Source organism: Drosophila hydei, unplaced genomic scaffold (assembly GCF_003285905.1).
Source record: "Drosophila hydei strain 15085-1641.00,03,60 unplaced genomic scaffold, DhydRS2 tig00008128-arrow-arrow-pilon, whole genome shotgun sequence".
Taxonomy (NCBI): domain Eukaryota; kingdom Metazoa; phylum Arthropoda; class Insecta; order Diptera; family Drosophilidae; genus Drosophila; species Drosophila hydei.
In genome coordinates, this window is record NW_022045838.1 from 1,109,157 (window position 1) to 1,231,052 (window position 121,896).

At 37.4% G+C, this 121,896-nt stretch overlaps 5 protein-coding genes across 15 annotated transcripts; 2 read left to right on the forward strand and 3 right to left on the reverse strand.

The window, feature by feature from the left end:
• Positions 1 to 1,442: 1,442 nt before the first annotated feature.
• LOC111601593 (kelch-like protein 41) lies at positions 1,443 to 2,927 on the reverse strand. The gene is made up of 2 exons (XM_023318253.2): positions 2,771 to 2,927; positions 1,443 to 2,697 (listed from the first exon to the last, which is right to left on the reverse strand). Exon 2 carries the CDS (start codon positions 2,693 to 2,695, stop codon positions 1,496 to 1,498), a length of 1,200 nt encoding a protein of 399 aa, XP_023174021.2. The 5' UTR covers positions 2,696 to 2,697; positions 2,771 to 2,927; the 3' UTR covers positions 1,443 to 1,495.
• An 11,948-nt stretch (positions 2,928 to 14,875) lies between these two features.
• Positions 14,876 to 15,787, reverse strand: LOC111601594. Its single transcript, XM_023318255.1, has 2 exons — positions 15,733 to 15,787; positions 14,876 to 15,188 (listed from the first exon to the last, which is right to left on the reverse strand). The coding sequence occupies exons 1-2, from the start codon at positions 15,742 to 15,744 to the stop codon at positions 14,970 to 14,972; spliced, it is 231 nt and encodes a 76-aa protein (XP_023174023.1). The 5' UTR covers positions 15,745 to 15,787; the 3' UTR covers positions 14,876 to 14,969.
• Positions 15,788 to 19,619: 3,832 nt separating this feature from the next.
• LOC111601591 (phosphatase and actin regulator 4) lies at positions 19,620 to 113,518 on the forward strand. 11 transcript variants are annotated; one of them, XM_030225296.1, is made up of 12 exons: positions 19,620 to 19,849; positions 27,052 to 28,021; positions 46,403 to 46,567; positions 47,030 to 47,128; positions 48,864 to 49,346; positions 106,243 to 106,524; positions 107,370 to 107,618; positions 107,796 to 108,174; positions 108,690 to 108,719; positions 111,695 to 112,047; positions 112,114 to 112,390; positions 113,381 to 113,518. In XM_030225296.1, exons 2-12 carry the CDS (start codon positions 27,250 to 27,252, stop codon positions 113,394 to 113,396), a joined length of 3,105 nt encoding a protein of 1,034 aa, XP_030081156.1. In that variant the 5' UTR covers positions 19,620 to 19,849; positions 27,052 to 27,249; the 3' UTR covers positions 113,397 to 113,518. The 11 variants fall into 11 exon arrangements, with proteins under 11 accessions (XP_030081156.1, XP_030081157.1, XP_030081159.1 ...); XM_030225297.1 differs by having other exon boundaries at positions 19,620 to 19,809; XM_030225299.1 differs by having other exon boundaries at positions 19,620 to 19,803.
• Positions 61,919 to 64,137, forward strand: LOC111601556 (pickpocket protein 11). The gene is made up of 3 exons (XM_023318198.2): positions 61,919 to 62,921; positions 63,772 to 63,954; positions 64,022 to 64,137. The coding sequence occupies exons 1-3, from the start codon at positions 61,919 to 61,921 to the stop codon at positions 64,135 to 64,137; spliced, it is 1,302 nt and encodes a 433-aa protein (XP_023173966.2).
• A 3,422-nt stretch (positions 113,519 to 116,940) lies between the features above and the next one.
• On the reverse strand, positions 116,941 to 117,414 carry LOC111601585 (S-phase kinase-associated protein 1). Its single transcript, XM_023318239.2, has one exon. It carries the CDS (start codon positions 117,412 to 117,414, stop codon positions 116,941 to 116,943), a length of 474 nt encoding a protein of 157 aa, XP_023174007.1.
• Positions 117,415 to 121,896: the final 4,482 nt, after the last annotated feature.

Consider the following 121,896-nt stretch of genomic DNA (forward strand, 5'->3'; position numbering starts at 1 on the left):
GCTACATTTTGTCGTTTCAAATATGTTAACTAAAGCTTGATTGAAGCATCTACAACTTGCATTGATTTTGTTATATTTACTATGAACAATTTTAATATAAAAAAAATGAATTTTGAATTTAAATGCAAATGCTTGTAGCGCCCCTTACTTGTACAGCAATCAATCAAGCCATGATTGATGGTTAAATTCTTGCTCAATATAAATCTGTAATCGAATTTATCTCATTTTAAATTAATTGATGTAATTTAATTTGTAATAAATTTAACAACGATTGAAGTCCTGCCCGGCCCTACACAATATCGTTATCATTTGCACAAAACTGATTGATAATAAAAGTGCATATAAAACGCTCAATTAAATCACATTTCGATTGTGCTTGGCAAAGACAAACACACAGACAAAATGCTTGCTGCATTTGATTGATGGCGGGGGTGGCAAAGCGGTGTATGGGAAGGGCATGGGGCAATGCATCAGCATTTGCAGCAACTCATTAAAGCTGCGATTGGGTTGAGGGAGACAAATCGAAGCGTGTATCGCAGAGATATGCGTTCCCTTGACTGCATGAAGCTGGTGTGGAGCAGGGAGTGGTTGTGCTGGTGGTTGGTTCGTGGTGCTAGAAACTGTAATTTAATTAAGCGCCCCACCAAATGGCGACACTAAATATGCGGCACATAAAAGAAATGGTTGAAACAAAAATCAGTTTCACTAGACGGCGCCGAGGCAGTGACAGAGAGAGTGGGAGAGAAGTGTAAAGGACACAGGACATTGCCCACATTGCACACTGCCAGCGCGCCACTTAATGAGTTGAGCGTACAAAGGGGGCGTGGCACAGACTGTGTGCGAAGTATAAAAAAAATCACAGACTCAAATGCATTTTTATTTTACTTTTTTTTGTGTTTAACTTGATGTCTTCAGTGTGAACTGCTCAAAGCGTAATTGGCCAACTAAAGTAGTTGGTAAATTTACATAGCAGCCATTTGGCACAGTTGTGTTTAAGTGGCATAAATAGCAAGTGGCTAATCCGCATGTTAAGCTAGCAGCAGAACTAAAAGGAAATTTATATCAATTTAAATGTTAATTGCAAACGTGAATTACAGTTAAACCTCATGTTAAACTTGATTAGTGTAGAGAAATTTGAAGAGAAATTTAAAAATGGTTAATCCTCATGTCAAATTGGCTTGTAAATGAAGCAATGGAAAAGGGATACCAATTTGAATCAAATGAAAAGTGATTTAGTCTTGTTAAACTAGGCTCTATATAGGTGCCCATGTTAAATTCCTCATGTTAAATTCAGCTGATAAAGAAATATTTTTAATTATGAGAAACCTAAGCTCAGAAAAACATCGAAGTGATTAAAAATTGCAAAAGAGTTATAGCAACCGGTTAATCTCGAGTTAAACTGGCCTCTATATGCCAGGAACTTTGAAACGTTTAGTCCGAATTTATTAAAAGACCAACAAAACAAAATTGTAACAAGTTTAACTAGTTTCCCCATCTACAACATTGTCTCTTGCTCTGCTTCCTCGGTGAGCAGCTCTACGTCGACGTCTTCCTCGTCCCCCTCCTCTACATCGACAACGTCGTCTTCCTCCTCATCGAACTCATAGTCGCCTAGCTCTTCGTCCTCTTCACTCTCATAATCTTCGTCCTCGTCGTCCTCGTCCACCAACTCTGTTATGCGTGCTTGGAACTCCTCGAAGCTATCCTCCAGCGATACAATGTAATCCTTGAACATCGTGGCGCTCAGCTCTTCGGTGCGGCTGTCCAAGAGCTGCAAATAGGGACACAGCGGATCCCTAATGTAGATGCGATGACGCTCACCAAGTTTGTTCAGTGTCTTATTCGAACGCTCCTGACTATTGATGACGGCGAGGTGTAGCAGAAAGAACATCAGATCCACAGCGTCCGGCATGAGCTCGTTGAGTCGCTCGCCAAAATTGAGCAGCACCAGCGAGGGCATCAGCTCGAAGCGCACCGTCTTAAGGACACGGCGCATGTGCACCTTGCGCTCCGCATAATCGGTGAGGACCCACATCAGGGCCGCATAGAATACCTCCACCTCGGTGTGAACGCCCAGCAGATCGGAGCTAAGCAGATTACACAGCAAATTCACCTCCAGCTCGCGATACTCCTCCGACGAGACGAGCACTAGAAACGACTTGCCAAAACGATCGATCATCAGATCGGCCACATTCATGATGCCCTTGGTGCAGGCCTCGATATAGCAGTTCAAGGCATCCACATTCGAGAAGTAACGCACATCATTCAGCGCCCCGAAGACGCTCTGCAGCAGCTTCGGGGCACACAGATATTCGGCAGCCAACAGCAGATCCATCAGCTTGCCACGCTGACAGTTGCTATCCGAGCTGATCATCCAGTTGTAGGCAATGTCAAAGGACTCAGCGGTGATCTTATCCTCGGGCAGGCTCACACTACTCCCCGGCTGCAGCGTGTCCGCGAATAGTTCGCAGAATGTGCGCAGCACGCAGCTGTGGCACTCGAAGCTCTGCTGGCCAATCGTGATCTTGACATCCTTCTCCAGATTGCTGATCAGCAAATTCTCGATTGCCTCCTGCCAGGGCGTCTTCTTTGGCAGCACCGGCAGCAACTGATTCGAATTGATCTTCTTCAAATTCTTTGCATTTTCCACTTGTATCTCCTCCTCGGAGGGCACCTGATTTTTGGCATAGGACATGTCTGCAAAGGAAAAGTACAATATATATACATATATATTCCGATCAATTTCAAAGTAGTTTCATAACAAACTCACCTCTATGGAATTAAATTAGAATGTTTCCAATGAATGGCACTCGATAAAATTTATTAAAAATTTCCCTTTCGATTTTTCGCACTTCAGCGTTTTTGTCAAAATTTTAAAAATTTGCAATGCGCACAGTTCGAGCTCAGTCACTCAACTAAAACAATTTTGTATAGATTCGAGACATATTTTAGAAATTGGATAGCGAAAGCGTCGCCTTCTATGTTTACGGTGGGGTCTTAAAACATAATTTGAAGTAGGAAAAACATGTCTGAAGAAGAGAATTTCTGAGTAAGTTTCTAGAGAATTGGAGACATTTTTGAGCAAGTTTGTAGAGTATTAAAGACATTTCTGTGGAAGTTTGTAGAGTATTAAAGACATTTTTGTGGAAGTTTGTAGAGTATTGAAAACATTTTTAAGAAAAGTTGTAAAATATTGGAGAAATATTTCGAAAAGTCTTAATAATATTGGAGACATTTCTGTGGAAGTTTGTAGTATATTGGAGACATTTCTGAAAAAGTTTGTGGAGTATTTAAGACATTACTGAAAAAGTTTGTAAAATATTGGAGAGATTTCTGAAAAAGTCATAAGAATATTGTAGACATTTCTGAAAAAGTTTTTAGAATCTTGGAGACATTTCTGAGAGCTTGTAAAATATTGCAGAAAATTCTGAGAAAGTTTTTAGAACCTTAGAGTAATTTCTAAGAGAATTGAAGAATATGGGAGACTATATTGGAGAATATTTCTGAGTAACTTTTTAAAATATTGGAGACTTTTCTAAGAAAGTTTTTAGAAGCTTGAAGACATTTCTAAGAGAATTTAAGAATATTTGAGACTATATTGGAGAATATTTCTGAGTAACTTTTTAAAATATTGGAGACTTTTCTAAGAGTTAATTTTTAAAATATTTAAGAATTTACTGATAAAATTTTTAGAATATTGGAGAGATGTTTGGGAAATTTCGTAAAATATTGGAGATATTTCTGAATAAATTTGAAGAATATTGGAGAAATTTCAGAGAAACTTTATTCAACTAAATCGAAGACATTTTTGAGCTTGTAGAATGTAATAAATTGTTGCCATGACAAATACTTTTATTTAATTTTGGAATGTCAATTTAATATATCACAATGTCTCTTACAATCGATTAATCGATAACACGTTTTTTTTACATAAATAGCTTGCCATATTTACAGAGTCTATATAGTCTACATGCCATATTTACAGAGTCTATACAGGCTGTTTATTATTTCAAACTAAATTTTCAATGCTTTGGCTTCAGTTGCAATTTAATTTCAATGAAAGCATTATGTGGCTACAGAAGGCTTTTATCGGCCGGGGTATGCCAGCTGCAGTAGTGCAACAGACCCCAGTGAGTTTCTTGCTTTTTGCAGCATTGCATTGCCAGTCAGCACGCGCAGCTTAGCTGTCAGTGAAGCCTTTGGGGATGCCGAACAAAGCGTAATCGTAAAATCAAATGCTCAACAGAGAGCGAAACAAAAGGCGAAGAGAAAGAGAGAGAGAGGGGAGGGGGGAGGGAGAGGGAGAGCGAGTAATGTTTGGTAATAACATGAAAGTGATAATCACACAGGGTATACCAAAGGCATGTGCACTGCCAGGGTCTATACCTACAGGGTATCTGCACTTAAAGACAACTTGCACAGCATTGAAACTTAGATAATTTGACCGTCTTAGTTAAGCATGTGCTTTTATCTACTTATTCGGCATTGCGCAGAGAAAACTTTAGTCATTTGATCTCATTTATTTGCGTTTAGCAGCCACCCGCACGGTCGCTAATGACGTCAACGTTTAGCGCAGAGCCTGGCCCAAATCAATAGGCCGAAACAAAAGTAAAACTTATGTGGCTAGAAAATGTTTTGGCACAAGTTGCAAATTAAATTTACATTTCATGCACGTAGCCGTGAGCCGAGGCTCTCATCCTTAATTGTGGCAGCGACGAGCTGGCACAAAGGCTGCTGCAGTCCGCCTGGCGAGCTGCCAACTTGAGCCAATTATGTGGCATGTGCAGGGAGGCAGCGGAGCTGCAAAAGCGAAATCAATACGCGCAACATTAACTCGAACGCCAAAGACACGCCATGGACTCATTAGCTTGTGGCACACACACACGCACACTAACTGCCCTTGAAGATGGGCCAACGAGCTGTCAAACTGTGTTTGCCTCTGTGTGTGCTTGCGATTACGATGCTGTTTGCCATCATTGTAGCCAAGTTTGTCATAAAGGACGCCATTTGACAGCATTAATACCCCGAGCAGACAAAATAGATCGACTATGAAATTGAGTTGAGATATTGTCTATAACTCATATATATATATATATATATATATATATATATATATATATATATATATAAATATCTTGATTATGTCACAGCTGCTTTCTATATGTTAAAGAGACTGAAGAAACCCCAAGCTTCACTTTGCTTGCTTAAGAAGTGGATGCTGTGCATGAAAGGTTCCATGAGTACGAGCTGCTAGGGCGGGAATTCGAAAGATTAAAAGTCTTTTACATATGAAGTGTAGAGTAAGTTATATATGATATTCCACTGTATGTTAGATAGTGTGTATAAAGCAGCAGAAATGGTTTCATGATCAAATAAACTCGAACTCGTTGATTCGTGATGTCCAAGCGCAGCAGAGCTTACTTAAGACAGGCAGCAGTCAGTACTAAAAGTCTTATAAATATGAAGGTATAAGTAGATTTTATAAGACAAATTGTTTCCATAGATGTTAATATATTTAGCAGAAAGCAATTTACCTTGGTTCTTGGCTGACTGCAGATCGATCAAAAAATAAATTGAAAACATAATCTAGAAAGAGTTAAATTAAAGCTTTAAGAATATGAATCTATGCAGAGTTTATAGATAAGATCATCATTTACAGCTGATTTTACCAATAAATATATATTATTAATATAATATAAAATTATAATATAATGATATAATGATATAATAATATAATAATATAATAATATAATAATATAATAATATAATAATATAATAATATAATAATATAATAATATAATATAATATTGTATCAATTTTTATACATAACTATAGATGTTCTAGAGAAAGAAAAATTCTGCTAAACTTTTAAAAATTTTAAATATTTCTCTTACTTTTCTCTCTCTTTGGTTAACAATTTGAAGCATTTCTTAGAGCCTAGAAATGTTTCAATCAGTTAACCAAAGAGAGCGAGAAAAGTAAGAGAAATATTTAAAATTTTTAAAAGTTTAGCAGAATTTTTCTTTTTATGTTCTATAGTTATATATAAAAATTGATATAATATTATTAAAATTGTATGCTATATATGTAAATATATATGTATATACTTAAGCAATATATTATAGCATATATAATGGTTCAATCGCTTATCAACACTCTCTGGTTATAGACTTCTCTAGCAGTAACTGATGGAGTTTATTTCATGCTTTCCAAGCAGAGCTTAAGAGACGAAACAAAATCTGAAAGTCTAGTATATAGACCATAGACTATATAGACCATAGACAATATAGACCATAGACTATATAGACCATAGACTATATAGACCATAGACTATATAGACCATAGACTATAAAGACCATAGACTATATAAGACATATGCTATACTAAACCGATTTGACAGGCAATTAAAGGCGATAGCTTTTCGCATTTCCCATTCAGACAAGTCTTAATTTGCCTGCCACTCTGAACTGGCCAATAATAGCAAATACTTGTGGCTATGATGCTTTAGATGGCTGCTTAAGATGCTTCAAATACTTCAAAAACAAACTAGAAGCACGAGTGGGTCTTGCGGCCTTAAAGCTATAAACCAAATGCAGCAATGGAAAAATTAAACAAATTCTTAAGATATCTAATATATATATAACAAATATATAAATATACATGTGTGTGTATGTATGTACATGCATACATGTTCATCTACATATGTGCGTGCTTTGGCATTCGGATTAGGCGCTGCCACGCCCTCTCGAGTGGCAATTCATGTTCGGCCTTTATGCGCTGGCTCTTGGCTCTTGGCTTATGGCCATTGTTGTTGTTGTAGAATTAACATAAAAATGCGCAGCACATGACAGGCGCAGATAATCTTTATTTACACACACACCCTCACACACACGGACACACACACACAAGAAGTCCTTGAGAACGTCTTGCTTTAAGCAAATTTGAAAAACTCAATCAGAAATTGCTTTACGTTTTATGCAAATGACAATATCTACAATATATATTTGTGCTGCGCTTCTTTATTTATTTATTTTGTCCTACTTACCTGCTGACCACGCCCACGCCCACTCGGCAACATCAGCTGCATGCACTGCACATAATTGCATTCAAAGCCACAGTCAGAGCCAGAGCCTCGCCCCCGCTCCCTTTGAGCTGCTCAACTCAAGTTGAGGTCGTTTGCTGTGCATGTGGCCGACATTGTTGACCAGGCCAAGCCAAGCCAAGCCACGTCACCCTCACCTCCCTCTCTCGGCGCCTCTCTTGGCTTATTGAGTGCCGCAGCAAATGACAATAAAAGCGGTTACTTATACGCCATGTTGTACGCTTGTTGCCCTCCGCCCCTGCTGCCATATTATTGACAGCTTTGTTGCCTCGCATTTATTTAACAATTTTCCATAATTAAGTGCATTCAGCTGCCTTCGTTTTTAATGGAAATACATACACACTTATATAGAGAGGACGTGCGCAATGTCGGCGCCCTTCGTTAGTTTAATAAAGCACAGATTAAACGAGCGAAGTCTTTGACTGCCCAATTATGAAGTTTCAACTATCCTTTATAATGGCGCTGAATGGCAGAGTGATTGAAAAGAGGGCGTAATTAAAGGTAGAAAAAAAAAATATATATGTATATGCTGTGCTTAAAGAGAAACTATTTGCTGATTGCTATTGAGACATTATTTATGCAGTTTAACTACTCGTTCTTAAAATGGAAGAGAGTATATTGGTTTCAATTTAGTGTTGGCTGGTTGTTGATATTTGGAAGACATGGGTAAAGAGAGAAAGTGACAGAGAGAAAGCAGAAAGATAATGAGAGAAAGAGAAAGAGAGTGAAAGAGAGAGAATGAATGAAGAATAGACAGATGAATTGAAGGGTGGCAGAAAGGAATAAAGAGAGAAAGAAAAGATAAAGAAACTCAGACAGCACGAGAGAGAGATAGAGAGACAGAGAGAGTGAGAGAGAGAGAGAGAAAAGAGAAAGAAAGTGAGAAACTGAGAAAGAGATAGTAGCGAATAGATGGAATGGAAATAGAAGTTTGAAGTTAAACAATCAAGCAGCTGATGGAGAAAGACAAATGAGGGAAGAAATTAGTTGAGAAAGAAGGAAAAAAAAAAAGAAAATGAGATATATGAATATATATAAAATATGTGTAGAGAGAAACAAAAGAGACAGATTTAAGTGTGAGGAAGAGGGAAATATAAAAAACGTGACAGAGTTTCAACTCTGCCCACTAAACAATGAACCCCAAATATTCAGATACTCGTATCACAGCTGCTTTTCTTAAACGAACTATTTTCTATCCTCATTATAGATTATTCTGTCTCATTTCATATATTTTATTATATATTATAACATATTTTATGTGAATACAGCTTAAAAACTTTGGCTCATTTTTCATTTCATTTGCCTGTAAGCTGTGAACGAGTATTATTTAGTCGGCTAGACCCTATTAATATTTATCTTTGTTTTCATTAGCTAGTTAGTTAGCTCTCTCTCTCTATCTTAGCTCGCTTTCTTAGGCATTATATTTGCATTTTTTTAATTTTATTTGTTTATTAAACTAAAGCGCTTTTAATACCCTGTAATTTTGTAACATGAAAAAACTAAATTTAGATAACTCTCGCCCCAATCAGAACATTCTCTGTTCTATTCGTCGTACTTATCCTTAGCTCTAAAGTTTATTTAATTTTCATTAATTTACTTTAAGCGCTGTGCTTGCTTTTGCTTTTGGATACCCTGCAAATTCCCCAAGAATCAATAGAGTCTTCTGCTTATGCTGTGCCTGCTCGACCTTCGTTTCGGCTTTGACGTACATTGACCAGCCGCTGGCCCACGGCATGTGCTTAAAAAGCGAAAAGAAATTTGTGGCAGGGAACAGAGAACAGCGAGAACTCAGGTGTTTTTTTGCTGCAATTGATTTTGGTTAGTTAGTTAAGCGTGTTGAGCTCGAGGCGTGGACTACGTGTCGGCTGAGCGTTTTTCACATATATAAAAATCGATTATACGCCACGTTAAACGCAGTCAACAATAAAAAGCGTTCGACTTATCTCTAGAGATTTCAATTTAACGCCAGACTTGAATGCGGGAGTGTTTATTCATGTATGTGTGTCTGTGTGTGTGTGTGTAAATTGGCAATTGAGCTGAAGCCAGTTGAGTTGAGTTGAGTTGAGCTGTTGGCAAAAGTCAAGTCCGGACGCCGTTTGATTTGTCTCGTTAATAGGCCAAACATTTATCAGCTCGTCTGGCAGAGCTACGCAAATGTTGCACAAACGTCGACAGCCGAGAAAGAAGCAGCAGCAGCAGCAACAATTGAGGCTGAAGCGTTCCGCGAGCGAACGCAAACGGAAATTGTTGCTGTGCATTTTTAACCGAGGTTCGAGTTCCCTTTTTGTTATTATTGCTTCGCCTTTGCCTTTTTTGTTTTTATTTTTTTTAATATACATTATTAAGCAATGAATTTTTAATCTGCCACGCCCCCTCCACCCTCTCAACGGGCGAAACGTGTTTTTATCGTGACCAGCGCGGAGCTTTATGAAAATTGAAACCGCCTTTTGAACTGGTCCTGGATCTAGGCCATCCTCCCATCTACTTGTTGAGCTCGGGCTCCCCAGTTGACAGCCAAGGCAAACGAGAGATGCTTAGAGAGCCCCAATTAATTAGATTTTACGCGCACATTAATCAAGCGCAATTTGATAATTGCAATTATTTAAACTCAAGTGATTCAAACCTTTGCGCTAAGCGTTCTCCGTCCTTTAATTAAATAGCAAATTTGTGGGGCAGCGTCAAATTAGTCAAGTTTCAATTGGCTAGGAATTGTGGCATGTTTGGCAAAGAGACATTTGTCAGTTGATGACTTACAGGGTATTTAAGTCGTTAAGCAACATGTTTATGTTCACGGAGCTGATAACTACTATTATAGGGTATTTAAGAGGTTGAACAATTAATAATTACAGGGTATCTTGGCAGATAACTGTAAAAACAACTAAAATTATAGGGTATATTAGCAGTTAGCTATAACAAAAACTAATATTGCAGGGTATTTTAGCAGTTAATCATAAAAATAGCTAGTATATAAATATGCGCACATGATATTACAGGGTATACATTCAGGCAAGCAACTAGTGCGGCTACTAGATATATATGCAAAATGCTGGCACAAATATTACAGGGTATTTAAAAGTGTATTGACAATATATATGCTGAAAATTTTACTACAGGGTATTTTATAGTCTATATAACTGAAATAAATATATAAATATATATATATTTTTGAACAGTACAACTTACTTATAATGCCCAACTGATATTAGAACTAGATATATAGCTTAAGAACTCAATATTCTAGGGTATCACAGCAGCTAAAATTTCTTTTAGCTTAAACTCTAAATGCTAAGAGAGCTATAGATTGTGTGGATTTTATGCCTTAATGACAATAATAATTATTTAAAAGTCAAATTTTTTTCTATTTGTCCTTTATAATTCCCAACTGGTTTAGCACGTGAAACCCTTTTAAAATGTGTTTCAATCTCTGGCCAGGACTACGGCAAAGTAATCGTTCGATTCCCTTAGCTATTTGACTCCAGCGTAGAAGTTGCTGTGGCTCAGCTCTGGAGAATAGTCTAACAACAAATTCTCGTGTTGACTCTGATGGAACTGGGACTTGTCGCTCGAGTATTTGCCACGCACTTCATAGCTGCTTCATGGCACCTGCCTCACACAAACACACACACCCACCCATCCACACACACAGATACTGAATCGTAGCATTTTAATTTGATACACACAGAAGTAAATTCGATATGCGACATTTACTTAGCTTGATTGCCAAACAATGCCAAAACCAATGAAAAGCGACGAAAAACAACAGTGTGAGAAAATGTCAAACGAGATAAGAGTGAAAACTGAGCTGACAAAGAGACGTGGCCAAAAATATGAGCTGAAATCAACATTTATTATGCCTGTGCCAATAGCCTTTGCATAAATATAGCTGATTACATATTCGAGTGGGTTTCATCCTCTGATTGAAAAGCTTCTCAAGTGTAACGAAAAGTCAGCATCTGCTCAGTCAAGACTTGCTTTATCTTATTGAATGTTTGTGAAAGTTAAGATTTGCATAGGCATCAGCAGTCAAGAACTTTTTAAGCTGCTTGAATAACTTTTAATATAATCTAAGAGAATTCGTCTTATTGTTGTTTTAAATAATTTTAATTAGTTGCTGAGTTCTTAAGTTAAGACATATGTACATATTCATGTACTAAAACAAATGATCTAAGATAAGTAATAGATGTATATATTAGTCCATTAGTCATATCATAATTATGTTTATAGCCCCTAGATATTCATATATTAATGCTCATTCCTTGCTATGCAAAATAGTCGAACTCCATGAGAAGACAGTTGAGATATAGCTACATTCATACGGTAGTCAGATATCGCACTTGCTTCAACTTCATCTTTAGTTTATATCTCAGTCAGATATTTATTATAATATTTATTCATATCCGAGTCCTTTGCCTTTGGTATTTATTACTCTTTAATATTAATATATTGTGAAATAAATACCAAAAGCTATTTTAGAAACACAAAAATATATTGTATCATATACATATATGGGCATATTTACATATATATGAACACAAATGCTGTATAAAAAGTCAGCATTGGCATATATATGGTCATATGTCATATAGATGGTCATATATGTCATATATGTTGTGATATATTTCCCATATATTCACATATAAGTCTCATATAATCACATATATGTCCTAGATATGATCACACATGTCATATATATGCTCACATATGACATATATATGGAACGAACTTAAATGCTAGAGACACTTGAAAGAAGAAACTCTTAAGGTTTCTTAACTCATAGAGCTTGGTATAAAAATGTTGCTCAACTTTAGTTCACAGTTATCTGTTAGCAAGTTTACCTTTTCTACAGGGTATGCCCGCTGCCAGCTGCGCCTCGCCTAATACTTTTAGGCATATTTAATATTTATATATTAACACACATCGTTCACACACTTAACTTTATTTAACATTTCTATCTCTGTCAATCTGTAACGCATCAGCCACTCACTCACTCTCTCCCTCTCTCTCTCTCTTTCAGGTAAGTCTGACATTGATGGACTACATAAGCCGTTGCCCCGACGATGGATGCTGATAATGAACCGTTAGCTTGGGTAAATGAAGGATGATTATTATGTGGGTGTGCGTGGGAATGTGTGTTAACGGCATTTTTGTGACATTGTGTCAGAATTTGTCTTTTGTGACTTGTGCTGAGACTCAATTTCCTGAGGTCTGCCCTACGATTGATGCTCGTCGCCCACGCAAGTGCTTGCTTTTCGCACACTGTGCGTGGGCGGCCGCCTTGCCGCTTGACCTTTGGCCCGACAGACGGGCCAATGTCCTAGCCGCACGCCTCCGGCTTTGCCTCGCTTGGGTCACAAATTAGATTTACAAAAGGAAGGAAAATTTTCGCCACCTGTAAAAATTTGCAGCAAAGTTTTTTTAAGCTGCCGCAAAATGTCGCATTTGCTGACGGGTAATTACCATAAGATGGCGGCTAAAAGCCAAGCGTAGCATTGTGTGTATGCTTTTTTTTTATTTTATTTTCATGTTTCTTTTATCTTGGGCAACTGCCAGGAAAAGTGGGCCAAAAGTTGAGCAAAAGTTTTCATTAGTTTTGTCCTCCCCTAGCTGGCCCGCACAGGTACAACTTTCTGAAGCAGCTCTCGGAAAAATAAAACCAACTTTGACATATCTGCGGCAAAAGCAGCTGAAAGTGAGTTATCAACAAACATTTTGTAGCTGGCAAAATAATAAAAGAGGGAAAATAGTGAGAGCGTAAAATGGCATAAGCTAATGGATAAAACCGTAAAGAAATTTGCTGTCGACGCAAAATTGTTAACTAAATATTACGGAAATGTTATGGATACCCTCTTAAAAGGGAAGTGGGGTATATAGATTGCATACATATACGTGCATAATAGTTATTATAGAGTCTGACTTAGTTGTCAAGTAAATGTCAATCAAACACTCTATATATATACCCTATAAAAACTGATATAGGGCATATATGATTTCGTATTTATATAAGTGCTTGGCGTTATTATAGAGTATACGATTTTATATAGAGTATATATTTCATATAAACTTGTGCATCATCAAATGTTATATATACCCTATAAAAAGTAATAAAGGTTGTATAGATTGCATATGCTTATATGTGACTTATGATTATTATAGGGTATAATTGAATTGCAACTAAAACAATCTTCAAATAAAATATATACCCTATAAAAAGTGATATAGGGTATATATATTTAAAGCAATTTGAAGTGATTTATGGTAATTATAGGGTATAGTGTAGTAGTCAGCTAAACAATATTCAAATGTCATTTATACGCTTTTAAAATTGATATGGGGTATATATATTGAATATTTATAAATTATTTAGAGTTGTTACAGGGTATATTTTAGTGGAACTTTACTTTTACTAGTCATGCTTATGCTAAAGTCGTAAGTTCTTAGTTTTTCATAGTTTTCCTCGAGAACTTTGCCCAAAACTGAAAGATCTATGATTCATTTTCCTTCTGTCTTGTTCTTGAGACTGAATTTGCTCTTAAGATTTTTCAAGATTTACAAAAAAGGGAATTTTTTCCATAAGCGCATTTTTCATGTGAGTCTATTAACAAATTTTGGTGTCTTCAGCTCTTAGACTTTTCGAGTTATGCGTAAATAAAATTAAATTCAAAATGTTTTTTTTTACTCAAAACAAATCAAAGAGCCCTCTGTGAAGCCATTTCTAAATAAAAGCAAATAACAAAAAATCTGAAATGCAAATCAACAAAAAAATATAAGCAAAATAGAAGAAAAATTATAAATATGCATGAAAGCTTTAAGACCAATAAAAATAAAAATTTTCTTGACGGGCTTCAGCTTTAGCTGGTTTTTTGTCTAACAAAATATTTAAAAAGCAAAATTTCATTGCTGTGAAATCAAATGGAAAATCGTGTAGGCAAGAAAAAAAGAAAAGAAAATGAATGGAAATGCCCTTAAATTGCACAGTGCAACAATGATGTGTGTGAGATAAGAAGGGATTATATATATATATATATATATATATATATTTCTATTTTTAAGCTTTTAAATCTATTCGGTTTATTTGTTATTAATTTTATATTTTTTTAATTTTATGTATATATATATATATAGATATATATATATATTGATATATATTTTTATATATTTTTTATATATATATTTTTTTAAGCATTTAGATCTACTCAGTTTATTTGTTGTTAATTTTATTTTTTAATTTTTTTTAATTTGTTGTCCACTCTGTAACCACTGTGCACAATGCGCCTAAAAGCAGGCTACACCAAATATGCAAATGGCACCGATGCGCGTGTAGAAATGGGAGGAGAGGGAGAGGAAGAAGGAGAGAGAGAGAGACAAGCTTGTGTGTGTGTGTGCGTTGGTGTGGCTGGGGCTGTTGCTGTGTGCGTTTTGGCGTGTTTGGGACGGCGGCAGGCAGCAACTTAGTTGCCATAATTTTGCACATTTTAGCAGGCGGCGCATGCAGGCGACAGCTGATCCCCAGCTGCGTCACCCCCCCCCCCCCTGCCCTCGTGCATGTGATATACGAGTCGCATGCGTTTGATGGCAGCACAAATTGCACTAAATATTCGCACACAGCAACGTCGTAAATATTTTACAAAAAAAAAAAGGAAAAAAGCAAAGGAAAAGTTCCACCCGCTGCGTTTTTTTCTCGCTTTTGATTTTCCACTCGAATTTCCCGCTGCAAAAGAATGTTTGTCACATCAATTTAATAGCTCAAAGCCAAATGACAGTCAAATAGTCGTGGAGTTCTCTCGTTTTATTGCAGTTCAATTTCAATGTAGGTCAGCAACAGGCATTGTACAGTGTTCACTCGATTTGTTGCACCAGACGATCATCCTCAACGTCTCAGGTAGAGTGAGCTGTAGGGATAGGCGCTGTAGGCATAGGGCGAGGCGTAAACGCCGCTGGTGTAGGCTGCGGTGTAGGGCGAGGCGTAGACGCCGCTGGTGTAGGCGGCCGCATAGGGCGTGGCAGCCACATAGGGTGAGCTATAGGTGGCCAGGAATTGGGGCTTGGCGGCGGCCAGAGCGACAACGGCGAACAGGCAGAGAGCGAACTGTAAACGGAGCGGGAGAGAGAGAGAGCGTGAAATGAGTTAGTAAATGATTCGTGAACTAGTGGTTCAATTGAACAGCAGACAGTAAAACGCAGCTATAGAAGCTTGAAGCACAGCGAAAGGCATATGAGAGAGTTTTAGTGAACTAGTTTAAGTGAACTAGTTTTAGTGAACTAGTTCTTTTTTAGCTTGAACTGTTTTATTTCATAAAAACAGTACAAGTTTGATGTACATATGTATAAGACATTATTTATTGTAATGAGGTGTCCTTTACGGAGAACTAGTTCTTTTGAACAAAAGTATTTTTAGCTCGTTGGGAGCCAAGAAAAGCAAGTCTCACTAGACTACTTGTTGAAAAGGGAATTTGTTCCAAGGAACTAGTTCCACTTTATAGTTGCTGCGAACTAGTTCCGATTGTATTCACTTTACGTGCTCCAACAAATCTCTAATAGTCACAAATTTTTTCCACACTTTGAACTGCTTGACTTGCTGTTGAGTAGTTCCTTTTATCCTGTTCAACTGGTTCACTTTGGGAACTACTTACAAACTTGAACATCTTGATTGGAGTTGTTGCTGCTTGTGTATGACAAACTGATATGATTTATGAGCCCAACTAGTTGACGCTTTTATAGTCGCAGCCCGACGCAGACGTCACAAATCGAACAGAATCTGATAAATCGGACCAAGTCATGATTGACCATGGCACGTTCCGCTGGATTCGGTAGTTCATTTGATTTTTTGTTTTTTGTTTTTTTTTTTTTGTATTATTTAATTTAGCTGTGGGCCAAAAGTATGTGGGCTTTATGTGCCCGTCGGGTCGTGCGCTGCATTTGTAATAGGCCATAAGTTTTTGTATATATTTTTTTCCATTTCTGTTTACACTTGGGCTCCCAAAATCGGAAGTAATCAAAAAAAAAAAAAAAAAAAAAAAAACAGAAAAAAATTGAAGAAAACCCAAAATGCTTGTCGGGGCCAAGCACAATTATTGAGCCTTGTGGGCTAATTTGAAGGTTCCTTTATAATGATTTGAGGAAAGTCTACATGCATTTATTTGTTGTCAACTACAGTAGACGCGCGCTAGCTAGAACTTGAGCTGGTTTACTGCCTGCAAACTAGACATTTTGATGGGCTTTACGTGCCTTAGAAAACTATGCAAAGCTCGATGCTTTTAATAGGCTCTGAGTTTTATATATAGTCAACAATTTTTCTTTCCTTTTTGCTATGTCTATATAGTTGTAGATTATATATATACTAAGTTACATTGTCTATATATAGATATAGATTATATATATATAGATTGCTTATATATAGATATAGATTATATATATAGCAAGTTACATTGAGCAGCTTAAATGGGCTCCGACTGTCCGTCCGTGCGTCCGTTCGTCTGCTCGTCAGTTCATCCCACTGCTTGGCGGTGTCTGTCCATCTGTCGTTCTGTCTGCTTCCATATATATAAGATCAACTAACATACTTAGAAACTTCAAATATTACTCGCAAGTTTTCCAACTCAGCTATAAATGCTCAGCAAAGGTTGCAGGGTATTTGCTAGTCGAGCACTTCCGACTTGTGTAAAACTGTCAAACTCTACACGAAAAACATTTAACTAAGAAGTAGCAACAACTAGTTAGGCTTTACTGTACCAGGCTAATTTGTAGGCACTTTTCAGCTACTTGAAGTGGCTCTAGCCAGGAGCAGCAGCTGCTTTACAGCTATTGAAAGTCCAGCTGCCGCCCATTGTCTATCAACTTTGCTGCACTCCAGCTCTCTATACACTAGATTATATATATATATATATATCTACTAGATATATATATATTCAATTTGTCAAGTTGCTAAATTAAAGCAGCTTGACAGCAAGTCCTTGGTGCATCCTTTTGTCTTAGCCATGGCAACGTCTGCTGCTGGTTCGCATTTTGCATTTTAAATCCGACATAAATTAAGTTGGCAGCTCTGCATTTTGATATCTCGACAGATATTTCAATGTCTGGAATGTCGCTTTGTCTAGATTTCATAGTTAATTTGAAGCAATGTCAAATTGTTAATGGAATTTTGTTGCAAACGTTGCAAATTATTTAAGTTGTGCCAGAAATGAACGCCGAACTAGTGAACTAGAATCGCTGAACTACAACTAGTTCTTTTAAAGCTGGAACTAACTGGGTGCAAGTGAACTAGCGACACTTCTTTAAGCTTAAAAGTTAAATGTGTTCTTTTAAATATGGAACTAGTTCAAATTTTTTCAATGTGAAAGCAATTCCAAACTGAACTAGTGCTTAGTTCCTTAGCATATCATGAGAAATATGCTAGAAAACATCTTAAAAAATAACTAAAAATTTGCTTATCTATATATAATTGACTGAAATGTTCAATTTCATAAAGATATACATATTCATTCCATTAACATTTATTTACCACAAATTTCTATCCCTCTTTGACAAATTTCTATACCCGTTGCATTTACTCGAAATCCCTTCCAATTATTTATGTATTCAAAGCTCTCCGCCCGCTCTTAATCATAGTTCAAAGCATTTTAAATAAACCTGCAAACACAAATGCCCTCACACGAAGCAGAACTCCTCAATTATTTACGCATAATTCACTTCAAATTTAAACAGCCTGAAACAGTTTGGGAGTCATTGGTCGGCTACAAATCTCTCGCATGCTATAAAAAAATTATCACAACATAACGTTTCGTTTGCTGTTAACGCTGCAGTGGCTCTGCAACTGTTGTTGTTGTGTACGCGCTTTGCTCTCTGTTTGTCTCTCTCTTTCTCTTGCGCCTGCGCTTTGGCCTGTGCCGGCATTTTACCAAAACAATTCCTAGACACACACGCCTCCCGCCCACCGTGGCCGCCCCTTGGCGCACGCTTCCGTTTCCTGTGCTACATATGTGTATACTATATATGGGTCTCTCTCCAACTGTCTTTGCAAATGAAAACAAAAATAAATGACTTTGTGTGGGATCTAAAAATAGATTATGAATTTCAAATTTTCCAAGTAGTTTTCGTATTTTTCGTATTTTGTTTTTGGGAACCGCCGGAGAGATTGCGTGTAGCAAATGGAATAGAAGAAACAAGGTAAATTGCTTTTGAAGTGGAGTAAAAACAAAACAATATCAACATTTCATTTTTGATTGCTCCATTTGCTTGGGAAATATGCTTATTGGGTTGGGGGAGGACTGGGATGTTTATAGTTAGTGATGAGAATTAAGTCAGATACTTAAGTATGTATGTGTGTGTGGATTATTGTCTGTGCTGGTCATTGGCTCATCGCTGTTTGGAATGAATCTACATGCGTGTGTGTGTCGAGGGAAGAGAAGGCGAGAGGGGAAATAGTTTTTATGGGAATTTATGCAGTTTAAGTGGAATGTTGAGAAATGTTCACATTTCGGTTGCGTTGAGCTGCTCGAAATTGGCAATTATTAGTAATTAGTTAATGAACACCTATTTTAAATGTCTCATTAATGTGTAAGCAACGAAAAGCCGCTATAAATCATTGCCTAATATTAATAATCGCCACAATCAAAATTAATCTTTCCTGATAACGTTGCACAATTAATAAATATTTCAGTAACGTATGAAATCCCGTTCATTTTATTCAATTTTTATTTATAATTAGCTCTGTCTGCTAATTAAGACCCTCTCCGTACATTTTCAATTGTCTTTGGTTTTGTTTTTTGTTGTTTTTGTTTTGTGTATGTTTTGCTTTGTGGGAATTATGTTATTCACATGCTGCTCGCATGCTATACATTTTTAAAGTACTCTCTCTCTCTTTCTCTCTCATTCTATTTGGCTGCCACGCTCAGCTGCCGATGTTGCCAGACTGTTAAATTGTGATTTGCTTGAAATTTATAATAGGATATAAAATTAAATAAATTTTAATATATGACTGCAGCGGCTAAATAAATTTGACTCATACAATATATTCTTAATTAAGTTTATAAATATTTAATTAAATAACTTTTGCTTATCAAATATCTGCCGCTAAGACTTAACATAAGCTGAGCGTGCGCTGTTAAATTAACAGACTTACACAGAAACAATCGCGCGAGCGGGAGAGTAACTTATCGTTGAAAACAACAACTGCTTTGGTAAACACCAACACACACATACCTTTGACTAGAGATGAGCGCAATGCGGCAGTGACGACCACTTGTGAACGACAGTGACTGTTTGAATATTTCATTAATATGAAATAAAAACTTAAGTATTAATTAATAAAATAAAGGCAACATATTATTTTAACTCGGTTTAGATTTATTCTTAAGTAAGAGGTGTTTTTAAACGTATGCATACTCAATTTATATAGTAAACTGTTACCCGAGAATGCGTGAGAGCGACTCCATACGTGTATAAAATAACATGTATGCGATTATTATTCATCACTGTTGATGTTCGCCTCTCTTGGCAGAGTGTGTATGAAGCGAGTCGAAAAAAAACCGTTGAACGAGTTGGACGCGCGGTCTGCGGTTCATGCAAAAACAAACGCAAATGGACGCCAAATTTGTTGTTAAAATTAATTCAACTAACTAAAAAATGTTAGTTTGACGAAATTGTATTGCCGTTGTGTGTTTCAACATATACCTCTTGTTTCTATTGCGCGTCGCGTTTCAAGTGTATGTGTGAGTGTTTTGGTGTGCTAGTGTGCGTGTGAGTACATTGGTATGTTGTGCATTAATAAATTATTAGTAAATCATTAATGAGCAAAGCAGAAAAGTCAACACGCAAATACTTGCGAAAATTATTATCGCCAGCTGCAGGGCAAGTGTAAGTGAAAGAGTGAGAGGAAGAGACAGAACAGCAACGCCGCCGCAACGGCGGGTAAACAAATGGCAGCGTTCTATGGAATGTGAAGGCAAACGAAGAACAAGAAGAGAGTGAGACACACAGTAGTAGCATTCAAAGAGTGCCCAAGCGAATATATGAAAAAAGGGAATATATCAATAAAAAGACTTGTGTTTAATCAAAAATTGGTTTTTCATTTCAATATCGAATCGAAAACAAAGTGCAAAAGGCAACAACTGCTACAGCAATAAAAAACTACTAAGCGCCCAAAAAGAAAATCCGGTTTTACAACTTCTAAAGCCGACGTCGTCGCCGCCGCTGTCGGCGTCGCCGCATTCTGCGCTGCTGCCGTTTTATCTCTCGTTTTTTGTTTTTTATTTTTTGTTGTCTCGCGTTTTGTTGCATGCATTGTGTTGAAAATTTCATTAAAATTTGTTGAAAACTGCAGGTGTGAATTAAACTTTCAATGAACCAAACGAAACTGACAAATAAATAAATAAAAATAACAAAAGCAGATGGCAAACGTCAGCGCTGGCGTCGACAGCGCTGTACAGGTGCCAGCAACAACAACAACAACCGTTTTTCTATTTCTGTTATACACAAACAGCAGCAGCAGCAGCGGCAGCAGCACTGACGTCGACTGCGGCGTCGACAGCGGCCATTTGTGTATTAATAAAAAAGGCAGCATAAAATATTTATGAAAAAAGTGAAATCAATAACAAAACAAAGTGAACAAATCAACAACATATTTAAACAATCTATTATTAAAATACATATTAAATATGCTCTCTCTTTTGCACTTCTGAATAGTTTTTTTCCTATGCTCTTTTAGCAGCTGCTTTAAAATTTGTTCCGTGTGCATCGCTGTAAATTGAATTTGAACATGCCAACATTTTTTTTGTTTTTTTTTTTTTGGGAGAGTTACTCAATTCCGTTATCTTATCCGCAACACGGCCGTTTAATGTTGTAGCTATAAAATTCCCCTCGCTCTGTCTCGCTCTCTCCCTCTCATATGTTTGCCCTGGCTACACTGCAGTTATTTCCTTATCGGGAATTCCTATGCAATTGCAACATAATTTACCGCAATTTCACTTAATATTTTTGCTGCTGTAATTTCTTTTGGAAAAAATATTTTTATCTACTTTCCAGTCTAGACGGAAATATTTTTTTATACATTTTTCTCTTGGCTATCTATAATTGAAATACGTAAGCGTAGCGAGTGCGAGTGGAATGGAAGCTTCATAAGAGGGCTTCTTTTAATGTGCTCTCTTTCCCTCTTGCTCACTCGTTCGCTTACACTCTTGACTGTTGTTGTCTGCTGCGATTTTTACTACTTTCTGTTTGTGCCTTTTGTCCCCCTCCCCCAGGGGAAAGCAGCATCCAAATAACAGAGCAACCCCCATAAAACGCATTTGCAGCCCCAAACCTCCACGCTTTAACTGGTGGTTGTTCTTGTTCTTACTTTGTGGGCGAACATTTAAATTTATGCGAATATTTCAACGCACTAACTGCGACGGGTTGTCGCCCGCGCAGCTCCTCGCGCCAAAAAAAACTTTTGCAGCTTTGGACTTTGACACCGACGTCGACGCCGACGCCAGTTGCTCTCAGTTGTGTTTTGTCTGGTTGTGTTCAATGGTATTTGCTGTATGCTTTCCTTTTGTTGTTGCTGTTGCCGTTGTTGTTTTAGTTGTATTCTTGCATGCAGACAAAGAAGGAGACAGCAGACGACTAAGCACAAATGCCTCTCTCTGCCTTTGCCTCTGCCTTCGTCTCTGCCTACAGGCTGCAGCAGCAGCAGCCGCCCTGTGAATTGTGTTCCATTAGCAACAACCCCACACACACACACACTTGCAATTACATACGTATAGTGGTGTGTGTGCAATGTAGAAACTCAGTGGCACAGTGGGTACTGGTTGACCTAAAATTTCATTAATTTAAGAAGTAGTTTTGTCTTTAGTACAACTTATTGATGTGTTAGTCGAATTTTAAGTAAATACTACGTATTTAACTTAATTAACTTAACCAAATAGAAAATGGAGAGCAAGTGTTTGTGCAATTGCAATTTGCACTTAACATATGGAGCTCCACTGTGCAAAGCCTGTGCGACAGCTGCTGCTGGTCAGAGAGCACATTCGGTCGGTGGCCGTTGCTGTTGCTGTTACTGTTACTCTTGTTATTGTTGTTGTTAGTGTAGAGTTTTTATTTTGCTGCTGCTGCTGCTGCGGTGGCGGCTACTTTGGTTTTGTTGTTTGCTTTTGCTTCTGTTTCTGTTTCTGTTTCGAGTCGCGTGTGCTGCAAATTGTTTGTTGTTGCTGCTGCTAAGTTTACATATGGCACAAAACGTGCTCGAGTAATGGAACAAAGTTCTGCTTCTTCATCTTCTTTTTTTTGTACCCCTCACTCTCTACGAGTTTTGCGCTTTTTTGCTCTTAATTGGATTTGATTGGATTTTGGCGCTAGAGGCGCCAGCGCTCATAAACTCAAATACATTATGTGTATGTACGTATGTTTGCATGTGCATGTCTGTGTCTGTGTGTGTGAGTGAGTGTGCTTGACTACATATGAATCTCGACTGTTTGCCAGCAAATCGCATTAGTTGATCCTCTTCCCCTCCCTCGCTTGTCTACACACTTTGTAGAGTTTCTCAGCGCTTTCCATTTTTGTTTAGTTTTGCATTCGCAGAGCTGATCTTTTGTACATCATTGTTATTGTTGTTGGTGTTGTGTTTTTATTTTTGACTTTTCCAAAGGCGCTGCCACACATTCGGCGTTGCCACAGTGCCATAAAAATCGCTAAACTACTGAACTGTAAAGGTTCAGTGAACCTGCCACAGCGCCACAAAAGTGCCACAGTCAGTCCATTGTATGCTACTACTCTTGTTGTTGTTGTTGTTGCTGCTGCTGTTACAGGCCCACTGCCCGCGCCGTTGTTGTATTTGCTTTTCACACACATATGCACACAGGCTGCAAGCTTTTTTCTTTCATTTTATTCATATTTAATATGCAACGCTGATGTTGCAAGTTACAAGTTGCCAGCGTCATCGCTTTTCCGTTTCGCATATGTGCAATATGCCGCTGCCTCACTCAACACGCCCCGTTGCCACCCCTCATCCCTTTCAGCGCCTACCGCTGACGACGCACTTGCTAATTTAATCGTTGCTTGTGCATACCCTGTAATTAAATGTTGACGGGTTCTTATGTTAAGGAATTATGTTAAAAGTTGGCCTTGCCGTTAATAGAATTTGCACCTAATCTAATGAGCCTAACAGCGTAGGCCGACAATAGTTTAACTGTTATATACAGTTATACAACGGGCAGCACTCCACAATACGTCAACTGTTATATGCAGTTAGTATAACAGTTACACAACTGTTATATACAGTTAGTATAACAGTTAATAATTGCTTTGCCAACCCATCTTTAATATTTTACTTAACAGCCTAAGCATCAGTCTACAATAGCTCAACCGTTATACAACTCTCCACTCGCGCTCACTTAAGCCTAAGCATCAGTCTACAATAGATCAACTGGTATACAACCCTCCACTCGCACTCGCTTAAGCCTAAGCATCAGTCTACAATAACTCAACTGTTATACAACTCTCCACTCGCGTTCGCTTAAGCCTAAGCGCCTGCAGCTTGTAGCATTCTACTGACTTTGTCAACTCTCTACTCTCCAATTAATCTTTAATATTGTGCTTAACAGCGTATATCGCTATCTACTACAGCTCAACTGTTATACTGGGTTAGCATGCTATCTCGCAAGCACTTTATATCCACCTGAATGGACAGTTAATAAAATTCTCCAACATTTTCTCTGCCATAAAACGTTTTATATATTGTAATTGCTGCTGATGCAGCAACAGTTGCTGCTGCGGCTGTTGTTGATTTCTATGCCTATTGTATTAGCTGCTCCACATTTTAGCCAATTCTTGAATACTTATTATGTTTTTCTTTTTTATGGCGCTGACGCGCGCCAAATCCCAAAGCCAAATGGCCCCAAACTAACGAACGTCAAAGTCAGCGCACTGGAACATTTAACAGTAACAGAAATCACAACAACAACAACAGCAGCAGATTTAATAACAGCAACAATTCGTGTTTACAGTTAGCCAAGTTTCGCCTAACGTTTATTCTTGTTCGCTTTTTTTTGGCTTTTGCTTGTTTGTATTTTTTTCGGCTAGTTACGCAGTTATAAATATGTGTATATATATATATTATATATATGTTTCTATAGTTAAAGATCTGTGCGTGTTTAATTTTAAAGTTCATTAAATAAACTGCGTTGTTGTTGTTATTGTTGTCTAGCAGCGAACACGCAGTTTGAATTTTAAATATAGTCTGAGCCCTTAGCTCGGCGTTTGTAGTTGTCGGCTTTGTTAACTACACAAATACCCTACAAATGGGGTATATAGGATTGTATTGAAGTTTATAAGCAAATATCTGTAAATTGTTTAGATTCCCATTATTTTGTTATATTGTTATACTCTGGACAGTTTAAACTAGAAAATTGAATATTTGTTTGAGCAAATTATTTATTCCTCAGAACGTTTGAAAAAGCTTTCGGAAATATTTTTTGAAATTTCGCTCTAGACAATTTTTTAAACTTTTAGAGAATTAATTTTTTGTTTGAGGTTTCTTCTTCAAAAAATTTGAAAAACTTTTCAAATATATTTTTTCTAAATTTCATTCTACAAATTTTTAAAATTTTTTTTATTAAATTTGCCTTTTTTTTTTAATTTTCGCTCTAAAATTTCAGTTTTAAGCAAATCGAATCATTTTAAACATTCATTCCATATAAAAACTAGAAAGCTTTATGTATCTAACTATAGTTTCTGCAGGGTATTTCGTCTGCTACTATCTGAATTTAAGTTATATATGTTATATCACTTTCTACATAATTATTATCTATCTATATTTTATTCAAGGGTATTTCATATTCTACTACCTGAACATATATACATATTTTTTTGTTATTTGGGTTTTCTTGTGTCTGTATCCTGTCATCAGTTTCAGCCTTATTCCCTTTTTTGTTGGCCTACCTGTGCACTTTGCGTGGCTGGCTTTGCGCTCGCTTTTGTGTAGTTATAGCTGTAGCTGTATCTGTGTTTGTATCTGTATCTGCACTTTAACAAAGTTGAAATCTACCTGACCTGTTAGCTACCTTGTTTTATCTCTCTCTCGCTTTCTCAGTTGCGCTTCCTTTTCGTGTATTCTAATAAGATTTGTCTGGGCCAGGAGTCAGGCAACTGGTTTGCCAAAGGATTGCTCTTTGGGCCAGACTGAAGGGGAGGGCAGGCGGATTTATCTTCGTCTGTTGGCAAAGAAAGATTCAAGTTGATTTTGTACGGAATGTGTAAAAAAGGTAAACGTACTGAATGGGTTTCGTTTGCCACACTTGTTTGAACTGCAGATGTTGATTTTGAATTGAAATGCATTTTACACTTCGTTTCACAGGGTCTTAAAGAGATTTCTTGATTGAATATCTTTACTGATATTGACATATTTGGGTTTGCCTTTGATGTGAAGTCAATCATAATTTTAATTTTCAGTTAGGGCTGTATGCCAGCCTTGTGGCTTTGCCTGTTAAGACTATCTATTTTGGTGTCAATAATTATTAATCGAACTGTTAAGACTGACTGTTAATGCTTATTGTTAACAGCCGGAATGTTAACTCAACTATTACAGGTCGCTCTTTACATTGCACTTAACATTTATGATACATTTTCTTCTTAACTTTAAAAAAGTTCTTTTTCGCTGCAATTCATAGACCTCTCTCCCTCTCTCCTGTCAGCTGTTTTAATTATGTATTCTTATACAATTTCCTTGCATTCACACTGCACCCTTTTCCCAACATTCACTTCTATATTTCCGCCCTAGCAAAGATTTCATTGCCATTTGTCGGCGTTGCCACAATTTATTACATTTCGTTTGTTTTTCTTCCTTTGCTCGCTTTTGTTTCAAGTCAAGTGGCCCTCTGGCAGAGACTCCATATGACTGCCAATTGCCCATCTCCTGCACAGATGCAGACTCCCAATTCCCTTGCTGTGCAACTCTTTTTGCTCCGCCTGCAGCTCCATTTCCATTTGCAACTCTGCTGGCAACGTTGTTGTTGCTGCTGCACTTCTCGCATGATGACAAGTGGTAACTGTTGTTGTTCTTCCTCTTCTTCTTCTTTGTCGCTTCCTCCATTTCATCTCTTTTTCTGCATGTGCCTTTTAGGTTAATTTTCATCAAATTGAAAACATTTAGCTGAATGACACTTTACATTGAGTTTGTTTTCTTGTTCTTCTTCCTTCCATCTCTTACTGGCTTTTACTGTTATTGCTTTTTATGCTTATTCATTATATGAAAATCACTTTGAAGCTATCACGCATAAGCGGCAATTTAAGTATATATTTAACTGTATAAAGTTGGCTTTAAATTAACGAATTGGAAGCCTTTGTAATGTCTGGCAACGCCCTGATATGGTCGTTTTTACAAATGGAACTTGAGTTTGTGCCAAGGCCCATTTATAGTCTAAAATGTCTAAACTACTCTTTTTACAGGGTATTAACAATTCCTAAACTTTGAAAATGTCGTTCGTTGTGCCCTTTTCAAAATATGCGTAAATTTGGTAATTATGTAAATGTTGCTTAAGGAAATTTTTAAATTTCCCAAGGGAATTGCTCGCATAAATTCTTTAACTTTGTCAAAAATATTGAAAATGAGAGAGAAAAAGGAAAAAAGTTAGTTTATGGATGAACTCTACAATTAAATGTATTCCCAGAGCATCGAAAGCTATACAAATATATGTAAATGTTCCATAGGGAAATTTACAAAATTTCCCTAGGCAATTTCATGCCTAAATACTCCAAATGCCTTGGCAGAATTTGTCAAAAATACATTGAAAAATTCAATTAAAAAAAAGATTTAACGAAAATGTAGAAATTAATATTAAAATCTTAATAAAAAGCGTCGCGCTCAAAGTTCAAAGTAAAAGCTTATAGAAAAACTCGTAAAACAAAGCACGTCAAGGGTGTCAACTGTTAATGTTGTTGTTGCCCTTTGAAGCATGTTTAAAAATTGTGTCTTTTAATAGCTTAATTGCAGTAATTAACTAAGCAAAAAAAACGTAGAGGAAGAAAGTGAAGAAAAGAAAGTGAAACGAAACGAAAAGTGTGACAAACTAAACGAGCAACCCACGCAAAGGGTCGCGTGTCTTTGACTAATTAAAAGAAAAGTAATAACACATGATGTTGGCAACCCTGGCAGTTAGCTGAAAACCTCAACACAAAATATGTCGCTGCGCAGCAACAACAGCAGCAACATGTCATACCAGCAGCAGCAGCAACAGTTGCTCGCACAGCTGCAGCAGCAGCACAAGTTTCAGCAGCAGCAGCAGCAACAACAGCAACAACAACAGCAACAGCTCGCCAATGGAGCTGGCTCCAAGTACATCAACAGCAATACGAGTCGCAACAATCTGGCAACGCTTGTAGCTGCCATCAATGGACATGATCAAGCGGATGGGTCGACGGCAACACACAGCAGCAATAGCAACAACAGCAACGGCAACAATTGCTATCAGCTCTCGCCAGCAGCTGCCTCGCGTGTTGCACATGCTGCACCATTGGGTCCGCCCTCTTACAGCGCTGCCACAGCGCAGCAGCCGGCGTTCGCCTACTTCAGCCAGCAGCAACATGCAGCGTTAGCCTACCAGCAACAGCAGCAGCAACAGCAGCAGCAACAGCAGCAGCAGCAGCAACAGCAACAATTGTCGCTGCCTCCGCCGGATCTCACGGATGGCATTGATCATCATCCGGTCTCCAATTCGCCGCCGGACTCGCCGCTTGCCGCCTCAGCCGCTGAACTGGAGCAGCAGCTGTGCGTCGTGGCCAAGATGCAAAAGTCGGTGACAATTACAGTTACACCGCAGCGCAGCAATTCCATGGATTTTCTCAACTTTGAGGAAAAGCGTCAGCTAATTGCCTCCTCGTTGTCGCTGTCCGACATTTTGCATAGCAACAATGCCAATGCCAAGGAACCCAGTGCAATCAACGCGAATGGTGGTAAGTCTTTTTGGCAGCTCCCAAAGCTGTGCAATTGCCATAAATGTTAACTACGTTAACATGACATTAGAAACTGTCAGTGAGAGGTCTGTAAAGCAGCAGGATTTGATAGCCTTGACAAATCTGCTCTTCAGGCGAAATGATTGAAGTAATGTTATAGCTATGTTAGTATAACGTAACAAACTGTTATACGTGAGGGCTTTAGAGGAGAATGTCTTGTATAATTGGTTATAAAAGTAGCATTAAATCTACATGCTGTATATGATGTTATTAATCTATTTACGGTTAAGCATGTGTAAGTCGATATAACATAACATTTTTATATGCGTGAGTCTTGTAGAAGAGATAGAAATGATAACTCTGTTAACATAGTATCCATTTTACCTAACATAACTCAAAATGTTGTTGATACTTTAAAGTTTTGCTCTATTTTATGTTAACAGAAAAGTCTCAAAAGTTTACAGAAACTCTACAAAACAATTTGTTTACTTAATAAAAACTCTACAACTGAGACAGTTAAGTAAGATTTGTAGACTCAAAGTATAATTGATATTTTCCATGCTCTCAACTTTTAACAACTTTGCTGGCTATACAGGAATACCTCAACTGTTCTGTTGTTTTTCCCATGTAGAAAAAAACTTTAACAATTTCATTTCGTTGCGCAATTCAATTGAATTTTCCCCCGTTAATCGCTTCGATTGGTTGAGCTGCGAATGCCAAGTTAAATGAAATGAAATGAAATTGAGAATAACTTTAAAAAGAGTTTTTTTATATATCTGCTTTGTTTTATATTGTTTATATTGTTTCTGAACTCTTTTTTTTTATCGATTCTGAGCTTAACAAAAAAAAAACTTTTCTTGTTTTATTTGTTTTTACACATCTGCCGCAGAACGGAAATGTTTTTGTTCACTCCAAATGGTTCACTGCACTTGAATAGGGTATTTTGGAGGGAAGGGTAGACGTGTGCTCAAAAGCTGGGGCGTGGCTAGGCTGGGGCAGAAGTGTTGTCAACGCTTTATCTCTTTGCTAAAGCAAACAATGTGAAGTGGAAGGCGGCGTAAAATTGGCCTACATATGGCAATTGTTGCTGTCGAATAACACTGGCTTGCTAGAGAGCACTTGTACAACATTGGCAATGCTTTTAACCTTGTCCAATAACTGTTATTGCCAGATATGCGTCTGTTTACCTCATTCAGCAAATCATTTGCATATATGAGTTTTTTTTTATGCCTTAATTTGTAGTTTTTCACACCTAACACACTTAACCACTTCAACTGCCCCACTGTAAAGCGATTTGTTGACTTTTATAAGGCTGTCAGTCAAGTCCAGACTCTTCCCTCACTCTCTCTTTGTCTGTCACTTTTGATCATACTCCTAAGCTGACAAGTTGACTCATAATCGTCATCATCAATCAAATACACCAAGAAATTGAAGCCGCGTGTGAAAGAAAGAGAGAGGCAGAGTTGGGATGAGCGCACTCTCCAAAATAAAATGAACTCATACGCTCTCATTTTTTAGGCGATCAACAGTTTTGTTTTTGCATTTACCACCCTCAGCTGTGTTCGGTGTGGAGAGCAGAACTGTTTGAGTGCTTTAGTGTCGAGCCTGATTGGTTCATTGCAATTTCCAGGCACATTCTCAACAACAATAAAAGCTTTATGCACATCTATTTATAGAACGGGCTGCTGCCCGAGCATTGTCTTCGCGTTTGCCGTCGTTGTCGCTTTTATTGATATTTAAATTTGTTTGCAATTAAAATGCTCGTATTTCAAGTTCAAATGAGAGCACGTGTCGAAGAGAGTGGCAGCAGACAGAGAGAGAGAGAGAGCGAGAGAGAAATAGCGAAGGAAAGAAAATGACAGAGCATTCATTTCAGCTCGCCATGGATAATTAATTCAGTGTGTCAAAGTGAGCCGATGAATCATATAATTTGCTGTTGCTGTCGCTCTCGATGTCGCCGTCGCTGTCTTCATCAACGAATCAGTTAGCTTTTGTTGTTATTTTCATTTGCTTTTGGTTTTGCTTTTGCATTGATTTTGCTAACCGCATTCCGCGCATTTTTTGCAATAATTTACGAAATTGCAGCGCATTTGTAGCACAAACAAGATTTGTTCACAAATTGAATGTGAAGTAATTGTTTTTTTCTTTCGTTGTCAATATAAAAACCAAAACCTGTAGCATACTGAGATACTGGCAAAAGGCGTCACAACTAATGATGAGACGTGGGTTTAATAGGTGTGTCAACGGAAATTCCATAAAAGGCAGGGTATCACCCACAGTTGTTCAAAAAGAACATTAATAAAAGTTCCAATGAACTTTATCAAATTTATAGGCATTTGTTTGACAGTAGCTTACGAATTTTAGAAATGGAAGAAATGATAAAAACATTTGCAAAAGCTTAATCTGATGAGAATACCATAAAAGTTATGGAGGATGCATCTGAAGAGGAGTTATTTGAAGAGTTTTTAAGAAAGACCTATAAAGCTTTTAAGCGGAGATTTTTTAGAGGAAAGGCTGTAAAGTCTGTAAAGTAAATGCAACTGGTAGACATGGAGAAAAAAAAACAATTATAAAAATCCTTGCAAAACAAGAAAAATTCATTTAATTACAATTTTATTTTTTATATTTTCAAAACATGGTTCAGCTAACGTTTACGAATGTTGTACAATGGACTGTGCTGCATCTTTTCAATCTCTCTCCGATACTTATTCTATACCTGGCTTTTGCTGTTTGTCTATCATTCTCTACGGATCTATGGCCATAATTCTCTATTTATCGCTTCCGCTTCAAACGTCGCATTTTATTGCTTTGGGAAATTTAAGCGCTTACTCTCTGTCTCTCTCCATCTCTCTCAACTCAAAATCAATTGTTCTAATTTCCGCTTATAAATAAAACAGAATAGAATAGCATTTACAGCTACGCAACGCCTTCTGCTTGTGTTCCCACGACTTTTTTGTTTTATGTTTTGAGAAATTTATCTCAATCGAAAACAATTTCACATCTGGCAATTATTTTGCGACGAAAAGTTAACAAGAAAATTGGCTTCAATGTAATATAAATCGAACTGGCAGCTGTCTCTCTCCCTTTCCCTCTCTGAGACCCCTCTCTTTCATTCTATTTATCGCTTTCAATCTCCATTTGGCTAACGCTTTTTTTCCAATTCCGTTTCAATTGCAATCATCAAACGGTTTTCTTTTCTGCTTCGCTCATAACTTGGCCGACACCTGGCATTTCAACATCAAACGCTTGTAAAATCGATAAATATTTCGTCGGCGTTGTTGTTGTTGCCTATCGATAACTTGGTACAATTTCAGCGCCGCCCATTTGGCGTTCACTTAAAATTTCATTTGATGGCCGCGTCGAGAATTTCCTCTTCGTTTCTTTCAATTTGCACGCCAATTTTCGCTGTCGGCAATTCAGTTCTTCAACTGCTGCTGCTGCTTCTGCTTCTTCCTCTACTTCATCTGCGATTAGAGCTGTAAAAATACAGAAGCTATCAAATGAAGAGTGAGAGAGACAGACAGCGAGAAGATAGAGCAGAGCGACGCAGCATGGAGGTTGGGTCCGCGCCATAAAGCCAGATAGACAGCACGAAACAGTAGCGCGAGCCCCAAACAAAACTGGCTACAAATATGGAATGCAACAACAAGCGTAATAATTATAGCAACAACAGCGCAACTGACATATGAAGTCGCCCCAAAAGCGGAAGGTGAAGTGGTTATTGAGAGGCTTAGCGTGCCGCGCGGGGCGCACCGGGGCCCAGGCAGGTGCACAGACGCGACACAAAAGGCTTGCCAGAGGATAATTTTTATTGTGGGTGGGGCAGCGTTATTTATATCTTTAAATAAACAACAACAACAGCAACACGAGCAGCAACAAGGCAGCGTAGCCAGCAGGCTTTAGAAGTCGTTCTGACGTCCTCTGTCTGCCGCTTTTTTTTGGTTTGGTTTTACCAAACAATTTTTGGGCTTTGCAGCTAGTTGGCAGCTCTCTTCAGTCAAATGTAATTTGATTGGGATGCGCTGTAAATGTGAGTCGTGAGAACGGGTATAATAGAGATCAAGGGCAAAGGGGTGTGTACATACGAAAGACTTGAAACAATTAAAGTTATATTGCAAAAAGTGAAAGGCGTCATTTTGTAAAGCAAAATGCTGGGAGGGATTAAAAGCAACTGACAAATCTGGCCTCGCATATTGAAAGAATCAAGTCAAAATATGAAAACCAAACTTTGCTTAAGAATTTTGTGTCTTATGCAGCTTTGTTCATAAAAATAGTAGTGCGACTAGGCAAATGTTGAACATTTTGATAGTAATCTGTAGTGAATATTAAGATTAACATATTTTGATTATTAATTTATGAACGGAGAAAGTTTCGTTTTTTTTTTGGCTACAGTTTGTGGGGTGCAGCACTACTATTTTTTTGAACAAAGCTGTTAATATAATAGAAAATAATGAAAGAGCTTCAAGCATTTGTTGAGTAATAGCGCAAGAGAGACAGAGAGTATATATAGCTTTAATTGGTTTTCTTGATAACACTCAGTTTCAGATAAGCAAAAACCTCTTTCAATATTCATTAAGAATGTTACAAATCATTTGCTTTCTGACAACTTCTTGGCTTAAGAGCAATTTTAGCTTTAATTTGACTTCTTTTAATATGTTAGATAACTTTCCTTATAGCTTATGATATTTTTGTTTGCTTCGCATGTGTTTTTGAAGAGTTAAGAACATAGAAGTTCCTTTACTTACTTTATTTATTTATTATTCTTTGCCTCTACTCCCTTTCGATCTTCACATTTATAGCTTATATCCAGGTCTATAATTTTAAATTTATATATATATCTATCATTTAATCATCTTAACATAGTTAGCCAAAAAATAATTGTACTATTTTCGCTACTCTTAATCTCACTATATTTATAGGGTATTTCGTAGTCTATACCTCTAAACGTTATAGCACTTAATTTATTTATTTATATTTCCTTTTATTGACAATTCATTGATATTTTCATTCCCATTTGCTCACTCGCTACTCACCCTACATTCCCAGGGTATATCTCAGTCTATACCCACTTCATGCCCCAACAGCCGGGGCACTCGACTGATGTCCTTGTGGTCCGACTTGCTGGCGCCTATTGACAGTCAACTTTGAAAACAAATTTCGGTCACATAGAAACACACTGCCCTGCCACGCCCCTTCTGCGCCTTCTCTGCATGCATGGCTATATTGATTTATTTCTATGGCTCGCTAATCGAAGAGTATTAATCAATAAATTGACGTCGAGTGTTTGCTGATTAACTTCGGCGCTATTTATGGTTTGGCTCGCTCTCTCTCCCCCTCTCACTTTGATATGCCACGCCCTCCGATTGGCGAACATCTTACGCAAGCCAACTCTCACACTTCTTAACAATTTCCATTTGTTTACAATCTTCAAGCACAATTGTGGGAATATTGTTGTGGGCGAGCGTCGAGGTGCTAATGAGGCTCAGCTCCAGCTGTAGCTCATTATTATGAACATCATTATGAAGCTGATGATGTTAATCAGCCACGTTTATTGTGCTCATCATTTAGCTAAATGACAAGTTGTATAATTTTTTTTTCATATTGTTGCAGTCACGCTTTAAAAATAGCTGCAGCCAGAGCTTTGCGTTGAGGTGGCTGGTTTTGTCTGCTTTTTTAAGTTTTCTAAATAAATAAAATATTTGTTCTGAGCTGAGTTTTTCGGGCTGTTGTCGACAAAGCATGAATAACTCAATTGAATTCACCGTTGCTTTTTAATCGTGTAGAACGCGTGAGCTGTGCAATGGAACTCTTTGTCATCGATTGTTGTGGCACATATATATATATATATATATATATATATATATATATATATATGTAATATATACTACATATAGATAAGTGTATGTATATATTATGCAAAGATAAGAAATGTTTTCATAAAACGTGAGCTTCCCTTGTGTTGATCAAGTCTGGCGTCTAGCATTGTGTGTTCAAATGGCAAACGGCGCTGCCAACTTGCTAAGAAGTTGAAGATGTTGCAAAAATTCAATATAAATATTAATGAATTCATATATAAATTATATAATATGAAATTATATAATATGATATATATAATATGTATAATATATATTTTTACAACATTTTAACAAAGTTTCTAGAGGCAAATACTTCTAACATTTATATTGAATATCAGCTACAAATATGTTTAGAAAGGTATTTAGCATAACAGCTAGGTAAAGTGAGAGCTGCTTCTTTAAAAATAGTTACAATCAGTAAAACGTGCTAAACAGCTAAAACTTCAACTATTCCACAGACTTCGAACCACCTAGCTCAAGACATTAATTTTTAATTACCAACAGAGCTTTAAGAAACCAGAATAAAGCTGCTATTACAAAGGTTTATAATTAGTTAAACCTGCTAATCTATTATTCTTTATTTTCAATCTGTGAAATTGAGGGTCTAGGTTTTGTCTGCTAAAAGTCAATGAATTAAAAGAAATATCATAGAATTTATGGACAGAAAATACCTTGAAAATAATTTTTTTATGTGTGAATTTGCAGCCTTAAATGCAAAACTTGTATTATATTATATCGTAAATATATGGCCAGATCATTCAAAATATTTAGCCAGCATATTTTTATGTACACTGCACTACATAGACACTTTCAGTTTCCTAACTCATCAATAACTCGACTTTTTACTGTTTTCATGAGCTCTACACTTGACGTAACATGATCTAAACTTAATTTGCAGGTATTAATAACTCAAGCGCTACTCGACAGCTGCTCAAGCGTGAGTCGCTGATGTTCATTCAGAAATTAGCTTCCAATATCTCAAGTTCAACTTCCTCAAATCGAAGTTCAAGTCGAGAAATCGTGTACAGTCCTCAGACCTCATCGCGGCCTCTGGCCAAACAAATTGCCACTTAAAGCGGAGTTAAACTTCAATTAACAAGCAGCAAAAGCGTTTAAGCATTTTAGCCAGCGGCGTTGCGAGACCTTTTCGAGAGCATTCATAAAACCAAAAACAAAAAAACCTGGAAAGAGCGACGCCATCAAATGTACAAGTCATAAGTCAGAGCCACGTTGACCCCACGAAGATCAAAGCCTTTCTAACTGCGTGATTAATGCGACACGCTGTTCCTAATGACCCTCGCCGCAGACATAGCGCTCGGCGACTAACTCAGCTTTAACTATGCCAATAAACTTGTCACATTTGGCCGACACCAAGTCAGAAATAACAAATCACAAATCAAAAATCGAACAATGATCGATCAAATGTCGGCCGCACCCAGCTGAGCTACACTCAAAGAAAAAACAAAGCAACAACGCTTAACATTTGAACTAGAAAATGTTTTGTGTTGCATAAAGCAGAACAACTAAAATGAGAAAGTGTAAACGGGTCTGCATACTCTTTTTAAAATAACCGATAAATATCGATTAGTAACTGTCAAGATGAATGTAAAGCTTATGAAAGGTAAAGTTTTGTCTAGTTTTGTAGCAGGCAAACACGGATTAATTTAATAGCATATTTGAAGTTTCCCATTAAAAATCGATATGTATCGATCAGTAGCTGTCAATGTGAAAGTAAAGGTTATGAAAGGTAAAGTTTTGCGGCTGACGAATACAGATTAACTTGTCAGTATATTTCAAGTTTTTTTAAGTAATCGATAAATATCGATATGTCTATGTTTCTTATTGATGTATGAACAGATTTCTATTGAGAAAGTTAAATATATTGTTGATATCGATAAATGTCAATGTGCAGCTGCTGTTTCTCTGCAGTTGTTAATCCTTCGAATCGATAAATATCGATTATCATATATCATATATCTTTCAAGCTTCTATGACGTGCGCAGCTTGAAGAAAATCTCGATTTTGTATACTATAACAAATGCACAAAAGTTATTAAAGAATCAATTATTTATTGAGTTTATCTCATAATAAAAAATAATAAATTATTCTAAATTATTCACTCTCGGTACTTTTTTTTTAGATTATGCAAATTGTGAATTCATTCAAGTCGAGACGATTCAATCTTTCAACGATTCGACTTGGCGTTGATTTCGAATGCTGTTTGATGATCTCATGTGATGCTCATGTGGCACGTGGCCAGCGCCAACTTCATTAAAATGTTATTTCAGCACTCACTTTTCTTCTGCCACTTCCATCCATTTCTTCTTCTACTTATTTTTCGCATTACTAATGAAGATATAAATAAGAGTTCCTCTTATTTTTATTTGTTCTTGTAGCTTGCCAGCTGCATTTGCCGTCAGTTTTCATTTGCTTTAATTGAAACGCAAATTACAAACGGAATTGCAACTGAGGCTGGATTGCGGGTCAAGCGTCTGTCTGTCTCTCTATCTGTCTATCTGTCTGGCCTTGATATCAATTTGTGGTACAGTCTCGTCAAAGTGTGGCGGCTTGGATAAGAAACAAAGTTTTAGCAATCATAATTGCTGCTTATCTATCTGTTGTTCAGGCCAATGTTTATCTTGGCCAACTGGCCCAACACAAAGCTTTTTGCTTCAAAAGTTTTTCACAAAAAAAAAAAATATAAAAACAAAATTCCATTAACTGTACTTTAAAGTTTGCCTGTCAGTTAACTATTTTGAACAACAAAGGATACAACTTTGGCCGGTATGTGTGATATTTGGTAGCCTCAGCTACGATATTCAAGTTTTTAATTGCCTTTAGATAAGCCAAAAGGAAAAGTTCTTAAGCCACAAAATTGATTGAGTATGTGTTGTGTGTCGAACAATTGGCTTTAATCTTTGCATTTTAGAGGGGATTGTGATAAAGCGAGTAAAACTAAATGGATATTTAAAGAATGCTTGCCATAGAGAAATTTATTATTATTTATATTTTATGCTTTTAGTTTATGATTAATATATTTTTGATGACCGAAAGCATAGTAAAGTGAAACTAAGCTTGCACAGCTTTACTTGTTTTTCTAGGAGAGTTGAGGTATATATTTTACTAAATTAATCTTTTTATTGCATTATACAGATTTTTTAAGTAAAATCAAGTCTTTCTTTTCCTATACAAGATGCTATCAATAATGTCGTTCTTAACTCTAAGTAAACTCTTGAGCTATACGCTGGCTGCGGCATCATGTCTCGTCATCATGTTCTGAACAGTTACATGAGCTCTTTTAGCTTACTTTAGTCGATTAATAGGCATTTTATATACTTGCCTGCAATTCCCAGCTAGTTCAAGTTTATTGCTTCTGCCCCACTTTTTAGCTAAATACAAAATTTTTGCGCTCATTAAAGTTTAGACATAATCAAATGTAAACAAAAACAAACGAACTGCAATTAAAATGTAAATATTTTTCAAAAAACATTTTCGCAACTATTTTGTAGCTGTCAGGCTAAACAAAGCGAAGGCCCACGCACAAATTCCAGATATATAAACGATATATACGATATATATATATATATATATATAAACTATATATATACTCAGCTGCTTTGTTTAAAAGCCAAACAATTTAGCAATCAACTGCAGTGAAATTGAAATGTTTTTAATTAGTTTGCGGTAGGCTTTAAACTGTTTCTGTATCTGATGCTGTGTATTTGTATCTGTCAGATACTTATGGCCAAAGACCTACATACGCTTGTTTCCCAATTTTGATTTACCCAAGCTTTATGCTAATTGAAAATGAATTTTTATTTGTTTTCCTCTTCAATGTTCAGTGTGTTTTTTTTTCTTCATTCCTTGGCCCGGCGTAAGTTTTGTGCAAATATTTGGCCATATGCTGCTCATCGTTTGCTTTTTTCCACGCTAGGCTCATGTTTTATGTCAAAAAAATTCTGTTTTTATTGTTGTTGTTGGGCTGTTGGTGTTCTGTTTTTGTTTTGGGCTTGTCCAATAAACTTGTTTGCCCACAGCCACACTTTGGCGACAGAACAATGTTGTAAATTTTCCAAACATGCCACCAGACAGGCAGACGGGCTAACCGCATCCCGCGCCATTCCGCACCGCCACTGGAGCCCACCTCATCAGAACTGAAATCAAATTAATAAAAGTTGTTGCTGTTGGTAATTTGAGCTGCCTGCGGGTGACAGACAACGCGCTTCAGTGCATTCTTTGCTCGTGCTCTATGGCAATGGGTAGTTTGAAATTAAGAGTGAATATGTAACAATTCAGAAATATCATAATATATGGGGATATATATATTAATCTTTCTATAACTAGAAGCGTTTTCGTTTTATATCCTAATTTATAGTTAATTTAATAGCATCTCTCTATGACCCTCTGTTATATTTTACTGCTTTGAGTTTCAGCTTCCAGTCTAGACTATTTGTTATGCATACTCCAAATAATCTAGGGTACTTCCTGCATACAAATTCCAAAGGCTTAACCCATCTATATTTAGCATTTATTGCATTATCAGGCTCTCCCTTTTACCTACTCATTGACAGCTGTTCTGACACTCAAACGTCGCTTCATGTCCCTTTCTATGCGCTTCTCATTAACGTTACTCATTTGCTCTGCTATTTATAGTTTATGCAGTTGATTGAATGTCAACGTATCGCATATACAGCTAACATATATGTCAAATGTCAAATGTCAAATGCAATTTAAATGCAATTAGCTGCTAGTTGAGCTGCGTTCAAAATGCCTTTTAATTGGCTTTTTGTTGTTGTTGTTGTTGTTTCGATTTACGGCTTTGCATTTAATATGTCATTTGTTAGTTTTCGATCGTTGCGGCCCGTCAATCGCTCACTCTCTGCATTTTCCCATGAATCATAGCTATTTGTTATTCATGGACTTTTTCACATAAACTTAATTCTACTAACTGCACTTCTCTTTCTCCCTCACTCTCTGTGTTACTCAATTCATTGTTCGTTTCAACGCAATAGTTTTTTTTGGTCAATTGCTAGAGTTATGCGTGTTTTTTTTCTATTTTCTCATACACGTAATCGTCTGAATTGTCAATCGTAATTGACTTTGACTTTGATGTACGCGTGCAAACTGTCAAATGGTTGAGTTGAGGGCGGGAGTCATAGAAGAGGCTAGTGTTTGGCAGAGGTTTAGCTTAAACCAGGCGCTGCGGTAATTTGGTTATTGCTTGCATAATATATAAATAATAGAAGGTCAAATTGAGCTGGTACATTAAAAATAACTATAAATGAAACTATGAATGCGGTTTGAGGGCATTCTATATAATCATTGATATATTTTAACGACTACACATTTAGTTATCGTAGTAATATAGGCCATATAGCTGCGCATTTCTATACCAGCGTACAACGCGCAGCCAGTAAAACATTTATGAAAAATGTTTTTGAAAAACGTTGAAAAGATTTATTTTAATCTTAAAGAGAGTGTTTAAACTTAATTTTAATTATATTATTACTATACATTATCTCTTTACTAAAAGGTTTAGCCAGTAAAACGTTTACGAAAAGTGAAAAACTTATTTTCTATAAGAAAATAGAGCATTTTATAATAGATCTGTAATAAAAATATATTTTAAATATTAGTAACATTTTTAAAGAGCAGCTAAGCCAGTAAAACGTTTACGAAATTTGAAAAACTTATATTGTTTAAAAAAGGATTATTATATAAAAAGAGATTATTATATAAAAAGGATTATTATATAAAAAAAATATTATATTAAAAAGATTATTATTTAAAAAAGATTATTATATAAAAAAAGACAATTTTATATAAACACGTTTTATGTATTCATAAACACGCAGGACAGTCTGTAAAACGTTTACGAAACAAATGCAAAGCAGGAAGTTGAAGAAGATGCAGACGAACAATTTTATTTAATATTATTTTAATGCAGTTTTTATTCAAAATTGAGCGCGTCAATTTTTCGAAACTTTCACAAAAGTTTTGCGCCTGTAAAAACTTCTGATAAATCATTGCTCAATGAGAATTTTAATGGTTTTGATTGAGCTGCTCAAGTTGAACGAGTTAATCTAAAGTATAAGTTTCTTGAGAAGATTTTATGACTGCACATCATAAATCCAAAGTCAACAACTATCGATAGTAAAGTTAAAGTTGCCCCGCACTTTTCACATTTAGTTGTCACTTTTTTTTTTTTTTTTGGCATTGGCTGCGCTTCAGTGCCACAGCTGTCAGTCAGACACACACAGAGTGAGAGAGAAACCCACTCGCCAACATGGAGCAGCAGCACTGTGTGTGTGTGTGTCTGTTGCCCATTGCCAATGTGATACGCTCACGTTTTCTATTGCTTGCGCAGCGTTGCGTATACGTAATGTGATTTGAATTTTGTGCATGTGCAGTGAACGCTTTGCTGCGCTTTGCCAAACGGCGGCGACACTGCTAGAACGAGATAGCATTATTAGCGATAGATGAATACTCTACCAGATAGAGAGCATATAGAAGCGATGTTATAGATAAGGTTTAGATGTGTGTAGATGATGTATATGTATGGCATGGAAGCCGTACTATATGACTAGTTGGAGTTTCAATAATGGTTTTTTTTAAAGGAAATTTAAATTTCTATAAAATAACTTCTAGATCTATGTTAGCTGTGGAGCTTTTTTAGTTGAGTCTGGATAAGTGAATCAAACTTTCAATATAATAATTTGTCCATCCTTATCATAGAGCTATAGCATCTATGCTGACTAGCTTAAGCTTAAGCTTAATATATTAATGCTATATAATATCTGTGGTATATAATAAAGAAAAACTAAACTATGAATGTATAAATAAATAATAACTTTAAGGTTTTTGCTCAAGTAGTTTAGTAATTTACTATGAGCAATCGCTCAGATCATATGATATGGGTGCTTTGTTGTGGTTCTTTATTAATTTGATTTTGAGGCATGATATAGGTTATGGAGATAAGCTAACAGACATGCTATATGTTCGTGCTGATCAATCATATAGATATACTTTCTATAAGGCATATATATCTCTAGCTCTCTCTCTCTATCTCTCTTTTCCTCTCACTCACACTGTCTTTTGCTTAGTATCTCATTATCTTTCTCTATCTCTCTCTCTCTCTCACTCTCTCTCTCACTCTCTCTCTCTCACCCTCTCTCTCTCACTCTCTCTCTCTCACTCTCTCTCTCTCTCTCTCTCACTCTCTATCTATATATATATATATATATATATAAATATCTATAAAGTGTATCTAAGCTCTAATTTCTTCTCACTCACTCTGTCTTTTCCTATCTCTCGCTCTCGTTCTCTTTATCCTTGTATCTCATTCTCTCTATCTTTGTATCTCATTCTCTCTCTCTCTCTCTCTCTCTCTCTCTCTCTCTCTCTCACTCTCTCACTCTCTCACTCTCTCACTCTCTCTATCTCTATAAAGTGTATCTAAGCTCCGTTGCTAATGGTATCAATTTCCACTTCCATTTAGCATTCAGCATTTACCATTCAGCTTTGGCCATTTCCGAAGCACCGTTGTCAAAATACGTGCCAGGCCAGGCGTAAATTTGGCAGTCCCCCCACTGCCCTCTCCACTGTCACGCCCCCTCAATTGCCTACACACGCTCACACACACACGCACTCGCCTCGCTTCTATCTGTTGTAGTTTCTTTGTAATTACAATTAATTTCAGGTTTCATATTGCAATCAAAATCGACAGACGGCCGCAAATTAGTTCAGTAATCGCAATGTTGTTGTGGCAATTCAAGTTGCTGTTGTTGTTGTTACACATTTTACTGTATTTTGTTGGCGTTGCCTCAATTAGCGTCGCCTGCGACCTTCGAGCATACATTTTTCGTGTAGTTTCTGTTGGTGTTTTTTTTTGCGAAAGCGCCGAGAAAAAGTCTCACAAATTTTAGCACAAATTGTGTTTTAGCTATTTTTAGCTATTTTAATTTTTGGCTTGGCTTTTTTATGCAATTTTACATTTTGGCTTAACAATTTGAATGTTTGTTTGCTATTTATGCTGGCTCACTAAGAAAAAGAGTATATTGGCTCTTAGATCTGTCAGGCGTGCGCTTTACATATATAAAATATAAAAAGTGTATATTTTTTATAGACCAAATCCTCCTCAGAAAAACCTCTAAATTGGATCATGGCAAATGCTAAAATTACAATATTTCAATAACTCAAATTATTGTTAATAACGGAATAAGTATTAAGCAGTCGGTTAAACTCGACTTGTTTCATTTTTTGTCTCGTTGTTATTTAGGTTTGACTTTGGCTTTTGACAGGTTAATTTTATTTTTTCGCTGGGCCTATTCTATGCAGCTTGAAAATTTGACAATTTAATCGAAATTTATATTTATTTCTTATTTTTTATTTATAAATTATATTTTGCTTTAATTTATTTTAGTTAAATATTTTCTGCGCTTTGTCACGTTGCGCAAATATCAATTTGTTGCTCTGATTTTTGCTGTCAATTTGTTTGGCTTAGTTATCAGCAGTGAGGCATGCACACACACGCACACACACGCACCACACACATGCACTTGACTGAGCTTTAAGTGGAACACGACAATTGACAATTTACATAAGCTTTATATGCCTCTGCTCATACGAAACGAATTTTATATATAAATAGAAAACTGCGGCTGGCTTATGATAGATATGATAAAGGTATATAACATATATGTACATATATATATATATATATATATAAATATCTATATGATAAATGAAGCCTGTTTCATGTAGAACCACCCAGAAGCGCAAATGGCTCAGTTGCAAATTCACATAACTTTGCCAAATTGCAGTTTACTTTTCAGTTTCGTTGGCATTTGCTTCATGACTTGAGCAACGCATTAAAATGTTTACAACTTTTAGATACACAATAGATATATATACATATATTATATAGACACATGCTCGCTGCTGTGTCGTGCTTTCAAACTTTCCTAACTTTGTCAGAATGCAGTTGATTTCAGTTTTTGGCTTGGCAGTCGACTCATGTTTTGTCTCCAGTGTAAAATTGTGTTTTTGGCAATTTTTAGATATTAAATATAATATATTCAGTAGGTCTTGTTAAGAACTTGCGCTGTTTCTCTGCTGAAGAGTTGCTTTTTAATATGATTTTTTTTAGTTAGTTTTTTATATATTACTTACATTCTGTTTTATAGGAATAGAAAATAAATAAAAAATATAAATAAAAACTATAAAAAAAAAAAACGAAAAAAGAAGTAATGGCAGAAGGAAAAAAATTACAGAAAAAAAATTTAAAAAAAAAAATAAAGAAAAAAATAAAATAAATCAAAAAATTAAGAAAAAATAAAAAAATATTAATGACAAAAAAAATATTTATAAATGAAAATAAACCAAAAATAAAATACTAAATTATAAATTAATAATAATAAATATATATAATAATATTGTTGACATTGTTGACTCTTGTTTTTGTTCGATGAAGTTCAAATGGTTTCAACTTCAGCCAAAACAATTTTAAAGACGTAGTTGGAGCGTGTTCCTAAACTTTTTATAAACCAGCTGCTTTATATGTATATACATAGATATTTGTTATGACTTATATTATTTTATGCACACGCCCCTTCGCCCAGCCCGCCCATATTTATGTTGTGCCTCACATAATATTTTTCTATAGAATTTATTTAAGAATATTTTTTTGTCAGCTGTATTTGTGTTGTGGATGCCGAGGGGTATTCAAGCGAGAATAACAACATACAGTGTGGAGCCACAAAAACAACAACAGCAACAACAACTGCTGAAACCAACAACCAACAACAACAGTGCAAACAATGGAACCCACAAACAACTTTCGCGAAAACTCGTTTTCCACGCGTTCGCATAAAATATTAAAAACAACAACAACAACCACATTGTTGACTCTTGTTGTTGCCGCCCTTGTCACTTATAGCCGTATAGCCTGTACTGCAACGTGGAGCAGCTGCCGTTGCCTGAGCTTGGCTCCCTCCAAAAAGTCGAAAGCCAAAAACTGGTTTCAGTTTTTTTTTGTTTTCTTTTCGCGCACACCTTACACAGCTTGATGAAAAAAGGTTTTAAGCTGTAAGAAATTTAAAAAGATTTTTCGCAGCTTCAATTTTTGCGCAGTTTTTCTTGGGCGACAAAATTCTCGCTATTTTCTCTGGCGCCATTTAAATGTGGCTGCATTTCCGTTGCGTTTTTGTCGCTTGCCTCGGGGCGCTCACGTTGCATGTCATTCACGTGCAACAGCTTCAATCCAAGTGGTTTCTCTCAGCTTGACACACATTCTCTACCGCGCTCACTCGCTCTGTCCACGTCTCCCGCTCGTTATGCAACTGAAATCAAGCATGAAAAGCTGCTTCAACAATTGACCACAATTGGGACGAACCGACAGCGGCTTGGCCCCGTCCATGTGCCGGGCTTAAAGGAAGCCAAATAGTTCTTAGCCCATTTGCCACAATTTTGTGGTATTTATAAATACGCTTCAGCCCAAGACCGGCTACAATAACTTGGCCATTGAAGTTGCAAGGCGAGTGGAACGAAGCAAATTCAATGAAAGTTCTGAAATATGTAAAGGGATTTCTAGATGAAATATATGGAAATGTATTCTCTTAATATGGGTAAATATATCACGAAAGAATCTTCTATTAATAGATGAATAGATGGAAATAAAGCTAGTTATATTTCTTTGAATCTAGATACCTAATGAGATATTCGTGTTCAAGAGTATGTGTATGAGTATTAGTGTAAAACGAATATGAATATGAATATGAATATGAATATGAATATGAATATGAATATGAATATGAATATGAATATGAATATGAATATGAATATAAATATGAATATGAATATGAATATGAATATGAATATGAATATGAATATGAATATGAATATGAATATGAATATGAATATGAATATGAATATGAATATGAATATGAATATGAATATGAATATGAATATGAATATGAATATGAGTATGAGTATGAGTATGAGTATGCGTCTGCGTCTGCGTCTGCGTCTGCGTCTGCGTCTGCGTCTGCCTCTGCGTCTGCCTCTCCTTGTGGCTCTGCCTCTGCCTCTGCCTCTGCCTCTGCCTCTGCCTCTGCCTCTGCCTCTGCCTCTGCCTCTGCCTCTGCGTCTGCGTCTGCGTCTGCGTCTGCGTCTGCGCCTGCGTATGAGTATGAGTATGAGTATGAGTATGAGTATGAGTATGAGTATGATTATGAGTATGAATATAATTGTGAATATGAATATGAATATGAAGTGGATCTGCAGAGACACCTATACCCATACCTAGAAATAGGCTGAAATATTTCGAAACTATACAAATTTCTGCTCAATTGCTGCTCACATTGAAGCTAGCAAAGTTACTCGAGTTTAACTCTTTAAATAGATAAGCATATAAATAGATAAGCATATCTCTCAAAGACTTTTTAAATCTAATTGACTTTCTTATATAATGAAACTTGTTTACAGGGTATTTTAGCGCTGTGCTCAGCGACTTTTATTATTATATAAAATTTTTATTGAAATAGTTAAACTTTTTATGAGCAGATGAAGTTTATGATATATGTATATTTTATGTATATATATATTCCATATAGTGCACACATAGAGCATAGAAACTTCGTTGTTTTCTGTCAACTATTTTTTTTTTACTATTTATTTTACTATTTTTTGTGAGTTGTTTTTATTCTCCGCTATGTTTTTTCTTCTGCTTTTGCGCTCTTCTGCTTGGCTCCTCCAGCTATTTGTAGGTAGCCTAATTTCAACGCTTCAATGCTGTCCGTGTATGTGTGTGTGTGAGTGTGGGTGACTGTGCCCAGCTTATCTGAAGGCAGCATCAGAGTCAACAACAACAAATGAGAAACAGCTGCCGCCGCAGCAGCAGCAGTAGCAGCGGCAGCAGAAGGGGGAATTTATTTTTTTTTCATTTCTTTCTTTCTGTTTTGTTTTTGCCTCTGCCACGCCCCCTGCCCTCGCTACTACTATGAAACGAGTCTAAATAGTTGAGGCAATCGTTGGCGACTTAAGCTCGGTTCTGCCTCTACTTTAGCCAATTAGATTTGGCTCGTAGTCAAGTTGGCATTGGCCATTTGTAAGCAGGCCAGGCGATGGCTTTAATGGCTAACAATTTGCTTAGAATTTTGATGCAGAACCTTGCCCCTGCCCCTTCTTCTTGCAGAAAACTTGTTTTGAATTTGTAATTGATTTGTCAAATGATGTTCAAACGTCATCATCTCCATCGTCATCATCATCGAGTCGATTGCATAAAGCAAAATATTTTACGGCATTTTTTGCTGTTGTTTTCGCTTTGCAGTTTTCGCTTTCTGCCAACGTCATAACGTTGCAACTGCCGCATGCCACACACATACAATGAGCGGCAAGGGGCGTGGCAAGCCGGCCCATTTTTAGACAGTTGTTTAACCGCTTCCGCGCAGCATTCGTTGTGTTATTAACTCATCTCTATAGCTATCTCCTTCTAATTCCTGCTCTCTTCCTCTCTCTTTTATTGCAGCCAAGAAACAAAATGGCGCCGCCATACGCACAAATAGCTTGGGCTCTGGCACCCGCACCCCGCCCCTGGAGCGCAAGAGCAAACTGAGCGCCCTCGGCCGTTTCTTCAAGCCCTGGAAATGGCGCCGAAAAAAGAAGAGCGAAAAATTCGAGGCGGCCTCCAAATGTAAGTTTGACCATCATTATTATCATTGTCATTATCATTGTCATTGTCATTGTCATTGTCATTGTCATTGTCATTGTCATTGTCATTGTCATTGTCATTGTCATTGTCATTGTCATTGTCATTGTCATTGTCATTGTCATTGTCATTGTCATTGTCATTGTCATTGTCATTGTCATTGTCATTGTCATTGTCATTGTCATTGTCATTGTCATTGTCATTGTCATTGTCATTGTCATTGTCATTGTCATTGTCATTGTCATTGTCATTGTCATTGTCATTGTCATTGTCATTGTCATTGTCATTGTCATTGTCATTGTCATTGTCATTGTCATTGTCATTGTCATTGTCATTGTCATTGTCATTGTCATTGTCATTGTCATTGCCATTGTCATTGTCATTGTTTGTCATTGTCATAGTTTTTTGTATTATTTATTTATTTATTTTTATCTCTTTGCCTCACAGCACTGGAGCGCAAGATTTCTGTACGTGCCAATCGCGATGAGCTAGTGCAAAAGGGCATTCTGCTGCCAGAGAGTCCGCTGGGCAATATACCAGAACCGGGTAAGTGCCACAGCTAAGAACAGATCAGAAAACGTAGCTCTCTGAGCTTTACAAAAAAGTCAAAATGGGAAATGGAAATAGTTTAAAGAAATAAGAATGGTAGAAGAAAAACAGAGATAAAGGGTTTACCCTAGTCATGCTTTCTGTACTTAAATCGTGCTTCTTATCTTGTATGTTTTAATTTTTAGTTTTTTTTTTCCTTAGACTGCCTTTCACTTACTATTTAATCTTATCGTTATCATTAGTCCTATCTCTCCTCTTTCCATCCTTCCATATCTCACTGTCATTTCCCTGGAGCTTTCTTATTCGTTCTCTAACTTGGCCTTGCACAGCTACATTCCATTCCTACCCTCTTCCAAGCCTTTTTCCTGAATTGAACTCTCTCCTTTTCCCTTCTGTCCACGCAAAGTCCTGTCATCTACTTTCCCCCGTTCAATGCTCTTCTCTTTACTTTATGCTTTTTCTCACTTTCTGTTTGTTTTATACTTTCATTTTTAATTTTAATTTTTTCTTAATGTTTTCTTAAGAATTCGACTTTTACATTTTATAAATTTCCTGTCGCCTTTCTCTGCGATTCTCATTAATTCAAGTCATGCTAACATTTTTAATAAATAAACGAGTGAGAGGCAAAGCTAAGTGAAGAGGGAGATAGAGGAGGAATAATGCGTCAGATCAAAGAGGCATTTGTGCTTAAGCAATTTGGCCAATTGTAGAGCTCCTTCTATTAGCGACTTTCCCAATAGTTCGCTCAATGCATTTTCAATTAAATCATTTCAAATCTTTCAAGCAGATTAAGATATTTTGCTAACTGTGGAATTTATTTTCTATTAAATTCCTAAATGGCTTCGCGTCCCGCAGAGCTCAATTTCATAAACTTCTAGCTAACTGTGCGCTGCAAAACTGTATATATTTATATATATTAGGAAAGTCTTACAAAGCCATATAGCTCACATCTAATCCCCCATTGAGCTTTGTTGTTATGCACAAAAGTTTTTTAAGCAAAGCCTGGCAACTGTTTTTTTTTTGTTTTGGATAAGCAACTTAAACAAAAACCCGACCACAGGCGCACAAATGTATCGTTGGCTTTCAGTCTTGGCCTTTGTGCGCTATGACAGACAAACAAAACGGAAATTGGCCATAATCCACGCACGATTTAACCGATGACGAGGCCCGTCGACTTGGCTCTCAGTCACGACGACGACGACGACGCTTAGCTGCCAGGTTTCCACTTTGCTAAATTGTTTGTTCGGCATGAGGGCAGGGCAGGGTTGTGTCGGAGCTCTTGTTTCCTTCCGCCACACTTCAGTCATGACGCGCCGTCAGTGGCCCAACAATTGCAGATGTACAAAGTGAAGTATACGCAGACAGTCCAATCGCTGTTCGTGTCTTTGGGGACGTCGCCAACATTCTCTTGTTCGGTAATTAATCAACGGCAGCTAATTGTCAATGCGAGACGTCAACGAAGAAGCAGCCAACTTGAACGCCAAATGCATTCCAAATCGATGAAAGAAAAACTCTCGAACCTACCTCAATTTTTAGTTGCTTAGCCCAGTCAAGCTTTGCGCCGCTGCTCGCTCATAGATGGCGCTGTGGGCGAAAGTTTTGCTTGGAAAAGGTGAAAGCTAAGTTGAATGAAAGAGCTTTTAAGCAGCAGCAGGCAAAAGCTTGTCGCATTTATGAATGACCGAAAGCTTTTACTAACTCTCCCTCTCTCTTTCTCCCGTTCTCCTTGCAGGCGAGGAGTCGTACTATAATAGCGGAGCCACTGCGAATGGCTCGCTGCTCTCAGCCGTCCATAATAATTCCATAAATCAAGCCAACAATTCCATTAATGCCACCACCTATGGCAGCGCCAACAATGCGTTGCTCACACAGCAGCAGCAGCAGCAGTTGCAGCAGCAGCAGCAACAGCAATTGGTAGGCGGGGGCGTGGCCAGCTCAATATCCGTGCAACAGTTCAATGCAAATTCCATGCTCAACGGCGCCAGCCTCAATCAACAGAATTCCATGGCCAATGGCGGAGGTGGCGGTGGTGGTGGGGATGGCTCCTCGGACACATCCTCTTTGAGTGGTGGTGTGCCACACTCACAGTCGGCACCACAGCAGCTAAGCGTGGGTCAGCAGGCGCAGCAGCCGCCGCCACTGACGCCGCTTGCTCAGCATCATCAGGCGCTGGCACAGCAGCTGCAGCAGCGATTCGCCATCAGCAACAATAACGGTAAGTCAGCAAACTTCGTATATACTCATATATATATAGGTTGGGAGTGGGGAGAACTTCAACATTTTATTGTTGCAATTGCAATTGGCAACTATTGTTGGGGAAAATGTTCGCTGTAATTGGAAAAGCGGGAAAAACAATTCTTGAAAAGTTTTTCTATAGAACTGAAAAGATTCTTCGTCCTTTGTTCAGCACAATGCGCTTTCTGATGAAGTTCTGAATGGAATTATTACAATTACAAATTGTATTGTTATTATTCTTATTTTCATAATTATTATTAAGTATTTAAACTATTGTTTTGCGAGATTAATGTGATGTAATGAAGGAGAACAAATTACATGATCCTCCAGCAGAGATATAATCTGTATAACAGATATCTGAAAACTGTCAGATATCTTAATTGTATAACAGATATCCGTAAAGTGTATAACAGACACATGTAGTCAGTATTACAGATATCTGTAATTTTTATAACAGCTATATTTTGTATAACAGATGTAAACTGTATAACAGATATAATCTGTTTAACAGATATGTGTCTATAAACTACATTTCTAATATAAATAATGATATTCCTGATTCAAACAATTTATTCCCACTATTTATTCCTATCTATTGCCCACTATAAAGCTTAGTTTAAGTTCAAAAACCCAATTACATCAACGTCTTCACAGACAGATTTAGTGCCACCCACAAGCATTGCATACTTTGGGGCTTTGGCGAATAGCCATAAATATTGCTGCCTACTTTCGAGCGCTGTGCTAAAACTCAATTACACAGAGACAACAACAGCCCGAGTCGTAAATATGACGCGCTTAAAGCCAATTTAAGTCGAGTTAACGCCCAGTTAAGCTGTTCCCCTGTCTCTCACTCACTTTCCTACATGCAAAGTCACATGTATTTGCTTTGCCGTTATTCCTGACTACAGCAACTGTCGTTGTTCTACTTGTTGTCAGCACTTGCGGCAGTTTGCCAAAAAGTCAGATAAAATGTTAAACAAAACACAAGCAAATGGCTTGCAGGGAGAGGGCTTTGTGGATAGTCGTGGCTATTTCGAATGGTAAACAAAACGGCATATCTGGCGTGCTTTTGCACTTGACATTTATGTATATTGACTCGCCGTAAGTTTTTGCTGCCTCCCCCTCTTGCTTGGGCACTCATAATGAGCATGCAAACATATATTTGATGACTGTCTAAAAAATTATTCAGTGCGCTTGAAGCTTTACGGCATTGCGTTTCGTCGTGTTTGTTTTGTATTTGATGCTGTTGCGGCGACGACTGCAGCCGGCATGTGCTTGCCTGTGTCGCGCTCTCTTCGCCGCCGCTGTTGCCGCCGACGCTCTCTTGACGCGCACGTTTTGTGCTTTTGTTTATTTTGCACTTGATTCGCTGAGCAGCAGACAGTCGAAGAGAGAGCACGCTCTCTCACTGTTACTTTTTATCATACGCTACTGCGTCGTTTTTGTTGTTGGCTTTTGGGCTAGCTGGACGGCGTCGCATTTTTATGGCAAATCGTTTCGCTGCTTGCTGCTCTGTCGATTCCTATGTTCAGTTAACATTAAAACGCAGGCCGCTAGAGCAGTGTGTTTTTGTCGTCGCGTTAGAACCAAATAAAAGAAAAGAAAAATAAATTAAAAAAAAATATATTTAAAAAGAGATACACTGAAAATATGCGCAAATATTTATAAAGTGTTTATTGTGCCAGTAATTTTTTGTAAAGTGTCTACCGCTCTCTATCTGGCGCTATCGCTCGCCTCTCGTGTACGTGTGTGTCTGTGTCTTGTGTTCGCGTGTGTGTGTGTATGTGTGTGTGTGTGCTAAGACAACAACACTTTTACACGATAAAATATGTAATATTTGATAGCTGCAATATTTATGTCATTTAGCTAGACGCTTTTGCTTATGCATAATGCCAAGTTTAAGTGTTGACAATACAATGGTTGTTTGGACGAATTTTTATGTTACCGGCTGCAAGTTATATGAATTCATTTTGAAAAGTTTCCCGATCCTTTAATAGCTTTTACTTAAAAAGTTTTATAAGCTCTTAATTGCTTTTAATCGTCAAATTTGTTTTGTTTCTATACTTCTTATATTTCAACTGTAAAAACAAAAAAAATAAATAAAACTGCATTGTCAGCGCTATGCAAGGAAACGCAATTACAATTGAGCTTTTGTCAGCAACAGCGCTGACCACAAAAATAAACCACCCTGAAAAACAAAACAGAAAGGAAAAAACAATAACAATAACAATAAATATATATATAAAACGTAACAAAAACAAACAATGCGACAAGCTGAACTAACGGCACAAGCGAAACGTGTACAAAATATTTCCTCTTATGTTTTGGGTTGACGAACGTCGGCACAAAGCGCAACAAAAATATTTCTGTAAAAAGGAATTTCTGTGTAAAATGCAACAGCGAGCGGTGTGAGAGTGAGACAGATTTGGTGAGAGGGAGGTAGGCAGGCAGTCAAAGCAAGGCGACGGCGAATTAAAAGCAGGCACGCAATAGCATTTTTAATTTGCATATGTGTGCTTGTGTATGTGTGTGTTTGAAGTAGTGGTAGCCTGGTTTTCGTCATGAAGAGAGGGAGACGTAGAAAGCTAGGGAGAGAAGTGGGCGCAAGGCTTTGCTATTTCTTTTTCGAGTTTTGTTTTGTGTGTTTGCTGCAGCGCACAGCAAACGAACTTTAATTTGCCGTCATTCTACTTTTGGTCTGGTTTTCGCCGCCTGCTCTGCTCACATTACGCATACGCAGCGGCAGCAAGAGGAAGCAGCAAGTTGTTGCCTACCATGGGGCGCGCTATCTCTCGCTTGCACTCACACATCCTTGCTGCGCGTTGCCTTTTGCTTTTGATATTCGCTGCGTTTGAATGTGCTCTCCGGCAATTTCGCTCTCTGGCTTACGCTCTCGCTGTCTTTGTTTTGTATTGAGTGTCGACAAAATAAAAAACTAGAAAATAAAGCTCAGCAGACTGTGGCTAATTTTCGCTTGAATATTTCTTGGCAAAATGTTTATAAATTTTGTTAATTGAAGCTGTTATTAAATTGTTTGTAACAAATTATGTAGGAAATTCTTGAAAAGCGGCAGATGTCTGTATGTGTAAGTAAGAGTTGTGTTTGTGTTTGTGTTTGTATGTGTATGTGTAGGCCGCACTGCATCCCTGAGGTCGTCTACCTTTTTTTCTGCTGCTTCTCTTTCGCTGCGATTTCGTCATTGTTAGAGATGCCAATGCAACTGTCTACATGCATATGTATGTGTGTATACATGTGTTTTATTTTTCTGTGAATTTCCTCTGCATCTTAATCATCATAATAATAAACATTGCAATTTCATTCCTTTCTTCTTCTGCAATCTCTTCATATTGTGCTAGGTTAGCAATTCATCCAGTGTTGTAAAGTGACCGCTTACCCACTCTCTGTGCATTTGCAACTTGATTCTTTTCTGCTTTTATTTGTGTTAAGTGTTTGTTTATTTTTTTTTTGTTCAATTGTTTGAGAAGTCTGGCATCACTCACTCTATTTCTCTTACCTATTGGCCACTTTATTTATATTTTAAGTTTTCTAACTTTTCTTATGCTTTGCTTTCCGCTTGTGTCGCATTCTAATCTATCGAGATATGCTATTTTCATTGCCGTTGCTTTTCCATACAAAATCTTATTAAATTGCTACCAGATAAGACCTCCTTAGATACATATGCATGTATCTTTCTATATATATATATATAATGACTAATTGAGTCACTGTACGCCCACATTTGAGATAATGCAATTAGACGAGGCAGCCACCTGAGGTCTGTTGTGTTATTATTCCAATTGGCAAGTGAGTGGAGTGCAGATAGAGGAGAATTCTAAACTCACGTAATCTTTGTCTGTGTATGCGTGCCTTGGTTAACAAACAATTCAATAATGATACCCTGTAATATATATAAAAGGGCATATATGTGCAATCAGACAATTTTAAGTATCTAAACGATTTTGAATGCATATAACAGTGTGTATAACAGTCTTTTAATAACTAGTTTTCTTAATTTAAATAGAATTTTTAAGGAATAAACTGTGTATAACAGTTTATCACTTGTTTTAAAACAGCTTAATGTAGAATTCCGAAGAAAGTTCTGTAAATAGATAAGCCACAAATAGGAGATAAATAGTTAAAGTCAAATTGCTGAATCATGAGTGCTGTAAAAAATAAACTAATAAATTATTGAAGCTGAACAGACGCTATAAAAATTAAAGCGAGATAAGTTAAGGAATTTGTGTAAAGCTGCTGGCTCGCTGGGCACTTGTTTCTTCTTCTTTTCGGCCAGGGTATATGATAAAATGAACTGTTTCTTTTGCTTGGCTTGGCCTATCTCCTACGGCTTAGTCATTAGCAGCCAATCTGGCAATTAGGGCAGCACACAACAACAATTGTTTCGGTCTCTGATAAGCTTCGATTAGAAATCATAGAGAACAGAACCAAAAGCAAAAAAAAAAGAAACAAAACTTAACAAAAGACATCATTAGGCAGCAGTGGAGTTGGCCTTTAAAGTGGTTTTCCAATTTGTTAGCCAAGAATTTGGGCTTTAAATGATGAATGACCAAGTTGGTGGCAAAAGCTACAGTTATTTATGGTTTTTGTTGTTGATTGTGAATCAATTTTGGTGCTGCGACTGCCACTTGCGCCTTTTGCATTTAATTTGCTAATTAAAACGTCTAGCAGGGCGTGAATGTTGTGCTGCTTTGTAGAAGTCGATAGGTAGAGACAGAGAGAGGGTGGTTGCAGGGGCAGGAAGAGAGACTCGAGTCCTGTAGTGGCCACTCCTCGAGCTTTGCATGTCATTGGCTCGTAATCAGCGCTGGAGCGACATCCGTTCGCAGTTTGCTTTATGCTTCCTCCTTTCTATGTCGCCTCCTTTGGGAGTTTTGTGCCACGTTACGCTTCACTTGACCAGTTCCGGACTGTGTTTCCCTCATTCACTTCAGTCTAATTTGTTTAACAAATAGTTTTGCAGTGTTCACACTGTGTTTATTCATTTAACCAAATCCCTCTCTAGCTTGCTCTTTCTGCCTGTCTCCCTCTCTCTGCTCATTAATTAGCATTTTTACTCACTGTTCGAATTTCGATTTATTGTTTTTCGCTTGTTGCTGTTGCTTTGTGTAAACACAGCCCAAATTTCCGGACTGACACAAAGTGTTTTTCATTTTTCACAGTGATACTCTAGCTCAAATCCATCCAGAAGAGGTATATTAGCGAGCGTTAACTCGATAAGATATGAACGGTGGCAATAAAGTTCAGATTACTTAAGCTCTGAATTCATTGATTTACAATTTCGCTTTGGGCTACATTCGTAAACATTTTTTGACTCATTTTGCTTGAAAATAAATTTTTAAAATATTTTTTATGTTAAAATTTCATTCTTATTCATTTTACAAGATTTTTGTTCAGTGAATTTTCAATTCTTTTTTGAGCATTGTTCGCAAACTTTTTTCTAAGCATATTAAATAGCTTTTGCTTGGTATTTAAGAGTTTATGTAAGTTTTAATAATTTTATTGCTTGTTCAAATTAATATATTTAGTCTTCTTTTTTATGCTGCATTCGTAAACGTTTTGACATTTGAATTTTCTATAGTTTTATTCAGATTGTGAGCATTCTCTGGCAATATAGTTTAGTAATATTATAGTATTATATTAACTTCAACTCTTCAATTCTGCTCTGCGCTGTATTCGTAAATGTTTTACTAGCTAAATTTTTAAGGCTGCTTCTGCTACTCTTTAGAATACTTCCGCTTCAGCTGCTTTGCAGCGTATTTCATAGTCGACTCTTTTCTTAACTTGCCTTCATTTAATGTGTTTCGCTCGCCTGTGCCCGCTGCTCGGCTCTCGTTTCGTTTGCCTCAATTAAAAACTGTGCTGCCCACATGTTATACATATATATATATATATATATATATATACATATATATTGTTTTTTGCTACTCTTGCTTCCATATTTTCGAGATACATTTTTAAGACGCCATAAAAGTCGAAAAAATGACAATGTCAATGTCTCAACAGTTGAGCTGTCCCTCACTCTCTCTCCCACTCTCTTCCCTGCTTGTGTGCTAGTGACCTCCAGTGCCCCAGAGACAGTTGTCGCTGCAGATCCGGTGCTGGAATTCTTGATGGTGGGCGCCTGGTCATCAATTATAATTCTCTGCTCGCTTTTATGGTGGCGTATACTTGATGCGAATGCCTCGCTTGTTGTTTCTTTCTTTTTTCTTTTAATTATGCACAATTGCCGCTAAATTTGTCGCGTTGCAGCTTCCGGTATTCAATGCTCGTTTGCTGATTTTGCCTTTGTCAGCCTCAGCCTCAGCCTCGACCCCTGCCCAACCCCGAACTGAACTGAATTCCAATTCAATTTTCGATTCTTCGCCTCTCGCCGTTTCGCAATGAATTAAAATGTTCAATTGAATTTGGCGCTGCTTTTGTGGCAGCTATCAATGCAGCTGCCGCATCGCTCACACGCCAGCTACTCGGTTCCATGTCGTGCCTGGCGCGTTGACTTTCGGATTATAATCTTTATCAATTTGGGTTTGGGGGCTGTGCGCCAGTTAAGCCCAAGTGCCACACGCTGCTGCTGGTGTCAGTTTTCTCGGAATGTGTCGCGTCATCTGCCAGCAGCCAAAAGATTTTTGCCCTGGGAAAGTGTTTCGCTTGAATGACTCGAGCTTTAAGAATATTGATGAAGTGTGCCCCAGGCGCATTAAGGTTGACAGCGCATTGCTAAATGTTTGATGCTTGAGATAAGCATTGTCTGCTTCAAGTCAGCTAATCGAGCTGTCAGCACGAAGCTTTAATGTGCTTCGGGGTATAGGCAATGGAGCTTTTATGAGTTGTCTTCATGTGTTAAGCATTCATTTTGTTACTGTTAAGCATCAAAATTTTGATCGGATTATTGATTTCAAGTATTTTCAAGCTGTCAAGCAGCTTTGTAGCACATTTAATTAACTGATTAGTATCTACAGCTATATCTATTATTGCTAATATAAAGATATCATGTGCTTGGTTTACCCAACATCAAGAAATATTACGCATACGACAAGTGGTTCTCCGTTATGTTAGCTTTAATGGGCTTTTAAGCTAGTTTTTCTAGATATTTTAAGCATTTAATAGGGCATTTTGCCCAACTATGCGTTATCATATCAACTTTTATTGAAACTATATTACGTATACGACAAGCTCTTCGAATAGATACAACGCTTAGATGGTTTTTAATGGACTTAGAATGACTAAATGTGCTTTTAATATGCGTAAAAAGCTTCTTGAACTTACAGCAGTTATATTCACTACACTTGAAGTTCATTTATGGTATTTGCAGTTGTTTACGCCCAGTCATCGACCATTCCGCTCTCAAAGATGCCAGCTTTGATAAGCTTCGAAAGTTTGTTTCTTGTTTTCTTTTGAATTTTTGCTCAAATGAAAAGTTTTTAAGCCGAAGTTAAACTAAAGCACAGAATTCTCAGAACTTTTAGTACTTGGTATGCCCCATGCCAACTGCTCTCAGGTGCAGCTTCTATTTATAGACGGCCTTCAGTTGCCTGTTTAATAATACAAAAATTTCTGATGAATGAACAAATTTTAATTGAACTCTTGCATCCATATGTTCAGATATTCGTTTTGTGATATTGTAAATAAATATTTATATATATAAAAAAACACCAACAAAACTCAAGCACAATCAGTAATACCAAATAAAATTAACGCACAAATAAAAAAAAATATTAACAACGAGTGAAATAACGAAGGGCGTAAATTACGAATGCGAAAATAAAAGAAATACATAGAATCTGCAGCAATCAGTGATAATCAATTAATAAAAAAAAAAAACACCAAACTAAACAAAAAGTGAAATCAAATCAAATCAAATCAGTTATAGGCTTTATTAGCTGTAGACAAGCAGTACGAGAAGAAGCAGAAGCAGCTACTATATGTGATAAAGTCAAGTGTAAATCAAAGTTTGTCGTCACAATCAACAATAAATATAAATAAATAGTAAAAATAATTCAAGGGGCCACCACACAAGTGCACACTCTCATACATACATACATACGTACGTGCGTAGAACTTGCATCTTGAATGTGTTATAGAGCCGCAAGCGATAATAACCGGTTATAACCGGTAAGGGATAGATGAGAGGCGGTGCAAGGACTCGCAGTCAACTCGAATTCCCATAACTGCCGTTAATTGATGCACCACGCTTCAAGATTTCTAACAGTAAAGCAAAGACAAAACCAAAAACTAAAGCAACAACCAGAAAAGGAACGTTAAAAGCGACCTCAAAGCCACGCTGATGATGGGCTACATCATGGGTTGTGCTTGTTTCAAAGGTATGTACAAGTATGTGTGTATGTGTGCCACACATAAACTCACTCTCACGCGCGCCCTCTCTCTACTCTCTCTCTTTCTGTCTCAGTTTGTCATTTGTCAACTCTCATTTTTGTGTTGGCATCGCGTTTCCTTCCGCTCATTAGCTTTGTTGCTTCTTCGTCTTCAAATTTATTGTTTTGCCTCTTACGCATTTTCGCATTCTTCGCACGCAAAACGTCATTAAGTAACGTCACAAAGTCAGCGTGCATGCGCACGTGTCAACACTTACTCTCTCTTACACGCTCTCTCTCTCTCTCTCACGCTCTTTTTATGGCAAACAATTCGCACTGTTAGTTAACAGTTTTTATGGCAGCGCAGCTTCGTGACAACGTCAAGGCAGGCAGGCAGCGCAGCCTTTTTTATTGCCCTGTAAAATCTCTGTGTGCAAAATGCATGAGATTTGCTTTGCCTTTGCCTTGCCTTGCCTTGCCTTGCCTTTGCCTTTGCCTTGCCTTGCCCGTTACATTTAATGTGTGTGCGTGTGCGTGTGTGTTCTTCGTCATTTCTTGTTGTCGTCGCTTAAAGGATTTTTGAGTGCATATGTGTGTATATATGTGTGTGGGCAGCTTGTGTATTGCTCGACAGCCTTTTCAGCGCAAAGTGATTTTTTGTTGTCTTTTGCACTTTTCTAGCGATTTGTTATGTGAGCTTAATAAGCTGCCAAGTTATGTGCGGCCCTTAACAGTTTTTTTTTATAAATACTTTTATCTATATAACATTTATTTTCCATTTTAAAATAAATATTTAAAGCTTAAGTCAAATCTTTTTTGTGTCAATTTACTCTCGAATCTTATCCCATATACTTTTTTTGTCCTTAGTCAATTGGCCAATTGACAATCAAAATTAATAAATAAATCTGCCAAAACCTGAAATTTTGTGACAAAATAAGAAACATGTTAAGCTTAACATTAATTTCATTTCTTTTTTTTTTTTTAAATTTTGAGCTTATCACTAAAATTTAGCTAAACTATTCCAGCTCAGTCTCACTACTATTTTTATAAACACAGTTGTATATTTTCATCTTAATTATTCATTATTTCCTATACTCTTAGCCAACTCTTACAAACTTCTTAGCATTTTCTCAAAGTGCATACATTTTATAGTTTTATTTTGGGAAAATTTACAATTAACCGTTAAAAAAGAAAGTATTTGGGGCATAAAAATTCCAACAGCGTCTTAACATTAACTTTTTGTTTTATAGTCACAAATGCGCTGTGCCACAAATTGTGGCACACACACACGTACACTCAGCCCGAGAATGTTGCAGCTGTGGCACGCATTGCAGCCCTTAACCTTTCACATTTGCGTGTTTGCAAAACTCAAGCCCGCAGCGCGCGCCCGCTTTTAGTAGTTAGTTTGATTCAATTGCAATTTGCAGCATCCGCATGCTGCCTATCGCAGGAAGCTTGTGACACAGAGAGCGGATGGAGGAGGCGGCGGTGTTAGGGGTTGCGATTTGCACTGGGGCTAGTGGGGCATAGTGCAGCAGTAGCTGACAAGCTCCGCTAAGTGCTATGCCCATTAAAGTATGCAATCATTTTGTGGTTAACAGGATCGCACAACACTCTCTCTCTCTCTGTCTCTTTCTTGCTCTCTACTTCTGTCTCTCTCTAATTGCTTTAGTCCTTATGTAAGGCTGGCGGCGCCGAGCTGCCAGCGCGCCTTAAGGCATTTCCTTTGACAAGATTAACGATGCACAATTGCCTCTAGCTCTGTCTGTCTATCTCCCTCATTCTCTGTCACCCTGTCTCTTTCTCTTGCCCTCTTTTATCTCTCTACGCTTTTATCTTTCACATTTCTTTCATTCATAAACAAATTAGTGCCAATTTTTAGCTGCCCATAATTAAATAACAAATGCAAATGAAAATTAAATCCACAGCCAAAAGCGTCAGACAGCCACACACAACCACCCCCCCGCCCTCTCACCATCCTCTCTCGCTGTCTCGCTCAGCCGCCTGTGGGAGCTGTGCATAAATAAATAAATAAACAAGCGTTTAATTGAACCGGAAATTATTTTTCTGTGGGCGTCGATTGGTTTTCTATTCATATGTGTATGCATGTGTGTGTGTGTGTATATATATATATATATATATTTCTTATTGGAATTTATAGTACACTTGTCGCTTTGTTGTTGCTGCTGCTGTTTGCCTTCGCGTCTTGGCGCCTCGACCCTGCTCTGGCTCTCAGCTGTTGAAGGTAACGCGTTGCGAGTTTGTTGTATCTAAAAGGTTGTGCTTCGTGGCGACTAGGTGATATAATGCTGCAGTTGGCTAGCTATATTTTGGGCATACTCTTTCTCTGGTTATTTTCATAGACTTGACATTTAAATGTTATTATTAAGTGCTAGTAGCAAAGAGCAGTTATCGATAACTACAAAGTGCATCGATTGCTTCTGCAAGTTTATTTTGATATATCCCTATATTTCTACAATAAATCATAAGATCAGCTTATCTAAACTTTCTATTTAATTAGTGTTCACTTTTAAGCTATCGATAACTTCCTCACTTAACAGCATCAACTCTTAGTCATTAGCTGCAGTTGTTATCGATAGTCACCTCAGTTATCAGCAGCTGCTGAAATCGATAAATATCTCAAACATCAGCAGTTTTTGTATCGATAACTCTCAGTTTAAGCAGTTATTGTTATCGATAATCACTGCTGGCAGCAGCAGTTGATATCGGTAACTATCTTAGTTATCAATAGCTATTTTTATCGATGACCATCTCAGTTATCGATAACACAGCTGTTATTGTTATCGATAACTATTTCAGTTACCAGTAGTTATTCTTATCGATAAGTTTCAATCTTGGCAACTCGTCTCTCTTTTCATTGATTCAATTGCATCTCTAAATTTTTTTGATGTATTTTTAATTAAATCAATTTCAATTCAATTATATACTATAATATATTACATATACACAGAGCCAACTGAACTCTATTATATGCGTCTAGAATTAACTTATTTTTGGGTTTATTGTTCAGATAGCTTATCGAATTTGAGTTTAATGACGCCATAAAGAGAATCAATTTGATTATCTACGTTTTGATTATGGTCTCTCACTGGTTTCATTCTTATAGAGCATTCAATGTGCGCTTTGGCAATTATGAAATTCAGCCTCAGTCAGCTTCTCTGGGCTTTCTATTAATATGCAATGCCGCATTAGCAAGTTGCTCGCTGGCTGCGCGCTAAATTGACGCTGAAGCTCGTTAGATTGTGCCATATATATAAGGTGTAGCTGTAACTATATATGTAAATGTAAATGTAACTGTATCTGCAGCTGTATCTATATATGAAGCTGTATCTATATTTGTATCTGTATCTGTATCTGTCTCTGTATGCATATGTGCTGCTCGCTATGCCGCCTCTTCGTTTTTGTCTTCTGTTTGAGTTAGTTTAGTTTGCATGTGTCGCTTGCCACAGAGCAAAACATAGCCAACTTCATGTGGACTTTGACTTAAATGAACCGCCCACTTGTTGAATTAAATATAATTTAACTAAACACGCACGTCTTATAAAGCAATTGAACTACACTTATGGCTGGAAACAGAGCTGTAAGAAATAACAAAACAAATAAATAAATAAATAAATAAAATGTTGATGTAGAATCAATTTAAAAATAGTTTTATAAAGAAAATATTTTTAGTTATGTCTTAGAAAGTATCTGAAGGGCATGAAATCATAAAGTTTATTATTTCTGATATAAAAGTTCATGAAAATCCCTTAAAATTTAAATTGTAATTTTGATTAATTTAAATTAAATTATTATATAATTTATTTATTATTAATACAAATTAATTAATTATAATAAACATTTTAAGAATCTTTAATCTTTGGGCATTCCTATTATGAATTGTCATATGATAATGACATTTCAAATAAAATAAAATAGTTTCAGCTCAGTAAACTCACTTCAGTTTAAGCTGATTTATTCACGCTTAGCATAAAGGTCTTCTTCAGCCGTCAGATAATTAAAGTTTCATGTGCTGCGACACGTGAAAATGTTTGCATTATTCTCAGTTGTCGTGGCACGCGATAATTACAGCAATTTATATGCCTAACCTGGGTATAATTATTGCTGTGCTCGTGTCTTAGCCATGTTTTGGGCATCTGATAAAACCAACATAGTTTTATGTGTATCGTGTGACAGCTCGCGATTCGGCTTTAGTTTCACTGAAATGTCTCGCCTGAACAGAGCCTTGCGCAAAACGCTCGTTGAGTTCTTCAAGAAGACGAGCCTGAATGGCTTCGGTTTGCTCTACTTTATTCGGAGACGGCCGTATCAGCGCATCTTTTGGTTTCTTTTCATAGCCACGGGCATATCAGCGGCCACTTTTGTGGTCTTCTCAACGCTCTTGCAGTTCTTGGCGAGTCCCACTGTAACATCTTTGTCTGAATTGAGTTTAGAATCGGTGGAGTCGTTGCCATTTCCTGCTTTGGCTATTTGTAGTGCGAACAAGTTGAGTCGCCAGCGGCTGCAGGAATTTGCCGAGCAGTTGGCGTTGTCCAATGGAGAGTCTAGAGAGCATTGGCTGAAGCAGCTGCAGCTGCTCGCTGGCTACTTTTATCCTTTGGCTGTTTCAGCTGTGAGTGCTGCCGAACTTCAGGTTGCTTTAGCATCTCATTGGCCTCGGGATGTGCGCTCGCAACTGCTGCAACTGTCGCCCAGCTGTGAGCGTTTCCTACTCAGCTGCCACGTGGATGCAGTTGCTAGCAATTGCTCTGAGCTCTTTCGACTAACGCCCAGCTTTGATGGCTGCTGCTGTGTTTTGCAGCATTCAAGCAGCATCTCAGGTTCGCTAACGCTACGCCTAAATGCCTCCCACGCAGATGACTTCCATATGCCACGCTCACAGGCCACTGCTGCCTTCAGCCTGCATCTGCCTGGCTGGCAGGGCAGAGCGAGTCTCGCACCTGGCGAATCGTCCTCTATACATTTACGTGCGCTCCATTTGAAAGCCGATCCACAGCTGCGTAATTATCCTTTGACCGAACGTGGCTGTCACTTTCCAGAGGAGGCTGAACATCTGGTGCAGTGCTTGCCACTTTGTCGCCTACGCAGCACCCTTGCTGCATGCAACTGTGCACCCTTTGTCTACGACTTGGCCACGGCCGACGGTCAGCTTAACAACGTGAGCTACTGTACTCTGGCCCAAACAGCATGTCTGCAGTCTGTGGAGGGTAAGAAATAATAAAATTCTTGACAGAAAACACGAATTGCTGTGGGAGGATTTACGGTCAATAAGAGAGGTTTTATTACGGTGATGAAAGGCAGCCTTAAAATGTGGAATTGTAGTTGTCTTATATGTGGCTGACCACGTGCTCAGTTCCTATTGAAGTGAAAGCTTAGAGCTGGGCTCAGGCGTAGGTGATGTATGTACCTTAGTTTTCACCAGGTACCCAATCATTCTACGTGTACCAGGCACATACAAAAAAGTATAGAATGAAGTTGGATATGATTATAGCTTATATATAGATTATATATCAATTAGATGTTACTCCAACAACTTCAGTTTTACCATGTACCTAAGAGTCTATCATGTACCAAAACCCATCATATTGTTAAGGAGAAATATTTCAAGATTATCTATCACTTGAATAGTTAACCAGAAGAAAAATGCAACTAACATTACAATTTTAACATGTACCATAGCAATTGTCATGTACCAAGAGCATATAACATGTACCTAGACTCAAATATCTCAATGCAAAATGTTTTACAACAGCGACAGACTCTGGCTTTCAATTCTGAATGCCAAATTTAACTGTACCTTTGCACATGTGACATGTACCTTCTGTAGACGATTGCAGCAATAGCAATGTAAATTGCATGTTGGTTCGGATAATTGTAAGCAATTCGATTAACAAACAGAAATTTGTATGCCGCAATTATTTCAGACTCAATTTGATACGTTTGTCTTAGCAGCACAGTTATCCCTGCTTAATTAGGTACAAATGTCAAATATCTTGAGGCGCTCAAGAGCCTTAAGCCTTCGTCATTCTCCACTCTCTCTCTTTGTCTCTCCAACAGCCAGCTGGTCCCCTTGGAGCTGTGTGGAGTGCTTGCCCGCTTGCAATGATTGGCGCTATGAGCTGCGCAAGAGTTTGTCCGGCTACGTTGGCCAGTTGGAGAGTAGAGTGAGCATTCGCTATGATGGACAGCGTGTGCCAGTTTATCTGCAGGCCGGGCTCTACAACTGGTACCAACTGCTGTGTGAGTTGTTGTGCTCGAGCGGCTGCATTTGCAAATCTTCAATTCAATTCGATTCAATTTTGTTTAGCTAACATTGGGGGCGTGCTAAGCGTGTGCATTGGCTGCTCGTTCATTAGCGGCTTTGAGTTTGTCTACTTTATGGTGTTTCGACTGTGGCACAACTGGCAGCAATTAGGCATGTGATTCGTGCATACAGAAGCAATCTCTCGCTCTCAAGTAGCAACAGATATGTATAATAAATATCACGCATACGCCATGTGTGACAGCAAATGAAATTAGTTTTGATTTATTTGGGCCTTGGGCAAGCCGTCGCCTCTCAGTTGTCAACAGCTCACACGCACTCGAGAAGGACATCCATCTACATGCATCCATCTGACTGCCACGCCCACACAGCCCACGGCCTCACAACTGGGCAGAGGCTACTCGAAGCGGAAAGCAAATATAGAAGAGCAGCGACTGCTCTATTGATGGCCTCTTGCGAAAGTAAAGATAAATGTATAGATGTGGCTTATATGTATATACACATATATATATGTATATATATATATATATTCCGGATCAGCATCAAGGTTAAGTCGTCTAAGGCAAACACTTTAAAGCCCGCTCGAAAGGTCACTTAATGGCCAATAGATATGGCTTTGGCTGGAATGTGTGTCGGCTTAAGCACATAAATCGATAGCTTCTCTTTTGTTCTCTCAGGTGGCTCATGACCTGCGAATAGTTGATTTTTATTGCCCTGCCCATTGGGGATTACGAATGCAGTTTTATCGCAGTTATTGCGACAGATGAACAAAGAGTGCAAATGAAGAAGAAAAAATGCAAAATTTACATAAAGAAATATAAAATAAATATTAATAAAAGAGTAACTTTAAAACCGATGGGAAAATGTGAATAATAATATTAATATTAATATAAAAATGAAAATATAATTAAAAATAAATATATGAATAAGAAGCATATAATGTAAAGTTTCCAAATAAAATAACGAAAATATTGAAATAAAAAAATATAAATTTAAAATTAATAAAAAATATGAAAATAAGAACATTGAAAAATAATAATATAAAAAATCTGAACTAATGTAAGAAGTTGTAAATATACATTTTTATGTATTTTTTGTATATAAATTCTAAATAATTATTAATAAATTCGAGAGCTCATAGCCTTTAATGCTGGCGGCTTTATGGTTTTAATTATATGAAAAACCATTCATTAAAATTAATTTATATGTTGCTGTCTATTTGTATTATGACAAATAATACAGTTCATTAAAATGTTTATCTTTTATCTTTTATAGATAAAAATATGTATTTTATTAAAAATATATATTATAGATATTATATTTAATATATATTATATATATTATATTTAATATATATTATATATATTATATTTAATATATATTATATATATTATATTATATATATTATATTTAATCTATATTATACCAAATATTTAGTATACACTTCACGACATCATATTTTCAATATATTGCTTCAGTAAATATCATAAAATCAGCTGGTTTAACAGCTGCTTTTATTCATTTCCATCAATTTTTTATAAGCTAAAATTGCAATAATTAAATTTTCATTTGTATTTTTCTATTTCTTTCTCGTTGCAGGTGAGTTTTCCCAGCGCTTTTCCCAATGCAATTTTAGTTTAAGTTTCCCTGCTCTGGGTAAGTCTAACGAATTTCATATTCAAATATTTAACAGCAGCTGTTAAGGTGCTGTTAACCAAAAGCTGACAAAGCTTGCAAGACGAAGCTTTAGTAACAGGGTGGACTAGACATTATACAAGCGCTAAAAGCTGTTCGAAAAGCTTTCATATGAGGTTTAACTAAGTCTCAGCGCGATACCAAATAAATGATGTTAAATCAATTTAATATAAAATGCGTGCAAGCACTTGAGCCATGTCATGTCTAGCGAGCATACATATCTATATATCATTTATAATGGCGTCCACACATCATGGCAAATCATTGTTGCATAGAATTGCAAGTTAAGCATTTGTGCTTTAATGGCCAACCACGCCCACATGGCGGAGCTCTGGAACGCTGCGAACAATGCCAACATCTCCATTAATTTTAAATACCGTCAACTTATCAGGCCGCGTCATGGTCCTAAGTGATTTCTTGCTTCTTGATTTAGCGTCCAATTCTTATGTGCGAGGGAGGCTCAAGGAGTTGATAATCAGCGAGTAGATAAGGGTGGAGTAGAGTAGAGTAGAGTAGAGTAGAGTAGAGTACAGTACAGTACAGTAGAGTAGAGTACAGTAGAGTAGAGTAGAGTAGAGTAGAGTAGAGTAGAGTAGAGTAGAGTAGAGTAGAGTAGAGTAGAGTAGAGTAGAGTAGAGTAGAGTAGAGTAGAGTAGAGTAGAGTAGAGTAGAGTAGAGTAGAGTAGAGTAGAGTAGAGTAGAGTAGAGTAGAGTAGAGTAGAGTAGAGTAGAGTAGAGTAGAGTAGAGTAGAGTAGAGTAGAGTAGAGTAGAGTAGAGTAGAGTAGAGTAGAGTAGAGTAGAGTAGAGTAGAGTAGAGTAGAGTAGAGTAGAGTAGAGTAGAGTAGAGTAGAGTAGAGTAGAGTAGAGTAGAGTAGAGTAGAGTAGAGTAGAGTAGAGTAGAGTAGAGTAGAGTAGAGTAAAGTTTCATTTTTCTAGTCTACTTCTAGTCCATTTTAATAAACGTCATCTCCGATATTTTACTTGAGTCCAGGTTAATCTAGCTTATTTTAATGATATTCCATTTCCAGTTCCGTTTCGCCTGGCAAATTAGAATTAATTCGAAAAACTTCTGCGAAAATCCTGTGTCTATTATGTTAAGCCAATTAATAGTATGGCTACGCGCAGCCGACCTTCGTTTAATTGACAAGCGACCCTCGGATTTCGGGCTTCTTATATTTGTATATATCTATAGCCATACATAAAGCGACGCATTCCCATTTGTGGCCAAAGCAAGCAAGGACATGTGGCTGGCGTGCTCTTTTGTTATATGCACACAGATGCCCTTCACCTTGCCACATACACACACACACACACACACTGGCACACGCACACATAAATAGCATAGTTGTGCTTGGGGCTTTGGCATGCCTGGCTACAGCATTTTTTGGCTAACTGTTCTTTAATCAAAGCCATTCCACTAAATTATAGCCCCGTTTGAAAAGCTGGCTGGCTGACTGGCTGAGCTCTGGCTGGCTGCCTGCTAATTCGTTACGGAAGGTTCCTGAAGGCTGACTTCAAGGCTAACGCCAACACGTACTCAGGATGCGTTGCACGACTGTGTGTGTCTCTCTCTGTCTCTCGCTCTCTCTCTCCCTCTTTCTCTGATTTGCATAATTCTAATATGACATTTTTTGGGCTCCTTTTGCTGGCAGTTTCAGTGGCCGGAATATCCCCGCACATGCCACATGCCACACATGCGATTTGCATAAATAAATTTGTACTGTCCTTATCATGCATGCTTCACAAGTTAAAGGAGTATATTGGCTTGCTTCTTTATCTGAGTATGTTAAAGCTGGAGACATTTTGTTAAATATATGGAATATCCACTCAGCTTATAAAGCTTGGCTTATTGGATAAAAAATATTTCTTCTATTTCAAATCATGGACGAGTATGCTATAGTCGTTCATACTTTTTGCTGCTCTGCTCTGCTCTCTTCTCTCTGCTCTTTTGCCGCTTATCTCTCCCTCTCCCTGCTCGCTCTCTCCTCTCTATTGCTGCTGTTGTCTGCCTTTGTCGTCGGCTGTCAACCTAAATTAGGGTCCATTTGATTTTTGGCAATTACAACGCATTTTTGTGCAACAATTTGGCATGTCCTTTGTCCACTGGCATGTCCTTGCGCCGCTTGATTTATGCTCTGTCTCGCTTCTATTTTTATTGCTCGCCGATTTCAATTTCAATTTCAAGTTAATTATCTGCTTGGCCCTGACAAACTGACAATTGCCTGCAGTTGCCGATGATTTATACGAATCGCCAAAAGTATCTACACTTTATATCTATTGTTTGGCACTTTATGGTATTTACAGTTTGTCGCATTTGTTTATTGTTTTTGCGAGCGCAGCGCGAGTGAGCAAGACAGCAGAGCAGCCGTTGTGGCAGGTAGCGCAACCTTCGTCTGTCTGTGGCGCGTTCTACACACTGGTTATGGCTTGGCTTTGGCTTTGGTTTTTGTGGCTTTTAGCCATTTGCATTGCACAACTATAAATGATAAACATTTGTTTTCGTTAGCTAACTGCCAAAAGCGAAAGCCAAAGCCAAATGTCCGAAAGTCCACGTGCCATTGCCGTCTGTGGCATGCAGAGCAGCAGCAGCTCATAAAAATGAATTACTTACAGCGTCTCGCATTAGAGAGAGAGAAGCATAGCGCATAGTGAGAAGCACATAGAGAGGTGGAGTGGAGCGAACTTGGTTTTGGTTCGCTGCTTATGCTAAAGGAAGTCCTCTCAGACTCTGATTTCAAGGTTGGCTAATTTGTTTATGGCATGTTCCGCGCTCTCTCTCTCTCTCTCTCTCTCTCTTTATATTTTGGCTAAGTGCTCATGCAACTGAATACTTAATTTATAGACCGTGTTTTACATTTAAGCACAACTTCCCGTTCATTTTGGCCATAATAATAAAAGGCAGCTGTATTAAACGATTTAGCACATTATAAACTTGTTTTAATGTTCATTAGCTTCTGTTCGCGGCAAACTTGGCTCAATTGTATTTCAACTTTAATTCAAATTTCATCAGTTTTCCACAACTTGGCCTGGCTGCGCTTCTATATGATCTTAGCACAGTTAAAGAGGCTGGAAATATTGTGAATATTTGTTTTACATTTTCCTTTATAATAATAAGATTATTATTAAAATAAGATTATTTAAAGTCAAAGCTGTTTTGTGGCAGGCTTCATTAAATAATTAATGATTATAAATCATCATCGTATCATAAGTTCATGTCATATCCTTGCTTGTCTTTAAAAGTCCTCCATAGTCTACTTTTTTTAGTCGCCTGCGTGTTCTCTTATATATGTAAGAAAGCAGCATAGAATTGATATAATATATATATCAGAATATATGATCAGTAGCTGTTTATATAGTTGCATATATTATCTGACTTTTATATCAGGTAAAATGAGTCAAAAGTAATAAATGTGCTCAGCAGCAGCAAGAAAAAACACATTTGATACACATATATATGAAGTATATATGTAGATCATATATATTCCCGATCAGAGTGACTAGTTGTGTGCATATAGCTCTCTCTGCCTGCTCGCCTTTTCTTCTGCTTCCAACTTAGCTCATAATGAGTGTAAACTCTCACTCAGAAAGCGCTCAGCAGCTCTGCTGCAGCTGCGCTTTGAGTGACTTTTGGGTATAAAAGGGCGCAGCAGCGGCTGTGGCGATCAGTCAAGTTTGTGACCTGGACTGGGTCAGTCGTGCAGTGCAAGTGGTGAATAAATTTAAGTTTTTTTTTTGTTAAATTGTTTAGGTTTAAATAATTTGTATATAATTAATAAATATTGTATTTGTTTAAATAAATATTTAAATGTATATTTAAGTTTTTTTGTTTGTGAACATTGTATATTTGTTTAATAATAATTTAATTGTTTAAATGTTAATTATTGTTAATAAGCACTAATTGTTATTATGATAATGATGTTCGTCTTAATGTTCATTAGCCATAATGATCATTAGTCATAATGATCTTTAAGAATAATGATCGTTTATGTACATAATAATATATGTACATGATCATTGCTGGTAATTATCATTAACAATAATGATCATTAGCAATATTATTTTTTCATAAGTTCAGAGCAAAATGCTCTTGTACCCTTTAAAATTGTCAATTGCTAAACTTACTCTTATATATATATATTTGATAACATAAATAATATTTAATAGCATTTTAGTTTATTTATCTCTTATTAATATAGTTAAGTTATTTGCTAAGTGTGCTTAGTGTTTGTCATAGGCAGCGAAGGAATCTCTTCCTCGCTCTTAAAAATAGTAAAAAGTCAGAAAAAAATTGAAAATTGTGAAACAATAAATATATTAATATTATTATATTAATATTAATATATTTTATTAATATTAATATTAAACTATATAGATATACCTATATTTAATGCTCTTCAGGAATTATTTAATTAATTATCTAACATAAATCTTCATCTTCAATTTGTTGCCATTGCTTCTGCTGTCCATCAAAATTTTCTTTGGATATTTATGTATATATTCGCCTGCAGCTTGCCAACATGTCCCCTGAAATATAAATCTTAAGCCTATAAATTCTTCCATTTACTCACTTAAGAGTTATTTAGGCGCGCTCTTCTTTGTAATTCTCATGCATGTATTATTGTATTTCGTACATAATTAATGTGTTGCATAATCCAGTTGCTGGCGCCTCAGCGTGGCATTAGCTTTAGCTAGAACTTTTAAGTCCTTCGGTTTTGCTATTTTCACTTTCCGTTTTCCGCTTTGCCATTGTCCATTGTGCCGAAGACTCGAGACTTATGCAAATGCTCTTCAAGTTTTTGGTAGTCAATCAAAGTCGACGACGCCCTGCTGTTCGCTATTTCCTTCAACATCATCGTCAACGTCATCATCGTCATCGTCATTATACTCATTGCCAGCATTGTGTTTTAAAATGATTTTATTTATGCAGCGACATGTTTCAAGTGAGCTCCTCAAGCTGTTTTCCTAACCGAATTTCGTATGCAAATTTACACGTGGGCGGGCTTTTCGCATGGCAACGTGGGCGGGGCAAATGCTACTGCTGCTGCTGCTGCTACTTTGTGCGCCTGCATTTAATTATTAAAATTTAATTTAGTCAATTTACTGAGACGCCGCCTTTCATTTCATCTTGCATACAATACCTCTTATTGGCCACCTTTTCCTTCTTTTAGGCCGAACTCATGAATATTGCGAATGTCCGCAACGGAACTACTTAAAATTGGGAACGTATTGTTTTTTTTCCTACTCTATTGAAAGAACGAAAACTAGGCTAAGGCTATGTATATATATATATATATATATATATATATAGCCTTATATATATATATATATATGTTGTGTGTGAAAGTGCAATTGAGAAGAGGCAGTAAATTACGTTTTATTGGAGGAAGTGAAAGGTTAAGGCTTTTAGAGAAACATCTATATACTTTTATACGACACAAATATATATATTGCTATAAAATGTATCTACCGTTTAACTGTGTCCATATAGTGGAAAGTATACTGAGCTAACTATACCTATACCTATACCTATACCTATACCTACCTACATACATATATTTTCTTTGCTCATGATATATTCTGTTTCCTCTGTCGTCTCTATATGATTTTAAAATATTGAAGTTATGAGCAATCTTATAAAGTTATTTATCTATATTATATATAACATCAACGTCAACATTCATTCAAAACTGTCACCTTACAGGGTATTCTCTTAGTTAATCAATCCACGCCTAGATACCCATTTCACATTTCTCCGTTTGCCACGCCATTCTAGACAAACTTTTATTTGTTATCTTCTTTCGTGTTGTCGCCTTTTAGGGGCGGACAATTCAACCTGTTAGCTTCATACAAAAACCATTCAACTTATGGCCCAAAAATATTATCATCAAGATGCTAAATAGTTTTTTGCTCTGCCTTCCGTCGTGTTGTTGTTGTTGTTGCTTTCGTGTTGCATTAATTTTTTATCACTTGCGTCACTCGCATTTTTAATGACGCCCATCAAAATAAAAAAAGAAGAAATGAAGCAAAAATTAAGAGAGCCGACAGAAGAAGAGAGCGAGCAAAGCATAAAAGCTTTTAGCACGTGCGCTGCGTCGTATGTGCAAAACACAAAGAGAGCGAGCACTGTGTGCAATGTTTGTGTATGTGCTTGAGCGAGATAGAGCACGTGGGCAGCGTGTGAGTGAGCGAGTGAGCGCGCTAGCACGCGCTTATATTCAAGTTCAAGTAAAAACATTGAATAGCACAAGTTCAGCTTCAAGGCGCAGGCTGCTCACACTCACACAACTACACATACAGTTAGGTTGCCTGTGAGACAAACACGTGCTGGCGCTCTCTCGCACCGCCGCTTCCCGCTCTAACGCCCGCTGCTGCAGCCAATCGTCTTGCCGCCTGCTTTTTCTGTGATTATGTAAGCAACTTATTTTTTTGGTTTTTTCTTTTATTATTTGCGGTTCTTTCTCTCTCTGTTTTTTTTTTTCATGCTACTTGCATTCTTGTTGTTTTATTTTTTTACCACAAAATTTTCAATTGCATTGCTGCCATTTGCTGTCCTTTTGTCGTTGTTTTGTATCTTTCTGTATCTTTCTGGTATTTATTTTTCATTTGCCTTGGAATTTTTGAGCCCGCGGTCATCCCTTTTGCTGTTGTCCTCGTTGCTGTTTTTGCTCTTGTTGCTGTCTGTGGTCTGTTGCTGTCTATCTGTTGTTATTCGGCGTTGCCTTTGTTTGCCATCGCTTTTGGCTTGTCAATGGCAGCAACAACAACTGGAACGGAAGGACGCCATTCTTTCTCCGGCATTTTGGATGGCTGCTCGCTCGCATATTTTCGGACCAGTCGGTATCCTGTGCACAATGTCGGCAAACTCATAAACTATCCTCTGCTATCCTCAAAAAAAAAAAAAAAAAAAAAAAACAAAGAAAATATAAATTTGTATCTGTATTTATATTTGTTTTTATTTGTCGCATTGTTGCTGTTGCTGTTCTTCTTGTGGCAAAAACAAATTCTTTTGACCCTGAAGGTCCTGCGTTTGCGTATCTTGGCAGTTGTTGCGTCCCCGATGAACTTGCAGCCTCGCAAAATATTTGGCATTATCTTAATTTTGATTAGCCTACGGCTATTTGTTATGCTTCACACACACGCACACACACACTCACGCCCTCTTGTGACTCCATTTTGACATTCATTTAAGGTCGTTAATAAATAAGTGCTTAAAGATATTTTCGACCATAAGTTATGCTCTTAGCTGCCTCTTCGGTTACAGTTTGAAGAATTTGTTGTGGCTTATGGTATATAAATGCTGGGCTTACTGTGAAACCTGTGGTATTTCTATGCAAAGTCTATAAAATATGCCTTTTTATATCTCTTAAGTAACTTATTTTCAGTACGAAAAGTTCACAACTAACAAGAAATATATATCTATATATAATATAAAAAATAATTTTTAATTTTATTTTATTTTTAGTTTCTATATATCAATTTAAAATAAATACGTAAAAGCATATTTTTATTTATATATAAATCAGATATGTATATAATATAAAATCCGTACTATATTAACAATTTCTTATGATGATAAAAGGGACATTTAATACATTTATATATTATATATAGATATGAGAGTTCTTTGTTTGTCCTCCCTGAGGGATTGTATTTCCCAAAGAGTTTTGGCAATGATTTAAAACAAACTTTGCACGTCTAGTTTTATTTTCCTTAGTTAGTCCTTTACATATACAAAGCTCAAATGAACTTAGCTTAAGGCCCTAGTGTTAACCGGTAAAAACCATGAAATATGTAAATCTAGTCAAATGAAAGGCTCAGAGCACATTAAACTTAACTAATCTGCAATAATAGGCAATGCTTACGGCGCCTTGAAATGTTGTTGCGCTCAGTTGTTGTCGGTTGTCCTTTGCGCGTGCGACAGGACACATTCAGGGCCAGGGGCAAAGACAGGGACAGGGTTATTTTTAGCCACAACTAAATGAACGACCTTCGTACATGGGCCACATCCTTTTGCTTTTGGCAGACGTCCCGTCAGAGGATGTGAATACATAATACACAGCGCGTCTGATTGCAAATGAAAAACGTTTACCCACAAATAAATAATAAAAGAAAAACCGAGAGAGAAGAGCTGAAATGAAGTGTTGACAATGCGACTGTTTGGCATTGAGCGAACAGTGAGGCGTGGCACACACAGGGACACAGGAAGTCGCCTGATATGGCATTGGCACTGACTGACAAAAAAAAAAGAAACAACGTGCACGCGGCTGGCAGTTGAAGGTAAACGACTTCATAATACTCGTTAAAGTTGCCAGAAGATGGGGTAGAAAAAGCTTCAATGGATGGAGTCATCTGTAGTGGGATTCAGCTCTAAGTTTATGAACGCTTGCAGCTCTACAATAGTGGAACAGCTTTGTTAAAGCTCAATTGAAATTACTGAAGAACAAAACTTAATGAGCAAACCCTAAACAACTATATAATTCAAGCTTAAAATCTCCAAAACCTATATACTTCCTTATCAACTGCTGAACGAGCAATAAAAGAAGAAGAGAAGTAGCAGTAAAAGCAGAAGGAGAGGTAGAGGAATGGCAAAAGACATTCCAATGGAAATGCTCAAGTTATGACTTTGAAGCGCTGCCGTCACATAGTCAACTTGCTCTATGTGCATTGAAATGAGACAGAGAGAGAGAATACGAAGAGAGGCAAAGCGGGTATGCGAGTTGAGTGGGCAATGTGAGAGGCAGCTAATTGTGTATAAATAAAAAAGCATTGCATGCTTACAGGCGTTACTAATGACAACTGACTGGCTGCTGGCTAATTTGTAGCGTCTCTCTCTCTCTCTCTTCCTCATTTTCTTTAGTAGCTACTTCGTAGCTAATTACACATAATGAAATAAGCTTAATTTCTTTTTTCCTTTGATCTCTTATTTCAATTAAGATTCAGCACAAAATATATTTACCAAAATATGCAACAGGCAACAGATTCTCACACACAGACATCAGGGACACACACTCACACAGACATGCATAGTTGGCCATGGCAATGACGCTGACTGCAGTGACGCACATAATCCCAGTCAAGCTACAGGTTCTAACCCCTCCAACATCCGTACTAAGTTTAGTTTTTGGTTGATTTCAATCGCACTTTATGCATAAACAGGACAACCCACAGTTGTCTGTGAGTGTGTGCGTGTAGCCGGGCCAACAAACAGGCCTAGCATAAACAAAACCCACACATTGACAAGCAACAGAGAGAAAGAGAGAGAGACAGTGAGAGTGATGGAGCGCGCAATAGAAAGAGCACAAGTGCTTAATGGCGCGTTGCACAAAAGCTCGCTCGCGCGTGCATTAAGAGAACGTTCGTGAGGAGAAGGCAGAATGAAAGAAAGAGTGTAATGATGTGAAGCTTTTGTTAGCTACACTTGAACGTTCAGGCATTTAAATGCTGTGAAGGCCTTGAAGTGAAAGTAAAGAAAATAAATGATGAAGAATGGGAATTTATGTTGAAGGTTATTTTACTTTTTTAAAATTTATTTTCTTTATTTTATACATTTATTTTTTTGTATTTTATTTATCTATATATATAAATATATCTAATATATCTGAATTAACCTACATTTTTGACTTATTTAAAAGCTATTTGAATCACATTTTATGGCAGTTATAAATTTACTCGGACTCTTTGTAGATTTCGTTTTCAAAATATTAAAATGATGGCATTTCTAGAATAAGCTATAGCTACTATTAAAAGTAAGCTGTGGCTGCCAAATAGCTCTATCAAAAAAGACATTAATAACGCAATAAAACATGAAAATATTTTGCAAAATATTTAAGTAAAAATAGTCTAAAATTTCTTAGATAAATTTACATTTAGAAAATTAATAAATATTCTAATAGAAATTTATATATATATATATATATATATATATATATATATATATATATATATATATATATATATTTATGCTATATATAATAAATAAAATGTATATAAAAATAAATATAATTTTATATTTCTTTATCATTTTAATATTATTTTCATTTATTAATATAGAAAAAAATATATATAATATATAATATAATATACAATACATAAAGAATATTAATTATAATTTGCAATATATTATTTAGCATAAATTACATTTAAAAGTCTTACGATGATTGCAATTAGAGCAACTTTAGATATTTGCTTTACGGCTTAAGTTAGCTTCTTCAGATTATGCCAAGCAGCTTGAAATGAAAAAAGTTTATTAATTATTATTGAAGAGCTAAGTTTTATGTGTGCTTCGTTGAATACCACTTCACTTTGAATGGCATAAATAATTAGTTAATGGATTCATTGTCTAGGCCATTAAATTGTTTATAATAGTTGGGCAAACTTCAAGTTCTTTTCCCTTTTTCTTCTTTATTAAGAGAGCGAAAGTTCTCATGAAAAAGCTCTCTTTTGCTTATCAGTTGCTGCTGCTGCTGCGGCGGCTGCTGCTGCCGCCACAGTCGCCGTCGCAGTCGCTGTTCGGTTGGGCTGCTGTGCGCCGCGTCGACACGGTCGAGAGTGTTTGTCATGAAAAGCATTTGGACGGCTTCCGTTTGGCATCAGTTTGTTGGCAATACTCAGACGCGTCGGCCGCACTCGCCGTAGCAACCAGACAGAGACAAGTCAAGGCGCACCGTGCTCGAAAATCGTGCAAAACTAGCAGCAAATAACAAACATTGTTCAAAGCCAAAACATTTGTGATGTGATACAAAAGACAAGTCAAACGCGTTGTTCTTTTCGTTTTGATTGAGTTCTCCCACAACCCGCTGCACCGCAGCCACGCCCTCCCGTAATTATTTCCTTGTTGAATTTCATTTATTTTGATTTCTAAAAAGTAAATTTGATTTGATTTTATATTGTCTCAATACGTTTTTATGAGCTGTTAAATTGCAAAAACATTTGCCTCGACTCTCTGTGTGTGTAAAGTTAATTTATATTTATGCTTTGGAATTTATGTGGCCAATGTTTATGATTTGGCCGAACAAATAAAAAGTATATCAACGACGCCCACGCTAAACAAAATATCTAAAAAAATACAACAAAAAATATATAAAAATAAGAAAATTCCATTTTGCCATTGGCCGTGAATGAAAGCGAAAAAATTTGTTTTCTTGTCAAAGAGCGCGCGCGTTCTCCGGCGGCAAACACACGCACACACTACAAGTATGCCAAAGGCAACAACAACAACATCATTAGCATCATCATCATCATCAGCATCATCATTGCGATCGTCATTATGATTAGCATTGTCATTATTGTCAAGTGGAAAGTGCATTGACTGTGGCCAAGGCACAAAGTCAAGGCGTGCCATGGCATAAATTTTACACACACACACATACACACATGTGTGTAAATCCACCAAAGATCTGGTCTGCCTTAACTCAATCAATTAATTGTGAGGTTATTTAAAACGTGCGTTGCCGTTTTAATTGCCACATTAAATCGCTTTAAATGTCACATGTAGTGTGTGCATTATTCGTGTTAATTAACTTAAAGAGCAGTGCATATAGATGGCTATATATATACTATATAAATTATGTGTGTGTTGTGTGGCCTATGAAGTGGCTTTATTTTCACTTTAAATTTTATTTCGCATTTTTATTTATTTATTATTATTTTTTGTTTATATATGCCGCAAGAGTTGTACGAGTTGCATTCAGTTGCAGATTGCTTTGACTTTTAGAGAATTTATTTTAGATATTAGACAAAAATTTATAAAAATTGTAAATTGTAATTTAAAAGAAAATAATATTTTATCATATAGTCAGACCAAGCTATAATTTCTATATACTATTCAAAAGTATACGAATATATTACATGCATAAGATCAAGTTAAATTTCACTCAACTTGCCTTGAGACTGTTGGAATAAAAGTTAAAAGTTTCGTAAACTATTTAAAACCATTGAGTTTAGAAACAAAGACAGTTATGTCAATAGCTATTTAACTACCGTAACTTCATTCAAATTGTTCAGAATTATCAACAACTTTCACAGCTAAAGCACAAATGGTTCAATTACATCAGCAGCAGTCACTAAAAATTCAAATTTTATGGTTTCTAAGCAATTACAATTCGATTATGAACATCTCCAAATCAAATCATAATTAAAAGCGCATAAAAATTTATATACAAAAATATAAATAATTTGAATTTGATTCAGTGATATTAAATAAATATGAAAAAAATTCAAATTATTTGATTTATTTTTTATTTATTTTAAATTGTAATTTAATTGAACTACTCGATTGAGTTTCAACAAAGTTTTAAAGATTTAAAGTTGACAAACAAAAGAAATTTCCTTTCTATTTTAAAGCATTTTTTTTTGCTTATTTCTGATTTTTCTCTATTTTGATCTCTCAAGTTAGCATTTTAGTTAACTGCATTTGAAGGCATGATTGATGATGGTTTTTGGCCTTAAGATTAATTTCAAATATCAAATTCAGTTGGCAGTTTGGAAGCAAACAACATTTCAATATATACAATTTTATCTCTAATTTTTTAATAAGCTTGAACCGAAGAAATCTAGTTCAACAGTCTGCAGCTAAAACACTTTGAGAATTACAAGCCAAAAAAAATGCTTTGCTTGCATTTCCAGCTAAAAAAGTCAAATATTATGTAGTTTATATAAGCTTCTGCTCTCGTCTTGCAAGTCAATGAAAACTCTTCACTATTTTCTTCATCCTTCTTCTTCACATCAAATCCATTCAAGCTGCCAAAAGACAAATAGCAAAGTATTAGCTAATTTAAGTACTTTTCGAATAGCTGTAAGGCAACTTGTTTCAATTTCCACACACACACACGCAGCGGTGTGTTCGAGAATTCTATTCAATTACAAGTTTTAGTTGACTTGAGCCAAAGTAAATAGCCAAATAAAGCAAAAAAATAACTTGCGAAGCTTGCGCAAATTGACATGAGGCCTAAAACTTTTACAATTAGTGTATAGGCAGAGCAGCTTACACACACACACACACACACGTAGTAGGAGTCTATGTATATATGTTCTTCTTTCTGGATTTTTGGGACATGCCTGGCTATTATCCTTGGTCAATTTGTGCCACTCCCTAATGCCAACTAACGAGCGGCCATTACGCGCCAAGAGACTCTGTCTCTCTCGCTTTCTTTCTCTCTCTCTCCCCGTCTCTATTTTGCCTTGCTTATTTACAGCCGCTGCGTTTGAAATATTATTTGGCGCGCTTTTCCCTTTTTAGTTGTTGTCTTTAAAATACGCACCTGTGAGCAAAGTTGTTGCTGCCCTGCATACCCCACACTTCGTCCTCGTTGTGTTTAGCTACATAAATAATGCGCACAGCTATGGCTTGGTTCAAGTCAGCGGCCATCTGCCAGAGCGGCCTATAACGTTGTTGCAGGCTAAGCTGGCTTATATATCTCAACAGCCTCCCCCTTGCCACTCTGCCACCCACGCTTCGAGTCTTACGTGACTTTTGTGGCATGCGTCGTTTATTGGATACTTCAGTTTGTCTGTCTAGCTCTTCTTCATATTCTCTTGGTGCTTTTTTTTACTCGTTGCTCGTGGCAAAATTAATGAAGCAGTTCATCTGACACTGAATTGATTGGCTTATTACGAACGCAACTCGATTGCTGCCACAAATGGAATTCTGTTGGCTCTCGTCTCGGCTGCATTAGCTGCGTGGATTGCTGTGCTGTCATGTGGCGCGTTGACAAGCGTCAGCTTTAGCTAAATACCCTGTAATCGCAGCAGCTGCAGCGGGCAGCGCTCGTGTCAGAATTATGTATTATCCTGTCAGATTTGGGTAGATCTTGTGCTTTGAAATATGATGAGATGAGAATTGTATTTATATACTTTACATACCCTTCAATTTAATTGCTTGTAATAGGGTATATTGGTTCGAGCAAAGTTTTGATGAAAATAAAATCAATTATGTGAGAGTTACCTTCCTTACTTGGGCTCTTTACATTTAGCGGAGAGTGTGGTATGGAATTTCTTAAGGATACCCTGTAATAATTTAAATTTCTATAGTAAACAATTCAAATATACTTTGCACCCAAAATAAAGCTGAAAATGTTTTATTCAAAGACTTTTGTAATTCATAAATTCTTGGTAATCTTATAAAAAATCAAACCTTACTCAAATTACAGTTACAAATTTTTTATTTATGAATGTTAATGAGTTTTTGGAATATTGGCTGATAAATTATTCATAATTTCTTGGAAAGTAAGAAGCTTCCATTTATTTAGCCAAGTTTGAAAGCATTTTAAGATTTTTGTAACTCAAGCTGAAATCAGTTTTTATGTATTTTATATATGCACTTTACATACCCTTTAATTCTAGGGAAATTTAAGTAAAAAATAAGGGAATTTCGTTTTGCTTTCAGGGAAGTATATGAAATGTCTTTTGTTTACAGCGTATTCTAGTTTTAGTAGGTTATTGACTCATTTGCAACCATAAACAATGCCCCAAAATTTTACTTTTACAGGGTATATATCGATAAATATGCTTAAAGGCTGTTCATTTTATAGAATACATATCTAGTTGTGGTTGAAAATAGCCAACAATTTGCTTATTGTGCAGGGTATATATCTAGTCGAATATAGCCTGTAAACTCCTCATTTCACTGGGTATATAGCTAGTCGTAGCTACAAATAATTCTTGCTTCACCAATGTGGTTTGTTGCTATATAGATTCTGCAAGTCTATCGTATTACAGGGTATACGCTTAGTCGCGCCCCACTTTCGTCTACACTATACTCCACCACGTCCAAGTACTTCCATTGACAAGTTTTAGAAAATAATCAGACGCAATTTCTGATTGGATGGACGCAAGCATATGCGACTTTTCTCGTGACAGCTGTATACATTAATGCAGAAGTGGATACATACATATATATTGATACAGAATATATATATATATTTTTGTGTATACTTTGTATGTGCTCATTCCATTCAATTTGTTGTCGCAGCTAGCAAAAACATCAGAATTACATTACGCCCGCTCTCCGATCCTTTGCGACCCATTTGGCTGGCATTGGCTTAATTATACTACTTGGCACGCCCATTTCGGCCATTTCTACCAATTCTCTCATTTTCTCTTTCGGACTTCTTTTTTTTATGGCTCATCGTAAAATCAAATCGAATATTTCAGGCACGTTTCAATGCTATCAATAGGGCGCCGTATGCCAATACATCAATGTGTGAACTTTGAGAGCGTCTCAGAGACGAGTCGACACGAGTCAAGTTGAGTCGTGTCTTGGGGCCCGACTCAATGTGCTGTCGAGTCATTAATTTCATGAAAAATCAACATTTACATAATGATGAGCATTGCGGCTTGTGCGCTCGCAACAAAAAAAAGGGGGCGTGGTACACACACAGAGAGTTTGGTAAAAATTCTAAACAATTTTTGCAGGCGAACATTTCTGAAAAGACAAAAAAGTTACTAAAAGATACGAAAAGAAAATTTGTTTCCTGCTTCAAGTGAAATCTACAATACAAAAAGCAACAACAACAACAAAACTACGATTTTAATAAATTTTAAAGTTAATAAAATATATATATAAACATAATCAACAATAATTAATCAATAAAATATATTTAAAAGCTAACAAAGAGGCTTTCAAAACATTGATGTGAGTTGACTAAAATATACAACAAAAATAAATTAATTAAATTAAAAACAAAAAATTATATATAAAATATTTAAATTATTTAAAAATATAAACGCTTCAAGTTGTCAATAAACTATTTTTAATATATAAATATATATATTTGAATAGTTAAAAGCAAATAATTGTTATTAAATGTGCAAGCAACAAAAATACATCAACACACACACATATATATAAATATATTTATATATATACAAATATTTAGTTAAAATATTATGCCAAGAAATGTGCAAATAATTCATTAAGCAGCAAAAATCAAACTATGCAAATATTTGTTAATAACCAAAAGCCAAACAATCGATACAAAGCCAAGCAGAAAGCGAAAGACAAGAACAGCTAGAGAGAGAGAGACATATATATATATATTAAATAATAATAATACAAATTAAAGCAAACAAAGTTACAAACGCAGCAATTGAAAGCTTCCATTTTTGAAAACGCAAAGAAACTATTAACAATTAAACACATATACACACACATATAAATATATATATATATATATTATATTATATATACAATATAAAGTTACTATTTTCTATAAATATAAATCAATATAAAAATTATACAAGAAACTTAAGAGACACAAAAGCAACTTCAATATATCAGCTCTCAATGCTGCAGTACGAAACCGCGTGCAGTCATCAAACACCGCGCAAGCAAACCTACAAGGAATACCTACAGCAACATCAGCAACAAAAACAACAGCAGCAACAACAACAGCAGCAGCAGCAGCAGCAAACGAAGCAACCTGTTCGCATCTTTCGTGTGCATTATATTCGCGTCAATTCAAAAGACGGCAGCCCGTCGTCCTCGGGATCCAATTCGAATCGTTTGGCGGCTGCGGCCGCCTCAGCGGCGCATGGCCCCAAAATGAAGACCATTGCGCCGAATATACGACGGCGGCGACGCTGTGACAAGCACCACTTGGAGCTCTATTGCAACGAGAGCGCGGCGAGCGGTGCTGCCAGCAGCAGCGGTAGCTGCACCAGCCATGCCAGCCAAACCATGACGCTGAAGCCCGGCGGGCTGCGTCTGCGCGAATCAATTACGGCGCCCAGCACAGCGGCCAGCTCGCCGGTCGACGAGAAGATGTGCATACCAGCGCCGCCCATAACGCCGCCGCCCGCTTTTCTCACCGAGGGCTACAAGCGTTCCAGCACCTCGGTCTCGACATCGGCGCTGCCCAGCGCCACGCACGAATTGCCAACGCTGCAGCCGCCGCCATTGGCGCGCCAGAAGCCAGTGACGCTGGCGCCCAAACTGAAGCCAAAGACAACGGCAACAATTGCCGTGACCATCAGCAGCAGCAAGCCCCGTGGCACAGTCAAGCGCAGTTTAGTAGGTAAGCAAGAAGTGGGCAAAGGTGTGGGCACAGGTGAAGAGTAAGACAAAGCTGCTCTTATCTGAAAGCTCGAATGAAGCTCTATTTTATTTGTGAATGCTCAAGTACTTAAAAATATTTATATATTTTAATTGCATTATATGCGAGGGCTGTTCAGAATGTTGCAATAGTTTTTGAACAGAGCTCGCACACTAGCAAACACTGAATACTCTAACGAATATTTCAAACTTTTTTGAAAACACAGATTTTTAAGTATCTAACTTTCTATAAATATATTTAATTTTTTTTTATTTTTTTTTATTTTTTTTTTTTAATATTCAAAATTTATTTAAGTCTCTGAAGTCTCTGAAACCGCTGTTCACTCTCATGTTAAGTAAATTATTTTGACACATATTAATAACTGTTTGTCTTATGCGCCTTTGAGAAATGATCCGCTCGTCACATTGCATAGAGCCGAGTGTCTTAATGGAGTATTTTTTGGGCTATACTCCATGGACCTACGTGTCGGGTTTTTTGCTGCTCGTCTATTTGAAAATTCAATATTGTTAAATTGCTCCCAAGTCGTTGTTATATATATATTTATATTGTTGGCTAGCATAAGACGCGTGCACATTTAATGCGCACATAAACTGGATGGTGGGCGGGGCGGTTTAAGGCGTGGCTGGCAGCAAGTCATCAAATTGTATGCTGAAGGCAGATGGCTGGTCAGGGGATTAGACTTAAGTCGCAACTGCAACTTAATTGAAAATGTGTTTGGTTGTTTATACTTGTTGTTGTAGTGGTTATAGCTGCAGCAGAGCTGCTGCCTGCTGGCTTTGCTTGTCATGCTTATTTGTCAGCCTCGAACAGCGCATTGCTGTTTGTCATTCAAGGAGCACTTGGTGGGCGACAAGTGTACGTCTTACATTGTGTGCGTGTTAGTGTGTGTATGTGTGTGTGTGGGAGTGGGTGTGCGTGACATATCATCTTCAGTCTCAACTGTACATATTTGCATTGCTGCTCAGCTTGGAAGAGAGACGGAGAGAAAGAGCGAGAGGAAGAGAGCGCGCAAATGTTGAACCTAACACTGCCGTCGGCTTAGAGCATCCCCATGCTAAATGTCAATAAAAAAACTATTGAGAACGAGCATAAGCGACTGCATAGTACTTGTTCACTATCTTAAATATAGCTAGATTGGTTGAAGGCAAAGGATGTGCATTGCCTCAAACCAATATGCCCCTTTTACAGCGCTGAACAAATCTTGCATTTGCAAATAGATTCAATAGATGATTGCATCTGTAGTATAAGGATTTAACGCCTTTGGCTAGGTGCAAAATGGGAAATTGTCGTCGACTTGCGGCACATTTTTTGGCCACAAAGGCGGGCTGTTAGCAGTAAGTCACATATGTTCGGTATTATGCAATGCATTTTGCTGCAGCTACAAATTTACATAATGTCAAATATGCATTTGGTTTTTGCCTCTGTGATGTTTGCCAAGTTTTTGCTTTTATAGTAATCAAAAAGAGTATAGAATTCTTGACCTAAGGCACAACAAAAACGAATTTGCAGTGATAAATTGCATCGGGAATTAGTCAACATGTCGAACGGTTACACAATCAGAGTGCTCTTGTCTCAGTTATTCAGTTAGTCAGTTGCACCATTAGCCAATAATTTCATTATTCAAATATTTTGCTAGCTGCATAACTGGCAATAATATTTACGGTCAACATTTTCGAGAAATTGCTGAAGCTTAATGGAGCAGCAGCAGTGCGAGCGAGAGGGAAGTTCGTCTATTTGCCATGGCCAACTATTTGAAGTCCGCATTCATAGAGTGAAGCTGTGAGAGCAGTTGGTTCGTTCGTTCGTCTATGAATCGAATTAAATTGAATTGAATTGAATTGAATTGTGTTTGGGCAAAAGGGAAAGCGGATTAAATGCGATAACTTATCTGCTTTTTCATGCAGTTCGAACTGCATTTAGTGCGTGTCTCGAACTCAATAACAAATATCGATTGAAATTCATGGAAATTTGTGATCAACTTTAACAGCCAAATTATAAGGAAATGTCAGCTTTGAAGTGGCTGCAATGGATGCTGTGAACAGGTGAAACTGGTGAAGCTTTTGTGTTTGCGAAGCAGCTAATATATTAAGAGGTTTTGAATATGCTTGTTTGTTGAGGCAGATGGGGAGAACGAAAGATTTACAATTTGTAAAAGAAAATATTCTCAAATTCTATGAATACACAAAGGGAAAGTCTTATTGAACATTTCAATAGCTGCTTGTTACAGATAACCCAAACAGCTGCTGAAATTTAGTAATTGTAAAGAGTATTGCTATTGTTTGGTCTATCCAACTAGTATGACACATAAGATATTTGTTTTATGCTGAAACTATGAGTAAGAGCTGAATATTTCTAGTTTTGGGAATGTTAGTTTCTTATACAACTTCTACTTACACAACTTATACTAATGTAACTACTACTTCTACTTATGCGTATTGAACTTTTACTTATACTTATATGAGTTATACTTATTTTTCTTAAATTTATACAATTTATAAACTTATACAATTTATATAAACTTATACAATTTATACTTATACAGCTTACACTTATATATATATATATATATATATTATATATATACTTATATATATTTATATATATTATATATTCAAATATCAAATTGAGAAAAATCTTATGTTTAAAAATATATAATAATAATAATAATAATGTAAATTTCATATAATAAAAAATAAAATTATCTCATATATTTGCAAATAAAAACAGCAATAATAAATTTATGTTCAGAAATTTTTTATGATCGTATCTGCAAGATTTTTAAGTCTCTAATAGAGAATATTTTGGTTGTTAATAGCTGAATGAAAGTTTATAAATTACTTTAAAATTCTTGGAAATATAATTAGAAATCAAGTTTAAATATATATCAAAATTTTATAAAGAAACTTCATGCTTTATCTAATGAGCGCAAAGCCTCGACTTAAATTATAATAAATTCCAGCTGAAGTAAAAAAATATAAACTATATACAAAGTAAAAGAGCATCTAATAGTCAAGCAAGTTGCCTGCATAATCCTTAAAAATTTTGTCTCTTGCTGTCAATTTAGGATATTTTGCTGAATACAAAAAGATTTATTGAGCTTTACAGTCACTGAAACTAAATAAGATATAACAGTATCTCATCGCTCACTCTGCCCTCCCTCTCTATAGACAGTTATCTATATACAATGTGTAAATACTTTGAGCAAGCCTTCAAAGTTATTGGCATGACCTCAGCCTAAGCACGGGCTCAATTCAATTGGATCTCTGTCTATTCAGAAATTCCTTTGAATCATGCAAATTGCAATTGAGGTGCACACAAAAGCCAACGTATTTTAATAATGTTGATGGCCTGGCCAGTGGCACTGGCTCTCAACTCTCAACTTGGCTCTAACTTGTCTAAATTAATTGGCAGTTAATTGAAAAGTTTGGGCTTGGGTTTGCAGCTTGAGTAAAGTTTTAAGTGCACTTTCGGTGGCTCGCCACACGGAAAGGAAACCCACCAATGTTGCAACATGTTTAAGCAACTTAACGCAGAATTGCATTAAGTGTATCACAGGGGGCGAGTGGGATGTGGGGGCGTGGCCGCTGGGTTTTGACTCTGAAAAGTAAAAGTATCGCATAAGAAATGCACAGCACATCTCGAGGCAATTGGTAATGTGGCATTGAAGCTGCCACCGAGAGAGAGAAAGGGAAAAAACTTTTAAGGACTCGAGGGGGCAAGCCATGAACTGCCGCTGGCGCTGCATGTTGCATAACATAACGGTAAATGTTAAAGTGCTGCAACTTGCACACATGCGAGACCTGCCTACGCCTCGAGAGCGAGAAAGTGCCGACATTTAATGATTAAAGGCAAATCTTCGTCACTTGGCGCTGTAATCCATTAGGTGGGGGCAGTCAAGAAGTGAGGCTGTGCGAATTTTAATTGAATGCGTGACTGTTAGCAACTTTTTATGATTTACCAAGCTCAATTACAAAGAGAGCCATGCCACGCCATAAAAGTCAGTGTCAGCCAGGTTGCGGACCCCCTAAGCTGGGGCGATAAATATTGCGGCTGTCAGCGTGTCGTATAAGTCGATTAAATAAAGCGCCAAGCGAAGAGGCTGGCTGGGGTTGTCGTGTCTCGGGGTTTGTGTGTTAACTGTGAGCGGCTTACGTTAAGTAAGCTCTGATGCTCACATTAATTACATAAATTGTATTGATTAACATTTTTAATTAGTTAATTAGAAAATTTAATTGGCAATTAAACGTTATGCTTGAAATGCGTAACCAATTTATTAAAAAAGGGGTGAACTGGAAGTAAAACTTGTGAAACAGAAGAGATGAGAATATATACCTAATTGAGCCTTATATAATTCTGATTGGAAAACAGATTTCTACAAGATTTAGCAATTTTTACAGATTTCTTAAATTTTCTGTGGATTTTTGTAATAATTTAAAAAAACTTGAATTTGTTATTTTTTAGCTAAAAGTTGAAAATTTACAAATTTCTTTGTTTATCTAAAATATATATATATTTGATATGAAAAATATTTAAATATTTTAAATAAAAATCTTTAAGTAAAATATTTTAATATTTAAAATAAATTGAAATATTTGCAATAAAAAATATAAAAATCTTTAAATTATTGGAATACTTACAATATTGAAACATTTAAAATATTTTTAATATATATATTTATATAAAATTATATTGTAATATAATAGAAGTTTTGAAAAATTGGTTTTTAATATGAAAATTGTTGAATATACTATTATATATAATACTATGCAGACAGATAAATATATAAAAAATATGTATAAATAAATCAAATCAATGCTAACTTTTACACCAATTTTCTTATATATTTCCAGGTAAGTTACAAAGCTCATGAAGAAGTCAAAGAAGAAGTAGAAGCTAAATCTTCAGCTAAGTATGAGTTTTACTAAAACAACTCTTATATTTGTCAGCGGCTTTTCTCCAGGAATTGCATCTATGTAGCAAACAATTTGTTTACACTCTCTTCATCTGCCACTGTCAGTCTCTTCCTCCCATACTCTGAGCATTAATCAAAATGTGTCCAAAGTTAGTTGCTTGAGGGCGAGCAAAACTATCAATAGGAAACCGCTGTGGCCAACTGTAATCAATTACGGCATAGACAGCTTTTCTCTTTTTCCCATTTACCCATTTTTTTTTTTGCTATTTTCCTATTTTTCTATTATTTTCTTCCTCTTTTCTTTCACTCAAGTTTTCTGCACTTCATAAAATGCGAGCACAAAATGAAAATGAAAAGTATTTGCAATTTGATGCTGCCGCTGCTGCTGCTAGTGGTGCTGGTGCTGCTGTTGCTGAGATTGCGTGCAATGTCGTTTGTAATCTAATCCCAAGTCAAGCAATACGCTTATTTATGTTGCAAGTTTATAACCTGCTCAATGGAGAGCTGGCTAAGAGACAATTCCAGTGTCATTTTTTCTGCTAGAAAATTTCATTTTGACAGCGCAGCTTGTTGTTGCTGCTGTTGCAACGATAAGCGGCGTTCGTGGCATGCCAACATTGTGGAAAACAATTTAAATTGAATTACTTCGTTGCACAAACACACACACACACACACACCCACACATCTTGCACACACACAGCCGCGCGCGCCGCAATCAAAAATGTAGTTATTTTTTGTAGCCTACTTTTTTGGGCAGCATTTAAATTGCCATTTTTGATAGTTTTACATAACAATTGCAAGTGTGTGTGTGTGTGTATGCTGGCGTTGTGCCAAAAAGCGTAGCTTAAAAAAAAAGCCAAACAGAAAAGCAACAAAAAATTTGCACAAAAATTTGCATTGCACAAAATGTGTAATTAAACAGGCTGTGCACATACAACTGTGTGCGTGTGTGTGTGTGTGAGTGTGTGCATTCATGTGTGTGTGTGATCCTTGAGCCTCGCGGCTCAAACTTTACACACTTTTCAATGCATTTTTTATGCGGCACGTGGACGCAGTCATGTGTGTCTGCTGCCGTTGCTGCTGCTTGTCTCTGTGCGAGTTTATCAGCTTATGGCGGCCTTGCACAAAGTGCAGCAAAGGCAAGAAGAGAACAAAAAATGAAAATGGGGAAAAATCAACATCCAGCTGCAGCAAGTGGCAAGTGCAAGGTCAACTTTGTTGAAGGACATGCCAGCAACAGCAACAGCAACAGCAGCAGGAGCAGCAGCAGCAGGATTCGTCCAACCAGTCAACACGCACCCAGCATGTCCTGTGCTGGTTTGTTCAGTGGTGTTTGTATTTGAATTTTGTATACATACATGTGTGTGCCTGTGTTTGTTTATGTATTTGTGCGGCAGTCCTTTTTGTGCGCATTGTTTGCTGTTACGTTACATTTCATTGCGTTTAGCTGCGTTTTGCGTTTTGCGTATTTTCCGCTGAATTGGGTAAAAGCATCCGCTTCTTTTTTTTTTGTCGTTAGGCAACTGTTATCGAATGTCCTCTGGCTAAAAGCTGAAAACAACAACAAAAATATCCACATATGCCATATGTTTGGTTTGAAGCTGCAGCTGCACTGGAAGCACTTGCAGTTGGCAGTAAATGGCAGAAAAAATTCTGGGAAAACTTTTTGTTGCACAAATATTGAATGAAAACTTCTTTGATCTCTTGGTAGTTTCCATAGATATGGAAAGTATTAGCAATATTAAGTTAGAAGACACTTTTGGAGATTGATATATTGTTTGATGTGTTTACTGTATTAAAAGAATATTTTTACGTAATCTCCTAGAATTTATTTTAAAATGTTTCAAATTTAAAATGTTTCAAATATAAAATATATACTTTTTACTATTTCTTATATTTTATTAAGCATTTTCAGCTGATATCTACGAAATCTCTGTGACATATCTAAGTAATAACATTTGTCTATTAACATGTTTAATATGAGAGCCTTTAACATGCTCTGTAATTTGACTGCTAACATGATTGTTAGAGGTATATTAACAGTGTGAGCAGTAACTGCTATTAGCAGTCTCATTTTTATTATAGAGCTTTATTAATTTAAATTAAACATCTCTTAAATGTTTAATCTAACAGCTAAGTAACATGCCAGCTCTGTTAACATTGCTGTTAGTTGTTTATATACAATGTGAACATTGCCGTCTGTTATAATAATGAATAGTGACTTCTGTTGGGTAACAAACTGTTAAATATTTAACAGCTGTAAACCAGATATTTCACTTACAATTTGCTGTAATGACAGATGTTTCAACTTCTTTTCAAGGCAGCAAGCCAACTAATTTAAAGCCCATTTATCTATGCCGCCCCCTTCGGCGTCACTCAAAACTCAACATAATTTTTTACGCCACATAATTCAAATTTGTTTGCTTGCTTTTTGCGTTTCATTTAAATAATTCAATGCTAATCTTTAAATGAAAATCAGCTCCATTAGGAACAAAGCAGGCAAATTCGTATGGTAGTATATAGCGAGAGAGCTATGTGTTCTCTACATAGGCTAACAACCTATCTATGTTTTTTATATATTTTTTGCTGCCTGCATTGTTAAGGACCACAAATTTTTATTTACTAAAGGCCGCAGCTCCACGACTTTGCTATATATATATATATTATATAGATATATATTTACAAAAAAAATTTGTTCTGCATAAAATTTGCAAGAAGCAAAAAGCCCAAAAAAAGTTTCACTCAGCTCGCTGTCTCCCTCTATCTCTCTCTCTCTCTGCAGCTATCTCTTTCTGCATGAAATACGCGAAGCCGCTTTCAACAATTTGCGTTGGAAATTTGCACAATGTTTGTCAGCTTCTGTGGGTGTATGCGTGTGTGTGTGTGGGTGTGGGTGTTGCTATTTTATGTAATACCCAGCGTAAAATAAAATTTGCACTCACTTAAATAGATGCCAGGCAGCGCCGCAACGCTTCACGTGTCAAACTAATTCAAAAAGTGTCACAGACTAAAAATTAAAAATTCAAATGAAAATGCGACAGAGCCGAGTCTGGGCGCAAATTAAGCGCTTCCGCCTTAGCCAAAACCAACTCTTGCTATTTCCCTCTCTATGTCTCTCGCTCTCTCTCTATTGTACCCTGCTCTAGCTGCTTATACAAACAGTGGCAGAGGCAGTTTGTAATTCATTTTAATGCGTCGCCCGGCCAGAGCTGACTTGAGCATATTTTTGGTTGAAATTTTAATTTCCTGCAACTCAATGTCGACACTTCCTGGCAGCCAAAAAGAAAATAAGGAAGGCCATTGTGCAGCTAAGGGACGTGACTTCACAAGTTCCTACGCTCACTTGACTAGCTTCAAGTTGCTATTAGTTGATTGGGTTACACACACACAGAGAGAGAGAGAGAGAGCTCCACTCATAAGGCGTTTATAGTGCAGACGAGCAAATACTATTTGCTGCCAAGTTGTATTCAATTCGTTGGTCTTTTCTTCTCTCAGTTCTTAAACTGCGCAACACACAAGTTTAATTAAGCCTCACTTTGAGGTAGAACGCAACAGACAGCTGCGACCGCTGCCAGAGAGCTCTCAAAAAGGAAATAATGTAAATCACGGCTTTGCATATATATAACGTCATATATATATATATATATATATATATATATATATATATCTTCTTTGTGCGACTTTGGCTCTGGCTCTCCCTGTGTTTTTTTCTTTATGCGGGCTTTTTATTCTTTGCATTGCATAATTTGTTTGGCCTGCGATTTTTATGGTCTTCCCTTTTGCTCAGCAGCTCAGCGTCTTTAAGGCTTAACCAAAAAGGTTATTTTCATGATAGACAACATTGGCAGACGACCCTTTTAAAAGTATTTATTTGTGCATTAACCAAGCTTTATAACTTCTGATTAATTTGTAGATTGCATTAAAAAGTATATTGAACAAACAAGTTGATCGAAGCGGATGGTTGTCAAATGGGTTCTTTGGAAGCGGGATTTATAGAAATACTTTAAGTAATTAGAAAAGTTCTTTGCCTTAGGTTTCTTAACATTTGAGAAATTTGGGGTGAAACGTTTGCGGATAAGACACAAAAGAGAACTGCAAGAATTTAGTTTGTTAAGGGGAAACAATGAATTTTATAATATATCTGTGTATCTCTATGGGTTTGTCTCTCACTCTCTCTTTTTCTGTGTCTTGGTCATTGTCTTTTCCTCTCTCTTTCTCTCTCTCTCTCTCTCTCTCTTTGTCTATCTTTCTTTTTCTAGCTGCACTTTGCTGCATTTTTTGTCCTTTTAAACACGCCTTAAAGTAAGCTCACAGCTCATCTCTTCGCTCAGCCGCATCTCTCTACTTCTCCTTTCCCTTTTGCCTTCATTTCTTCTCCCACTCCCTCTTTATTCAACTGTCCGTCCTGCATTTCACTATTATTCTACCTTTTGGTTGTTTAAACATGTCTTAAATGAGGCCCACAGGACATTTCCTACTTCAGCTGTCTTCTGTCTGTCTATCTCTCTCCCCCTTTTCTTCTCTTTCCAATTTTTCTTCTTTATTTGTCCTTGCTGCGTCTCACTATTATTCTACCATTTGGTCATTTAAAGATGCCTTAAAGTAGTCCCCCAGGTCATCTTTGAATCCAGCTCTCACCTCTGCCGGCGCCCAACCTCTTTCTCTCTCTCTCTCTCTCTCTTTCTTTATCTCTATCTCTATCTAGCCTTGCTGCAATTCGCTGGTGTTTGGCTTTTCTTTCAGCTTTTGAATTATTCATTGGCATCTTTTTTGGTCAAGGTCAGTTTGGCTGCCCGCCTGACCATAAACTATGCAATAAAATGCAGTCGCAAACAGATTTTCGTGCCCTTGATATAGCGCGTGGCCAGAGCATCTCTTGCTTGGCCTTGACTCGACGTTTTACTTTTCATAATGATCATTAGCGGCATCCGCATCAGCAGCAGCCTCATCAACGTCATCCTAGTCATCACAATTGTCAGCAGCAAAACATTTTTCACATTCTAATGACTGTCAGGCGCTGAAAATTTCCGCAGCAAAAGTTTTTTTTGTCTCGCTCCTTGTTTTGCGTTTTAGTTTCTGCAGCGCGCTTATCAAAATTATGATGCGTGCCACATGTGCGGCCATCATTATGCCACTTTGGGCATTATTCAACATTTGATTGCTGTTCGTAGTTTTGCTTTATCTAAGTTGGCTTTGATTTATGCACGCGTCAGCCGCACACTCACATAGACAGACTATTCGAACTTGTTTTGTGGGCAAATGACACGTTTATCAGTGGTCTGGCTTAATTACATTTGGTTTGTTACTTGTGGTTGGGCTCATTCCCAAAGCCAGCCAATGTTATCAGAACTGTTGAAACATGACACAAGAAAGAGCTCAATTCAATTAAATGGCCAAAAGCAAATTAGTTGTTCAGAGATAACTTCTAATTTGGCTATAGAACTTGCCTTAGACTTGATTGATTGCGGCTTAATTACCCCACGACTAATGATCCGAATGCTGAGCGAAATATAAATGTTACAACGAAGCGCCTAGCCTCATGTCTTGGAGTCTTTTTATACAGAAATTAATTGTAATTGAAAATGTACTCAGAAAATTTTAATTAGCTGTCTGATACAAATAAGCTTCAGACTTGCAAATTTCGCTTTGTTTTTTGTACTTATTGTTTGTCTAGTCGTTAGATATAGATTTGTTTAACTTTTCTCGTCTGATAGGTTTCGTTTGTGAATTGACTTTGAAGAGCTTTAAAGGTCAGCTCTCTGACATGTGATATTTCTGCCTGAAACTCATTGAAAGTGGAAACTTAGTGTAGCATGTATGTGTTGAAATATAGGTAACAGACAGAAGAAGGGGTGAACGACGTTATTAAGTTAGTGTCTATTGAGATATGTCTTTCTGTAAGTTCTTCTGAAATCTGGGAAATTATAAGATTTAGAGGCACTATGTTGACAATTGAGAGTTGGTTGGTTAAATCTGTTTCGGTATCTTTTAGTCTATCACTCCCTAAAAGATCACTCTCCTTTATTTCTCTTCAATTTTGCAGTTCAAGGTGGTCACAGTATCTTCTAGTCGGTCACTACCTACATGATCATTCTCTTTTACTGCTTTTCAATTGTATTTTGAAGGCATCTGCCACACATGAAGAACAACTTACTTACCTTTACAAAACGTTGACCTTATCTATATCAATTTTATCCTAGCCTTGTCAACCCATCAATCTAATCCCATCAAATCTCAGCCAACTTGACCTAACTTAACTTTATTTATCCTCTCACATGCCCCAACCTACCCTATGCTATCGCACGTTGGCATAAACTCACCCAATCTAATCTGAACCAATTCTTACCTATCTCAACTTGTGCCACTCAATGCCTCTACAATTTTGCTAATCACAATTGAATAGCTCAGCTATATATTCCATAATATTATTTTATGATTTCCTCGTGTGACATCATCGTATTCTTTTGCCAGCTGGCTGGGTCCATTAAAGCGATGGCAGCAGCGCTGCCAATTTGCAGGTTAATCTAAAATGTTTGAACGCATTTCCGAACACACACAGTGAGATGTGCAACGTCAGAGTGTTGAGTCGACGTCATCGAGGCAGCAACCACCTACAGCAGCTGCCAAGATAAACACAAACAGCGAAACGCAAATGAGTTTCCAGCAGGTCGCTAAATATGCTGACGATGTTGGCCAAGAGAACAACGCAAAGCAGCTAGCCATAAACTATATAAACAGATATATATATGTATATGTATATGTATATATATATATATATATATATTTCTATATTTGTAAATTTGGAATATGCTTTTTCTTGCTCGAATTTGGTTTTGACCTTCACCCAATCGTAACGCATTTTCGTCTTTGATGATCTTCACCTTCAACAAAGACCCTCTCTCTGTCTCTCTCTGCCTCTGTCTATATCTCTCTCTACTTACATGTTATTGAACTTGTGGGTATTACGAGGATGTTGGCATGTCCAAAAGCAAGTTTATTTTTGGCTAGCCCCACATATTTATACTCATTGTGCAGCCATCTATTTATATTTGTTTATATATAATGCTTAATAATTATTATAAATAATATAATAATTGTGTCTTGTTCATGTGATTTCGTATCTTTGTATCTTGACTCACTCGAATAGCATTTCGGGCTGTTTTTAAAAATATATACAGAACACACCTATGCCACATGATTCACTTTGACAATCCTTTCATGAAAATTCAGACATATTTTTTCACTTCTCTCTTTCTGTTAAATATATATTTATATATTGTGTTCTGGCGCTGTGACGTCAGCAGAACCTGTCGCAAATAGATGTCGACCCGCACACATAATTCATATGTTTTATTTACTTGGCTTAAATTCTTTGATTGCCACATAAAAAACAATATATATTTATAATAAAATGCAAAACAGGATGGAGAAAGTGGAATGTGTGGCGCGTCGAAGCTGAAATACGCTTTCGAAGGGCAATGCAAATCTAAGGAGATATTTGATTAAAATATGTTAGTTAAAAAGTTTGAACTTATGAATTTTGTAGTTTATAGTTGGGATTTAATAAGAAAGTATTTAGAGCAAGAACTTAAATTAGGTATCTATAGGAAGCATTTCTAAAATATTTCTGGCTGAATTATTTATTTCTTATTATTTAAGCTATATATTTCTGATACATATCTTCAGTTATAAAGAAGCTTTAAGACATCGAACTGAATCCTGCTGCCAACTCAGCTCAGCTCACCTTATCTAGACTCCTGTAGCAATGTCTTCCCACAAACGTTACACATTCAATTACCAAATCAAAACCCCCCGCAGCTAGTGTAGTTTGACAAATGAGCGAAAGGCAACAAAAAATATAAAAAACTTGTACAAATATTTTTAGCATAAACAACAAAGAGCAACAAATCCAGGCAAATAACTAGGCATTTGGCGTTGCTTTTTTGTCTTTTAACGACTCTGCACAAATAGCTTTATGAAAGTAATAAAAAGCAAAGGAAGCAAAATAAATAAATATAAATCAAAGCAGTTTGCTGTGGTGTTGAAATTTGTGAATTTGCCAACATTGATTTGATGAGCCGCAAGCAAAATGTGGGCGTATTAATCCTTTTGGCTGTGCAGAGATTCTTAGAATTTGGGACAATTAAATATTCATGTGATTCGCTCTTTAAACTCGAATTACTTCATTCAGGCTGTGATTAATAAGTTGGGCCAAGTGCATCATTAATCAAGCGTCTGATCGGCCGATGACACTGAGTCTGCCAAATAGAATCTTGAGTAATGCAGCAGGCAGCTTTTGTTCGAGCTGTTGCTTCATCATCAATCATAGCAGCCAGCTTGGCTTGGCAATTCCTCTTACTTTGCTTTAATTTATGGTTATTAACGTGGAAGACTCGCTGAGAGAAATGTCATAAATAATTTCTTTTTAATTATGCCAATTTTTGGTCGCTTGTCATCAAATTGGCTTCATCTATTTACTCTCGAGCCTCAAGAAATTGTTGAGACCACAAATAAACCATCATCGTCATCAACATCAACATCATCATGTGGTGCTGCTGCTGCTGACCTTGTCGACTTCCGCTGTTGCCAAATATTATTGCCAATTTATCAGAACTTAAAGCAACATTTTTGTGGCCCCAGCTGGGAATACGTTTTTTTTTTTGCTGCTGCTCTGTCCACTTCCGTTGCCAATTGGCAGCAATTTACGGCTTAACCTAGCCCTGGCCTTGCCCTGGTCCTGTTGCTGATAGAGCGAAAGAGACAGAGAGAGAGGGGGAGACAGAGCGAGACGGTGTCTGTATCCTTTGAAATGCTACATAATTCAAAGGAACAACTAATTGCTCTGCCTTGTGTGAAACACATGGCGTATGATTAATACGCATCGGCTTTTATCATTTTTCCGCTTCTGTTGTTGAAGCCTGCGACCTTCAGCTATTGATTGAAGTCGCAGTCCCAATCTTAGCCAACGCCCTACAGCCTATGCATAGCATTTGGTATATACGTATTTGCTGAGCAGCTGTGCTCACAGCGGAGCATACGCACTTCAAGTGCTCTGCAATGAAGTGAAAGTGGGAATGAAGTGGCAGAGCGAAATATAACTTTTAATTGCTGATCAAATTTGAAGACTCTTACCTATGCTCATGTTATTTAATTTCATAAGTTATCACGTTCTATATCAGAACTACTCTTCCCTCCTTGCTTTATCCTAACTGAGTTCATTTTAATATTGACTTTCTCATATCAAATTTGAGCAGCCATTTTGATTTGTTCTATAAATTTTGTCAAAATAGGTTTCGTCTCAAGAACATAACAACTAAATTGAAATCTTCACGTATCGAATACAAATTTTGTTATTTGATGGTCTACACACACACGCACACACTCGCTCAGACACACACATGTCCCGACCGAGCTCATATATCAAATATACCCAAATACAAAGGCAAAAGGCAGCATTTGGCTAGCAAGTTTATGGCCAAAACTGCTGTTCGACATACAATATACGAGCTGACAAGCTTGTGTGTGTGTGACTGTGTGTGTGTGTGCCTGGCTTTACTGCGCACTCGGCTCTCGTTTGACTCTGGTCTGGGGCAAAATTGTAATCATAACTTGAGCGACGCGTTAAATATAACAAAAAATAGCTTTGAGCACGTAGCCAAACAGAGCAAAGATACATCTGCCAGTGTGTGTGTGTGTGTGTGTCAGTGTGTTTGTGTGCCATTGTTGTTGTTCTTCTTCTTCTATTTTTTTTTGCCTGTCAAAGTTTTACGCCTGAAAAGCATTTAACTCGCGAAGCTCGTCTACTTTGTTGCTCTTGTTGCTAGCTGTTCGCGTTGTTTTTGTAACAAGCGTGCGAAAAATTGGGTGTGAAAAGCACTTTGGCCATTTCGCCTCGAGAGTTGGCAACGTTAAAGTGACGTTTACTGTTATATTCGAGCACTCCACACGTGGCATCCACCAAAAAAGCCTGCGCCGCCGCTCTCTTTATCTAGCCAGCAGTAACGCTGAGACATTTAAGCCTTTGGGCTATTTTGTAGGCCTGCTGCCATACCTAGGCACATTAAAGGCTTTCTTTTTATTAAATTTTAAACCTTAAATGTGAGCCCGGAAACCCCAGTCGCAGACGAGGCGCGGCGAGACGAGCTGTGTATGTCAGCTTTTTGCTCGGTTACATGTTGTCGGGGCAGCAAATCCTCTTTGATGGGCTTTTACCTTTAATGCCAACGCCATGTTGTAGCTGTAACTAAGCATGTGCTGTAACAGTATACATAGATACACACACACACAAACATATATTATATATATATATATATAAATATCTGTACAAATGAATGTTGCTCTCAAAGTTATTTGCGGTCAGCGCTGGGCAAATGAATTACATTTAAATTGAATTGCCGCAAATAGCTCGTGCATAGTTTTTCCAGCGAAACGCTGTAGCTTTTTCGTTAGAAAGTCGCTTATTATTTCAGTCAATGCAGCAACTTTTATGGAACTTTCATTGTTGATCTTTGTGTAACATAGAAATTGCATTAGAAATCCGTTTGACTTCCTCAACATTTTCTTTGTTCTTCTTTTGTTTTTAGCAACTTCTTGTTAGTTATTAAATTTCTTTTCAATTAAAATAACTTTTTGTTCTATTTTCGCTGGAAATTGCGATTAAACAATATTGTATTATATATATATATATATATATATATATAATTCGAATTTGTAAAACAAGACGCGTCTGACGTTTAATTTTATGTCTTGCATTCGTTTTTTTTTGTTGCCTACTTTTCAGCGCCTATAAATTTGACACCTACAATGCCGCACATGTTGTGAGTGAGTGTGAGTGTGTGTATGTGTATGTGTGTATATTGAGTGTGCCTGCTCGTAAAGTTTCTGCCATGCTGTTATTCCGTAGCCTTTGATTATGTTGGCAACCACAACTCAAATTCCACGAGCCACGAACTTTTGCCCAACTTTCTCGAAACTTTTTTCTCCCTGTTGTTGCTGCTGTGTGTGCTCTCAATTTCACATGCCTTCACTCACTGTCCCCACCCCCATTTCCATTTCGATTCTTGTGTTTTTTTTCTATAATACTTTTTCGTTTTTACAGTTTTCCATCGAGTTTTGTTTTTTCGTGTTTTATTTTTGTTATTTGTTAGGGGCCTGTCTCGACCAAAATTAAATGTTATTGGCCTCGGTCGCATTGGTTTACGATATACCCCAAATTTTAATGGCCATAAATCAGTAGCTTAGAAAGATATACGCACCTTTCAGCCTTTTCAGGCCTTTTCCCAAGCAGCGCCCAAAAATTTCTTATATATTTTCCACTCTTACACATTTCTGGTCTGGTTTTTTCGGGTTTTCGGGTTTTCGCTGCATGTTTTGGCGCTGCTTTCATCTATCAAATTAAGAAAGTAAAAGCGCAAAAATTTGTTTACTCGTAAATTTTCTAGCGTCGCCAAAAACAAAACGAAATATATATATTTATCTGTATATATAGTCTATATGATAATGTATTTTAGCAAACATTTTACGCCTATCGTCTGCCAAGTGGTTGCGGCTAAGAATTTGGCATAAGCTGCGCTGTTGCGGCAACGTCAAAAGTGTCAACTGCCATTAAATTTAATTTCAACGAGCGTCTACACAAATTTGATGCTTTGTTGTCAAACCGACTCAATTAAGTTATTTGAAAATGGCTTCAATTGTTGACCTTTGTACAGGTTTCTTAAACGGATCTAATTGAGCGCGACTCGTCGCCGTCTAAAAAGGTTTCTTTCTTTCGGGAAAGGGTTCTGTTTCGTTCGCGCTTGTTGATTTCTGTTAATTAGCGGACAATTGAGCAATTTGCAATTTAAAGCAGCTTTGTCTTATGACTGAACTGATGAAATTTGACCTGAAGTCAGGACTTTGACGTGGGCTTAAGTGAGCAAAAGAAAAGCAGGCTGCCAGACAATGGGTGAGGCGTAGGCAGAGAACCAGACAAGATACAATGGAAAGTCGTTGTACTAAGATAAGTAAAGATGATGTTATACAAATTTGACTGCGAGTTAGGAATTTGACAGGAACTAAAGAGTACAAATGGAGGCGAGATTGATGATGATGATTAATATTAGAGGAAGAATAAGGCAAGGCAGTAGGCCAGGCAATGGGACATTCACTACACATAGCTGTGATATCCCAGAGTTTGACTGTAAGTTAAGAATTTAACAATAGGTTAAGTTAGCAGAGGAGAAAGAGCAAGAAGAATGCGAGCAAATTAATGTATCGTGAAGGAAAGAACGAAGAAACACATTGTAAAATCAGTTTAAATTAGAGTAAAGAAGTGGAACAGAGATACTGACAGATGATGCATTATATATAGGACTGGAAGTTAATAACTTAACAAGCAGTCAGGAAAAATGCTTACAGATAATCTCTCAAGCACGTTTACTGCAAAAGACAGAAAGCCAAACAATAAAAAAGCGAATCTTAACTGAGATAAAAAATGAGGCTACATGAATTTGACAGGGAGTTGGGAGTTTGCCGAGAGTCTTCAGCAGTTCAAGACACTGAAAAGTTCACTGAACTTAAACGCAAGTAGTTGGAGTTGGCTGAACAACAGGTGCCTCAGGGTTTCAATTAGAGTCCTAAAGCTTTTATGCTTAGCCCCAAATTTTTATGAATAATAATCAGTTCTGAGTTGACATTATGCTCATAAAAAAAGTTCTCGGAAAAAGTCATCAACAAGGGTTTAATGAAACATAAAGAAACAACATTTGCTGTTAAATAATTTATGAGCAGCAACTTTGGCAATGAGCTCAAGTATTTACTGAAGCGCAATATTTGCCTGTCTCAATAACTGAATTACATTTAAATGTTGATTTGTTCAGTTGGCTTTCAAGTCTATTTGGAATATGTCGGAGAGTAAATTGTTGCTATTGGGCTTTAATTCAATCACCTGTCAGATAAGTAATCCGAGTTGTCTGCAGTAACAAGAGACCCGCATGATGTTTCTGCTTTTCTTATTTTCTTGTTTTTTAAGGTTTGGCATGCCCGCAGGCTGCTGTCAGCGCACTTTGGTGCGATTGGTTGACAGCTTTTACCTCTAACTGAACTTTGCCCTTTCGCGGAATGTTTATTTTTGATATAAGTATTTTTATATCTGGCGTAGGCGCAGCAGAGGACACATTGGCCCACAATTGCGTTGCGTTCACTGCGTTTGGCATTTAAACGAGTAAAAAATAAACAAACAACAGCCCAGGAATCTGTACAGAATTTAGATATATATACAGTATGTGTGGGTATATATGTGTGTGTGTGTGTGCAGCATCCATCAAGCTGAGAAATATCTTAACAGCAATTAAAAGTTTCTTGATGCAGCAATTTCGAGGCGAAAGAAAACAGCGAGCGGCCAATTAAATGGCGATTAAAAATAAATTAAGTTTACTTTATGTACAACTTGTGCGTGTAGGTACAAAGTACAGTAGCAACAACAGCAACAACTATTGTGCAGAGTTTATAAATAAATAATTTAAGCTTAGCGTCTGGAGAACGAAATTGTGTATAAAGGTGAAGGTCGCTGCTGGTCCACAGAGTCAGCAGCAAAGCAGAAGCTTAGTCAACCATATAAACCACACACAGATATACATATACAGGGCAGAGCACTTGTCTATAAATAGCTTTCTTTTTTTTTGTCGCATTTTTGATGCGATTAGCCAAAAGATTTGTTGCCGTCTTAGCAACTGAATGCGAATGCAAACAAATCCTCATGAACACTATTTTGTAGGCGTCGCATCGTGAGCCGTGAGCCGGGGGAGGCAACAAATGAAAAATGGAAATTAAATTAATTTTTGAGCACTGGCCGCCCGGTCAGGCGAGCAGCCGCTCAAGGTGCTGCTGTACAGATTGTGGCGTGGGCGTGCGCTCTCCCTCTCTCTCTGACTGCTGTTGCCTTAGCAGTAAATATATTTTATTTTCTTGTTTCGGGTAAGTCAATTAGCTGAGAATACTTTGTGTCAGTGCTGGGCATATAAATATGATTATGCATGGACTTGAACTACTCAAGCTTAGACTGAACTCAACTGTAGTTCCACTTGAAACAAAAAGAGTGAATTCACAGCAATGTTTCACAAGCCCAATGACAATTTGAGCAGCTCTGAACTCTAAGAAATCAATAAAAATATTAGAGAATAAACGATATTTCAGCGCGTCGAAGTGTTTGGCAAACAGTTGGGATACAAATTGGGATACTTGGGCAAATGACAGAGACACTTGTAGTCCTCTATCAACAGGCAAACATAAATTGGAAATATGCCTCGAGCGTTGAGGCAAGGCGCATAAAGAGATGACTGAACAACTGAATATAAAATATATGCAAATAGAATGTTGGCTATACGAAATGCTATTGAATACAGATGCGTTGGCAGCATGAATCAGAAGCTGCAGGTGGGCGTGGCAGTGTTGCCTAACCATGTGCCATTAATTAAATTTAATGAATTGTGTCGGCGCGTTGATTTGTCTGAAATGCATCGCGTTTGCAACGCGGCGTATACGTGTTGTGCTGCCAATTGAGGCCAGCAACAACTAGGCGACGGCTGGGCGGCTGTGCACGTCGTGCCACTAGATCTTCGTCAATTTCCAATGCACGTGTTGCATTTATTAAAACGTAGCACAGCTCAAAGCATCGCTACGCACCACGCTGCGTATGCGTAACGTAACGTAATAAATGTCAGGCTCACATGATAGCTGGCACTGCTCCTGCTGCTGTTGGCACATTTGTTGAGTGACGTCAGCAGCTGTCAGTTAATGTCCAGAGCACCCGCAACACATTTGGCCTGTGCCTGTATTCCCTAGTGCCATGGCATACTGTTATTACAAGCTGCTCTTTTTTCACACATGCCACATGAAAATTAGGCTATGAAACGTTCTGTTATGTAAGTGTATGTGTGTGTGTATGTGCCATGCGAGCATATTTGTGCTGTGGTTCGTCCTGGCACAAAATGCCTCAAATGCACAGCCTCACATTGTTTATTTATCAAATATCCACACGCTGTCAGAGCCAAAAATCCAAAGCTGCTAACAAGCGGGGGTTGGCTGGAGCCAGCGGGTGACGGTAAAAGCGAGTGTGTAAAAGGAAAACAAAAGCACATTTGAAGTGTGCAGCTATTGAATGCTGACAGCGTGAATACCCTGTAATGCTAAGGGGAGTATATTAAGGACTAACTTAAGCACTATTCGAATGTGCCTAAAGAAGACAAGACTTGATTTAAATATCATTTGAATTTAATGCTCTTTGATAGTCTTTCTGTTTCCGTTTCTTATATTGTAAATGGCATGAAGCTGATTATGAATGCTAAGCATACGACTTTCAAGCTGTTATTTGTTGAGGCTCTCTCTCTGATGTGTGGCCCCAGGCAGCTCATCTGCCAAGGACCTTAACACATTAAATGTTATCCCAAATGATTTCAATTGTTTTGCAACAAAACGCTGCAAAGAGCTGATGAGACCTTTTCAATTGAGCGCAAAGTGTGTGTGTGAGAGAGAGAGAGGGTATGGTAAACCAAATGCCCGTTGCTTGTTAGCCTTGTTTGTCAGCTTCCTGTGTGGGTTGGGCAAACATGCAGAGCCGCACAATTAATTTGCGGCTTGCTTACCAAATTCAGTTGCGTGTTATTTTTCTCTACTCGGACGCTTTGAGTTATAAATAAATCTGTGCATTTGACTCCATGGAATTGCAGATCCCAATGACGTCACACACGCACAGCATCTCATTTATTATTGCCTACTTATTGGCATGCCAGTTGTAATGGTAGTTGAACCTGAACTTTTACCTTGGCTTGAGTGCAGCTAATTGATTAAAGGCCAAGCGAATGGCCCATTATGCCCAGCCCAGGCCAGATGTTGGCCCAGCTAATTAGACACCAAACTTTCTGCTTAATTAATTTTGTCATTAGACAGAGACAGCGAAAGCGAGAGTGAGATTGCGAAATGTGCGCTTGATAGTAGCCAGCAGATGGCAGATAATAGCAATTGACATTAGTTTGAATAACTTTCATTGAAGAAATTGTTGCTCTAGAGAGAAGCTGCTGCGGTATAGCTATCGATGCCATAAAAGAAGATTGAGCAGCTGAGCAAAGTGCTCGAATGCATCATCTAAGAGGAAGCTGAGATAACTTCAGTTACTTAAATACTGTCCAAAGAAGCGGCCAGGCGCTATGCAAATGCTATCTGAGAAATGTTAATTGAACTAAACAGCTGAATGGAATTCAAGATGTGAAGCTTAGTTAGCAATTATAGATATAAACAGGCAGATAAATAAAAAGAGAGAGAGAGAGAGGGAGTGAGGTAGAGTAAGAGTCAGATAAAATGAAGCAAGATTTATGGCAAAATCTGCCGCAAGCTAAGATAAGAGCTTTGTGTTAATTGAATGGACCAAAATATACATTGTGTTGAATATTTATGCTCGAAATCAATTAAATTTTCATGCTGTGCATGCCTGCATTAGGGGTATTCATTTTGATTATATGCCCGGACCCAACTCAAAGTCTTGGGCAACTTTTCTTAGTTGTTTGGCTTTATTTTATTTTTTTTTTTTTTTGCTATGTGACGTTGCCCAAGCTGTCAGGCCATAAATTTGCAAAGCAGCCAGTGTGAGAGAGCGAGGGCAGCGCATGAGCGAGAGAGCAAGGGATAGCTGCTTGCCAGTTAATACAAAGACATTTGTCGCCATAATTTGACAGGCACATAAATTCATTAAAATATGCTCTGCACTTGCTGCCCATCTCTCTCTCTCCCTCTCTCTCTCTTTCTTTGCCCATTGCTCTTGGCCAACATCATGAACTTGATGCATGAAAATGTTTTCTTGGCTTTCAAAATAATTTCATTACTTCATCATTCGCATTGTCATAGAGTGTTCATCTATACGCTATGGCACACACATTCTTGCCTTGTCTCTGCTCTTTTCTTTTAATGTTTTTATTATTTTCGTGAAAATATTTTTGCAAACACGTCAAGGCATTGCCCCTGCCGCCAGCCAACCGCACAGCTATAGCCCTCTTGCGTTTATTTAGTCATTTGGGCTGTTCTGTTCGCACCAGCCTTTTGCTTAGTTGGCTCTGGGCCAACGGAATTTGTATCTGTTTCAAATAGTTTGCTGCCTCCACTGCCCTGACCGCCCCTCCTGCCCGCCCACTCTCCGATCTGGTAATTTGTGTGCTGCTTATTTAAACTAAACGCGCTTTGATATTTATTTACGTGTGATTAGCAACAATTGGTTAAAGGTTTTCACATCAAATTTCTTTTTTGTATAAATGTTTTATTCCGCATTTTTGCACTCGCTCTTGTTGTTGTTCTCTTTATAGCCCCATTAATTGCCAGCGCGAGAGAATTGCTCCATTTGCCGATAGATATTTTCATCTACTTAGACCATAAATATTGTTGCGCAGATTTCTGACGCCCCCTTCGGGATCGGCTGTCTGTCAATTGTTAAATTCATTTTAATGACTGTCTGAAGTATTTAAGCACTTGCTAGGAATTTGCTACTAATTGCTTTTTCGGCATTTGGTAAATGATATCGTGGCTCAGCAGCAAGTCGCGTTGCTTTTCATACATAAATGCTTTTCATTTTTGTCTAAAGTAATTAAGAAAGTAGATTATCAAGCTGTTTCCGGTTGCTGAGCTGTGCCAGGCTTTGATTGATTTCTATGTGAGTTGAGGACTTTGAACGATTGACTATATAAGTCTCTATATATATAAGTTTAAGTATAACTAAATGACTTTTCTCTAATCAGTGCAAAGAGCTGAGCTGATAGACCATTTTCCATCATCTTATCTCAGCTAAGCACATTTTATTTATTCCTTCTGCTGCTCTGCTTCTTTTCCCAGTTTTGCTTCCGTATTTAATTATATTTAATTATTTAAATGCTGCACAAATAGCGATAAGCATTTGCTGCGCTACAAATTAAATGCGAAACTGTTGTTCTTCGCATACTCACATTAACGGGCGCATAATTGTTTGCCATTTCTCATTATTAATGGGAGCAGCCCAGCCCCCACATGGACACACTTTTAATGTGCGCTCAGCTGTCCGACTGAGCTTTACTTTTTTTTTTTGTGTGGCAGTCTCGCCCGGGACTGTCAAAATGTGTGGCAGCCGCAGCGCATGCTTAACCCTTTAACAACAATTAAAAATATTACACTTGACCAACAAGAGCAGGTCACGAAAAAAAGGAAGAAGCAGATAATAACAAAAGGGGGCAGCAGCTGTGTGTGTGTGAGTTTATTTGAGTAAATGTCTTGCCCTATGTGTGTGTGTGTGTGTACTTTGTGGCCACTCAAGTGGCTGCCCTGGCAGGCAATTTACAGCTGCTGCTGCTGCTGGTGTGGTCAAGGGAAACCGAGAAAACCGAGCTCAACCACTAGCCAGCATGACAATTAATGTAAAAGCCCATCAAGTGCTTGCTTCAGGCTTCACATGCTGCAGCGTTCACTCCTCTGCCTCTGCCTCAGTCTGGCCAGTTTTGGCACATGTTTGTAAATTAGTTAGTTGGCTGCACTTGTTACAAACTTTTACTATATGTGTATATACGTTATTCATTTCTCTTCTCTCTCTCTCTCTCTCTGTCTCTCCATCTACTTGCAGAACCAAGAAAAGACAAGACTGATGCACAACAACACGGTGGCAATGGCACATTATCAACACCGAATATTGAGCAGCCAACATGCCAGGGCTCTATGCTGCCGCCACCCGGTGGCGGTGGTGGTGGTGGTGGCGGTAGCGGTGGTGGTGTGGGTGGTGGCATGCACCAGCAACAATATAACCAACAGAACGATTCCAATAACAAAGTGGAGCGACCCAATACTCTGGGTGGCAGCAACAAGCTGTCGCGGCGAGGAGTCAACATTTGCTACCACAACGAGCACTGTAAGTGATGCAAACTCAAACTCAAATAGATTCTGTTTCTTCTACTCTTAAAGCTAGATTAGCTATAGAACTAACATCGGTTTTGGAAAATTGCATAAGAAATTATCAGTGATGGAAGTTGAAGTAGTTACTTGAACGATATTCATCGATATCTTCGACTTTTTAGTTCTTCTGTTTAATAAATTCAAGGATAAATTAGAGCACGTTCTGATAAACGACAGCATCTTATATAGATCAATATCTACTATATATATATATCGTGTATATATAGTTAAAACTAGTTTTATGTGCTGATCGATAAATTATCGATAATCACTAAACATAAATATTATTCTAAATAACCAAAGCAAAGCACAAGCTTTTTAGTGCATAAAAGCATTACTTTTCTCCAACAAATCGATAAGTTATCGGTACTCGATTTTCAAAAATATTTGTCAGCCACTTTGGCCAGCTAACCTAAGCATTTTGTCGACAATAAACAATTTTAAATTATAATTTGTTAATAAAAGTTTGATTTATAATGTACATGATCGATAAATATTGGTATATCATACTTATCGATAACAATTGAATAGCTACGTTTGTTATCGCTCTATCATCATTTGATTATGCAGTTTTCCAGCAACTGGTTATCCCACACTTCACCCACAAACACACCACAACAAAAGCTCACACACACCACATACACACACACACACAGACGCACACATTAAAGTCATTGGCTAGAAGAACAACAATTCACACTCACACTCACTGTCTCTGACGTCTCGCCTCTCTCTCTCTTTCTCTGTCTTTGTGTTGCCTCTGTTTTTGGCCCCGACTCTTGATTGTAATCGTTTTTGTAGATGGCGGCGAGGATGGCAAAATGGTGGGCGGACCGCCGGGTAGCACACCGCCGCCATATGCTGGCGGCAAGCTGCCACCGGGCGTGATGCTCAGCGAGCTGCCAGAGCCGCCGATACCCGTATCGGAAATTGGACCCATCCCACCGCCGCCGATGTTCTCCACGCCGAGCCCGACGCTCATCGCTGGACGACCGCACGGGCCAGGCGCCATGAACGATCAGGACTACCAGCAGGACTATGACTATGATGGTAAAGATAATCAACACCAACACCAGCTCTAGCTTTCAGCTCTCATTAACAACGCGCACTTCATAATTATGCTAGTGCCCTATGCCCTGCTCCTAAATTTACTCAAGTCAAAAATGTTCAAGTGACTGATCGAAACGAACCCATTCAACTAAACTGCCTTTATCTTTGCCCACACAGATCACGATCCCGATCAGGATGAGCTTGACTCGGATGATGAGTATGCGCCGTATGGCGGCGTTGCTGGCAATCATGTGCGAGTCATGGATACGCAGCGTGTCGAGGAAATTCCAGCCAAAGAGCCAAAACCAAATGCAGTTCCTCTCAAGTCGGCGCTGAAGAAGAAGGTCGGCATTGGCGGCAACAATGCCAACTCCGCCTCGACGCCAGTCACGCCCACACAGGAGCATCACAGCGCTGCCACAGCCGCAGCCATATCCAATAGCAATGGCGGCATTGGCTCAATGGCGGCTGCCGCTGCCGCCGCCGCTCAGCAGTCGGCCAGTCAGCGTCCGCTAGTTGTTCGCCAGGATGCGGCGGGCAATAACTATTCGCTCAAGTAAGTGAAATGATTTCATTGATTTGATTAAAAAGCAAACTCTGCGATAGTTTGCGTTAGTTTACGATAGTTTTTGCGTTTTTCGTTTGTTTTGTAGTTTGAATTAGTTTTACTTATGACTCTTCTCTCTCTCTCTCTTCTACTCCTCTCTCTTTGTCTCTCTCTATATATTTATATATATTTTAATATATATATAAATTCATCAAACGCGGCGTTTTACCACTCCCACTTGTTTCGTTCTGCTGCTGCAATATAATTAACAAACAAAACCCCGCTCCAAATATAATCTTTATAAATAATAATCCATTTATATATATATAACAAATTGATTGTTCTGCAATTTCTTTTGTTCCCGTTTGATTTTTATGTTTTTGTGTGTGTGCGTGATCAAACACGTTCCAACAACAACAACAACAACTTACATTACCTCAATCTCTACTCTATATATATATATAAAAATACTCTACAAACTCTACAATAAATCAAACAAAATCTATAACCCGAAACGAAATCAGGCCAATACTACGACCACGGATTAGAATATGGTAAACATTTTTAAGCTAATTTATTTGTTATGTCAAATGTATGCAGAAAAAAACGCTTTTAGACTACAACTATCTATCTATCTCACTCACTCACTCCTCCCCTCTCTGTCTCTCTGTTGTGACTAGATTTTTTATTTGCGCCAAAACCAAATTCAACTTGAAATTGAAAACTTTTATGCTTTGCCTTTATTTCTACACATTTCCACAAGTAATTTTGAGCGGAAATTGTATACATCCTGCATAGTCCTTGAAGTGCTTTAATCCTCCCTTTCCTTGCCCACTGCACCTTAACAATCATATTTCGGTTATGTGTTTTGATTAAATTTTGAACACTGCCTCGTCCAAGCGAACCAAATTTGACAACACTTAAACGAGCAGAAGAAGAAGAAGAAGCTGCAGTAACATCTCACTCCACAACATGGACTCAGTTCTTTTTTGTTGTTTCTTTTAGTATTAAATTACGAACTTTCGGTTGTTTGACATTAAGTTTAATTTTCTCATGTGCTGCCCTCAATGTCGTACATTTTCTCTGTGTGTGCGTGTGTGTGTGTATCTTTTTTTTTATGATAAAAGTTTTCTTTTGCTTTAACGCCGCGTTGCATGCTACGATTGCGAAACAAGTTTTCATTTCGTACAACACTGAGCTTGCGACTTCCTTATGAAGCACATGACATATTACAAAAGCATGTCCTAATTTCCTTTTGTTAGTCGCATGTCAAATTAAATCAGGAAACGGCAGCGTAGCTATAAATTGGGCTATCTGTTCTTAAAGAGCACAACTTTGACAGCTGACAAGTGCTACGAGTTGAATGCTGTGGCCAACGAGGCGGCATAATCGAAACTCGATTGGTAGCAGCCGCACATGCGAGTCCTTTTTAGCCATGCCCCAATGGTTCCGAAAAAAAGAAGCACGCAAAGATGCGAAATATGCAAAACAGTTGCAACAAAGCGTGAAAACGACGCAACTGAAAGTAAATGCACGACATTCTCAACATGTTTATCATGAACTGTACGAGAGCAACTGAGCAACGGACATTTCAGCTTACCACAGACAATTTAGAGCATTACGAATATGATACGTATTTTTATTGTTAATAGTCAAGCAGTTAGCTGAGATTACATTTAGAGATAGAAATCTTCAGAACTAGAGCTAGTACTAGCTAGATGTATATGTGTGCCAGAATGAATCTGTTCTATCCAATATCATAGCTCATCCCTTGAATATTATGAATCTTTTGCATTGATTGTTTTTTAAGCAAATACGTCATCTAAGTGCTAGTTGAGCAATTATTTAGCAGAGACAAGTGTTTTAAAAAACAAATTTATACTGAAGAGAGAAACTTGATAAAATTTATAAGCAACTTGCATAGAAACTTATCTATTTACTTAATTTGTTAGCATTAATGATATAATAGTTGCTTTATATAAAGCAATTCATTCAGACGCCAGTAAATCGATAAGCTTTTGAAGTAATTTACATATAAACTTATCTATTTAGTTGGCTTAGCAAGCAACTTGATAAGATCTAGAAGTAGTTCACATAGAAACTTATCTATTCGCAAAATTTGTGATATGCTGAAAATGTATATTAAAGTTTTTTTGTGATTTACTCTTCAATTGAGAAGCATTTAGCAAAAGCAATTGCTTTAAATTAGTTAGACCATGCAGCAGCGAGAAACTTGATGATATTTGTAAGCAGCTTGTGTAAAAACTTATCTATTTTAATCAATATTACGTACTTTTGAATAATTTGTAGCTGACAAACATACAACAAAAGCAGATATTTTAGATTAGGCAATCTATGCAGAAGCGAGAAACTTTAGAAGCAATTTACATAGAAACTTATCTTTTTGTAACATATTTTGATAAGCTGAAAACATATCTTAAAGAAAATTTCAGATTTCATAATTTACTGCAACATTCAGTTGCTTTCTATTAGATAATCCATGCAGCAGAGAGAAACCTGATGAAATCTACCAGCGACTTACATTGAAACTTCTCTAGCCAGATAATTTGCTGTTATTAAAGTTAAGACTGCTCTTAGCTCATGCTTATAAAAGAAATGCAATAAAAAGGCACTTGACACTTCTGACAGCGCTTCTCTTCAAAAAGCCAAAGCACTTACTGACTATACCTGCACAATTGAGGAGCTAAGTTCTACCTAAAGTCATGCGCTTCTGTTGCCAGCCACTTCAGATTGAAGATGACTTGCGAAAGGGTATTGAGAAAGTAGCAGTTGCGTTGCATAATTCGCTTGAACTCGTTTTGCATGGTAATGTGGCTGGCATAGATGCGATACATACATATAGATATATATATATATATATATATATATATATATATATATATGCTTATACACATACACATGCAAATACAATAATGTATATTGCGAAAGTGTTGCGGATGCGCCTGACAGGATATAGCATTCTGGGCGGGCTTTTCGGCCGTGCGACAGCTTTAAGTACAAAGCCAAGCACACACACACGCACACACTCACACACTCTTGCATGTCTGTGGTAAATGTATGCGAATGAGTTGCCAGATGTGCGCACACGTGTCGTTAAAAAGAAAAGCACAAAAAAAAGAAGCAAAACAAAAGCAACAACAAATTGCCGCCAAGAGCAGCAGGCAAAAGCGTTTTGATAGCAGCAAAAAACTTTAAGGACATGTGCCTGAGAGTTATGCAGGAAGATGAATAAATTAAGCACACTTTAGCTGCTGTGCTGTGCGCGTATGTGTGTGTGTGTGTGTGTGTAAATCTGTCAGATTGCTCATGCGAGATTGCTGAGATGAAAGTGCGTATTTTTCTTTTGTTCAACTTTGGCTGCATGCATATCCCTTGGCTGTGTATAGCTGTGTGATCAGGCTAATGATTGTAGCATTTATATAAACTATATATCAACTATATATATATATAGATAATTGCGTAATGATATTGGCTAATGCACAATTTGTTATCACTGCATTCCCAACAGCAGGCAGCAAATGTTCAATATCCAACTGCCCTGCACTGTGGAGAACAAGGAGAACACTCGACCGATTGTGATAAGGGAGAGCAGCAGCGACAGCGATGAGAGCGACGGCCAGATTGTGTATCGGGACGATGATAATGATAATACGCGGCTGGCCAAGCTGGCGCGCAAGGAGTCGCTGTCGCTGAAGCTGCAGCTGCGGCCCGACAAACAGGATCTGATTAATCGCAACATATTGCATCAGGTCAACGACAATGAGATCAAGGAGTCCAAGGAGGCGATCGGTGCGCGCCTCATTCGACGGCTGTCGATGCGACCCACCGCCGAGGAGCTGGTCGAGCGCAACATTCTAAAAAGTGAGTAAAACTTGAAATCGAAATGAAATTTTGATTAAATTTCCGTTTTCATCTTCATTTCGCCAGCTCAATCACCCGCCGAGGAGAAGAAGCAAAAGGAGGAGAAGAAATCATATTTGCTGCGCAAGCTCAGCTTTCGGCCCACCGTCGAGGAGCTTAAGGAGAAGAAGATCATACGCTTCAACGACTACATTGAGGTGACGCAGGCCCACGACTACGATCGACGGGCGGACAAGCCATGGACAAGACTGACGCCAAAGGACAAGGCTGCCATACGCAAGGAGCTGAACGAGTTCAAGTCCTCCGAAATGGCAGTCCACGAGGGCAGTCGCCATCTGACGAGGTAATTAAACCCCACCACCAACACCACAACCACTGCCCACCACAATTCATTCCTGTCCTTGGCCACCGACCAGAAGCAAATTCAACAATTGAGCCAAGCGCACAAAATTGCCAAATGCCCAATGAAGTGTCACGTGCAGTGTTCACAGCCGCCGCTGACCAATCCCATGTCAAGCAGTGGCAGCTTCACATGTGCCACATGCCCCAATACTCCCCCACTTGCGCCCCATTGTTCGTGCTGCTGCCACAAAGGACTTTTGCGTTTGGTAACTGCATTTTGTCGTGGTCGTCGTATGTTTTTTTTTCTAGCTTGGCCGCTCCACATTTCTATTTCCATTTCCAGCTCTGCAGTGCGCAGTTTTTTCCTTTTCTTGCTGCCCGGCCTGGGTTTGTGGCGTTCAACTTTTATAATGGCTTTTGGATGCTGTGGCCGGCTCTTCGAGTCCTGCTTAAAGCCCCATGCGACATGTGGCCCCAAGCTTCACTTTAACTAAGCGCTTACCAGACTTTCCACTGCGGGGCGCCACAAATTAGACGAGCCAAATGCAAGGCATGGCAAATGGTCGCAAATTTAGCTGGCAGAGCTCCAGCCAAAGTAATAAAAGCGTTGCCAGACTGTGCGAACTTTTGTCAATGAACCAATGGAAAAAAGGCTAAATTTAATATGGAAATTTTGAAATAAGTTGCTGCACCATAGAGCAATTAAAACAATGAAGGCGTTGCCAGAAAGCTTAAATATTATATAGGTTAATGAAATATGGCAACAATTTGAGGTGCAGAGATTTAGTATTAGGTATTTAAATAATTTTAAATATTATAATAAGATAAAATAGATAAAGGCACATTTTTGAAAAGCCCTGTTTTATGTTTAAATATCTTTCAAGCTAGACTCCGTCCCGTCCAATCACATGCCACACAAACACACACACGAGATTAACGTTTTGCAACTGAAACTGAAACTAATCTGAACTTGTTTTTTGTACCTTTGCAGATTCCATAGGCCATGACGATTGCAATGGCAGCAACTTTCCAACAAACTACAACAACCCAAACAATTGTATTTTGTGCAGCAACCAATTGTCAACAAATATTTAAAAGCAAAACATTAAAAACATTAAACAAAAAAATCACAAAAAAAAAAAAAACAAAAAAAAGAGAAAATAAAAAATAAAAAGCGTTGAAACACAATAAGAAGAAAAAGTAATGCAAAAAAAAAAAATACAAATAAAATATAAAAAACAATTTTCAAATGGCAAGAAATAGTTAAACGAAGAAGAAGAAGCAGAAGAAGAGGAAGCAAATTAAATTGAACAGTTTTAATTATTAGGATCTTCTGTTAAATGCGAATTCCGCTTTGGTTTTCTAATTTTAAGTTCTATTCTGTACGTAGTATTTCCTGTGTTTAATACTTCAATTAAATATTCTTTTTGTTGATTGTGTGTAAATAAATTTTTTCGATACGTCCCTTCCCCTCCGCCTCCCACTCCCTTTTGGCAAAAATGCAAATCAAAATGTATGAAATTCGTCTTTTGTGTAGATGTTCTTAAGTCGATTTGTTAGCGCTTCAGTCAAGGCAATTATGTATTATATTATATAACAGAGAGCAAACATGTTTGAACTAAATTACATTAAACCTACAACAACAACAACAACAACAACAAAGTCAAGCACCACTAACAACAACAACAACAATTTCAATGAGAGAGAAATTCTTAAATTTTAAGCATAAATTTTACTTTTACTGCTGATTTCCATAAATTTTTAGATTTTCGAATTAAGAGAAATAAAAATAAAATACAAAAAGCAACAGACAACCGCAAATATTATTATAAATTAAACAAAATCAAATGCAAACAGCATACATATAAAATATATTTTTAAACTTATTATTATTGTATAAAGCTTAAACATTAAAAGTAGCGCAAGAGAAAACAAACCAACTACAAAAAAAAATTATTTAAAAATAAATTCAAACTTTTTGAAAGACATTCGCGCAAAAGATTCTTATTATTTCTTTCAGTTAACGTTGATTTAGTAATCCCCCCTTATGATTTGTATATATAACATGTACATACATATCGCCAAATTGCATAATACCTAAAGAAAAGGCCACGAACTAAGACGAAAGCACACATGTGAAACTCTAGAACACAGTGAAAAGGCAAAGCTAAGAAAAAACAGCTCAAATGATAAGTAAACCGAAGCAGCGGAGATTGATAACGTTTCTAATTAAATATGGCAACAAAATATCAGGAATAATAAACTGAAGCAAGTTGGACCCAGATTGATGATTTTTCTAGTGAAACACAACGTAACAATTTATAAAACGTAAGATTTTAGAAGCAGATGGAACCAAAATAAAAATAAAAACAAAAAGCAAAAAGAAACAAAAAATAAATCATCAACAAAAACGTTGCATGAAAATATCTATTTTGTAAAGCAAATTGCGAATAGTTACGAAACATTTAAAATGAGATACTGAAACTTTTACTCCAGCATTCAAATAGTTATGAATAATCCAAAAAGAAAATGAAAAACAAATTCCTAATTGTAAAAAAATTTGCAGAAATTAAAACAAAATAAAACAAAAATAAAATAAAATGAAAAACTAAATGCAAATTGAAATGCTCGCGCGTGCTCGTGAATATCTTAACTTAAAATGGTATGAAAATAAAAGTAAAAATAAAAAACAGTTTCAAAGGACATTTAGCATGAAGACAACTTCATGATTAAGCTCTAAAAATAATAATAAAAAAAAAAACAGAACGAAGCAAATGCGAACTTAGTTTAAAGATAAATTGGCGCTTCCTTTGCAAGTTTCATATTTCTAAAGCAAACAACTCACACAGACACAAACAATTTTAAATGAAAGAATACACAAAAAATAGACTAAAGTAAATGAGAAAACAAAAAACAAACTTGTTTCAGTGCAGTCGAACAAATTTGGCTCAGTTAGAGAAGCTTTTGCTTGATTTTGAGTGGCTCGGCCCAGAGTCCCTTGGCATCTGCTGGCCAACCGAAGCGATTTCTATATTGGCAACACTCTGTCTCTCCCAACTCTCTGTCTTTAGCTTCAAAGCGTTGCATTGTCAGAGTTAAGCAATATTAATTGCAACTAAATATATATATATATATATATACATATATATATAATATACATATACATTAAATATCTATACAAACTATATATAGTATATATGTATACAACTATTTATATGAGATGAGGAAGCAGCTGAAGCAGCAGTCGAAGCTATATACATATACAGCTATCAATATGGGATAGCATAATTTACACTTTTTCTATCGAGTCGATTTATAGTGTACTATAAAACCAGCAACAACATGATGAGCCCCCACGTTGATTGAGAGCCTACCTATCCATAACTAGCGACAAGTTTCGTTTTGTGTACAGCATTTCAAACTGTCCTTTCGAATTCTGTTAACAAAACTCTACCAAAAAAAAAAAAAAACTAACTAAAAACACAAATTTGCATTTGCCGTTGCAAAAAAAAATTAACAACAAATAAATGAAAATGAAATGTAGCAATAAATACGAACACCACAAGAAAACAAACAACAACAGCAGCCAGAGCCAGCAGCTATTAGCACTTGGTAAGATCTTAAGATTGGTCGCTTCAGAGCTAAAAAAAAATAAGAAAATCCAAAATGAAAAATGAAATTTGTAAACGCCTGCAGGAGGCTGCAGTCGTTGTGAAGATCTGCAAAGCGACACGTTAAGTAATTTAGCAAATTAAGCTTAGCAGAAAGAAAACACAGAATGAAATTGTATGAATAACAACAAACAACAAAAAAAGACAAAATGAATATTGAATAATAATCACCGACAAATTGAGATTTAATAAAGATTTAATTAATTACAAAAAAAAAAACGAATTTATAAGTTTGTTTCATTTAGTAATAGATGGGAAACTGAAAGAGATATAGAGAATAGCAAAAGTTGAAGGTCGTGAAAATTGGCATTCAAGATTCCACCTTGTATGCCCCAGCCATTATGGCTGCTTGACCAAAATTATATTTATACATTAATGTCATAAAATGTTCTATCTAAACAAGCTCATTTGATTGATATAAAAAATACATTTTTGAGATTTATTATGATGTAAATTTATGTAACTCTAAGAAAACCACACGATAGTATCGCAATAGCTATCGAGGATGCGATGAAATCGAGTTACATTAATTATAAGCGTCAGAAAAGGCTGTCTTTGAATGCCAGCAAATTATGGGCAAACACATGAAGTGTCTTTGAATATATTTCCAAAGATATCATCTCTATGTTGAAGCCCTAAAGGTATCTCTAGAAAATATTCCTAAGAGGTATTCCTGTCATAGTAGAAAATTTAATTGATTTCAATCATCGAACACTAGTTGGCCAAGGCCATTCATTTGAAGTTCAGAAAATGCCAATAGAGCAAATGTAGTCAAGTATATTGTCAAATTTAAGATAAGATATTTAGAGTACTTATAAATTTAATACGGCTTGAACGATTTGAACATTGTGCGCTTGGTGGGTGGACGCGTATGTGTGTGTTAGTTGTCTACCGCGCCATCGTACATTATATTGAAACGTTCTCGAATCGCCTCGACGCTGTCACAGCCATTGATCACATCGGCCACGTGCTGGGTGCCCGCCTGTAGAAGGCTCTCGATGTTCAGATAGTCGGCCGCAATGATCAGCTCGAAGATGGTCGAGTCATTGGCATTCGATTCGGTGAGCAAGTTCTGGAATATGGCGCGCTCCTGCAGCAACTTGTCCTTCGGCTCCAATGGCTTTTCGATGGTCTGCATGGCATGGCACCAGTTGAGCACCAGCCGGAATATTTCGGAGCTAACTCTGTCCAATGGCATGATATTGGCATCATCATCATCGCTGCGTTCCAGTCCCACACGCTCCGACTGCAGCCAGCTGTGCGTCATTCCCATTTGCTGGGCCACCTCGAGGCTCACATGGAAGACGAAGCCATCGCTCGTCCGCATTTGCAGTGTTTCCGATGGGTGCGACATACTGGCGAGGTAGCTCCTTTGTTCCTGCTTGAATTTCGTTCCTTTGTCCGTTGCTGTTGAAAAGTTCTTATATTTTATTTTTCGACTAGAACACAGAGAACACCGCCTGCTCAGGTTGACAACAAGCTTTCAACTATGCATAATTTAGTTGTCCGCCCGGAAGTAGGCAACGGAAATGGTGAGTCGAAACTGTGGCCTAACTTGTGGATGATGCCTTGAAGTGAACTGAACGCTCGTGGACATTCCATTGAATTCATTCATAAATTCCGTCGCGTTCTGCTGCCGCTGCCACTTCACGTGCCAACGGAGCGGAGCAGAGCAAGTGCGTCTTTGTATCTCGGCAAATGTATCTGCGTACGTGCCTGACTCTCTGGACAGCAATTCAGACGCAAGACACAGTCGCTCGACGCTCAGCCTCAGGTGAGGCAGGCACAACAGCAGCAGCAGCAGCAACAGCAACGACAACAACACGACACCAATCACAATCATCATAAGGCCGTCGCCATCGCAGTTGATTATGATGAGCTCTGCTCGTTGAGTTGTTGTTGTTGCTGTTGCGTTGAAGTGTTTGCTGCTTGGCTCCATCTACCCATCTTGCCATCTCCCATCTTTCAGCTGGAACTTCATCTGTCTGTTTTGGCTGCTTTCCTTTGCGAAAGTTTATCATTGCGGCAAGATTCTAACATTTTTGTGTGCATTCCACTTTGGTGCGTTTGTCGGATTTCTCAAGAGTTTGCCTTTTGCCACGCTCATAAAACGTACTCGAACTCATTAAAACGCGCACTCTGATAACCGAAATGGCCAACTTGGCCGCTCGAATGATGGGACGATGCGGACGGAACGAGTTGGCGACGTGTTTTGCATGTGCGTTCTTAAAGCCTGCTGATTTATTTGATGGCCGTTTGTTGCTGTTGCTCGGCGGCTGGCGAGGCACGTTGCACAGGCTCTGAGCGCTTGAGCGAAATGGGGCAAGTAGGCAACAATTTCGAGACTTGCAAAATGTGGCCAGTTAATTAGCCAAGTTCATGTGGGAAAAGTTGTCCCAGCGCACACAGTTACCCAAAGAGCTGCCACAAATTTGCCTATGAAGTTAGCCTGGCTAGAGGGACAGAGAGGGAGAGAGAGAAAAGTTAAAAGACTTGACAAAAAGTTGCAAAAGAAAATTTATATTTTTATTATATATTGAGCAATATGCATTATAAAATATCTGTTTATTTGTGGACTGTAATTTAAAGTCCTTGATCTTAGACATTTAAAGAGTACAATCAAGCAGTTCTTTGTTGAGCTTTTATAGATAATACAGATCAGAAAAATTGTAGCTAATTTAAAATATTTTTGAAGGTTTATAAATTAGCTGCATTCGATGCCATATGCCATGTCAGCTGAAAGAGGCTGGTCTGAAGAGAGACATAAGTGAATCAGTGATAACTCTGTGATGAAAAAATATTTCTTAAAAATCTTAAATGAAATTTTAGAGCCGAATATTTATAGCATAAAAGAAAATTTATATTTTTATTATATATTGTGCAATATGCATTATAAAATATCTATCTAATGTGTGGACTGTTATTTAATGACCTTGAATTTGCTGCATTCGAAAGAGGCTGGTCTGAAGAGAGACATAAGTGAGCCATAAATACATTCAGCGATGTGATAAAAAAATATTTCTTAAAAATTTTAAATGATATTTTAGAGTTGAATATTTATAGTTTTAGAAACAATAACTTTTTTATATAAAAAAATTGTGCTCATGTTATATTAACTCAAATGTAACCAATGCAAACTGCTCCTAATGCCAAACATTGTTTCAGAACTTGAATTTTTTACTTAGAAGTTAAGCAAACATAAGATTGGGGCAGTGGAAAATTGTGTTACTGCAGTTGATAGTGTGTACCAAGTTTAAGGTCTTTAACTAATTTTTTCTAATGCCAATTGGCAATGGAAAGAGGTCTGGAAAGCCTGACGAACGAGAGGAAAATAAAAGGTTTGCAATTATGTGAGTTATTGTCTGCCTAGTTCTATTTCAGATTGGCTTCACATTGACATCTTTAGTTAAAGGCAGCTTGCAACTCGTATTGTCTGCATACAGCTGAAGCCTAGAGTTTTAGGTATAAATATCCTGACAAGCCAGCTTATATTTGCTAGTTAGTATTTCAGCTGCAAGCTATTGCAATATCCTGACATGCCAGGACATATTTTCAAGTTAGCATTTCATTTAGCTACAGCTTGAGTCTAGCAGTGACTTTTGCTGCAGTACAGTGCCGTCCGTGGCATTAGGTCAGGCGAAGATCTGTTGCTGTTGTTGTTGCTGCTGTTAGCTGCCAACGTTTTGAGAAAAGCAAAAGAAAAATTTGCATTTGGCCCGATCGCAGTTCGCGACTTGTCGTTTTGCTGGCGGGATTTCTTTATGACCCGAGCTGGCAGTGGCGCGGAGTTTTATTTCAGCTATGGCCTTTGTTTGCCAGCAAGTTTATTTGATTCTATTTTCATTTTATTTGAATTGTGGTGCGCTTTTATGGCCTGTGCATGAGCCTGGCTGAGATTTGTTTTGTGAAAGTTACAGCAAAAGACGCTATCGATGAGCCCCCGAGAAGTCGGCAGAGTCTCAGCCGTGGCAGCCTGGCTCTGTCCATGGCTGTTGGCTCTTTACCATTTTTTTTTTTTCGTTTTCGGTTGGTGATTGTAAAACAATAAAAGCAACACCTGACTGCCGTTTGCACAGCCTCACAATGGCGTTGATGGCGACGCGGATGCGGACGTCGTTGTTGGTGGGCCTTCGCTACCCTCCCAACGCCAACTGTTGCTGCTGCAGTTGGCGATCTTATCAGCATTTTTTGTTTTGCTCCATGGCCAAAAATGGTCAAAGACAAAAACATGCTTATTGTTTGGTAGATTTGGTGACGCGCTCTAAACATTTCAATTCGCGTTTTGCGTTCTGTGCGTTGTCCATAACCAACAACAGGCACAGCCGCAGCCGCAGCCGCAGCAACAGCAAACAAATTGCTGGCTGATTGCTGTTGATGGGAGAGGTCGGAACAGCGGACAGCAGACAGCGTATTGCGGGCACTCGAATCGAAATCTAAATCTAAATAAATAAAAATCGTGCGCTGTTTGGTTTTTTTTTGCTTTTGCTCTTAAGTGAAAGGCAGCGGCGAGATCAGCGTCTTGGCCAAAGTATCTCAATGCGCTGCAAATTTAATCAATTGATGAGGCAGCTTGCAACTTGCAACCTGCTGCCTGCTGCCTGCTGCTGACTGCCTCCTGTTGCACTTGTTGTCGTTGCTTTTATTGTTGTTGTTATTGTGTGTTGCCTGTGATGGCAATTTGGATTTTGTGGCTAACACAAACCTGACCAGAAAGACATTTACATTCTACAGTTAAGTGTTGTTGCTGCTGTGCAAGTGTCGCAACAACTACAACAACAACAGCAACTTTACACGCTAGAAACCGTGACTTTAATTTTCTTTAGTTTCCCCTGCCGCGCTCAGCTTCTCCTTTGATTTGTTTCTCCTTTTTGATATTTTTTTTTTGTTTTTTTATATAATTTCAATTTGATTTTTCCATTTGGACTTTTCATTAAATCACCTCACAATGTCGCCAATTTAGCCCCTCTCGTTTCTCTCGTTACCCTCGCTGGCTTTGTCTTGCTTTTAATTTGTAATTACTTGCACATTTTACTTTCGTTTGTGCCATTTGATTTATGGCCCCGCAAATTGTGGTCGCCAAGTCGAAAACTTGGCCAAAACGTGGCAACTGGCAATTGGAATCGTGAGTCGAGCACAAATGTTGCAAGAATTAAGAAAGTTTTTCAGTTTTTTCCTGCCTGGTTATTAGTCGCATACGTAATACACAGCCTAATAGATAGGCTGCAAAGGTATTTTCCACTGAATGCAACTAGATATAACTCTATTCACGTACAGTCGATTTCCTGCTGTTTGCATTCAGTTGATGCCAGTGTCGACAATAGAAATAACACCTTTCTTTGCGATTCTCACTTGATAATTGTTTAAATATCTTACTTTCTCTTTCTTTGGCTGCCTCGCTCACTCTCTCTGTCTTTTTCACTGTCTCTCTCTCTCTCGCTCCATCTCTCTGTTCCTGAGACTCGCTCTCCCTTGCTCTCTATCTCTCTTAGCATATCTGTCTTTTTATGCCCCTATTTATCTTTATTTCTATCTAACTCTGACTCAGTTTCTATCTCATTTTATTTATCTCTCTGTATCCTTTGTTCTTTCGCTACGTTTCTCTTTCTCAGAATTTCTCTCATCAATTTGTTTCTCTTTCTCAGAATTTCTGTCTCTCTACTCTTTTGTCTTATACGCTCTCTTTCTCCAGTGAATTGAAATGAGCCAACTTTATCTTTCTCATTTTTACTCGCTCTCTCTTTCCCTCTCTCTCTCTGCTCATCTATCGTATACGCTATCTCTCACTCTTACTGGTTCTCTTCCTCGTTCTTTCATTCTCTCTCTTTTTCACCCTTCA

Bases quoted from the DNA above. Each gene is read 5' to 3' on its own strand.
- LOC111601593 (XM_023318253.2), bottom strand. From the start codon at position 2,695: ATGTCCTATGCCAAAAATCAGGTGCCCTCCGAGGAGGAGATACAAGTG.
- LOC111601591 (XM_030225296.1), top strand. From the start codon at position 27,250: ATGTCGCTGCGCAGCAACAACAGCAGCAACATGTCATACCAGCAGCAG. The intron at 107,619-107,795 runs GTAAAGATAATC...TTGCCCACACAG, and splicing joins GCAGGACTATGACTATGATG to ATCACGATCCCGATCAGGAT. The intron at 108,175-108,689 runs GTAAGTGAAATG...AAACGAAATCAG, and splicing joins GGCAATAACTATTCGCTCAA to GCCAATACTACGACCACGGA.
- LOC111601556 (XM_023318198.2), top strand. From the start codon at position 61,919: ATGTCTCGCCTGAACAGAGCCTTGCGCAAAACGCTCGTTGAGTTCTTC. The intron at 62,922-63,771 runs GTAAGAAATAAT...TCTCTCCAACAG, and splicing joins ATGTCTGCAGTCTGTGGAGG to CCAGCTGGTCCCCTTGGAGC. The intron at 63,955-64,021 runs GTGAGTTGTTGT...AATTTTGTTTAG, and splicing joins CAACTGGTACCAACTGCTGT to CTAACATTGGGGGCGTGCTA.
- LOC111601585 (XM_023318239.2), bottom strand. From the start codon at position 117,414: ATGTCGCACCCATCGGAAACACTGCAAATGCGGACGAGCGATGGCTTC.